The sequence below is a fragment of the Orbicella faveolata genome, unplaced genomic scaffold (assembly GCF_042242905.1).
Source record: "Orbicella faveolata isolate gen_17 unplaced genomic scaffold, um_ofav_v1 contig_34, whole genome shotgun sequence".
In the NCBI taxonomy this organism is placed as follows: domain Eukaryota; kingdom Metazoa; phylum Cnidaria; class Anthozoa; order Scleractinia; family Merulinidae; genus Orbicella; species Orbicella faveolata.
This window is the reverse complement of record NW_028301563.1, coordinates 10067213-10183334: the sequence shown is the minus strand read 5'-3', so window position 1 is coordinate 10183334 and position 116122 is coordinate 10067213. Positions and strand designations below refer to the sequence as shown.

The 116122-nt window shown below is 40.6% G+C and overlaps 8 protein-coding genes, 2 long non-coding RNA genes and 1 pseudogene across 21 annotated transcripts in view; 4 read left to right on the top strand and 7 right to left on the bottom strand.

Moving 5' to 3' along the window:
* The first annotated feature begins 12572 nt into the window (after nucleotides 1-12572).
* On the top strand, nucleotides 12573-18456 carry LOC149104730 (solute carrier family 25 member 32-like). The gene is made up of 5 exons (XM_089271337.1): nucleotides 12573-12689; nucleotides 13793-13885; nucleotides 14561-14610; nucleotides 16011-16061; nucleotides 18384-18456. The coding sequence occupies exons 1-5, from the start codon at nucleotides 12645-12647 to the stop codon at nucleotides 18454-18456; spliced, it is 312 nt and encodes a 103-aa protein (XP_089127463.1). The 5' UTR covers nucleotides 12573-12644.
* Nucleotides 18457-21450: 2994 nt separating this feature from the next.
* Nucleotides 21451-23661, bottom strand: LOC149104729 (uncharacterized). Its single transcript, XM_089271336.1, has 3 exons — nucleotides 23649-23661; nucleotides 22977-23236; nucleotides 21451-21600 (listed from the first exon to the last, which is right to left on the bottom strand). The coding sequence occupies exons 1-3, from the start codon at nucleotides 23659-23661 to the stop codon at nucleotides 21451-21453; spliced, it is 423 nt and encodes a 140-aa protein (XP_089127462.1).
* A 7209-nt stretch (nucleotides 23662-30870) lies between these two features.
* Nucleotides 30871-31704, bottom strand: LOC149104728 (uncharacterized). The gene has a single exon (XM_089271019.1). The coding sequence runs from the start codon at nucleotides 31651-31653 to the stop codon at nucleotides 30871-30873; it is 783 nt and encodes a 260-aa protein (XP_089127145.1). The 5' UTR covers nucleotides 31654-31704.
* A 6198-nt stretch (nucleotides 31705-37902) lies between these two features.
* Nucleotides 37903-38863, bottom strand: LOC149104727 (uncharacterized). Its single transcript, XM_089271335.1, has one exon. It carries the CDS (start codon nucleotides 38611-38613, stop codon nucleotides 37903-37905), a length of 711 nt encoding a protein of 236 aa, XP_089127461.1. The 5' UTR covers nucleotides 38614-38863.
* A 2200-nt stretch (nucleotides 38864-41063) lies between these two features.
* On the bottom strand, nucleotides 41064-42908 carry LOC149104726 (uncharacterized). Its single transcript, XM_089271050.1, has 2 exons — nucleotides 42216-42908; nucleotides 41064-41941 (listed from the first exon to the last, which is right to left on the bottom strand). The coding sequence occupies exons 1-2, from the start codon at nucleotides 42832-42834 to the stop codon at nucleotides 41106-41108; spliced, it is 1455 nt and encodes a 484-aa protein (XP_089127176.1). The 5' UTR covers nucleotides 42835-42908; the 3' UTR covers nucleotides 41064-41105.
* Nucleotides 42909-43292: 384 nt separating this feature from the next.
* Nucleotides 43293-44975, bottom strand: LOC149104725 (uncharacterized protein F54H12.2-like). Its single transcript, XM_089270856.1, has one exon. It carries the CDS (start codon nucleotides 44900-44902, stop codon nucleotides 43520-43522), a length of 1383 nt encoding a protein of 460 aa, XP_089126982.1. The 5' UTR covers nucleotides 44903-44975; the 3' UTR covers nucleotides 43293-43519.
* Nucleotides 44976-55711: 10736 nt separating this feature from the next.
* On the bottom strand, nucleotides 55712-64750 carry LOC149104724 (uncharacterized; annotated as a pseudogene). Its single transcript, XR_016201247.1, has 6 exons — nucleotides 64480-64750; nucleotides 63453-63567; nucleotides 62025-62145; nucleotides 61502-61722; nucleotides 60845-60994; nucleotides 55712-59385 (listed from the first exon to the last, which is right to left on the bottom strand). The product of XR_016201247.1 is annotated as an uncharacterized LOC149104724 (transcript).
* Nucleotides 64751-66673: 1923 nt separating this feature from the next.
* LOC149104723 (uncharacterized) lies at nucleotides 66674-75489 on the top strand. The gene is made up of 6 exons (XR_016201259.1): nucleotides 66674-67325; nucleotides 69567-69651; nucleotides 70037-70158; nucleotides 72787-72919; nucleotides 73904-74025; nucleotides 74353-75489. It is a non-coding gene; the product is annotated as an uncharacterized LOC149104723 (long non-coding RNA).
* Nucleotides 75490-79443: 3954 nt separating this feature from the next.
* Nucleotides 79444-91028, bottom strand: LOC149104722 (uncharacterized). Its single transcript, XR_016201281.1, has 2 exons — nucleotides 90685-91028; nucleotides 79444-80241 (listed from the first exon to the last, which is right to left on the bottom strand). It is a non-coding gene; the product is annotated as an uncharacterized LOC149104722 (long non-coding RNA).
* On the top strand, nucleotides 89465-98445 carry LOC149104721 (ribitol 5-phosphate transferase FKRP-like). Of its 3 annotated transcripts, XM_089270958.1 has the most exons (4): nucleotides 89465-89563; nucleotides 90026-90074; nucleotides 93659-94101; nucleotides 96790-98445. In XM_089270958.1, exons 3-4 carry the CDS (start codon nucleotides 93858-93860, stop codon nucleotides 97266-97268), a joined length of 723 nt encoding a protein of 240 aa, XP_089127084.1. In that variant the 5' UTR covers nucleotides 89465-89563; nucleotides 90026-90074; nucleotides 93659-93857; the 3' UTR covers nucleotides 97269-98445. The 3 variants fall into 3 exon arrangements, with proteins under 3 accessions (XP_089127084.1, XP_089127086.1, XP_089127083.1); XM_089270960.1 differs by lacking the exon at nucleotides 89465-89563 and having other exon boundaries at nucleotides 89920-90074; XM_089270957.1 differs by lacking the exons at nucleotides 89465-89563; nucleotides 90026-90074 and adding an exon at nucleotides 91085-91202.
* Nucleotides 98446-99697: 1252 nt separating this feature from the next.
* The window catches only part of LOC149104702 (uncharacterized), a 158788-nt gene continuing 142363 nt past the window's right edge, over nucleotides 99698-116122 (top strand). For 2 of the 9 annotated variants that reach the window (XR_016201194.1, XM_089270793.1), the window contains exons 1-15: nucleotides 107114-107237; nucleotides 107700-107810; nucleotides 108223-108348; nucleotides 108710-108806; nucleotides 109038-109256; nucleotides 109409-109785; nucleotides 110054-110221; nucleotides 110472-110582; nucleotides 110761-110877; nucleotides 111489-111579; nucleotides 111840-112214; nucleotides 112776-112898; nucleotides 113737-113859; nucleotides 113982-114104; nucleotides 115595-115729. Coding sequence is in view for 8 of the 9 variants with exons in the window: in XM_089270793.1 (XP_089126919.1) it covers nucleotides 107142-107237; nucleotides 107700-107810; nucleotides 108223-108348; nucleotides 108710-108806; nucleotides 109038-109256; nucleotides 109409-109785; nucleotides 110054-110221; nucleotides 110472-110582; nucleotides 110761-110877; nucleotides 111489-111579; nucleotides 111840-112214; nucleotides 112776-112898; nucleotides 113737-113859; nucleotides 113982-114104; nucleotides 115595-115729 (2392 nt within the window). In the remaining variant the exon portion in view is untranslated. Of the gene's footprint in view, nucleotides 99786-100042; nucleotides 100357-100506; nucleotides 100578-104835; nucleotides 105387-105571; nucleotides 105928-107072; nucleotides 107238-107699; nucleotides 107811-108222; nucleotides 108349-108709; nucleotides 108807-109037; nucleotides 109257-109408; nucleotides 109786-110053; nucleotides 110222-110471; nucleotides 110583-110760; nucleotides 110878-111488; nucleotides 111580-111839; nucleotides 112215-112775; nucleotides 112899-113736; nucleotides 113860-113981; nucleotides 114105-115594; nucleotides 115730-116122 lie in introns of those variants that run through there. The other 7 variants (XM_089270798.1, XM_089270797.1, XM_089270796.1 and 4 more) reach the window with 7 other exon arrangements.

The window sequence follows — 116122 nt, the reverse complement described above, 5'->3', positions numbered from 1 at the left end:
TGAGAAAAATCCCCAAATTGGAGCTGTATTTTTGTTCCAGCAAATGCAGCTATGTTGCACATGTGATGTGCCAGATAACTAAAGCAAAAATAAAGAAGAAAATCGGAATAAAAAATTATCCCTCTAGTGTTATTGCGTGAAAACTAGTTTTGTTACGTCATAACCTGTGACGTCATCCGTTTTTTTACTGTTAATACCATCGTAACAAAGCCGAAAATCAAATTTCTAAAACCATACGATTTTTGACTATATCAAGCTTTCTATTTTTCTAGATTATTAGCCTTCCTAGAATAAAACTGAAAAAAATAAACCAGAGAGATTGACTTAAGAAGGACAGTATGGTTAAGCAAATTCCGGGGGGGGGGACAACAAAAAAATATTTAACTTACCATATCTCAAAAAATAATCATCATAGCAAAAAACGGTTTCCGACATTTTACTCCTCAAGTCAGGGCCTTTCCAATGACATAATCTTTACATTAGATTTCACAAAAAATTAAAGCACGTTTTGGTGACGTCATCAAATATGACATCATAATCTGACATTTTGTCACAACTTCCAAATTAAAATAAACTGGAGAACAAAGAAAGCTCATCTGCCAAACTTGGTTCAGAAATATATAAACCAAGCAAATATAGCCTTCATGAAACATTAGAGGGGTCGTTTGGCCCCTACGTGTTGGATAAAGGATTACTGAAATCCATGACACGAAAACGAAAAGCAGAGAAACACTCATTCTTAACCTGCGGCGAATGTCTCCACTTAATAACTCTCAGATACAAGTCAATATGGTATTGAATAAGCACCAGTGATGGCTGGTCGAGTTAAGCTCCAACAAAAGCTAACAGCGACAAATGAAATATGACATGATACGGCTCACAGTTAAAACAATGCTTTGATGACAGACGTAAGCCAATCATGTCAATATTTCGCGTGACGGATGACTCAGCAGACCTCAGCGCGTATAATTTTTCTGTTGTAATTGCGCATTTTTAATGAGGAAAGAGGATACGGTTATTTCATCAATTTGTTTACCAAGGTTGGCTGAATATGTCTAAAGGATAGCTATTCTTGCGCAAATGTAAACTTGTTTCTTTATTGGAAATAAAAGACATAGGCAAGCTAATTCACTGTCTGCAATCGATATTAAAAGGGGTTTTCTGCAGTTAAACCTTAGATCATAGAAGAAAACAAACTTCAAAAATTCCGGTTTTACTTATCGCAAATTAGTACGCGCAAGATGACGCAGCTTCAGATTCTCGCTATTTCTTCTCATCGCATCAAGCTTCTTGATTGGTATACTCTCATTAGTACCATATCCTCACTGCATACTCATTACCTCATCGAATAAGATTAAGTTATGGGAAGAGTCCGCGACTGATGAGGCAGTAGGCATGCAACGAGGATATGAGCAGATAGGAGCTTGGTCAACCGCCACCAGGGGAGGTGGGCGGGTTGCAAAAGACGACTGTCTTTGTGGTGTACAGGACGACAAGACCACGCTTCAAGCGGAGAGACCAAATAGAAACTCCAAATGGCGCAAAACAGTACCGACGCCACTAGCACGGGCGAAAACGGGGGAATGTTATGGAATAAGAGCATGTCTTGCAATGAGCTAATTAATAATGCAGTGAGAATAGTTTGAATGTTATTTCTGTGAACTGGATGGCTTATCAAGTTGGTGTCGTTAATGATTTCCCTTTTTCATCCGGCGTGTCGTCCCTGAATTTATTTCATTTTAAATGATAAATTCTCGATGTTGAATACCCAAAGGAGTTATAGAATATTGGGAATAAAAGGTGCTCAAAATCAATAAGATCTTCTAGTCAGAGCTAACACTTTTTCATAATGGCATAAAACTTTTGCAATTTTGCTCCTTGACATCAGGTGTCTGTTGATAATTCCCAGACAGTACTTGTTCCCTTAAAAAAATCCAAAATTATCCCTTTTTCCATTTAACATGATGACCTTGCCCCCTTGTTCCCGAAATATCTTTAAGTCTCCAAGAGGCGAAGAAAGCGGAAGATAAAGGTTGTCAAGTAGACGTAGTTTAGCTAAACCACATATTGTCAATATAGAAGAAATTGTGATCATTATGCCACCAGTGTTTATATTCACAGTTTGACTTCGTCATTCTTAAAATATTTCATGTTTTTATTGAAGACGAATTCGCGAAATGTTTGTGAGAGAAACAGAGCACTGACAGGGTTAGAGACAAATTGAGGTGGAGGGAAGATGTTGCGCCCCTATATGACATGTGGCATGCAACGGACAGTTATTAGTTATGTAGTTTACCCAGCAGGTCGATTCCGTTGCTCGAAGTGTGGCCGTCGCCATGTCAAAGGTGCGAGTTGGGGCGTTCAATGTATGTGTGAACCAGCCAGTCATCCATTCACCAGTTGCCTGGCACTAAGATGGACCATATCGCTGTAAAGGTGCTACCACTATAAACCCTTCCCCAGACACCCCCATTAAACGAAGAGGATTCAGTTAATTTAGTTTTCACCTAGAATCATGGACAAAAGTCTTGAGACAAATTTGCACTCTTGGCGCTTTTGCACACATGCCAGACAACAGTCGCGAGCGAAAACAACTTCACCTGCTTAGCCTCTTCCCCTACCCTACTTACAATGTGTAATTTCGTCCGAGTTTTAACATTGTATTTAGTAGGGAGGAGGGAACAGCAACGCCTCTTTAAAAGAATTGCAGTGCTTTTTCAAACTTTAGTGAAAAATATAAAAGATAAACACAGAAAAGCACGTTGAATTACATCAGTATCCCAAGGGCTTTTGTCCACCATTGCAGTTCTTGATTTGTTTTATTAGGGTTTTCAGTCTGATAATTTATGGATTTTAAAAAGATATATTACACTGGTTACAAAACGAGCACACGATTCAAAGGGCGAAAAGAACCCCCCCCCCCTCCTCCTTCCCAAGAACAAACAAACAAACAAACAAACAAACAAAAAATTAACCAACAAAAGAAAAAAACCTGCGAACCTTTCTCGCAATTTAAAAACTGTTGTCAGCGTAGACAACAAGAAGAAAATCTTGGCAATGGAGTCGAAGTTAAAAATTACATTGTATAGTCTTGTTAATGTAAAATTATAACTACACCAGTCATTGACAGGGAGTGGCTCGGCGAGGTATCAGAATTTCCCTTATTTTCCTAAATTCTTGGTTCCAGACCTCGCACCAGTTGACCGCGTATTTAAATTTTATTATGGCCGCCACACAACACAAAATACGAGCGATGAAGATAAGCTTACATTTCTTTCCAAATCTTAAGTTTGCTAACCTTGAGAAAAAAAATATATGGTCCATCCGATTGATACGATGTTGTGGTTTTAATTTGTTATACGGTGAAAAAAAAAATCGTCATGAATAAATGTAAGCGTCGCCTAAGAAGTGCAAAGACGAGGGAACAATGCACTTGTAAATACGGTCCACTGCATTTCAGATTGGAAAACAGTTCCCTAAAACTACCCCAGTGAACTGTCTTTGGCTATAAGTAGAAGTAATAATTGCAGTCAGAGAACCTTTCTCACTGGAGACGGCATTGAATATATATTCCCGAAAAGGGATTTATAATTCCGAAAACTCTCAGATTGTAAAGATATATGCTGAAAATTTTTTATGAAAAATTTTGTCTCCAAGCTTTAATTTGGAGCCAGGAAATGGGTGTCACGCGTCCAGCAACTCATTTGTAGTTCGTCGAGTGTCTGAGATAGAAAAATAGTTGTGTAATTTTGAAGAAAATACTGTAAGTTGTTCCTCGTGAAATTGAACCCTGAATTCTCGAGCTAAGTATTCAAAGAGGCCACAACAATTTGAGCGTTGTCAAAATTTTTGTTAGTTGCGAAGAAAAAGACTATCTGAGATCGTGTCGTTTTGGTAGGACAGTTTTGACTGGCGCTCGCACTGTGGGCTCAGTCGCCGTATGCAAAATTAACAACAGGGAACAAGAACGCTACTAAACAGAAGTTTTTAAAATGAGCAAAACAATAGCTATACACGTGCGTTATAATTCTTTGTACATTTCTTTGCCGCCCACTACAAAACGAGAAATTGAAATGACCAAGTTCCGCGTAGCCTAAGGGACGGAATCGACGACGGCTAATTTATCGTATTTCCATTTGGAATTGAAAGCTGTCATTGCATATTTAGCGTGAGCAGGTTTTTAGAGCCATGGGCGAACTGAGCACATCTAAACAATTGGGAATTTCGCTGGTAAACAATAAGCTCAGTTTTGACGAGGCATCGTCCTCAGCGTTTCCGTCGTCGTCGTTGGTAAAGCTATTTAAAAGGGAGTTTAAGCAATGACAACAGCGACGTCGAGGACGATTCCTTGTAGAAAATGAATTTATATTTTATCTTGGAATGTTGCAACTGTGTCAATCTGTTCAGTACGCCTATCGGTCAAAAAAACTTGCTCAGGCCAAACATACACCGACAGCTTTTATAATTTAATTCCTAAAGAAGGTACGAAAAATTGGTCATTGCGGTTCGCGTTCTCCGAAATACGTCGAACTTGGTCATTTCACGTCGCTATTTTGCAGAGAACGGCAAAGAAATGTGCATAGATTTATAAAAGTCGCCGCACACTAGCCGATTTTTTGTCGGCCGACAAAATATCTTCACTTGTCGGCTAGTGTGCAGTGAATTCAGACAAGTCTGCGACAAGATCGGGGCTTGTCAGGCGATATCTAACAATGCGAGATCTGAAAACGTCTTCTCAGGCCTTGTTGGCTAGTGCGCGGTGGACGAAGACAATTTGACGGGGCTCGCGCGCCTCAACCAAGTAGAAAATGTCATAAGAGTCACGTCAGTGGAATAGGCGCCATCTTGATTTTGGATGACTCGGCCCCAAGCCTCGGCTAATGTGCGGCAATTTGAAGGCCCGACAAATTTTAACTCGATTTGACCGCGACAAAAAATCTGCAGTTCAACGACAAAAAATCGGGTAGTGTGCGACAGCCTTAACGCAAGTGCACAGCATGATTGTTTTCATCATTAAACCTTTTGTTTTGGTGACGCCCTTGTTGCCGTCGCCGTCGTGCTTTGTTAAAGCTCCCTATAATAATGAATATTTTGTTTAGGGACGTTCCTGTTGCAGTTGCCCTCGTGGTTTTTTAGACTCCTTATATTAATAGATAGCCAACAAAGCTATATCACCTCATATCCAAGAAGCGCGATTGAAGTAATTGTTTTATTAAAAATAGCCCCCACAATATTATAGAAAACTAAAGTAAAATGAAAATAAAAGCGACCCAAACAATTACGCGTGCGCTTGGCATATTTGTAGAGCAGTGTGTAATGGCTCTTGTTGTCTAATCACTCTGCAGTGAAACGAAAACAAAATAATTTCTAACGTAGTACAAGTAAGAAACACCAGTCGTGTAGGAGGGGGCATCTTGTTTATTGATCAAACATAAACAGCCCTAGCATAGTTTATTGTTACAAACAAAAGCGGCCCTAGGGTACTTATTAATACAACAAATGTACTAAACAAAAACAATTTACCAAAAATAACATTTCCAGAATGAAGTGATAAAAAACGAAGACGCCGTCGAGTGACAACTCCTAACGGACAAACTTCTTAAATATCAGCTTTTTAGTATAATTAAGTAGCCTGCACACCAACGAATCTACATCCATGTCCACAACTAACAACGCGAACAATTATGATGGATAACCCTATGAAAATTCTTGAATTGCAGCAAACACTGATCGAGATTTGAATAATTGCGTATATATACATGCATACCGACTTACAATTTGACCGGTCCGGCTGCGCAGATCTGACAATAATAAGCTTATCCCACTAAACGCTACATAATTTACGCCAGCCATTTTTCCCATCTAAGCAGACCAGTTAGTCAGAGCGCTCTGTAAGTCAGAATCTAGTGTACTTATGTGCCCGCTATTCATCTGCATGGAATTAACAGTGTTGTAAAGTAGATACCTGTATCATTCATATTTGCATATATCGAAACTCAATTAAACTAGAAACTATAGTTTATTAAGAATTTTTTACTTTCTACATGTAAGTACTGCATGCGTACACGAAAAACTATTAGGGAGTCAGTTTAAGTAACCACGGCGACGCCGAGGACGACGTCGATTAAAAAAATATATATATTTTACCCACGAATTTCGCGGTACTCTAAAGTTATTTACTTTGTTTATCACTGTCAAAACTGTCACGAAACTGCATCTGGGACACAGCGATAAATTTGAAATAAAAAATTAAAAAATTAGCCGTCGTGGTTCACGTTACAACAATACAATACAATAACTTTATTCGTATAGCGAATATATACAGTTCTATATCGCTTTACAGTCATGGAAATAAAACTAAACACATTCTCCAGACAACGCAGAATTTAGTCATTTCATGCTGTTGTTTTTCAAAGGACGGTAAAGAAATGTACCAAGAATTATAACGCACGTGCAGGGCCATTGTTCTGCTCATTAAACCGTTTGTTTAGCGACGCACCCAGTGCCGTTGCCGTCGTGGTTTTCTTAAACTCCCTATTTAACTGAGTAAGACCGTTGATTGAAATATTAGTTGATCTAGGCCCCTTCAAATTCTGTTTTCAGTGCGTTTTCCGGAAATGATGCGTGTTCAATGATGTCTCTTTTTACTGAAAACGTATAAAAAGCTTCACGTCCACGCTACTACTTTCGTAGGACATTCCTCGTCCACACAAATTCTCGCTAAAACTGTCCAAGAGGTTAATCTGTGAAGAGTATTGTAAACACACAACCATAAGCTGCGCCTACGATGTTATGTGAATGGCGCTAGCATTTTCGAAAGGATCTGTTTTCGCTGTCCACACTAATGCGATTGACACTGGCCAGTTTTTAATTCATGTTGCAACGTCAAGCGACGTCACACATCGAGCGCGCGCGCTAAGTGAGACATATGAACACGTAGGGCTCGGTGCTGGCTGCGTTAACTTCACCTGCATTTGGCTACTTTCTATAAGCGTAACCAACAACAGAATGGCACCGGTGATACTAGTAGCTAGTTTTTTGCCAATTCTTAATTGTACCTTTTCAAAGGAGAAACGGATATAGTTCTTGATCCAATTTTAATTATAACATAGCTAAAGCAAAGCGCGCGCTCTGATTGGTTAATTTAGCGTCTACTATTTGCCCATGGGTGTACGCTGCTGACGTGTGTGCTAATGTTTACAAAGCAAATCTTTTGACAGACATTGTTTCCAAAGTAATGACCGACGTCCTTCTGCCAGAAATGCGAAACTGTCTTCATAGTTGTCTGAAGATGAAACTTTATCGAGTTACTGGTGTGCAGTCGGTTGTCATGAATGAATTTTCGCGCGCTTGTTTTCTCTTGTCATGTAAGACTACACGAACATTTTTTTGTGATGTAGCTCAATAAAAGGACTTCTCTTGCTCCAATGTCTCAATGTTATGTTATAAAACAAATGGTAAACGCCATAGCGTGCACTATTGAGTTATGGATGCACTTGGGAGGTTTGCTAAGCACTCAAGAAGCTAGAGTCGCACTCGGCTATCGCCTCGTGCGACTCTTACGCCTCTTTCGTGCTTAGCAACCTCCCGCGTGCATCCATAACTCAATAGTGCACGCTATGGCGTTTACCATTTGTTAAATCTATAACTCATACAAAGCTCCATACAAACTCTCACAGTACTCTTTGGATACCTATTTAGTGTATTTACTTGGTTTAGTCGGTTCCACAGTGTCGGAGACTACATGTAGAAATAGGAAACAATTTGTAGACAAAGTAGAAACTACAATTCTTTATGTGAATGAATATCGATCGGGCGCAACAATTAGTCTCATCATGGAACCCAAAACAGACTTTGATGCTCTCTTCTGTTACGCCTTCTGGCGGCAAGGGTTTGTCATCAACATTCAACAATCCAGGATAGTCAGTGTGACATCGTTTGACTGATGGACAATCGGTTGGTAATCTTGTTCCCGCAGCTCCTTGAAAACGATACCAGGCGCCATTGCTGGACAGTGATTCAGTATTGTCACATAATGGATTACGCAAAGATTCTTTATTGTTAATATTTCTATTAAAACTGTTTAGGTTTTCGCATGGCATGGATCAACTAAAGAAAAAAAACAAACACCAAAAGAAAACAAAAGAGAGAAAAGAGAGTGAGTTGAATTGCTCTATTGATCAACTGTGAATTGCATTTCATTTCCTCATCGCACGTACAGTTTGTTTCTTATTTAATTTGGATGTTATAAAAGAATTGGCTCATAGCGGAGCTTCAGCTCGCGAAGCGCACCAGAAGGACACCATGGGTAAAGACTTTTAGTACACCATCAAACCGAGGAAGTTTGGTAATAACGTCAACGTGAGAGCAAGCGAGCGTCCGTCCCTGCAGACATTGCGGGAGAAAATCACAGAAAAATCAAACGTGTTTGGTGTGTTTAGAGACTTTAAGAAACGATGAAAACGGTAAAATGTGGTCGATTCATTGATCAATCAAAAAGATTAGTTCATTTCACTCTTCATAAATTTTGCTTGGCGTTTTTGCCTGAAAATTTCACACTGATGCGAATTGCCAAATTGTGGTAAGCGACTCTTTGTTGTAGAACCCATGGTCGCGTTTTCTATAAAAACTGTAACGTTGCTTCGGCGAGATATCTACAATAGGAGTTGTTAAGTCTTCCTGATTAGAAACCATGCTCTGAGTAACTTAATAAAATTTCATTGTATTAATTTTGCTAATCCCTAAACAGTGATACTTGAGTTGCATGCTTTGTTGTAAGTTCAGTTGTTTAAGTTGCATATCGTAAACAAATAGTTTTCTCTCGGTTTTCACCGATATAAAACTCAAGTCTAAAAGAAATAAAACTGTATTTGTTAATAATGTCTGGCGAGTTTTAGTAGTTGCGAAAGTAAATGGATTTGTTATATTTGACGCTTGCATATTGTGTTAGACTACGAGTAGCCCCTCTTTCGCTTTGTCCGCCGTGCGTGACGCGATAGAAAACCGCGAGAAGAAAATCACCGCGCGAGTTCACGCGGGCATTTTTTTCTCTCGCGGTTTATTTACGGTCTCGCTCAACGTACTAAGCGGAAGAGGGACTATTCGTAGTCTAATGTTGTGTTTACTATGTATGGAGATTTCCTCAATTTATTCGATTTGCTAAAATGCTCGAGAAAATGTATTTACAGGTCAGGTATAGCTAGGGTTTATAGAATGACTACAAAGCCGTAGGCAAAAATAGTCAGTATTCAAATTGCGCTTCAGGTTTCTACCGCCTTCTCGAGCGTGGGTAGATGGACAATCACTTACGCGAAAAAATGGCTAATCGAATGAAAAAATTCCTCACTAGACAAGAGCCAATGGATTGAAAGGTAATTAAAATGTAATAAGATGCAGAGTGTTTACCTGTACAAGTTTGCCCATTGTCGTTGCTTACGTATCCAAAATCACAAGGGCAGTTGAATGATCCTTCGGTATTTCTGCACTCAGAATTCGGTTTGTTTTCACAGGTATGGCGTCAGTTAGCACACTCCTCGATATCTGAAAGGTACGATCGAATGCAAATATTGGTGGTCAAATGATTCAAATCAGAGGAACCGTGATTGCATTAGGACTTGACATACTGTTAACATTTTATGCCTTCTGTGGTCTCTACAGCTTTACATCGTCGACCTATGCTATTGGCAAGTCAAGACACCTTACTCTCACTTTTTTTCTCCACAAGGGATTATTATAAATGTGTACAGGAGAATCGTTGACACCACATGACGCATTGTTACCGCCATTAACCTACAAAGGAATAATATGCTGTGAAAATACTATTTCTCTTTTGTTTACTTGTCTGTTTGTTCTGCTGGCTTCCGTGCTGATTAGGATTGCATTGGCTGACGTGAAGTCAATGAATCTCATCCATTTCTCGACATAAAATATCATAAGATATACTGTTATATACAGACAAGAAACATACCTGTGCAATTATGTCCATCCCCAGAGTATCCGTCATTACAAGAGCAGTTGTACCCTTCACTGGTGTTGTTGCAGACAGCGTTCATATAACATTTGTCAGAACCTCTATTGCATTCATCAACTTCTAAAATTAAGGTAAAATATGACCGGAAAATTCGTCTACAAGATTCCCATGGTGAACTATTTTCAACTGAGAAATATGTGATTTTCAGTCTTGATATGTGTATGTAGAGATCTTACATACACTGTAAATAAAATGAAAACTGTCAGATGTGACAACATATTTAACATATTTAACACTCTTCTCAAGTCCAATGGCACAATCAATAAAATGATATATTATTAATAATCTTTACATTTAAAAAATATTTAGTATTAATTGGTGAGTGTCTCTTTTTAGTTTTCTGATTTTTAAAATTTAATCCTAGAAACATTACACTTTATCTTTTCTTGTTCATTCATTGGGGAAAACTATGAATCAAAGCATAAATGGGCGTATAAACCATCATCTACATGTATGCTTGTAATGCTTAGCTTAAGTGTTAAATGAAACAAATGCTCTTCTAGGAATTGGAACTCTATCAGTAACAAACCCAATCTGGGTTGTGAAAACTCACTTATGCCTTCAATGCACTGATCCACAAGCTGGAATTACTCAGGCACCTCAGTATAAAGGGAATGCTTGATGAGTATATGTAGTTACAGTGTATGTGGAAATCATGAATTGTATTGAAAATAATGGACAGGAATTACTGTTACTAAAGTTTAAAAAGTGTCAGTTTTACACTTTCAAGTTTGCACAGATTATAAACAGTTAAGAGTTTTTGTTACACCTCCCAACTCAAATACGTTTTGCGATTGGAGGAGGACGTGTCACGTGTCATGGGTCAAAACTCACTGACTCCCTATGGCGAACAGGACTCACTAACATCCCTAGGGAAAGAACAACTTCAACGTTTGACTCGCATGTGATTATGTCATGCTCCTTAAAACCGGGCAAATTTGTGAGCCAGCCAGCATGAAGCAAACGATTTCTTCGCAGTTTTTTTTTTTTTTTTTTTTTTTTTTTTCTATTTTTGAGTTGGAAGGTATAACAAAGCACTTAATGACTGGCCCCGCGGGAAACACTGAGTTTTGTTCCCGCTCAACCTCAATGACACTGAGGGTCTCGGGGAAACAAAACTCACTGTTTCCCTTGGTGCCAGTCATAAAAAGCTTATTGTTGCACTCAGATTAAATGGCAGAAAATTAATGATACCCTCATTGTAAAACATTTCAAAGAGTGTGTGGAAGAGAAACTAATGATGTTTAGTTTAATTGTAAAATTCTCTTTCCTCAGGTGATCAATATTATATATCACCTGTTTAAGATCTGTTTCTTAAGAGTATGGGAAGTATCATTAATGGTTTTAATCATTCATAACCTTACAGTGTGTGCTTTTTTAATATGCCATAGTCATTTATTTTTTTTATGGTTGGTTGCAGTATCAAGCAACTCTCCCTTCTGTCAGTAGTCGTCATGTCTTCCCGGGCTTGCACAACTTCTAATACTCTTAACTCTTACTTTAAGCCTGGCTAAGCGGGGTGGTGAGTTGGGGGTTAAAGCACCAGCTTCTAGTGTCAACATTATGCAGTATCATTCTTATCCTTTTGAAACAATTCTGTCTCACAGACGCACTTTTAAAGTTATGGAGACATGAGGGACTCCGAGGATTGTACAAGATGAGAGTATTGCCTGTCAAAAAATCTCATATTGCTGTTGTAAAGTTTTTTTGTGAATATGATCTTTTCCTCAGGTTTCAGTTACGGCGACCATAATGATTTATGAACACATGCACTCGGGGCTACAGTGGCTGTATGTTACCTCGAAGGTGTGGCACTGAGCATTACCATATTGCTGTAAGATACTGCAGTATGACCTCTTATATTACTAATGCTGATGATCATTGTCCTCACATTATTTCACAATTAAAGAGGCCTAAGCCGTGTAAAATTACACTGTGATAAAACACGACGGGCATTGGAGAACTCAAGGCAGGCGAGTGTATTCTACATTTCTCAAGTGTTCTCAAATGCAAGGAGTGCTTTATCACAGTGTACTTTTACATGGCTTATGCTTGATCATTTGCTTTATGATATAGAAGTAATGTGGCGAAAAGCAATAAAACACGCTTATCTATGTTTTGTACTCTGATAAAAGACCGGTTTTCGACCAATCAGAGCGTGCGCAGGTATAAAAACTGATAATCAAGCCAAGTTGGGCCTCTCCAGTACAGGTGACGGAGCGCCAAACTCAGTGCCCATGTTATGGTAGTGTCTGTATCATACAGGTGGAGATTGTATGAATTCTGATTTATCTGGTGACCGTATTGTGGAAGTGTCTCTGATGAGGGGTGTGACTGAAGTTGTTGTAGTTCAATTTTAACCTTGGTACAATTTTGTATTTTACAGTGTTCTGGTGTATTCACGGTAATATTATAATTGTCATAATGAAGATCAAAGGAAAGGAAATATTAAATTTTACGAATGCCAGATTTGAACCACAACATAAATACATGCAAAATAGACCTGTAATTTATTTATTTACTTTTTTTTTTTTTGAGAATCTGTAAGCATCTTATGTAAATTTTGTTTCATACGCACGGGTATGCACCGGGACGTATCGGTGTTTAATTTCACATGGAGCGCAGTCAGTACTTTGGAACACCAATCAATATGAAACTGGTAAATAAATTTCTGTTTATGTATTTGAAACCTTAAGGCTAAGATTGAAGCAAAGATACTCTAACAAAACATGCAAGCAGACATTCAAACAAACAATTTATATAGGTCTGCAGTGCGTACATGCGTGGCTTACAAGCTAATTACTCGGGCTTCCCTAGGTAAGCCCGAGTCAAAAAATGCACGCCGTTCGTCGTCGTCGTCGTCGTATTTGGTCGCCAAATGGGGGGTCGTGGCCCCAGGCGTTCCTTGCGTAGTGCGTGGAAACTGAGGATGAGCTTGCGACAGCTCTCGCTATTCGTGAACACTGTTTATACAGAATTCTGTGTCTTGCGAAGAGAGTTTGGGAAAGACTCGAAGAAGATGTCGATCGTTTTCGGAACGGTTTGGCCCGCGAATTATATTACTTGAAAGCCTGCCGGATAAGCAAAGTTCATGCTTGTTGCTTGTTCTCACGAGATAACAAAGTAACCATTTACGAGTTCAAACTACGAAAACACACTGGCAAAAAACAAATCATGATGCTGAGACGAACAACTCGGATGTTGAAAAATCAAAGAATCGTCGTAAGTGGAACTTGGAAGATGAGACAACAACATTTAATTGGATAAAGAGGATACTCAACGAAGCAAATTGAATAGTAAATGTCTAAGGGTAACTCTTTGTGTTAAAAAGTATCCTGATTCTTTTGTTTGTTTTTATCCGGCAGCCGGGAGGTGTTTTCAAAAAGCTAAATACCTAGCAGTTTGAAATTATTATAGAATTTCCACGGAATAAGTCATTCAATTCTTAGAATACAGTAGCATAGTAGATCTGCTATCACTCAGTAAGTCTTGGTATCAGCAATGTCACACAACCTGTAGCGAACTTTCGTCATGTTATGGTCTGTTATATGTTCCATGCCGAGGCAATGTGAATTTAATGCAGTTCGGAAATCCATTGGTATTTCAACTCTCAACTCAAAAGTTAACTTAGCATATACATTTAGGTCAGTGATACTAGATCCTGTGACTATGATATGTTTTAAAGAATAGTATTTACATCTCTTCATTTAGAGGCTGAAATAATGCATTTAGAACCTGACTCAATTATTAACTTTTTCCTAGAACTCCACAGAATATCTTATAATGGCTTCTTTGTCAAAAATGTTTGCCGCCACTGCAATGTATCCCTATCAAGTGGTCAGGTCAAGGCTTCAGGTAAGGACTGATCAGGGATTGTTTGATGTCATTGAAAATGGTGCAGCACTTCCCAAGTAAAGCTTTTCAGAACAGAGGGCGTTTCAAGAGTAGTGGGTCATGGCTTTCTAGGACTGGTAACCAGTCTAGAGGAGGCTACCAAGGGAGGCACGGTAACCCAGAATGTGTGGTGTTCAACCGTTGAACGAAGCTACTTGAGCTGCGTGGGCAGTAAAATCATTGCGGTTTTGTGGCTGTTCGTCCTTCGCTTATTGCAATTTAATGTCCAGGCTTTTAAAGGAAGTGCTGGTAAAGTAAGGAGGGGTTGAAGGTGGGCGGGGACTCTCATTTGATTTAAAAAGGTCAGGGATCATCGCCGTCTCGCTTAGGGGTTGTAAATCACGGATTTTGGTCTCACTTAGGATGTTCACACTTTTTTTGGCCGTCAGAGTATCTTTTAGGGTGCACTCTCGAGAAGAAATAAAAACAGAAAAATAACAAGAAAAATGCTGTCATTTCCGTTTTAAATGGTATTTTTTGGCGCTCGAATAAAGCTCGAGCCACGCGTCATGGGAAGAAAAGACCTCATTTTAAAGAACAGATTCAAAAGATGGCGGTATTTGCTGAGAGGAGGGCTCTATATTAAGTCACGATCCTGAACTGAACTATTGCAATTATCAATTTTCTAATTTCAAGAATCAGTACACAATGGCCGAGTACAAAGGAGCAGTACGAAAAACGTTCAGGTGAGAGTCGAGTCGAGATCTCTTAATCAGCGAGAAACAATGAAATTAAATAGTAAATGGTTATTGTGTTCGACTTAAGCTAACAGTGGATGTCTGTTGACTGTCTTTAAGTTGTACTCTCCTCTAACAAATTAATTGTTGAGCAGTGTGGCTATGGACGTCTTCAGTAGAACAACAAGGGAAGGGACTCGTTTCTTGCTCCTCACGCCTGAAAAGATATAAGGCCCATAGGGCTGAAAGCTTTTCCCTCCCCCCCCCCCCCCCCTCCCCTCCGTTATTAGAGCCAGAAAGGGTCCATCCTCACTTCGGGGCCTAAGCGGGCAAGAGAGGTCCATTTTGACTTCGCTTTCCCAATGATTACCGCGTCTGTGTTAATAGATCAGTAATGCGTAGTTATAATTAATGAAATTTTCGGCGCTATCTGGCTTTCATTAAATGTTCCTGAATTTACAAATCCAGGCAAACGGTACGAAAATGTCCTACCAAAGTCTCTGGAAATTCCGGGAATTGTTAAATTTTCGAAAAGGGAACCGGCATTCAACTAAGAAATTCGAAAAAAAAATTCTGCGTGCAAAATAAAATGGAACGGAAATCCACGGGGAGAAACTCGACAAAATTTGGGCACACCAAAGTCTGGAAAAATGAAAAATGAAAAATGCTGTTCCACTCGGTCTGGAAATTCAAACCGAAATTTTGGATGTAGTGGAAAGCAGCCTCCATCAAAATGCATTTATACAACCGACACTCCCTTGGGGGGGGGGGGGGGGTGAGGGGGTATTCCCTTACATGAGTTATATAGGTATGTGCGGCCCCAAAGGGTATGGTTTTTCAGCCGTTTTGGTCATAAATAGGGTATCGATTTAAGCTGATTTTGGCCATTTTGTTCATAAATAGGGTGTGGTTTTTGCACTTTAGCCTTGATATGGGTATGTTTTTAAGAAGAAGCCACTTTTTCATCATTATCGAAAAGAAAATTAACGAAAGCCCTTTACAAATTATGTTTATAGCAATTTAACATTGGTCTGAACTTCGGAACTAATTAATACGCAGGTCTGAAACAGGGTTTTAAGTTAAGGGACAGGTCATAAATAGGGTTTCGAATTTTTGGTCAGGTCATAAATAGGGTAGCGAATATTGCAGAATTTGGTCATAAATAGGGTAAGGGTAAGCGGGCCGCACAGCCCCACCCAATTGTTCTGGGAGTGCCCCTCCCCCCCGGGGGGCGATACTTTTAGAAGTAGAGAATTATTAGTATTACTTGTCAGAATCAGCAGAGGGACGCTTTTTCAAACCCAGCAGGTGTCTTAAGCTTGACTGGGTAATGCGAGGCGTGTTACTGCAGTTATATAACTGTCGTCTTAACGTGACATCTTCCTTCGTGTTCCATTTCAAAATTAAAGATACGTAGGGGTGAAAGGATTTTACAAGGGACTGATTCCTAATGTTCTGAGGTAAGATGAATTTTTGACACATACAATAATCCCAAATTACCACAGTTACCACAAAGTCTGGGAATATGCATTCTTGTTTGCGTCTCCCCGCGTTGTTGTCAAATCCTAGTAATAGGGACCAGGATTGCAGTTTTGGTCATTCCTGCTGGCGTGACGGTATCTGTGATTTGTTATTTGTATCTGCGACTCGTATTCAGGAATTGCTGTGCAGCTCAAATCGAGAGCCGCAATGTTTACTGCCGGTCGCGTAGCCTTACTAACTCAAATAATATACTAGCTGTAAGGTACAGTACACAACAAAATTGAATTAAAGTAGCACTGAGGTGATAAAGCTTGCGTAACCGTCTGATTCCAAAACCCTAAAAACCAGCGGGAAAAATTGGGAACGAATTCCCCAACCAAGTGCAAGTACATCAACCTCTGCGGGTTAGAGGTAATTAAAGCATTCACAGACCTTCAGATATAAACTGGTGCTAATAGAATTTCAAACTAGAACTGAAGCTGAGATCCATGCTTAACAACTGTCTAACCAACCTTGCAACCAAAGACACAATATATTAGTCTTAAGCGACATGCGTGTATTCCATACCAACTGAAGAATACTTACGTTCTCTTTCACTGTCACGTACAGTTTAGTTCCTCCGAATGGCAAATGCATTAAATCCCCTTTCTAAGGTTTCATTTACCGATTTTGTCTTTGTTTTGTTTTGTTTTGTTTTGTTTTGTTTTTTGAAAAAAGCAGCATGTTTGGTTATCTAAATACCTTGGGTTGAAGTCCGCTATGTTGCTACATATTATACTCGATTTGTTCTTGGTAGTCGCGAAATTACCTCTTCACACTTTGTAAATAGGCAACGGGTCAGCCTCCTGCTAGTCGCAGTGCAGCATGCATGTTAGGCTTTTGTAAAGCACCATGGAAAAGATACGTAAAAGTATCTAGATTACTCGGGTGTCCGTTTTAACCGGGTTCTCGTAATAGACTCAGTGAACACGTGTTTTGTCTATGTGCAAATAAATCATAACTTTATTTCATAGTGCCGATGTATTTAGCTTAACAGAGCTAATTGAGGACGCTCTAAATTACAATTTCTTGTAACAGAAAAAATGGCCAATGGTATTGAGTATAAACCTATCTTATCTAAAATTATATACAAAAACATTCTGAATTAAAATCTACTTCCAAAATATCTATTTAAGCTATGTAACTGAAGAACAAATATGCAAATGTCTCGCACTCAATTTAAAGTTCTCTTGTCAAGTGCAAGAGCGTCAATACTCATTTATTATAGTAAGTTTAGTGAAATTAAAAGCTTTCATTTTCTAACAGATTAGAATCGCTAAATAATTATGAAAATCTGCAGTGCTCAGATAACCAGTGTCTGTAAAACGCGGTCAACTTTGTTCATGAACTTGTCACTTGAGATAGAGAAGAATGTCCGTTGTCGCTATCAAGCGGTCTCTTTATCTTATCTCCTTATCTCCTTGTGATTATTATTGACAGCAGCGGAAAAAAAAAAGAGACTTGAGTTGAGGCTTGACTGAGCTTCAGAGTTCGCGTGTTTTTGAAAGGCGCAATAATTCAACCACTCTTTCACTTTACTTGGTTAACAATGAAAGTGGAGAATGATCATCGCAGTAAATTTTCCAATTTAAGCAATTGGAAAGAAGAAGCCTGAAAAAAATCAGGCCTTCCACGGGATTCGAACCCGTGACCGCCGCGATACCGATGCGATGCTCTACCAACTGAGCTATGAAGGCACACATAGGGAGTGTGTAGCTTCATAGCTCAGTTGGTAGAGCATCGCACCGGTATCGTGGAGGTCACGGGTTCGAATCCCGTTGACGCTCTGATGTTTTTTAAAATTTACTGCGATGATCATTCTTCACTTTCATCTACAACCGCAGCTCAAACATGAATTATTTCATATATTCTTCACGTGGTTAACAGTTTGAAACAAAAAAACCCCGGTGAAAAAAGGAGAAAAATAATTAAATGTTACAAGCAAACACAGACAACAAAGCAGCAAGATGGAAAACGAAATAAAAACAAAACAAACAAACAAGGGAAGCAAGCAAACATTAAAACAAGATAACAAGCATGTAAACTAGGAAACAGACATCAAAACAAGCAAACGAACAAACAAGCAAAGTAACAAACATAAACAAACAAACAAACACGAAAACTAAGAAACACGAAAAAAAGATATTACCAACAAACAAGCCAACTCGAAACTAAATTATGAAGTCAATAAACAATCAAAGAAGTAACTAGCAACTGTCTGTCCTTATTATTAAATATATTTTTTTGTTTTTGCTTTTCAGAGTGACTCCAGTTTGTGCGCTTACCTTTATGGTGTATGAAAACGTAATTCACGCTCTTCTGCCCTCCAGTTAGCATGGAGGGAATTAATAATGAAATAGAAAAATGACAGAGCAGTCTCAACGATGCTCTTTATACCTCAAATGTTCCAACTGGACCCTTGGTTTGAGGAAAAGGATTTAGTTGGAAGTGGCCATCGTTCAGGAAAAATCTAGAAATGGGTGCACACTTTTTTTCCGCAGTTTTAATATTAAAGAACAGCTACAAATGATAAGAAAAGAGGTGAAAAACTCTCAAGAGACATTGTAATGGAGCTGGAATTTCGTCCGGTTTGATGCAACAACAAGCCTTATTGTTTGATGCATGTTCTTATTGGTCGTTCCTTGGTTACGTGCTTGATTAACAACTTGAGTCTGGTATGGTCGACTCAGGCTAAATGTTATCAATCTTGACATTGAACGATCTCTGGAATACCTCTAAATTAGTATCATTAGTAAAATGTTGTACATGATATACTTCATTCCACGCGACATCACTCGAATGAGTGTGGAGTCACGTGTACTATAGTACTACAGTTGTATAGCAAGAATACAGTTAGTAATAAAAAAGAAGAAAATCCATTTAAAAAAAAAATCATGTGCAGCTTGCACTCTCCCCTTTCAAAACGCAAGAACGACAGAGAACAAACAAAAAAATGTAGCTGTAAAGAAGATATTTTGACCGAAAATTGTTAACCGCGTGCCCCTCAACGTACCCCCGATGATTTCTACAACATGAAACAATCTGTGTAGAAATACTTTGGTCGTAAGGCCTAACATTGAAGCATCACCCCATAATTTAATATTGTCTTTAATAAACCTTTTTCGCTTGGGCGGTTTGTTTTCCCATTACAGACCACGTGATTTTCTCTAGAGAATTGTTCCTTTATCCATCTAAAAATTACTTATTCATATACACGGGACAATTTGAAAATTTGAAAGGAATGATTCTCAAGAGTATCATCACATGGTCTGAAATGGGGCAACAAACCACTCAGTCGGAAAAGGTCTAATGCGAAGTAAATTTCTTCTGTAGTTCCATTTGCTTGGCTTTCGGGTACCCGGGCCTGTTGGTAATCGCACAGAAAAAAAGACCAATGAAAGTAAACGTGTTCAGCTGTCACTCAATGTGTAGGTTTTATAGTAAGGGCATTTGTAACTGGATTAGTCGGTACTGCAGTAACGGGCGGGACAATGCCCTGGGTGAAACAACTTGTAGATGTAGTAGGATCTGCAGTTCTTTACTTGAACGGGGAAGAATGTGGCACAACAGGCAAACTTATTAATACAGACGTTTCTTGTGACTTTACCCTCAGCCACTGTAGGATGACTACCATTCAACCAGATAGGCAAGGCTGCATCACAACGGTCCATCGGTGGACATGTGGTCACCATTTTTGTGCCTGCAGCTCCTTCGAGGCGATACCAGCCATTGGTTATGCTGTCACATTTGGCGTCTTTTGTTACGTAGTCATGCTTTCTTTCTGCATCGGACAGATTTTTGTAATTTTTCCAGTGACATCCATCAACTAAAGAAAATACACAAATGTGTAAATAAATATGTGATAAACACAGAAAGACATTTGAACAAGCACGAAAAAAGTAAATCAATGGAATACGTAATTAAGAATCGATTCATGCTTTAGCGTGCATCATAGAGTTGCTCGATGCGCAGTCGAGAGAAGTTCTAGTGTCTTTAATGCTCTCCGATTTTTTCGTTTGGCGTATGAAATACATAAAAGAACTAAATTTACATTGGTGTAAATCACCTGAAATAGGAAGAGGTGTACCAATAGAACATTTTCATATTCTCGGTATTGGACTAAAACTGCAATCATCGAAAAATTGTGTTGGAAAATTTGCCAGAACATGAACTTATAACCGTAATATCTACAGAATGAGTGTCAGCCTCATTCCCCTTTCAATGTTGGAAAATGGTATAATTCAAACTTGTACTGGACTTAAGTGTTATGTCAACATTACACAGGGGTAGGGAGGGGAAAAATGCGAAACGAATGACGATTTCTGACGCTTGTGACCATGGTTGTAGCTTGGAATGGAGGCTGGTGTGGGGGAATATCATCAAAAGGAGATTAAAGTCATTTGCATTTGAAAATACTCCCCGCATTAGCTGCAGTCGCAGGCTACAATCATGGACACAAATCTTGGGACAAATTTGCACTTTTGGCGCTTTTGCTCACACGCCAGAGGCGAATACAGCTTCACCTGCCTAACCTCGCCCCCCACCTCCCATACAATGTTGAAAACTGGTACCTGCAATTTAACCTGATTTTCAACATTGTGTAGGGTGGGAAGGGGGAACAGCAACGCGTTTTTAAAGGATATAGCAGCTTTTTTTTTTTTTCCTTTTTTTTTCTTGTCAAACGTCAGTTCTAAAACACAGATAATTCGCTATATTACATAAGTGTCCCATGGACTTTTGTCAACGATTGTAGTTCCAGTCCAACACCGAGAATACGAAAATGAGGTGTGTCTTACACATAATGGGGGATTGAGCGGATAGCAACTCCTTACGGACAGGTTGTAACTAATTTTAAGCAACGTAAGGATACTCATGTTATGAACCAAATTACATTGCACCTTCACAGATTACACCGTTCTTTACGAATCCATCTTTACACTTGCAATAGTACGATCCATGCGTATTACTGCAATTAGAGTTAGCAACGGCAGCACATGGGTCGTTCTGTGCATCACACTCATTGATATCTGGGAAATAGAATGTGATATAATTGTTATATTTAAGCCAACGGTCAAATATTTCATTTTTCCCGTCGGTTTTCTAATCCAACGGTTTTTGAAACTGACTCTGTGTGTTAAGCATTGTGAGTCATGCTCTGCTATTTTTCCTCACTCGCACCCCGACCGTAGTGCAAGGGAGGAGTAGGTGGACAGAAGCACCCTCTGGGTTTTCGTTGTAGTAAGACATGGAAAGTTATTTTTAGCATAATAATATCTCTTGGCTTGCTTAAAAGTTCCTACTAGGTAAGATGTTTTTTGGTTTCTCTTGTTACGACTCAAGATATCTTTTATACCTACCGTTTTCGCAGTTTTCGCCCTCAAAACCAGGACTGCACACACATCGATATTTCTTACTGGTAAAACCGGACAGACAAGTTGCGTTGTTTTGGCACTTCTCCTGGGGCTTTCCACAATGATTCTAAATCAAAGTAACAAAAATTAGTTAGCTTATTTCGCGACTGCAGGAAAACAAATTTCACAAGTACATTTAATTTCACAGCTTTCCCATTGTTTTAATCTCCCAGTTCCTTATCCGAGGACCCTGTTTCCCCAGAAGTAGCCTACAAATGGAAATTTTTTGACTGTACTAAAGAGGTTTTTGTGAATTTACAAGCTGAATATGACGGTGAATCGGAGGAAGAATGCTAATTAGTTGAAAGCAAGACCACATAAAGACTGGATATTTTCAAGGAAAAATAATCAACCGATTACCAACGAACCCGTGACTAAACATCATTTAAAATTAGCCATCGATTATTTCTTACATAATCTGGTGTTAAAGTTCCCATAGTTTTTCGCGCTCTCAGTTTTTTCACGAGTATTAATTTTCGTGATTTTTTCCGAATTTTAAGACTCGCAAAAAACGCTCGCGAAATTAACTACGGTAATCAATTTACGAAGTCAAGTAATTGCCTCATCAAGTGTTATTTGACCTTTCTCGACGTACTTTTGCGATTTTTAATGTTCTTTTCTTAACATCATATCCTGAAGTCGCGAAATTAAGAACGCGCAAGGTTAAGTACGAATGAGGTATCTTCGAATGACACGATACAGCTCTTCTTTACTTTTTAAACTGAAATTCTGTTACCCGACAAAATGCGGAAGAAAAAGGAGGTATTATTAAACACAACCCGAGTGTGATCTAAGCCATTTCATTTGTGATAAAATACTGGGATATTTTGGGCGTATCGCCTAATTCTAACCAAAATTTACATGAAACCTATAACGAAAACGACTCTTTAGCCTTAAGAGTATTTTGTTGCAGTACAGTATCTTATATCGATCGCAATATTCTAAAATTGATTGGCAGTTAGCTCGACAAACTTCAAGCTTCCGGTGTTTGTTTTTCCTGCATGAATAGAAAGATACTACTCGTGTTTGAAACAAAAGAAGTCGCCTAATAAATTTCTGTTTATCAACAGACTGCAATAATCAGTGAAAAAATGTTAAAATCAGTTCGCCAAACGTTAACTGTGTCATAAGCTGTGGGATATTTCGCTATAAATGTATACGCTGGTTGGATATGTATAGGCCAGCATTATCCTGCAATTGTCTTCTCTCGTACATTGTTTTCTTTTCAACTATAGACTTTTGCCAACCCCAACCACTTCCTCCCTGCAAGGGTGAATTGTGTTCTCTTCCGAGTCCTGCTCGCTTCTTGTCTCTGGCTTAAGGCCTGCTTGTTCTCATTACTTGTTCAAGCCTCAAACGTTTGTGAGTGAGGACTCCCGGTGGTAATATACAATCTAACAAAGCAATCGAGGGCGCAAGGTTAAAAATGTCATGGTTACTTACTTCGGCGCCACGATAGTAGTAAAGCTGGTTGTTCCTCAGATGCCCGTCGTGCTCCAAGTGAGTGGAGTTATTCAGCTCACATTCATGTGTTCCGTTAGGATCTTTGTTCTTAATATTAAGACTGACACAGTTTGCATCCAGGTAGCAACGGTATTCACACTCGTCCAAGTCCTTAACAATCATGGTTTTTATCCAGTGGTTCACTAAACGTGTCTCAGCATAGAAATAGTAGGCTGGAAAGTACAGCTCACGTCCTCCATCTGAAAAAAAATATAAACATGTTTATCTAGAGCTTATAATAAATAAAAGAAAATTTGAAACATGCTTTTATAATTAAAGTCTGAAACAAAAATAAATAGTCAAACATTTTAAAAAGAACAGAGTAATTTAGGAGTGAGTGATGAGGGCTTATGTACATAGTATCTCCTGTCAACACGCAGTATATCTTTATTTCGCTTTACTCTCCACGCACAAGATTGATTTTTTGCCAGACCTTTGTATAAACAAACCGGTGAAACTTTAATTTCTAACCGGTTCGTCATTGTTGTGATACCAAATATATATGAAATAACTTCTTTAAAGGGGAGCTAAGAGTGTAGTCGCAATTTTCTTTCCCGCTTGCTAAGTCTTGTGAGGATCCATGATAACTGCATGATTTATTTCAGAGTTCACCTTTCAGTGTCATAGCTTTTTTATGAAGAATTTACGAGGAAATGCGATAGCAAATCGAGAAATTTCAGTTTTTAGTGAACCAGATTAATTTTAGGTACTTTTCAGTCCCTTTTACATTTTCTTAAAGCTAAAGATATATCAACTAGGCGCCTTGAATAACACTGATAACATCTTATTTATGGGAACTAGATAAAATAAATTTCACAATTCAAAGAAATAATGCAAACGCAGGTAAAATTATATCATTAGTTTCACTTCACCAGTACTTTCAAGTGTTTTTTCCCTATGTAGTGTGTTAGAAATAATTAGTTTTTCAGAAGAATTTTAAAACAGTCAAACAGAAGTTTGCAACACGATGTAAATAATCTCAGTACAAAGTGTTTGTTTACATGTTACTCGTACCTCAGGTGAATTATTTCTTAAACATTCGACGCTGTTGCTTTAATCGCTTACTTGTTGTTTAAATGGAATAGCAAACTACCAATATTTTGAAGACTGGACTGGACACCTCGAAGTCATAATTTAGAAATAATTAGCAAAGAACGTAAAAAAAGTCTGAAACTCAAAATCGATTTTTTAAAGTGCAAGTGACGGCTTGTTTTTTAATCTTCCCCTTGCCGATATCAAATGTAAATTCTCCTATCTAAGCATCGCACATTTCTCAGTTACTGTCCTTGTGAGAATTTGGTGGTATATCAATATGAATATCCACGGTGGTTTTGCCACCTGTCTATTCATACAGCGTATTAATTTTCTGACAATAGAGAGTGCTGATCAAGCTTTTCAAGTTTAGGGACCGTTCATTTTTTATGAGGGAGGGGGGGCTGGTGGGATTTGGGAAGCACCATTTAAAAATCGCATGACCCCCCCTCAGCTTACCAATTTTTTCACATGCCCCCCCCTTATAGCTGTCATTTTTTGGCATGACCCCCCCCCCCGAAAAAAAATCGAACAAACAATATTTAGATTTCAACTTTTTTAATATTTCTCTATTTTCCCCCTACTTCACGTTTTGTGCTCACTATGAAGACAATATTTACAATCCCTATACTACAGAGAGCTGTTGTTTGAAAAACAAATCAAAAGAAAGAGAAGTCAATTTCGGATCTCCTAGTTATGGCTCGCCCTAAGCGTGTGGCATTTGGCCTCTCATTGGCATCTCCCTCATCTGAATTGATGAATGCCCACAGTTTTAATGTAAAACAGATCACATGTATAGAAGCTAAGTTGACGAAGGTCACGCAGGACATGGAAGCACTAGAAAATAAGAGCAATTATAACAGCACATTCAAGGGCATACTCAAACAGCACGTCAACAAAAGGAGAAGGAAAAAAGAAAACCGCAGAAAGTCCAATCAAAGAAAGAGGAAGCGGACTGAAAACAACGTCCAACGAGTTTATGGAATCTGTGTTGGAAACCCGCTAGGAAATGATCTTCCACAATGCCTTGTGTACCCTCCTAGAACGGCCGTCCCGGAAGAGTGTATTAAAGTTGAGGATGTTGCCACGTCGTTATTTAGAAGAGATGGGCCATACATCGCACAGCTCTTGAAAGGGAATTATTTCACCAATGCTGCAAGAAACAGAATCACCACCAACCTTGAGCAGGAAGTCAGAGATTATGTTTACACCTTCATGTACCCTGAAGAGTACACTCTGACGGAAAGCATTGCTGCTTCTTGCAGCATTGGTGAAAGAGACTCCCACAGCAGCACAAGCGGCGACGAAGAACTCGACGACAGCGAAGATGAAGATGAGTGCCAGTGAAAGTTGCATTCGAAAATAACAGTGTTAAATACTTCTTTTCAGTAGCTACAAATGCTTTTTGTCGCCAAACGTTTTTTTAAAGCAGAAGGAAAGTTTGTAATAAATTTGTATCCTGCCTTCTATGTTTATTCTATAGCAATTTCTTTGATATTCAAACATTATGCCATTTTAAAGTTTTACTAAAATATTTCACCTGACCCCCCCCCCTTTTTCCCTTATTTTTTTGGGATGGCCCCCCCTCGAAAACCATTTTTTTTCGCATGGCGCCCCCCCCAAATCCCACCAGCCCCCCCTACCTGATAAAAAATGAACGGTCCCTTAGTTAGGAAAAAAATAATATTAATAGTTGTGGAACCCGAAATTTCGCTCTGTGGCAGGAGAATAAATCCTCCCCTCGAAATATTAGCTTTTGTGGACTGAGAGGTCTGATCATGTCTTATGGAAAATTTCCCTGCTACAAGACTGAAATTAGAGTGACATGGAAATGGCTAATTAATACGAGAGACAACGTCTATATTGGATTTAAATCATGAACTTATTTCAGTTTAGCTGCAGTTTTAGTCAAAACGGTTTTGGTAGAGGGAAATTCATCCGGGTTTAAATCTTTTTACAAAACAATTCGCATTTAATTCGATAATATTTCTACTACTGCGTCAAACCCCTGCAAACTTTTAATTTTCGCTTAAACAACCTCTGGTAAGAGTATTGTTATTTTAAATTAGCGGTGGGTAATGATCAGGATCACGGCGGTTTTAGTTATTACAAATGAAAAAAGGAATAAAACTCTGTGTTCCTATGGATGTTTTTCCATATTTTTTTTCCTGTTACTTTCACGAGTGTTTCCGTAACTTGGTAGAAACGCTGGAGACGTTTGCTTCTTAAGTAGCTGACTATCACCTGCTTTACGATCTTGAATTAAAGTTAATGTATGCTACAATGTTTTATTTTCCTTTTCGTTGGTGAAAAAAAAAAAAAAAATACGAGAAAACGACAAAAGATCACTTGTTCATTTCTATTATCAAAATATGAATTCTCTTTACTCGGGCCATCATAATGTCAAAAGCTTTAATTTTGTGTTTCTCTCGAAATATACAAGGAATACTCCTACAGGAACGAGCACCAAAATTATGTTTAAAATGCAAGATAAGAAACTTGCAGGTAATTTGAATTTGGTAAACATGGCTGATGTACGTACGTTTCTCATACATGATAATGTATTCAGATAAGATAATTAGCAAAAGAATATTCGCATGTCGCATGTGACTCATCTGAATTCCAAAAAGGTGTAACCTCTAATTATTTCCAGAAAATCCAAATTCGACGTTGTTTAGTAGACTTAAATGGATCGAGTGATTGTTCAAGGATTTACGGTAACCACCTCAAGTTAACTATTAGACACCTTTTCGGCATGAACCTTTAATCAAGTATTCATGGTTTCTTCAAACTGCTGTTATTTGCTTTTTATATTTTAGAGATACTGAGCTAGTTTAAAATTCGTCTCACTTCCTCGCTGTTTATGCCGACAGTGGGTAATTTCCCAGAATGAAATGGTTATGAACACAAATGCTTGTAGCATTTAATCACATCGCTTCTAAATCTACGGCTAACTGGAGATCATCAGCGAATGTGATGGCCCCCGATTCAAACGGAAGACTTCAGACTAACTCTTGATCACGACCAGAAGTAGATAGGCCTGTTTAGATACCACTTAATTTTCAAAATTGGACAGAATATTGTGACAATATCAATGGATTCTACGCCTAATTTTCTTTATTCTCTTGACGTGTCCGCCACTTGACAATATTAATACAGCATGGAGAGATTTGGCGCCGACTCTGCGTAAGTCAGAATGGAAAGGATGTGATGCTAATTCGTAGAAATTCGGTATAATTTCCGACCATAGATTCGTTTCACAAATTATCAATTAGCCATCTTTAGCCCAACTGAAGAAACCTGAATAAGGATAGCATCTATAAAATAAAAAGCAGGTAAAAAGGAAATTTTTCGAACTCACCCTGCGCCCGAGTTGGACAAGGGATTACTGAAATCCATGACACGAGAACGAAAAGCGGAGAAAAACTCATTCTTAATCTGCGGCGGACGTCTCCACTTAATAAGTCCCAGATACAAGTCAATACAGTATTGAATAAGCACTAGTGCTGTCTAAGCACCAGTGAAGTCTGGTCGAATTAAGCTCCAACAAAAGCTAACAGCGACTAATGAAAGATGGCATTATTTGGCTCACAGTTAAAACAACGCTCAGAAAAAACCAATCATGTTACGTCTTCGCTTGACAGATTATTCAGTACATGTAAACTTCCCATTCTAATTGCGCATTTTTGATAAAGAAATAGAATACGGTTATTCAATTAATTATTGATGTATATTTTTTTGCCTACATGTAGGTTGGCTGAATATATTTGAAGGAGAGCCATTCTAGTTTAAGTTCGAAATAACCCACAAAGTTGAGCTAATTCACTGTCCTCAAGCGATTATAGAAGAGATTTTTTTGCAGTTACACCTTGGATAGAAGAAGAAAATAAATTTCTAAAATTCCGGTTCTCCTTGTAAGAAATATGATTCTTTCTTAGACCAAGTGCAACGATGATTGAGTTTCTGATTCCCGCTATTTAGTCTCGCATTAAGATTCTTTATTGGTATACTCTCACTTGTTTGAACGTTATTATTGTGAACAGGATGGTCTATCAAGATTTTATTATATAGACACGAGTGTTTTACTAGAAAATATACCACTCGTAAAATTCATACGAAACTACATCCGGGACTCGAGTGACGTATTTTCCATATCCTCAGTAGTGAAGATATCGATGATTTCACTCATATTAAATTTGTCTCTTAAATTGTACTTAAATTCGTTGGTGTACGATCGAAACATCTCCAGGTCTTCCTCGAAGTCTTCGGCAATCTTTGGCAATCTTCGAAAATCTTCGGAGAATGTTCGGCAACGTTCATGTGACCTTCGGAGAGGTTTTGGAGAATGTTCGGAAATCTTCGGAAAGTGATCGAAAATCTTCGGAAAACCTTTAAAAACGCCGTCATCAGTATGTCGATATAATAAAAAGAACATTACACGTTAGCCCGAAGATATGAATTCTGTGTTTTCGTGGCAAGAACAATATCTCACCCGTTCGCTGCGCTCACTCGTGAGATATTGTTCTTGCCACTCGAACATAAAATTCATATCTTCTCGCCACCGTGTAATATCATCTATGCATCCCTTGTTAATGATTTTTTTCCGTTTTTTTTCTTCACACATGATTTCGCTCCTACATTTTTTCCCTGAAAGTATCCTTTGCTGCAATGAGAAGTTCTAGATTTTGAATACCATAGCAAGTTAAATGTGATTGAAAAATAGGCGCTAAGACATCTATCAAGCCCATGGCAAAAGACTTCCTGGTCAAAGCTTACACTTTCTCCGGATGTCTAAAACCTTTGCATTTTTGAATTTTGCCTCAAAATATCAAGTTTATGCTGATAGTTCCCAGACAGCACTTGTTCCCTTAAAATAATCCAAAATTATCCCTTGTCCCATGCTAATGACTGATTCTTTGTTCCCAAAAATCGTTTAGAGTCTTCAACAAGCAAAGAACGAGAAAGATAAAGATTATAAAGAACTATTAGTTTAGCTAAACATGTTATCAAGATTGAAAAAATTGTGATCATTATGCGACCAGTGTTTGTTCTCACAGTTCATCGTCATTATTAAAAGAGATTATATTTCTATTTAAGGAAGACTCGCCCAAAGGGTTGTTAAAGAAACATATTAAAATGCGCAAACAAATTTACTAAAGAGCAGTTCTTAGAAGGATTAATTACCCAACAGATGTCTTTTGTCCGCCCACCACCGTGCATGTTACTCAAGTTAACTAACTATTCTTCCAAAGAAGACGTTTTATTTCCGCTTTATGAACAGTGCGAGACAAGTATGCTATAAAAAAAGTTCGTTGAGCTTTAATATGAAAAAAGATATAAAAATCGCGCGATATATGTACAACACTACACAATTTTGTTCGTTCACTGACCTAAGCTAATCCTGCAATTATCGAAAAAACGTTTACTCAAAAATTAATGTTTACATATATACGGAAAATAACGTAGCTGTTCCAGAAGAGAAGTTTTCTCGGTCCGAAAGTTGAAGCGTTCAATTCAAGGAAGAAGCTTTCCAGAGAAATGGAATCGACTGCATGTCGGTAGCTATAATCCCGTAATTATGTGGAAAAAAAAGAAAAACGTTTTACTCAAAAACATTATGTTAACATCTACACGGAAAATAAAGCACCTGCTCCAGTAGAGAAGTTTTATCCTTCCTGAAAGTTGAAGAACTTGTAAAATGAAAAGATTAAACCTTCGGAAAAACTTAGAGATCGGCTCATCCTTGATCGTTAGATTATCGATCAACTTTGTTCTCTACACGAGGAGCTGCGATTTGTACTTTTTTATCGAGGGTTATCGTTAAATCTTCAAGTGTCAATAGCGATCAGCACTAATTTTCTCCACATGTTCGAAATATTTATTAAGTAAGCATTCTGGTTAAAAGCTTTTAAGAAGATGACTACAATAAGTGAAATATGGCTGCTGATATGCACGCACTTTCTCCCAACTGCTAAATGCGAAAATGTATGGAGACAAATATGTTAGAAAAGTTTGCGCGTTTGGCAAATTTGAAAGAGAGTTATGAAATTTTTATCTCGCCACGCTTCACAAAGCATGTTTTACGAAGGGTTTTCAACACTCTAATGCTAATTTCATACTTTTCTATTGGCGTCGAATGAAAAGTTAGCTTTTAACGATAATAGATTCAAAAGTCAATAATATTTATAATTTATAATCACTCTGCATAATTTAAGAATATTGTTTTTGCCCAACACGTCCGCTCGTGGTCAGACTTGCAGCATCTTCCGAAGGAAGAATACTGTTGTATGTTCTTGGGACTTATAAAACCTAGAAAAACTGACCAATTACAACTTCGACGCAACTCACTTTACCTGCCGTAGAAAATGAGCCAACGAGGAAGATAAGGAACAAGGACGGAACATCCCGCGTGCAAAATGCCATTCCGTTGACCAATGGAATAAAACCGAAATGCAATTTGTTTACAACCAACGACGACTAACTTAGAGATATATTAGAAATAATACCAAGATAAAAACATTTTAGTCGTGTGTTGTTTGAATATTTAATGATACGTCAGTAGTATAGGGGAGCGGTTTGAGACCCAACCAATCAGAGCGCGTTATTTGGGACACGTGACGCGTCTGGACCAATCAGCGTGCAGGATTTTCGGCTCAGGTCAGCGGTTGCACTAATGCTTTTTAGCGAGGTCTGGGGCGAGCTCGGTCAAAAGGTGGCCGCGCGGGGTTGGACGCGAGGACGTGAGGGGCTGGGGAGCGGAAGTGACGACAGACCACGTGATCCTATTTTCAAATTTTATTGTTTACAATTCTAGTAAATGATTGACATTGTCCATGTCGGTATCGTCGATGTGGGCTCGGGTGTATCCGTAAGGATACGAGAGGAAAGTGTCGGGATCCACGACGCGTTTGTCGAAGACGACTTTGTATCGTTTGGTTTCTTCGACCGTTTCTAATGTTTTGGTTTGAACATTGCGTTTAATCTTGTGTGGATTGTGTACGCTGATTTCCCGTGATTCTTCGCGGGGTTCGGTGACTTCGTGGATGACGTTTTCTTTTAACAGGTCAAAGTTCAATTGGGCTTGCCCACGTGTGTTGAGGGTGAAACCGCGTACCTTGCATTCGACTTTACCATCGTTGGTTTGGTAACCGTAATTCTTGGGGCCAGCGGCTGCAAACTCCACGATGTGAGTACCTGGTTTCAATTCGCTGGTGAATTGGCCGAGATGATCGCCTAAGGGTGGCATGGGTTGCCCTTCTCGATGCGAGAAGATGATGGAGTCTGTGTCGAAGTACAGGGCTTGTTGGGGTTGGAGTCGACTGAGTCCTTCTCGGTAGAGTTTGAGTCTGGCCCAGCAGGTGGTGAAGCAGGCCATGAAAATGTTGATGTTGACTTGAACGGCTTCTTCATCTTGGACGTGTTTGTAGACCAATTCGATCATCTCATCGTTCATGACACGAAGGGTTTGAATTTCCTGACTGTCATCGGTCAGGAGGGCATGAAGCCTGGCGGGGGACGAAATGGCTTCGACTTGACTCTTGTTCCCTTGTTGCCCGTACTTGCCCCAGAAGCTGTTGAGCATCATTTTGGCCAGAGACCGCCGACCGGGATTTTTTTGAATTTGGTCGACCTCGAGTTCAATGCCTTCTTTGGTCAGGTAGTCGTCAAGGTACTGCTGGCGTTTGGTCGCATCGTCACCCACCCAATCGGGCCAGTCGCTGGCTTCTTGCTTGATCTTGAGAAAGGTGTTCACGTAGGAAGAGAACAAGTCGTTGGAATTGCGCGGGAGGTGCCAAATTTCGTAGACGTATTGGATCACGTACCCTTGATGAAGGGCTTCTTGCAACTCGGGAGTGGGCCACGTACCCACCAGACATCGCTCTTGCTCGTTGTGGACGCAGCGATGACTACGTTCGGTCAGCGGTTTGGGTTGCTCGGTTTCCACGCACGTTCCACACAGTGGAAAGGTGAGTTTACCCCCACTACGGTGGGGTAAGACGGGATGATACAACCCAAAGGGTGGTAGGATCTTGCATTTGACCAGACCGAAGTAACTGGAGATGTCGGTACCTTCGGGTTGACTGATGATGGCAGGATGACCCACAGGGTAGGGACAGTTTTTGTTAGTCCAGGGGTAGAGGGAGGTGAAATCCAGGTACTGCACCGTTTCTCCTTGTTCCACTTGATGGTAAAGTTTGATGGCATTGGTGCGTCCGCCGTAGAACGCGTCTCTGGGTTTGAGTCGGGAGACCAGGTCAAAGGATTGGACCAGGCTCCGCAGGTATTCATCCTCTTGCTTGAGTTGTTCCCATTCGCATTGCCACATGACCACGACATGGTAGCCCGCAGCCAAGAGACTCGCTTCTTTGAGTTTAGTGGCTTCGTAAACATCACGCATGGTCTGGTCGCACATTTTGTGACGCGTGCGGTCGCGGTCTGGGTAACACTTGGGACACCCGTGCCAGAAGCAACCGTGAAATTCATACACAGTACGAGTGGCGTCGTCATACCCATCCACGAAGAAGGTTTTGTCTCCGCGTAGAATCACGTGTTCCCCTCCGTTAAGGGCGTGTCGAATGTGGCGATCGGGTTGTCGGTTCATGTAGGTCAACCATTCCAGGGACGCGAGGGAATGCAGTTTGCCTTGTCTATGCCATCCACTGATGGGTTCCGAAGCGATGGTACGTTCTGGCATGTGTTTGGTGCGGTAGAAGAGATTGCAGGCGGAGGCGATGGTGAGACAGCGTTGGAGAGGATTGAAGCCGCTAATGGCTTCGAATTCTTGGCAGAACACTTCGCAGGCCCCTTTGAGTAGCAGTACGTCGGATTCGCAGTAGGCCACGAGTTCTGCTTGGAAATCGAAGATCAAGTCGGGCTCGGCGAGTTGTTGGGCATACCAGCGTTCGAACTTTTGCGCGCGTTCGGTGGACATGCCTTGGGGGTCGTAATGTTCTTTGTCGGGTAGAGGTCCCACGTAATCCTGATGGTCGGGGGTGTTAAAGAAGTGTGGGAAGAAACCTTTCTTTTGTTCAACCAGTCCGAAGGCTTTGGGAAAATTGGCCAGTGGCATTTGAAAGAAGCAGAGAGAATCTTTGAAAACAATGTCTCCTGCATTGATGGACAAAGACATAATCTTGGCGCCGTTGACCACTTGTTCGGGCACGACGTATTGTTGGTAGAGTTCATTCAGTATCAAGTAAGAATCGAACCCTTGGGAATTGTGGGCTAGGACGGTGAGGGTACAATCCTGTGCTAAAGCTCTCAGCCAATCCAGGAAATCTCGAATGCAGGTGGTGCCTTCAAAATGAAAGAGTTCCTCGCAGTTGGAGGTGGCAGCGCACACTAGGTTGGGGACGTGGACACCCGTGTCTTGCATGGTTTCGCTGTCCCAGTAGACGAAGAGATGGTCTTTGGTGTGTACGCTCTGCGAACCGTCCGCTTTGCGTTTTCTGGATTTCAGTAATGTTCGCTTTTCTTCTAACTTGGTGGGATTCTGAATGAAGCATTGGTGACGGTAGAGATTGTGATACTCCTTGCAAGAGGGACATTCGGCGGTGCCACACACGTGACGCGTTTCCATTTCGCGAGGTCTGAGTAATCTGTTGCACCGAGGACACTTGCGTAGGGAACTGCAGACATTTTTGATTTTTTTGGCGGTGTTGGCTTTGGTGCCGTCGGTCTTGGAGTAAGTGTGATGATTGGCCAAGCACTGTTCTCCGAAGAAAGTACGGTGACAACGAGGGCAGGTGTGTGTGGTATCGCTGGCGCGACGATGATCTTCACACTGGGTTTGACAGCAGGCGGGACATTTCTTACCGTGGCAGGGATGATGATGGATGTCATTGGTCTGGTAGCTTTTCTCACACTCGATGCAAAAGTTATTTTGTCCTAAGAAGGCGGAAATGGAATTATAGCCGTGGTAATGTTCACACACTTTGATGAGGATGAGTTGTTTCTCGCGTGGCGGACCTTTGAAAATGATTTGATAATTATGATCCAGGGAAAGCACCACGATCTGATAATCGGTGAGATGGCACTGGAAGGTGTGGAGTTCGGTGATGCCACAAGGTCCTTCGGGGACACCCGCAGCTTGATGGAGTGCCTTGGCCTTTCTGGCTTGAGCGGGTTTACCTCGCCGTAGGTTGACGTAGTGGGGATGTCGACTGCCTAGGTCGCAGTAGGCTTGCATGGTGACCAGGGCTCGTGCGCAACAGAGTTCATCGTTGTTGTTGATTTGGATGATGCACGTTTTGACATCGAGTAGCTTGTCGAGGGCTAAGCTGGCTTTGCGAAGTCGCTGTTTCCCACTACCTCGTCCGGGATCTCGGATATGTGAAATGTGTAACGAGAAGGTGTCATCCAATCGGAACTGTTCGTTGGAGTTTAACATCTTGGAAATTTGTTGCATGATTTCTTGGGCTCTGAGATCATTGTTCATCCATTCTCGGACACGCATGCGAGCTAAGTGATAAGAGTGTCTCAATCGGTTGGAATTGATGTTGATGAGAAAGTGATCGTTGCGATCGACTTCGGGATCTTGGATGATTTGGTCTCGTATGGCGCGTTGGAGGGCTCGTTCGATTTGACGCGGTAGGATTTGTCTTTGGTTGGTGGAGAGAGGTGCAGCACCACCGCGCTGCATTAACCGTCCCACATAATTTCGATGTCTGACGCCTAAATGGCGAACGCGTCGATCCAAGTGAGGCGTTAAGAGAAAATCAAAACCTTGTTCAATGTCATCCAAATGTTGGGCTAGGAGGGCGTTGTCTTGTTCGTCATCCAGGTCGAAATCATCTCTCGGGAAGCGAAACATGATGAGACTGATGGGAGGAGTAAAGTCTCATTGGTTTTAATGGTGTGAGTCAACCAATAGTAAAAAAGTACTTTTTCAACACGTGCCCCGACCAGGAATTGAACCTGAGTCTTCGCGGCCACAACGCGACGTCTTAACCACTAGACCATCGAAGCATGAGTGGGAGGGATCCACCTTTCTATAGGGTGGTGGTTCCCGCCTTTTTTTAATGACGTAGGAGTGGGGGATACCCCCCATCCCCCCTCTGGTGACGTCACGTAACGTGTCTTAATTCCGCGTGTATAAAAATGAGGCACCTTGACGGTGGTGATTCAACTGATGAAGCTTGAAGTGAGTATACCGTTGGCGAAGCTTACTTTGGAGGTGGACCTATTTGCACTGACTGTGATTGGTATTGTGGTGATTGAAGTTTGCTACCATTTAAAGAAATAGGTGAGTTAACAATGGATACCTTGAATCGATGTAATCGAAAGATGACTACTTTGGCGCGGTGGGTGAATGAGTGGAAGGAGCGTGAGAAAGAAAATGGCGCGAGTTTATTATACAATGGCTTGCGGAATCTGTCTCGTTTTATCGATGCGGTGCTGCGTGACATTGAGTGTTTGTTCGCAGAAGAGCAGTTGGGCTTTTTGAGTGAGATGCATTTGAAAGAGTTGCGAATGAATGTGAACCGTGCTCTTAAAGGCTATAAACGTTTGTTTTTTAGCTATGATCAGTCATTGGGATCGTCTTCCACCTGAAATACAATGTTACATTGTGGACTTAAAACATAAACAGGAACGAATGGATGTCTTGACGGCGCCACGAAAGGGATTATGCGAAGAAATGAGATTATACCATTATTTGAAAGATAAATGGAGTATAGGACATTTGAGGTGTGAGCCTCACTATTGTCATTTATGTTTGGCTTTTCATGCGAGAGTGTATGGACATTATCGCGAACATAGGGTGTTGTTAGGTTACTCTTTGAAACAGGCAGCAAGTAACCTGACGGTTGCCAGGCGTAACATATTGAATGAGAGAGGTTATTTTGTTTTTGTTCTAGAATGACAAGCCAATGGGATTATTTACCACCCGAAATTCAATCGTACATTCTCGATTTGAGGTTGCGACAGGAACGATTGGACAGGGTGTCGGACCGACAAAAAGAGTTGTGTGAAATGATTCGAACCTATCATCGCGTCAAACGTGAATGGGACCTAGGACACGTGCGATGTCAACCTTTTCGGTGTCGTATTTGTAATGGAGTGAATTGGAAGGATGGGTGTGTCACCTCTGACTTTATCTATCACGAAAAAGTGTTTGCCTATTATAACGGTCGTTCAGTATTGGTGGGTAATTGTTTGCAACAAGTGTACTTGCATGAAGTCAAACGAAATTTGACCCTCTTTTTTCCTTAGCGAATGGATGTCAAGACCAAAGTGAAATTAAGTCAAGACGTTGACAGCTATTGGGACATATTACCCTGGCATATTACTTTGAAAATCATGAATTTGAAAATAAGGCAAGAATATTTGGATGAGGATAGAAGTCGTACGAGAAAGGAACTATGTAAGGAGATTAGACAGTTTCATGTTTTGAAATCAACATGGGGACTAGGTTGGGTGTACAGCAAACCTTTACTCGTTCCATGCCCGCATGGATGTAGGAGATGGTTTGGGAAACACGTGAATGTAGAAGGTCGTGAGAGAAGTGCATTTTTAGCCTTTGAATTGGATGTGGCCATCAAGCGCTGTCATTACATTAAATCGTTTCTTTGATAGGGCGTCTTCCCACTAGGGGAATGGACACATGTCCCACTTGTAAAAGGTCTTTAAATGGTTATTAAAATGTTTTTTTGCAGAAAAAAATGGCTGCCTTTAATCCTGTGGATCATTCGATCCAATGTGTGGTGTGTTCCAGTTCCGAGATGAAAGACGGTGAAAAGCTATTCATGTTGGAATGTTGTAAAGAGGGGGTGCACAACTCCTGCCTGGTGAGACCACCCGAGGGGGGACGGTTGGTGTGTCCCAAATGTCGCATTGAGACCTGCGCTCATAACCACATAGTTCAGAAGGATCACTTCACTGAGAAGGACATGGATCGCATCGATCTGTGTTTCTTGAAACATCAGGTGGTCTCGCGCATTCCTATGACCCAGAAGGAGATCCATTGGCTACGCGTGGCTGCTAACGTGCCCCGGTTGAACGCCCTACGCCACGTCAGTCATCGCGTCTTTTTGACGGGTCTGGCCTTTTGGGTGCCTCTGGAGAAAAGCGTGTTCTGCGAGTGGGAGGATGTGGCTGCTCGCTTGTCCCTGGGTCTGACCTACAACAACCTCTCGGAGATGCGTTCCCGCTATGATCTGCGCGTGGAGAGGGATCAGAAAGGGGATGCCTTCCACCACTTTTTGGATCACTTGCTGGAGTGTGCCATACAGAATGGGGAGGTGGTCAGACGGTCTTGTCTGGTTAAGACCTGCCGCTGCCCCCACTGCCCAGAGTGTCAAGGCTTTGCCTCTATGTTTGGGAAAGAGCGTACTTCCAACATAGTGGCCCTTGCCAACCGCAGTTATTTTTACGAGCGCAAGGAGAAGGGGATCTATAATAATTTCAGGATGGTTCATTATCGTGCCGAAAAGAAGAAGAAACCATAAGTCAAAACACATGTATCTTTTAATTCAACATGATTCAATAAAGTTACAGTTTCAAACGTTTCTTGGCTTGCATGATTCGTTTCACCACCCTTTCCGTCATGGTCTTCCTACCGGGTAACCTGTCAATGGCCTTGATCATCTTGGTGTCGGCCTTCCACTTGTCCTGCAGATTCTTTGCCCGACTGTAATCAATGTCGTGTTGTTTGGCGAGCCGGTCCAAACGATTGATCCCAGGATCTCCTCGTGCCAGTCGTTTTTTCAGTTTGGTGCCCGGTCCCATGTACTGATAGCCCGGCCAATGAAATTCGATACCCGTCTTGCCCAACAGTTTCTGAATGTCTAAACCGTAACCGCGTTGCTTTTTGCGAGTCCTGGTCTTGTTGGCTCTAGTTCTTGCCATAGCTGAGACGTCGTTTACTGGGGTTTTTCCACTCTTCCCAAGGCTTCAAGCGTTCGGCCGCTGTGGGTTTGCGCTTCTTGCGTTTCTTGGCGACTTTCTTGGGACTGTAACCACCCTCTTCGTCGTCGGTGTCAATTGATTTAGGATCCAGACCGATGCTCTTTAAAAAGCCTTTCTTGGCTCCGCTCAACACGCTTTGTTTCAAACCACCCGATTTAGGCTTTTTACCGCTGGATATGGATCGCGGTATGCGACTCGGCTGAGCACTGGAGGCAGGCTTTTTCACGGTCTTGGGTGTTTCGGGTAAGAGTCGACGGGGTTTGATCCCCGACGGACCCGCGGGTGTGAACACTTCTTGCTTGATCCTGGCGGGGGTTTGACCTTTAATGACTTGTTTCAACAAGTTTTCCAAGGGAGTGTCCAGGGCTTCTTCATCCGGTGCAGGACCACCCACGCCGGCCTGTGGGACACCACCTGTCCGAATCCGTTTGGTCAATCGAGTCTGTTCACGCGCCAAGGGTTTGACCATTTTGACAGCGATGCCGTCAGGAATGGTGGGATTCCCCAAGATCAATTGTTTTTCGGCTGCCAATCGTCCTGCTTTGTTCAACAGGGCGCTTTGGGAAATCTGTCCTTTGTAGTAATCTTGCAAACGTTCGAATTCACTGACCGGCACCATCATGACCTCTTCCGTCATACTGCAACGCGGTTTCAAAACAGTCTTGCCAGTAACTTGCTTCTTGACGGGCTTTTTCCAATTTCAATTGCAGACTCTGGATGGTCTCGTTGGGTTTGGCACAGGTCTGGCAGGGAATGATCACGTCTTCCACGTCGTCTTGGACTCGTATGTAATCGTCACACCCGTGACCGTATTTTAAAGCCAAATATTCCTGTTCGAGAGCTCTGTATTTTCGATGCTGACGCTCTTGAACGAGCTTGAGTTGTTCTTCTCTGCGATTGGCTTCATGTAACAATCCAATGAGCTTGGTCATGTTGTCTTTGATCTCGGCTAGTTTTCGATTCTCGCTCACGCGTTCAGGCACCACGTCGATGCCCTGCACTGGGTAACCGTCAGCGTCTCGACCCGACATGTTCGTAACACTCATTCAAACCTCGCCAGAATCCACTCCCTGTCTGAGCCAACAGATGTTGTCGCCTCCTCTTCAGTGAATTTCTGCGCTTCCCCACTTCGCGCAACACGTTCTTATGGCGTTGAAGTTTTCTAAGGGTCTGAGGCTCTACGGGAATTCTCCTTTTCAACAGAGTCAAGACCATTTCACTGACCGCGTTGATCTGGTCGGCGTTGGCGTGTTCCAACATCTCTTGACGTTTGAAACGATTGGCTTCTTGGAGAATGCTGGTCAAGAACGGGCGTTGTCGCCGTAATCGATTCATCGTCTCTTTCTGAGTCGGTAGGAAGGGGTAAAGTCTTTTATGCCCTGAATCGACTCCACCACTTTGACACCCGCTGGAACACGGAACGGGGTCTTGCGTTTTTTCTTGACGGGTTTGAGGGTAGATTGAAAGGGTATTTTCCGAATGGCGCGTTCCAACTTGGGTCTGTGCTTTTGAACCTGCTTGTCAAACAACTTGACTAAACCACCTATAGGACCAGCTGCTCTGAAGATGTCGCCACCTCGTTGCAGTATCTTGCGCATTGAGAGCCTGGAGAGCTTACGTCGACGTCTTGCCATCGTTTTGAATGGTGTGGAGTCAAGACCCAGCTTTTATCATCTTGGCCAAGGGTGCCTTGACAGCTGGGATGCGTTTCAATAAACTCAAGAGGGTGGTTCTACGATTGAAACAGATGGGTTTTTTCTTGGCACGACTCTTGGCTTTCTTTCGAGGTGTCTTGGCGAATTTACTTACATCTCCGAACTTGTCTTCATACCAATGCCTCTTTTTCATTCTTCTTTTCCTATCTTCTTTGGCTGAAAGGGTGGGAGCTCTCTTGCGTTTCCTGCGCGTGGTCACGGTAGCCGGTAATTCACCGGTGTCAAGGACAGCCATTGGAGCCGGTTGAAGAGCAATCCGTCTTTTCGGTGGTTGGTTTTTCTGTGGTTGGTTTTTCTTGAACTGAGATGCACTCGGTTGAGGCATCTTTTTACCCGATTTTCCGTAACGTTTTTCTAACCTGTCTCTGACATCGTCCAAATATCTATGCCCTCGAAACTGAAGATCCATGACGTGTTGGTAGAGTACTTCCAATTATACATTCATGGTATCGAATGACTTCAGGTTTTGACTCATCGCTTTTTATAGAGCCAAGGTTTTTTGCGATGGCGATAGGTACTTTGAGCCGCGCCGGTCAAACCCATGCGTTGGTAATCCTTGCGTTTACCCAAGGTGTAACCCATTTTGGCCGCACTGGCAAAGATGTTCCCTCCACTTTGTCGTTTCTTTCGCTTCTTCTTGGTGACTGCTTGCAAGGCTCGTTTGGCGCCGTAACTGGCTGCTCCGGAAGCCACCCCCAAGCCCACGGCTTTACCCAGGGCAATGCCAGCTGGCACAAGCGCAGCCAAAGGCAGGACACCACCCTTCTGTTTCTTCTTTCGACGTCGTCTTCTCATCATGAGCGCGAGCCCTGCAGTGGTGAGCAGGGACGCTGGTAGGTTACCTCCCTTCTGTTTCATGGTGAACAATGAACCCTCATGGATTTGGGTCGTCTAATTTATGCTCTTTTTGGTAAGGAATATAACGAAATTTCAGGTCGTACCGTTTGACGTAGGCGTCCTTGATGGGTTGGGTCAAATCGGTGATGGTATCATCCATGGTTTGCAATTTGACGAGGAAGCCTTCGAACTCGTCCAAGGGAAAGCCGCGCACGTAGGTTCTCAATTCGATCAAGGTCTTTTCATGCGTGGTGAATGCAAAACGACTCATGTCCATCTTCATGGAAAAATTCTTGAAATCATTCCAACCCTTGACCAAGGTGCCTAAAGCGGTCAATATGGCCACCACGACATGTTGTTCCCAAAGCACGCCGATGATCATGCTCAAGGCCATCATGAGTAAAGCCAGTCCATTGAGAAAACAGAACCACGTTTTGAAATGGTAAAACATTTGTTTACGATACCACCATTGTCGATGATAATATTTGTACAATCCATCCAATCGCGACAGGGATTACTCTTCCACACTGTTTCTGTAAGCCCCGTTGAGTAAACTCACATCGATGGTCATGGCTATTCAGTTCGAAACACTGCTCGAATTGCGAGTCACTTGAGGTCTTCCTCCGTCTTTGTAGGTGGTCGTGATGGTGTTGGTGGTGGTGATACCGGCTATACGTCGTCCTCGAGCCGTTTGTCGTTGATCGTTCAACAACATTTGCAATTGACGTTGTAAACTGTCTTGATCCATACGTGATCTGGGGGTGGAAACGGCACTGCTTTCATCATCGTCGTCGTCATCATCATCGTCTCCACCACCACCGCCTCCTGCACCGGCTCTACCACCTCTGCCACCTCTGCCACCTCTACCACCTCTACCACCTCTACCTCGACCCCGTCTGGGTTGCTTCCCACCTCGACCCCGTCTGGGTTGCTTGCCACCTCGACCTCGTCCGGCTGGTGTCTTGTATCCCACGGTGGCTCTACCTGTGGTTGTGCTAGCCAGGTACCCTCGTCCAGGCGGTGTAGGAGCTCGACCGGGTACGTCTCGACGCGTGTCTAGACCCGAAGGACCCGCTCGGGCTGGGGGAGGACTCGCCCCGACGCCTGCTACACTCCCTGTGGGACTGCGTCGTGGCGTACTGGTAGCCACGGGTCCTGCGGTGCCTGCCCCAGCGGGGGGTGTATTCCTTAAGGGTGACCTAGTGGACGTACCCACGCCCGGACTCAAACTTTGAATGTACTGACTCAAAAAGTCGTCGTTGTAAGCGTAGGCCAAGTCGATGTCTTCCAGCGGTGAAAGAGGGGAAGGCAAGGCTTGAGCCATGAGACTGGGTGAGGTGCCCACGCCAGCTGGAGAGGTGCTCATTGTAGAAGGTCGGTGTATTTCTTTTCTCGAGCCACCAGTCTTTGTGCCAACAGCAGTTTATATTGAATGTGATCGGTGAAATTCTCTTGGTTATATGCGTTTAAAACAGCTTGCACGTCGCGTTTACCGCTGCACTGTAAGATTTGTCTCATGGGTTCGCACTCGACATTGCGCTCATGCATGTATTTCAATTGCGATTCGCAAATCGCTAGGAATCGCGGGAACCACTCGACTTCACTGCGCAGCATCTTCACTTCAACTGATGCATTCGCATGCAGCCCTCTTCTTTTAGTAGATGACTGAGAATCCGCTCATCGTCGCGGCTTTTGGGATGTAAATCCAACAAGAGATACCCAAACGGACGGTCAGTCACCTTTCGAAAGGTCTCTTGCACATCCTGCCATCGCGACGGAAAGGCTTGTAACAATAAATTTCGCATCCCCAGTTGATCTCGAGGGTTCTTGAATCCCACGATGTAATGGGCATTTCTAGAGATGCTCTTGGAAAATTTACCGGGTGGAAACATGTCTTGCGATAAATAGATCACCGTAATGTTGCGATGGTGGGAATCTTTGGTGAAGAGATCCAAGACCCGTTTGTCGTTCCCTCCTTCTTCCATCAAATCGTCCATCACCAGTAAGCCACCCTTGGGAAACCAGATGGGTAAGAGATCCGAATCTGGAATGCCGTGATGGAATTTCACTCCATACTCTTTCATGGGTTTGAATCCGTCTTGCCAGGAACCGTAACAGTAATAAATGCGTTTGGGTGGGGTCTCGAACAGTTCGAGATTGTCCATCAATAATTGGGTGGTGAACACCGTTTTCCCCGATCCCGACGGACCCACCACCATCATGCTGGAAGGCGTGTTGAATCGAAAGGCTTGACGTCGTTCCATGGTCGAGTCCCATATGGATGAGACAAAAGGAGTGCGTTTCATATATAAACCGTCTGGGTCCCTTATGGAAAAGCGTGAGGTCCGGATAGACAGGATTCCCTTTCCTGGGCGCGGGAGTTAACACGCACTTGTCTTGACACCTTGACTTCACATTTTTTTTATTACAATAAATGTCTTACACCGCAACGAGAGGTACAAGTGTCTTGCTCGTAATCACATCGGCAGACTTGCTCCCAATTCAGCTCTTTGTGTATCAATTTTTTTAACATTTGTCCCACTTTATGATCATTTTGTACATAATCGTGTGGACTGAAACGACGTAGAAACGTGTTCATATCATGTCCTTTGGATCGATCGATCAAAAACATCAACGCGTAATCGCCGCAACTCTGACTGTACAGCGATTGCAGACTCTTGCCGTTGTGGACGTTGAACCTCCAATGTTGTTCCAACCACCTCTGTAAAGGTTCCGTGGTCAGGTAGGTGTCTAAGGGCAGGGCGTAACTGTCCATGATTTCGCAAGCGTCCTGACACGTCCATAGCGCAATCCAATGCCGACCCGGTTGGCCTTGAGGGTCCGTGTTGACAATGTAACCCATGGGTCCCTTCTTGTGGGGTTTCTCGGGTAAACGATCGCAAGGCACCGTACCGTAAAAATAGGGTTTCAAACTGGGTTGACTCCTAGCCAACACGTCCAACTGCACATTGTTCAAACTGACTTTTTCCATTACACTTGGTACACGTCGTATTGCACGGTCTTGTTGCTATTGATCTCTAAGAGATTTTCAAATTCGGCGTAGAGGATGGCCGTGACGTTAGCACCCTGATCGGCTCCAAAGTCGAACACCAACCGCAACTCACCGCTCAGCTTGGGGTTCAACACTGGACTGTTGAGGCAACCGTTGGCGGCGTTCTCAAATACAAACAGCGTGCATCCTTTCCCTCGTCCCCAATCTTTGGCTCTCACCATGTTTCCTTTACTCTTGCACAAACTTCCCGTGGCTTGTAGAAATTGTCTATAGCCTCTCATGTCTCTGCTTCCATTGGTATGGAGCAATTCCAAGACTTCGTAGGGATAGGCTTCTCCTCTCACCAATTGTTTGATGCTGGTCAGATTAAATTGCTGGAAGGTGAAGGGATACTCGTCGGCGGCACCGTTGAAGGCTGTGGAAGCCACCAATCCCACCACTAGCATGTTGGGTAACCGGTTCTGAAACGGGTTGGTGATTTCATAGTGTAACTCGTTTTGCGTGATGTTGTAGGTCCTTATCTCGCTTCTGACCGTGGGATAGCTCACTACGTTTCTTCCACTACCCATATCATTCATCAATTCTCGGTAAACAGAGGGGTTGAGTCTGACTTGGCAAAGATACAATTTCACTTTAATGTCTCGTGAATCCATACGGAAGGCCACAGCACCTTGCATTTTCCAACTCCACACATCCGGTGAATTGAAGTACATCTGAATCCCAATCTGCACATTGGGTATCAAGAGTTTGCTGAGGTGAAACACTTCAATGTGGGGGACGAAGCTGTAAACGCGCGTCTGACTATCAGTGCCAACGGCTTGGGCTCTGAGTTCACGCACCAGGTCTTGTCTATCCGGGGTCAGTGCTCTGAAATCGGCATGTGCCAGGTTCAGTTCATTGGCTGTCAAAGTGTCGGGTACATCAACCTGATTGAACCAGCCTTGAGGTCTCAAGATGGTGTCTCCATCGTCTCTGTCAAAATTCAGTAAGGTTTCAATGTATGCTTTGTAATGGTACGTGTCCGTCTGAGGACTGATGAGCGTACCATTGAGTCGCACACTGATCTGTTTGAAGAGGGAGTGTGCAATGTTGTTGACCAAAAAAGTGTTTTCGGCGGCCACGGCATCACCACCTGCTGCTTTCTGCAATTTCCATTCCAGTTCGAAGTAACTGCGAGACAAATCGATGTAATCTTCTTGAGGATCGATCTGAAAATCGATGGGGTTGATGCCTGTGGTGAAAGGATGAACGGGTACCATCCGATAACTCGAGATACTCAGATCCGTGGGCGGTACCCGAAACAAATTCAACATGGGGTTCTTGACCCCCGCCGAACCAGGGAGAGGGACAATGTCCGTCATCGTCGTCGTTTAGGTCCTCGTCGATGTCTTCTCTTGAGAGCACTCCGTACCCAAGTGGGGTCTAGACCTCGTCTGCGGTGGGGTAAGAAGGCGCCTCCCTTTTGTAGTCTTCTGCCTCGCGTTAACTCACTGACGATAGGAGGAATGCGTCGAACGCGTCTCGAATAAATCGGATTCATATTCATTTTCCAAAAATGTCGTCCAACTTGCGTTTGGCAGCTCGATTGATTTCGCTCAAAGCTTTACGTTTAATGGCTCGTCTCCCACCAGCCTTCACGCCTCGAATACCACCTGCAATGTTGGGTAATCCCATGGGTCCACCCTTTTTTAAACCTTGCCATCCTTCTCGTAAACTGGATCCCGAAAAGTCTCGCAAGAAACCTCGTCCCATTTGACCGTCGGGTTTGAAACGCGTCAAAACACCGCCTCTCATTCTTGTTTAAAGTGTAGCGTGACGATGGTATTGCCTGCTCCGAATTTAGTCAATTCCCCAGTGGTCTCCGCGACTTGTGTCTCGATAATGTCGATGTAGTCTTTGCGTACCGGAATATATTGAACATGGAGGGGTTCAAAATACTGGAAGCCTTTGCCTTCTCGTTGGTAATTCACTTCTCGCAACAGATCCGTGACTTGATTCCCCACTACCCCACTGGTCCCCACATCGGAATAAACCATCAACGAACGCGAGGTGGAACCCGTCACGTTCTTGAACGAGGTGTTGAGGTTGATGAACCGCCAGTTAAGGGTGGTGGTCAATTTAAATCTCTTGCCGTTTCCATGCAATTCCCAATAGGGTTCACCCGTGGTGGGGCTGATGTCAATGGCTGCTGGCACTTTCAGTTCTTTGGTGTTCAGTTCCATGGACAAATTGGGACCAATCTCCACCTTGTCACCATTCTTCTTGAACCATCCCATGTCAATACCCAGTTCCAGGTTGACATAGAATTGCGGGTAAGAATGACCATTGTGGAGCCTCCTGTTGATATCCGTGTTATCGAAGACAAAATCGTCACCTTCGAATCGGAAATTCAAAAGATTGCTTTTATGGGTTGTTGGATCCGAGAAGAGGTAACCCGCTCGAAGCCTCTTCTCTATCACGGTGGTGTCAAAAAAAGTCTTTACGGTCTTCATGAATTCCACCCCCGTCAGATTCGACAAATCGTCCGCGCGAAGGTGTTCGGGCTTGAAATCACCTCCATCGATATTGTGTCGGTTGCTCAGTTGTACAGTGTCTCTCACATACCAATAGCCTTCAAACATCACCTCATCCCCTTGCAACAAAGGAGGGACCTGACTCTTGGGGTCTGGTAACGAGATACTGCTGAGACCCACTTTCCAATTGGCCCCTTCCATTTTCAAAGGATGAGGGAGACGAATCTTGAAATGATTGGATTTGTTCTCGGGATACTCGGTCTTGCTACTGTGGCTCGGTAGACTCACGTAAAAATCCGTCATGTTTAAAATGCAAGGTGACCGTCGTCACTCCCTCAGGAAATTTCACCAACGCTCCGTCGTTCTCCGCCACTTGCGTCTCGATAATGTCAAACACGTCGCTGCGCACTGGTAGATATTGGATGTGGTTGGGTTCAAAGGTCATCCTGTTCGGATCGTGCGGCACTTCTCTCAAGAGATCGGTGACTTGATTCCCCATCACGGTACTTTGTGCCACGTTGCAATAGACATACAGGGGTGGTCGAATCTGCTCACTGATGGTCACGTCACCACCATAGTGCTGATCGTAGAGCTCATCCAGATAGTCAAAGCGCCAATTGCAGTAGGGACTGAGCTGTAAGGACCCTCTGCTCGTGATGTTCCAAAAATTCGTGGAATGCGCGTTGTGTTGATCCTTCCAATCGAGTTTGAAAGCGGGCACCACATCGTCTTTGAAGAATTTAATCACGTGATGACTCAATTTGTAATCGTCAATTTCAGTCTTTTCCACCCACTTGAGTTTCTTGACCAATTCAGGACCAAACCATATTTTGGGACGCAATCTAGTCCTGTCACCAGGAATTTCATTGATGAAGGTATCGCTGTTGTCAATGATTAAGGAATTCCCTTCCCAACGAAACACAGCGTAGTACTTCTTACCGTCGGGAGCGCGTAGACTTTCTTTTTCATTTTCCAGGAAGTGCGTCAGACGATCTTGGTAACGAGCCACTATGTATCGCATGAGCGATTTCCCACTCGTGACTTTGACTCGGTCCTCGTGCAGATCAGACCCCTTGACAGTAAAATTGTTACGGTAGGGTCTCGGAAACCAGCTACCGTGGGAACTCTGTGTTTGTGTTTCCATGCTCCATTTAAATTGTATCAGGATGTCATTGTCTTCGAAGAGGTGGGGTCGGTGAGTCAAGTATTGAAAACGTCGTAAAGGTGGGGGTGGGTAAGAAATACTGCTCAAACCCACTTTCCATCCTTCCTCTTTCAATTGGATCTGGTAAGGCAAACGGTTCTTGAAACTGTTGGCTTGATTGGAGGGGAATTCCGTGGTACTGGAACTGCTGATCAATTGGACGTAAAACTCTTTCATCTCGCCTTGACCAAGGCACCCTTCTCAATCCACGTGTCGTATTTGTTTGGCCACCCTTTCCACCGAACCAAGACTTTATTCCCTTTACGTTTGACAATCTTTTCCACGCGAAACAGATCGTCGCTCTTCACCGTCACTTTCTGTAAATCCTGGGCGTAAAACGTGCCACTCAATGGCGTTCCGTCCCACTCCTTGATCTTATAAGTAGGAATCACACCCGGCACCACACGAGCCACCACAAACACCTCTTCGGTCCAACCGGGTAAATACCCTTTCTTGAACAGGCGATATTTCTTATTCAATCGTTCCCGATCCCCCACTTTCAATTCGGGTGGCACGCGTTTGGCTTGCAGTCGATCCGCGTACAGCGTCTTCCAGACCTGCTCTTCGTTCCCCGGGTCGACTTTCTCGGGTGCCATCTTTATACTGCGGTGGTAGGAACGGTTGTATCCCAACACCAAATCCTTCAAGACGGGTAAATAACTGAGCGTGTTCTTGATCGTAAAATATCGGTACATGCGTTTCTTCAACGTGCGATTGAATCGTTCGATCACACTGGCTTTGGTGTCGCCGCTGGTGGAAAAATGCCGAATGTCTTTTCGCGTCATAAAGGCTTGAAAGGTCCTGTTGTAAAATTCTTTCCCGTCGTCGGTTTGCAACTTGCGAGGGATCCTACCACCACTGCGTTTCAAAATTTTCTCGAAGGCGGCTGTCACGTCCTTACCAGTCTTGGACTTGACCGGTTCCACCCAAGCGTACTTGGACAACACGTCCAACACCGTCAACAGGTACTTGTACCCTCGATTCGATTTGGCAATGTTACCCACTTCGATGAGATCCGCCACCCATTGTTCGTCGATACCGTAGACCATGACCGGTACCGTACGAAAACGACGGCGTGTGGGTTTCTGAAGCGTGTAGCCCAAACTGGCTTCCAACCGCTGGCGTACCGGTCCAATGGGTAAGCCTCGGGCTTTGGCGAAACGCGTCACGCCACCCAGACTTCCCTGGACACTGGGATCCTCGTAGGCCCGCACCAAATTGGCGTACCGATCCACCTTCTTCTTTTTCTTACTCATAATGTAGACAATCGGCACAGCGCTTGTCTAATCAGCTCGGGGTGTTCTCGTCTTATGATGGAGTACCACTGGATTGACAGGGGTTGTCATTTCAACCACAATATGAAGACCACGAAACGCCAGACGTTCTCTTCGACATGCGTCTCCAAAAAACACCTGTTCAGGGTCAAACGCCATCAACGAGGGAATGGGATCGTTCCTTTCATACTGGGTATATAAAAGCTCGCAGCGCTCGCACAGACTATACCACGCACTAGCCATGCTGACAAACAATGAATTTTTTATTTTCACATCACTGTGTTTTATACAAAAAGGACTAAACCATGATTCGAACCTGGGACCTTTGGGTTATGAGTCCAACGCGCTAACCACTACACCATTTAGTCATCCTCGTTCATAAAACAGTGATTCAAACTATTTACAAGGTCTCTTTCCGTCATCAGTTCCACCAGCAAGTCCTCCATCTTTTCAGTCAGTTCCCTGAAATAAGCGGGAGTCCCCAATGAAATCGGGCGCTTCAGTTTGTCGCTCAGTCTCACAGAGATATCTCGGGCATAGGTCAGGGGCTCCACCATCTTCTTGATCTTCTGTCTCATCATGAAGGTCAAACAAGACGTGGCCATCAAACAGAATCGGTTCTTCATTCGGACCGGCGGAACAATGGCTGGCACAAAACGGATGACATCCAATTCCTTGATGTAGACCATGGAGTACCATTCGATGGTGAATAGAAAGGTTCGAAGCCCTTGAGTTTTCAGTAAAGGGAGAATCTGCCATCCCCATTCAGGGCGTCTACGGAGGAGTTCAGGAATGGTCCACTCGTGTTCGGGTTTGCCGTAAAACAAAATGTCAAACACCAACATATCATGTACCCCTTCGTCTTCATCGATGCAACCCAAAGGCGACACCTGAAAGCCGCACGCTGATTCGATCAATTCAACGATCTCGTTGCTGTTACTGTACAACACGGTCAACATCTCGAATCAAATGAGTAAAGAACTACAACGCAATGTTTTATAGTAAAAAACGTCAGACGCTCATTGGTTGATGGTGTAACACACCACTCAAAGTAAAAGTACTGAATCACGATGCGAACCAATGTTCGTTGTCCATGACTCTCATGAAGGTATCAAGGGTCGCTTTCTCGTCGCCACTGGTCTTCCACTCTTTCCACCCTGTTCGCAAACCATCCACCAGCTTAGGCAACTTGACGCGACTTCCCGCGGCATCCATCTTGTCGGCCACTTTCAAAATACCTCCAGACAAAACGCCTCGGTACTTATCCATCTTGGTACCTATTTCAACGGCTTCCTCCAACATGATGGTATCAATGGTTTTTTTGATCAACAAAAGCAAAGCATCAGGTTCTTCTTTCTTCTCTTCTGTCTTCTCTTCCACCTCCATCTTCACAACAGGGATTGGCTGCTTGGTAGGTGGTTTGGTTTTCCTCCTTCTCTTCAAGGTGGTCTTGTCTTCAACCAGGGGTGTCTCTTCGCTGCAATCCATCGTGTCAAGGGAACTCCCAACAGCCAAGCGCGTTTTTATACACACAGAACTGTCGATCAAGTAAAATCACCGTCGTGATGTAAAAGTACTGACCACGTCATGGAAAAGTACTGACTCTTGATTGGTTGAGATAGAACCCTATAAATACAAGGACAGCCTTTGATCTCCAATCAGTCGTGATTAGTCATCGGAATCAAATGGAGCCACCACCAACCAGTCCAGAGGAATCCCCCACGCGCTATAGGTTACCAGACCAGGAGGAGGGTAAAGGTTTGGTAGATTATAGTCTCAATCCACATTCGCCCGCCAAATATCCCCTTAGTACCAAGAAGAGAAAGAAAACGGACAAAAAGAAGAAGAACAAGAAACTCAAACAGGAACCAGGTAAACGAGTTCATTTCCATGCTAAAGTCACAGTCAAACTCATTCAGGATAAAACTCACTACTCCATTCAAGAACTAGCATTAACCTGTGAAGACGATTATCCCTTAAGAAACAGTGACTTCGCTTTAAAACGACAAGAACAAAAACTCATCCTCAAACTTCAACACCAACGACGCCCTTTCGGTCCTAGACGTAGGCGTATACTCGAGCGGTTAGAAAAAGCAAATAACTTGTCCTCTGTTTCTCCGACGCAGACAAACTCCCCGCTATACACACCTTCTGGGAAGTCAAAGAAGACAAGCCAAACGAATTCGATCCCGATGCTTTCCTCGAAGGTATGAAACAAGAATGGAACTACAGGAACCCTTCACCACCCCACACTCTTCCTTGCCCTAGACACCCCAAGCAAGAATTAAAGAAGCGGGAGTCCACCACGTCCTACGGACGTTGGTCCTATTACAAATGCCCTGTGCCCGAATGTTTTGTCTGCGCAGGCGTTGACAACATCCAATGTTATGTGACTTCCGGCCAACGTATGCTGAACGACTACTATGTCCAACTACCCGTGGAAAAAATGAAATGCTATTGCCAAAGACCTCTCATCATGAGCATGTCCAAATCAGAAAAGAACCCGGGCAAGTTTTACTTCAGGTGTGCCAGGCGCCAATGCGACCTCTTTCAATGGGCCGATGAATACCCCCAAAGCAAGGTCAGATTCTGGTTAGAAGAGGGACGGAAAGTTTGGTTGGAACCCCACTCCCTTTAACCCACTGCAGAAGCTCTGGGTCCCTTTGAAGGGAACTGGGATACTACGGGACACTTCGAAAGGACAGTCTTCCCTTCCAATGATTTGAGCCCGCGGACCAAGTCCAGCCTAGACCGACTACTCCGAGAGAACACGCCCCAACGATTTCACGACCAGTACCTCTACGACGAATTCACCCCCAAAGAACGTTTGTACCTGGAACGAAGAGGTTTGCCTCCACCTATAAGAGACAGTGCATAAAAAACTCAGTCATTCAGTTTCAAACATGGAAGGGTTACAGCACAAACTTTGCTTCATTTTGGATTTAGAAGGTTTTTTCGTCAACAAGACCTTTCAAGTCAGAGAACTGGGTTATTACGCTTGGAACCGAGAGCATGGAAGACACGCTTTCAGCATCCCCATCCCTTACAAAGAGTTGAGCGACAAAGACAAACGAACCGTGAATTTCGTGATAAAGAAGATCCACGGATTGAGCTATCAACCCCTCAAGGCTGAATACTACCGCAAACCCGAAGAACTCAAAGACCTGATCCTGAGCCTCTACGCCAGGTACAAACAAGGGCAGAGAACCGTGGTGGGGTACAAGGGAGGACACGTGGAAAAACATTTGTTAAAGACACTGAACATTCCCTCGATAGATCTAGAAACATTGGGTTGTCCCAAATACGACAAACTCAGACACATCATTTCAAATGAACGTTTATTACCTAGTTGCGGATTTCATCAAGATGAGAGCATCCATCATTGTCCAGTCACAGAATGTCACGCTTTCTGGTTTTGGTTCACAAACATTGTTCAATAAAAAAGTTTTTATACAAATTGTCTCTTTCAAAATTGACTGAAGTACTCAAATAATTTGTCCATTTCCGACAGCCGCACTTCCATTTTTTCTTTGGCTCTCTGTCTCTCCACACTGTTCCCATACTCTTCATCAATCCGTATCAATTCCCCTCGACTCTTCTGCAATCTCATGATAACTCTCAAGATCAACCGCGACTTTCTCTTTAACAATTCCTGTGCGTCCTGGCTCCTAGCGCGTCGCCTCTTGGATTGCACGCGTTCCCACTCGTCACTTAGCTGCTCCAACGTCATGTCTACCTCCGCCACAATCGTGAGGAAACCTCGCGTAATCGGCATTTTGAAACAAAGCCAAGCATCGCGCGCCCTCCTCTTTTAATCCACACCTCCACCAATCAACACCCTTCTTTCTCATGACGTCACCAGAGGGGGGATACCCCCATCCCCCTCTACCGGGTCCATAAAAAAATCACATGACCGGCTCCTATTTAAAAGAAGCGAGCCAGAGCACATGCTGTAATCATCATGGCTTCCCGACAAAGTCTACGATTGCAAGGTATGGGACCCGAACTCTCTCCGTTCAAAGACGTCTGTTTCATCTGTTTATTGGAATTAGATATCCAATCCGTCACACGTTGTCGCGTCATGTCCTGTTGCGGAAAATTCTTGCACAAACGCTGCTTCCAAAAGGCCAACGAACGAAGCTTCCAATGCGGTCATTGTCGACGCCCCTGCCCCGAGGATAGTAACGACACTATCAGCGTAGATGACGATGACGATCTCCGAGCCAACGAACAGTTGAATGTCAGTCCCGACAATCACCCGATTTGGGTGCCACCTCACGAACTCGTAGGTCTCACGCCTTTGGAACGCGCCCGAAATGCCATCAGTGACGCACGAGCCAGCGCCACGGCTCACACCCTTCACCAAGAAGGGACCAGCTCCTGGGACACTCTACCTTTTCCCATTGATCCTCTTGTTTGGTACATCTTCTGGGTCCAACTGGATTGGTTCATCTCCACTTCGCCCGATGGTAGAAACCCCATGTTCATTCACGCCTCCGTCAACACCCCCAACGAACCCACCCAAGAAGTTAGAAAAACCTTTTACCGATTGGTCAACAAACTCATTCCCGGCGCCGTGTATCCCTGCCTGCAAGAAGTCGTGCACCGAGAACACTTCACTCACATTGCCGACTACGAACGGGAAGGACGAAGGTACGCTTTTGACAGAAACGAAGTCACCGTCACGAACATTCGTATAACACGATTTTGGTCACCCGAATACTACCCAGACGCACCCTACACCAGCGGATTAACCTGGACACAATCTGGATTGTAAACAATAAAATTTGAAAATAGGATCACGTGGTCTGTCGTCACTTCCGCTCCCCAGCCCCTCACGTCCTCGCGTCCAACCCCGCGCGGCCACCTTTTGACCGAGCTCGCCCCAGACCTCGCTAAAAAGCATTAGTGCAACCGCTGACCTGAGCCGAAAATCCTGCACGCTGATTGGTCCAGACGCGTCACGTGTCCCAAATAACGCGCTCTGATTGGTTGGGTCTCAAACCGCTCCCCTATACTACTTACGTCGGTTTTTTACTAGCACTTTATGCTAAGGGAAATTTTTATTATTTTGGTAGGTTGTTGTGCAGGAAGTTGAAAAGTAGTCAAACAACTCCATAGCAGCTAGTTTCTTGAAATTTATCCGACACGATTCAGTTTTAACTTTGCCAAACGAACCGAGCCACTCTTGAAAGGGTTCCGCTAGGTTGGGTAAATTTGAAATGCCACATGTTAACTAAGATAACAATTTTATCTTTCTTCAAACAAAAAAATACACTTGTATTTCGAATTTACAATTCAAATGTCACACAGCTCTGAATTAAGTGCGTGCTCTGGGGTATTGTTTTGACGTATTTCTTAATATGTTGTGTATTTTGGAAAGCTCACTAGAAAGCTAAGGAAGATAATTAAATATTATGACGTAGTGGATATAAAGATGTTTTAATTTGACTTCCTCCCCAGATGGCGATCGGCTTTTATTTTGCAGCATGAAATTACACCTACTCTAAAATTCCTAAAACTGCAATATTTTGCAAACAGACCATGTTGGTTTTTGTAGCTTCACTGAAAATTTAGTCATCGTTATTTTACATATTAAATATTAAATGCGGTTTCCATTTTTAAATGTGTTTATATTGAATGATCTACTGACGTAGTCAAACAGACGTTAAAAATATTTTCATACCCGCTAAATAGCCTAAGTTACTGTAAGGAGTACGTTTAATTTTCCAAATTTGTGCATCATTAGGAATAAAACATTCTATTTACTACGATATACATATTGGTCTTAGCTTTTCTTTATGGAAATTGCGGTCACTTTGACTTCCCGTTAGACAGTTTTCCACACAAGATTGGAAACGTGATCACGTCTTTGAAATTAATATCTATGTTGCTTTTTTTTTCCTAATGGTTCATGCTGAAGTTGGCACGTTTTATAAATATAAGGCTTTATAGATATTGAATTCGTATCCGAGTACGCTTTGAGATCTTTGAAAACATGTCCAAACATGCGTTTTAATACCAGTCAAGAAATGTTTTTTCCAGTGAAATGTTTTTCAAGGTGGAGCACGCATTAAAGCAAATAAAAATTTTAATGTGTTCCATATCTCAGCCTAGACCTACAATAACATGTATTCAGGCTAAAATAAGCATATATGCCAAGTTTGGAGATACTATCAAAGGAAATGTTTTCCCACGAGCTAAAAGGGTGAAGGCAGTTTTTATAAAAGGTAAATAATAACAATACATCGAGTAAAGATATGAATTTTTCCCGAATCTGTAGGGGACATAATAAGAAACAAGACACCGAAGCAGAGGTAATGTTTCAGCGATCACAAGCTTTCGACACTGTCACAGCGTCTTTGTCAAGTGAATATGGCGGGAATATATTTGTCATGTGAGCTTGAGTGAACCAAGTCACGTGCCAAAACATCTCTGTATAGGGCCGGAAGTTCAAATCGACCGTCTCGATTGGACTGGCACAGAATTTCCGAGGCCTCATAAATTCTTCTTCTGATCAAGTTGTTTTCTTCTCTTGCTATGACAGTCGACTTATTGTCCTCTAACTTGTGGTCTGTTTCCCTAAGGTGCTCTCCAAAGGCGGAAAGTGTAAATCTAGTAGTGTTACAACGTTTCTTTAAACGGACCGTGCATGGGTAAAAGGGTCGGGCGGTTTCCCAGCATAGATCTTTTTACAATCAGCACACACTAATTTGTGGATGACGCCACACTTCCCTCCATCGGTTGTGGGATCTTTAGAATGTACAAGCTGTGATCGGAGAGTATTGAAGGGTACATTGTGGGTGTTTGTACCGCGCAACCAGGGAGCAGCGGGTACAGGTTAACAGCAACGCACCCCGAGTGTCCCTCTCCCCCATGAACAAAGTGTATCGGAGAAAATCTCTCGCGCCTTCCGCAAGGCAAACATGTACTTTGACCCTTTCATGCTTGATTTTGCTCCAAAAAAGCCGTTTTTATTACCGTTATTTTTTATTTATTTATTTATTTTGGCATGCAATGTTGCTAAATTGCACCAAATTTTGCTAGGAATACAATATTTTACATTTCATCTAGATTTTCGACTATTTTCCACAGTCTAATGAACAACGTTTTACTTTAGCGCATGCGCATAAGCCATTATTTTGCTGATGCGTTGCATCACTTCACTTTTTCTCTCTCTTTCTTTTTTCACTATCTTCTACTCTTTACTTCCTTTCTATCAGCTGCAAAAGAATTTGTACTGACAAATGAGACATTGATCAATTATGGAGGTAATGGCCAATGTCACCAGCAATAGACCAATTTCGATATATTAAAATTCAGCCTAACACAATAGACCTCAGCACGATGTTCTGGGCAATAAACCTCACAAACTGTGTAGTTATTCCCTTGAGCCTCGTACTAGTACTGAGGTCTATTGTTTTTGGCTGAATTTTAACATATCGAAATTGGTCTATTTTGCATCAATGATTGAACATTTGTTTTTCCAGTAGCTCTGTCAGCCTTTAGTCGATTTTCAAAATGGACACACGTGTAGAAAGCTCTGTCTCTCTTGAGTTTGTTGTTTATCAGAGCAATCTGCTGACGTAGAAGTTGATGACGTCACAATTAGTTCTTTGTCTACCTTTCCAAATGTTGTCTGGGGACAACACTGGCCGCGAAAGGGTTAACTTGTAGTACGATTTTTATTCAATTACTTTTTTATTATTATTTTCAAATTTTTAACGATCTTTTTTTTCAGGTAAATATTACATTTCTAGATCATTTTAGCTCAGATCCTTCGAAGTCAGTTTTGATGATTTTCTGACTGTAAGAAAACAGGTACGCAATGCGCACAAGTATATTGAGATCAGTGGTGGTTCTTGTAATCTGATTGGCTCTCAATGGTGCGATTTAGTCACGAATCACATTAAGGTTACTTCCCACCTTCAGAGGCCAAAAAAATCGTTTTTTCTTTTATTTGACAAGATTTAAGTTCGTCATTTTATCTAGTGTTTCCAAAGGAAAAACATTAAAAATCTCAAAAAGTGGCCGAGTTATTTAGAAAAAGCGTATTTTCAAATAAAGTTAATAAATTAGGAAGGTGTCATAATCTTGTCAACGGGCGAGAACCCTGGGGAAATTTTCGCGGCAAACGCTCATCGCTCGTATTTCATGTCATTTGCATATTTTTATTTACATCACGCACTTGACAAAAATTCCCACGTGAAAAGTCTTTACGCTAACTCCAATGGAAAAATCAAAAGCACAAAAAATTCCTTGGGTAAAGAAAACGAAAAAAACCGGCCCAAAGAAGAAAGAAAAAGCGCCTCATAGTCAAGGAAAGAAAAAAAAAAAACCTTGCCGAAAGCGACAAAGGCTCTTGGTTTGGCCAAACGCCTTCGACAATCTCGGCATCTACTGAAGATCCGGAGCGTTCAAATATCCTTGCAACAAGTAGCTTAAAAGTCAAAGTCAACGTCAGTGCAGGCTGCGAACAAGATTCTTCGTCGGAATCTGGCGGAAGCGATGAAGAAAATAAAACCTACCCAAGGGAACTCATTTCAGCAATAAGGGTATTTCTTAAGCTGTCCGTCGATTCCTTAACGTCTTGTTTTTCAGCGGCACATTTTCCGCCTTAAACATTTTTGGCGCGGGTTTTGCCTTTGCCTCTGCCTTTGGTGTCTGTGCCCATTACATTACGTCGCCGTCCTAAATTGAACTCCGCTGAGCGAGATAAAAAAAAACATGTTGCAATGCGATGCTTTTCCCGGGAAATCTTGATCTATTGTCATAGACACTAAGAGGTCCTGATGTTCCATTGGTTTGCGGTTTTATCAGGCGTGATAATCTCCGGGCGTGGCGCGAGTTGTTTACAAACCTTTACGAGCGAAAATCTTGCATTTGATTTTTGGCGGAATACATCCACTTTGAGCGAATTTATAGGGTATGCAGATTTGACGGATTTTCGTGAAATTTCGCCAGAACATTCCAGAGATACTGACAAACCAAAGTGTGTCGGGAAATTTTGATATTTAACACATTTTTCCCGTGGCGTCCATTTACGCAACACGTCTCGCATATTTTTAGCTACTCCAACTTTAGATGTGGATATCTAGACAACCAATCAGAATATCGAAAAAGCCCGACACACTTTTGTTGTTTGATGCCTTGTGAATGAGATTGTGCAGCCATTTTGCTCGTACTGCGGAATCCGATAGCCGATAAATTCAATAGAAGAAGCCTCGGTCGTTTCACGCCTTACCGCCTCCTGACACTTCCTAAAAGAAAGCATCGCTGAAATTGTACTTTTTTCGTAAAGTACATTTATTAAGCTTTCTTATGATATATAGTTTGTTGGGGTTTTAATGAAACTGGCGCGCGTACGATTTTTTTCCGGAAGGGCACCCGCGAAGGTAGGAAGTAACCTTAATTTTACCCTTAATCGCATCTTATCCCAGCCCAAAACTAGAAACTAGTAGCACTTGAAAACGCGGGAGAAGCAAGTAAGATGCGTTCGCTTATACACATGGAGTCAAAGGAATGAACCACTCGATAAAAAGGTGTCCAAGTAAAAAAAGCTTATCTACACACATACACATATCGCTGGGATATCTGTCAAGGAAGTTTTAAACCTTTAAAGGTATTCATTAAAACCCTGGGACGTGTGCACAGCGGATTACTTTATATCCATTCACAGTTTTTGTGTACAACAGTTATGACTTCTCTCTGCTAGGGTTGGGGAGTGCAATTAATATTGCGGCATAGTTCACAAGAATTCATCCAGCCGACCACAACACTGCAAATTGGTTTCATAAAACACAATAAAGCACCACCTTACTTTCTTGCTCGGACTGTTCAATAATAATTCGATTTTCACTTTTTCAGAGCTGTCTTCGTTGTTCCTGACATTTTCGCCGTAACGTACCAAGAATTGTCGAGGAAAAGGTTGTTGTTATTCATCGTTGTAGATGCAATAATAAAGTGTATTATCGTTTGTTTCACGATGTAGTCACTTGAGATGTAGATCGCGACGTTTCGACTGCTTACTACTAGTCTTCTTCAGGCGATAAGGTCGACTGATTGCACGGTATCATTTATATGACAAAGGTCGGCTGTGATTGGTACATTTCGATCCTCCTATTGTTCCATTGTTCCGGCGAGTAGCTAGTAGTAACAGTAGTAACAATAGGAGGATCTCAAGTGACTACATCGTGAGACAAACGATAATACACTTTATTATGTACCAAGAATTATAACGCACGTGCCCAGCCATTGTTCTGCTCATTAAACCTTTTGCTTAGCGACGTTCTCGCTGCCGTTGCCGTCGTGGTTTCTTAAGAAAACATCAGTTTAGTTTAGGTATCATCGACAATATCGAGAAAATATTTTCAGCTATAGCTAAGAAAATGATTTGCAAGTAAAAACATGTTAATTTTTCTTCCTTAAGTGGTAGCAGTGTTAAATTGTTTTTAAGTTTCGACTCGTCATTGTGTGTTTCTCTAGAACACTTCTGGTGAATGATCCTGTAGCGCTGGTCTCTCAAAAGAGATAAAATACCTCCACCTCACCAGGAGTGAAACGAAAACTTCCAGCTAGAATTGTTTTCTGGTCTTTTACTCCACTTGGACGATTGTACGAGAAACCAATCTGTGCATATGAATTAATATTACTATTTGCCTTGTCAGCAATGTAAATATCATGCCCTCCACCAAATGTTGGACCGTAACTTGGATTCATGTAAATTGTTTGTGATGGGTTTTTCACCTTACTCTTAAATGGCCTTAATCCTTCTTTATTGCTCAAAGAATAAATAAAGGCCTTGTCAGTAGTGCGATATCCACCATGATGGCTGGAACTGGCATCTGTATCTCCTACGGTATATAAAAGAAAGAAAAGGGAATGACTGCGAAATCGAAGTGTTCGCTCGGTCGTCTAAAAACGGCGCAATTGGTCAAAATACTCTTTTAATAGAGATTTTCGTCTAGCGCGCTTAATTTTCACGGGCCAAACTGGCCATTTAGATATGGTATACCAAAGCATAACTTTTTCTTTAGAACCTCTTATTTGACGAGATTTTGGTATACTAGAAGAGTTAGGACTCTCTCAAATCAATTGAAATTTGGCAGGTAAATTAAATTGCGATACTAGTATTTTTCAAGTGGTCAAGAGGTAGACGAAACGTACTTACTTCAAAATGAATTTTAGCTCAGAGAAATGATTAAACCGAAAATCACAAGCTGTGAGAATATGAAATCCAGTCAAGTTTCCTTCTTTCTGTACCGGCTTGTTTAAAATGCAGAATTTTGCATAAATTCCATATGCCAACTTGGTTGATTAAGTAGTATTTCGAACTTTCCTAGATTTCACAAAAAAATATGAACTCGCTGGAACTTTTAACCCTCGGACGTACAAGCGAACTCGTACCCCTACCGTGGTATAAGGGGGAAGAGGCTAGGGGGGGGGGGGGTGGTGAGGGGTGGATGGGACCTTCCCATTGGGTTTTCGAGCGAAATAAATTTCATTGACTTGATAGCCCTGGGCTTGCTCTACAAGATAAAACCATTTTTGTTGGTTATGATGTCTATGACGTCATATGACGTTCAATGACGTCATTTGAACCGACATCTTGGATCCGCCATCTTGGACTATTTTCTCAAAAGTCAAGAAATAACGGAAATAATTCATGAATTTGTACAATTTTATGAAGAAAACTGGAAGAGAAAAGTTGATTTTTGGCTAGGCCTACATGAGATTTGATGGCTGCAATAACATCGTCAAAAATGATGGACATGCAGTTGACATATCAAAATTTTCGCAGAGAATGAAGGAACAGCTACTGAAAGTTTAAGCTCATTACAGTAACTTGTATTTTCAAAACTTTGAAAAAAGCTTATAGGGGTGGCATCTACAACCCCTCTCCCCTTGTACTTCCTAGGGTTAAAGTATGTTTCTGAAAATAGTTCACCAAAAGGGTCTTTTGACGTTATAAAGAAAATTCGAATTTTCCAACTTGCTATCAGATTCTCCATATATAGAGGCAGTGGCTCTTAATGACGTAATTTGACGTCAAATGGCAGCATGACCAACAAAAAGTGTGCCATCATTCAAAGCAGGGCCAATGCTATCTATCGAAGGAAAACGATTTGGATATCCCATTACAACGAAAACCTGGAAGGGCCCAATCTCGATCGTTCCCGGGGCCTTTCCCCCAGAAACGCCCTGGGAACAAGTTTGAGGAGAGCCGGCCCTTGTACTCTTGTTGGGTATATGTCTGCATGTACGTCTGAGGGCTGATTTAATATTTCGTTTCCTAGATCTAGTTCAACTTACCACAATAAACATACTTTCCGTTGTAGACTCTGTCCAATGAACACCACAGGGAAGAAAAGTAGCTTCCATCTGTGGTACAGTGGTGATAGGTCTTCCCCTCAAAGTTGAAAGGAAAGTAACAACATTTCCCTGGCGATGGACAAAGACTCCCTGTGAAAGTCAATGATGTTCATTATCTACCAAGGGCTGATTGAATATGGTAATGAATCGAAATCGAGCTGTTTTAATCTCCAGTGCAATGTTCTTTAAAAGGAAGCACAGTGGTGTCAGAGAGTTAGTATGCCAAGAGACCATGATCTTCGATTCGTTAGATCATGGTCTTTTAGTATGGTGGACTCATTACCAAGTGGTCTGGGTTCGAACCCTGGCCAGGGGTATTCTGCTGTACCACTTTGCACTTGGAAAAATTTACCTCTCTCTACCAGATGTATAAATAAGCACATCATATTTCCCTGTCTTATAATTTAATTTAAAAACAAAAAAAAAAAAACAGATTCCAACAAACCAACTAAAGTAACCAGCCACAGACATACAAACTGACTTAATGACTGACACACAGACAGACAGACTGACTGATTGACAGACCGAAAGACACCCAGACAGAACAGTATGCAGTAAAGTACTTGAATGGAATGAGGAGGTAGCATGGTCATTTACCCCATGGAGCGTCTGTGTATCCTCCAAAGACGTACTGATTACTTTCTATGATTGTAACAGTATTTTTCTTTCCGTCACAACGGCTGTGAAAGGTAAAAGCATCCCAACCATGTAAGGAAGCGCGGTAACACAGCTTCCACTCAGAGTCATCCCCAACAGAGGGCCCAAGAAAATGCAGAAGATGAGTGACATAAGATGCATTTTTCGACAGTATTGTCGAGCTTATTGGGAGCTCTGAAATAGAAAGAGAAAGTTTAAAAGTAAGGTCGTGATGGGTTAATAACATCAAATAAAAATACAGTCCAACCTCTCCTCGAATATCCACCTCCAAATCTGTAAATGCTTTTGCATTATGCACAGTTCACTTGCTCGCATGGAGAAAGAGAAATGCATATACATGTTATACCATAATACGGACTCTCATCTACCGCGACGGGGATCTTGTGCAACTGATGAATTTGAAGGATGACGCACTTGTAGTGGGTATTTTTTTTATTTACACACATATTTGTTATATAACAACTTAGTAGTTTCGCATATTTTCCCAGCGAAACCGACCTCACACTTGCAAAAGTAACCTTCGCGTGTACTTTCACATTCACCTCCGTTTTGGCATGGATTCTGCCCAGCGCAAAAATCTATGGCTTCACCGAGAAAACAAAAACAAAACGAGAAAGAATTAAGAAAAACATGTAAATGCAGCTTTAGTGACCAATCCCACTTTTTGGCCAACGGTATGAACGGCTAGGCAGAAATTTTAGCAGAGCGATCCGTCGGTGAGACAGAGGAAAAGTGAGTTCTCTCCAATATTTATAAACTTTCCCTTTCTATTTACATCCACTGACAGAGCCTCAAAGCGTTACAGGTTTTCTTTACCTGCACAGACATGGCCACCCCAATGGCATCCGGCTTTACAAGTGCAAATGTATGGCCCAATAGTATTATTGCACACATTATAACTGTGAATTTTTTTTCCTTGCACTCGTCGATATCTCAGTAACAATATAACATTAATACCCATATACAAAATAGTCAAAAAAATATGTACAGTATTTTGAAATCTTGGAGGTTTTGCGTTACCGTCTTTGTTTATTATATAAATAATAGCAAAATAATATGTACAATGTTTCTACGTATTTCCAATAATAATAATCATAATAATAACAATAGTAATTTTAATAATAATAATAATAATAATATAAATTGAGGGTAGCACACAACAGTAATCACTGAAAACCAGTGGCCTTCATAGAAATATTTACAGAATAAAATTAAAAATATAGAAAGATTATTCATAAATATGCAACGATAATATAAAAAACTAAGATATGAGACACACTAAAATATTAAAAAACAAAGCATTAGATTAAGTCTAAACTAAGAAATTTAAAAATTTAGGTGATAAAATGGTCCACTTCCTCATAACTGTTCATAAAATGTTTAAAATTACTGAGAAATACCTTCCATCCTCAGTCTCCCGTTTTAATCGGGGGCAGACAAGGTTTAATTGAAAAACATTGACGGAAAAATGTCAAACAGCTGCGTGGCACTGGGTAAAGGCTTGCATGAAAGTTGTCAGTAAGAATAATCATGAATAAAAGTACCATATTTCGGGTAATGTTTCCAGACGTTTCGGGCTTGGCCCTTCGTCAGTGGAAAACCATGTTCGTCGAAATCAGTGCAACGTTTAAATAAAGGCTTAACTGACCATGCCAGCTCGTTCTTCCGTTCACGTCTGCATTTCTAACAAACATCTTGGTAAGATACGATGGACACTCCCCTAAAATTGACCTCCGGACAATAACACAGAGGAGGGTTGTAGAATTACTGCTCTCTATCCCAACCCATAAAGCCACCCGAGATGATGGCATTAGTGCCAAATTACTCAGAATTGCTGCACCTGCAATATTACCAACGCTGATTGTTTATCGTTCAAAAAATTATTTCTTACCAAGATCACATTGGTCACCTGTGAATCCAGAGGAACATAAACAGCGGAATCCTTTGCTGGTAAAACCCGTTTGACAGGTTCCGTTGTTCTGACAAAGAGCGTTACCACGAGCATTCTAAATTGACAAAAAAGCGCAATTAAATCGATGACATAAAATCTTCAGCTATTTTTAATCATTACCACGCCCATTGAATTAGGTAAAATACACACACATACCCTTGTGGTTCTTTTTTTTCACAGTAACCATTGGACGTATTCAAAATAGCTTAAAAAACGCGTTTTTTTCTTTTGTTAAGAAGGTGAAGTGGTGTTTGAACATTATGTCATATCTTCGTCCACAAGTGGTTTACTAAATCACTCCGTGCAAGAAGTGGATCAGCTAATTATATATTTATAGTTTTTTTTTTCTTTTTTAACAATGTCTCTTAAGATCGCCGAGAGCTTAAGCAAATGAGGACCGTGGCGATTGAACGAGCACGGACCAAAAAAAAAATGCGTTTTTTTTTATCATTATTATTCGTTTGCACGTCGTCTGGGATGACTTTCAAAAGTAGTTCGAAAGTTATTATTGAGCTATGTAATGACCAATTCGGAGATCCAGCTGTTATATGTCCCAGGAACCCTACGGGGCATTAGGCGTCAAATAAAAGCGTAAAATTTTAATTGTGCCGGTTTCAGATGTTGTCTTTTCTTCTATTAAAATATACTAGAAATTCGAAATTCACGAGCAATTCTCTATGTTAAAATAGAGTAGAAAGTCTTTGAAGGCTCTTTTTCTTGAGCCAAAAAAGTTACTGTACAGTCGGAGCCCTTCATTTAGCACTTTCGTCTTCCCCTCCCCTCCCGGCACATCAACTAGTCAAATATGCGAGGGTATTCGCGTGGAAGGTAGACGACGTTGTCTGTTGAATGTTGATTACTACTTCAATTGACAAATGTTGCAAAAACATTCTTCCGTTTTAAATGTCGACATTTCATTTAAATGCAGAGGGAGACCGGACATGCAAAATTCTGACGTCCTACATACAATTGTTCCATGGTACACGTAGCCTTCTGTTTTCACCAGGTCGTTCTCGTGTTCTTTATGAGTTGCATTGTTTAAGTCACAGTTGTGTGTTCCAGTATATTCAAAATTAACGCTGACACAGTTGTGTTCTAGGTAGCATTGCAGTTCACAAAAAAGCCTGGTCCAAAACTTTGATGGTTCTTATCACGTGATTAATCAATCGTTCCCCATAGAAGAAATAAGAGCCTGGAAACTCCAATTCACGGCATTGATCTGAGAGGTTCAAATAATCTCACATTAGCTCTTTGCTGTTAGCCTACCATTACTGATAATATGTATGGGTAATCAAAACTTAATTAAAGTTAATCAGAAACCCATGACCAGGAACCTCAATCTCACATACTAACCTTGGATTTAACCCTTTCCCGCGCCCTGTCTTTAAAACGAACAATTAGAATGCAATTATAACAATATTCCATTGTTGTCAGGCAAGCCGTATTCGCGCTTTTTAAATAACAATAGAAAGAAGGTTGGCTAATATAAGAGACCAATTTCGTAGATAACACCGGGGAGACAGAAGTTGATGTAAGAGTTCGCATCAGCAAGGTGATAGCAGCTTTCCAACAGCGGAAGAATGTCTTGAGATCATCACTTCTCGGCACCAGCACTAAAATCAGGATCTTTAACACCATCGTGAAGCCTGTATTGCTCTAGGGAGCCGAAACCTGGAGAACCACCGTCGCCACTATGAAAAGAATCCAGGCTTTCATTAACACCTGCCTCAGAAGGATTCTTAAGATACGCTGGCCAGACATCATCAGCAACCAAGATCTGTGGAAACGAAAGAGACGGCCACACCCTTCGGAAGTCCTCATCTAACAGCACAAGGCAAGCCGTCACCTGGAACCCTCAGGGGAAAAGGAAGAGGGACCGACCAAGAAACTCGAGGCGCCGTGACCTAGAGGCAGACATGAGGAGAAATGGCTACACGTGGGGAGAACTGCAACGACTGGCCCAGGACCGTGATGACTGGAGGGTGCTCATTAGTGGCCTTTGCCCCAGACGGGGCTACAGGCAAGATGATGATGATGAAAATTCAAACTAAAACAATAAACATCAGTACGAGGCTCTGGGGAATAACTTTAGAGTTTGTGGGGTTTATTCCCCAGAGCCTCGTGTTGAGGTCTATTGTTTTAGGCTGAAATTTAATATATCGAAATTGTTCTATTCGAAGCAAACTTCAATGTTGTTTCTTCGTGCGAATAAGTTCTTCTTTAGAGAGCAATGACGGGGGAGGTTGTGACCCAAGTACTGCTGGGTGTTGTCAAGTAGTTTTGCGCTTCTTGGTAATCCTCGCGTATTCTTATCGCCACCATCCGAGATCGCATAACATAGTTCTCAATCTCTGTTTTCACCCTGAGAACGACCTTCTCCAAAGAATCCAAAGAGCTCTAAAGCTTTTCTTAATTAATAAGCTATTTCATCAGACTAATCGAACAACATACGGCTCCCGATCGCGAGCGCGAGCACGATTCGATGTTTAATTTAAACACTTGACAACTCCAAGATCAGGAGAAATGTTTATTCAACCTCAAACAAGTTCTCTGGGCTGTAAAAAGGGAAGGAATACCCCTAAATGTTCAATAAAACAGACGAAGGACACGAGAATATGCGTCGACATCGCAGGCTATTTTTAACCGTAAAATTGAGCCCAGGTGGTCCGCGACGAAAACAGTATTGCTCGCGGGAAATGCTGTTTCATAAATAGAAAGATACGGGAAAGGGTTAATTGAATCAAGGGTATAATTCATATGGAGACTCTGGAGTTTTGGGTTCCTGTGAGTTAATTTAACGTCATTCCCGTTAAAATAGAAGCCAAAGTAACTATTGCCCAATAACCAGTAACCAGTACCCATTATCGAGTAGAGAAAAGAAAATAACGGTGGAGATGTTAATTTATAGCGTGAAAGGTGTAAGAATAACGGGCTAATTTAATAGCGGAGCTCCGGCGGCCCGAAGGGCCGCCAAGCGGAGTCCCATAATCATATGGGAAACAAAAGGAAATCCATGAATGAATTTTCTCATGGTTTTCATGGCTAGCGGTATTGCTCGTGGGCGCGTACGCACGTCGACGACGACGACGACGACGACGACGACGACGACGACGACGACGACGACGACGACGACGACGGCGACGGCGACGGCGGAGTTGCTCAACATGGCGGCCATACTCCAGCTAATAGGTCGACAGAGACATGCACCCTCGGTCTCTAGCAGAAGAATGCCATTTTTCTTGGCGGGATTTTTAAAGAAAAGAAAACGCATTTCTATTTGTTATGTCGACAAATGATAGCGGAGGTTGATCTAATGTTTTTAAGATAGGGTTGCACTGAAGGAATTAAAAAGAAAGCAAGAATTAACAGGCAAAGAAGTAGCGAAGAAGATCGCGAAAAAGAGCGGGCCAGCGCTGGGGAAGGAGGCGAAACAGTACTGAACAATGGCGTGAATTATAGCGAGTCAAGGGCTAGAGAAAGGAAGTGAAATAATACCGAACAATGCCGTTAACCAAAGCTAACGAGGGCCATAGATAGGATGTGAAAGTACTCAGAAGACTGCAGTGCCAAGTTTTTTAAAATTCGCGCGTTGTGACGCTGTGCAGCCGTGCAAGAAAAGTCACATGATTTGGTCAGGTGATGAACAAGAGAAATCAAACATGTCCGAGTGTTACAAAACAGTAAACACAGCGGGAAAAAGTGGTTGATTCGTTGATCTGTCAAAAAGATTAGTTCAGTTCAGTCTTCACAACTTTTGCTGCAAGTTTCTGCCTGGAAGATTTACACTGGCCGAACTGATGTTGCTAACTTGCGGTAAGTGACTTTTGCTGTTGCGTTTGCTATGAAAATTAACAAGTTGCCTCAGCGATATAAGCTTATTTTCAATTGGAATCCTTTGAAAGTCTTCCTTATTTGAAGCCATGTTGTGAGACAATTTATAAATTGCATCGTTTTAATTTCTCTCATCTCTAAACAATAGCAAGTGAATCGCTTTGTGGAGGTTGTTGTAAGTTGTAAACAAATTAAGCTTTCTGTCGATTTTCGTCGTCAACCTAAGCTTATAACCCCACGTCTAAAAATAAGCTTAACCAAAACCGTATTTGTAAACACGGCCGGGCGAGTTTTGAAGTTTTCTCTGTGTTAGTTGGCACAGCCGCCTCGTAGACAGCTAGAATTTCTTCTTCTGTTGTTGAAAACCAAGAAAGGTGTACAAACAGGATTTGCTAAATTTACTTTCAACGTTCCTATGGGAAGATTTGCATATTGTGATTACAAAGTATGCAGATTTCCTCGTTTTGTTAGTTCAGTTTATTCGGTTTGGCGAAATGCTTGGGTGAATTCCCAGGTTAATTTGGCTGAATACTGGCAAAGCTACCGCCGATAAAATGACTGCAAAGCTAAATTAAGCCTTCGGCAAAAATGCACACTGTAATATTCAAATTTAAGCGTGAATAATGATTAAACTTTTAACACTGCAAGGTTAAACGATTTTCTTTATCCTCTCTTTCTTTCGGTTACCTTTCAATGAGAAGGATTTGCTTTTGATACTCAGATGAAGTGATATGCATAATTATTGTGTTTATAATGTAGATTTCCTCGTTTTATTTTGTTGTCTGTCCAATTAGTTCGGTTTGGTGAAATGCTTATATAGTCCAAATGTCGAGTAGACGATTGTGCATGTAAATCCTGTGTGCAAATAAAGCTCTACTTTCATTTTGATTTACTATTTCATTTTATTAGTGCCACTGCTTTTGGTTGGGGGTACATGGGTTATTCCCCAAATATGCAGTATTTACACTTAATATGGAAATGTCCCTCAAAAGTGAGATAGTACTAATGGAAAAAAAAAAATGCGAAGAGCTTTACTCGGTAAATTGAACAGTGTAAATGACATTTACATACTTAGAAAAAATTTAGGGAGTAGAAGTTCTTGCCCTGACCATTTCTCGGTAATAGAAATAAGTTTTACATACATACATACATACATACATACATACATACATACATACATACATACATACATACATACATACATACATACACAATTTAGTTGGTGAGAGCGCTCTCCTCTCTCCACACACACACACTCTCTCTCTGCTCTTTTCTTCACACTAATTTTGTTATTAACTACATTGTAACTCATTAACCAAATGTCACTCACTGTTTTCTTTGTTGTGCATGCATACTTTTTTTTCTCGTCAAAGAAAGTTTCAGTTTCTTCCTGGCTGTTTCCTTTGTCCTGTCCAGTACCAATTCCTTTGTAATATAATTTTGTGAATTCTCTATTCTCCTTAAATTTTATCTTGTCAGGGTGATAGAATGCACCCTCAGAGTGTTCAATCATTGTTTTCAGTCGCTACAATTTTCAGGAAAAAAGCAATAGTTTTCTTAATTTCCTTTTACTTTGTGTTAGGACCTTTTAGCATGCTCGTAATTGACCCATGGGCATAATTTTGAATAAAGTAAAGAATTAGATCTGTTTTAGTGTTAAGTATTTTTAAATTATTATGAATTACATGTAGGCATTTCTTTTTAGTTTTTAGTTTTTATTTTAGTCACATGTGATGTTTTATGATTTTACCGACATATACCATGTAAATGTAAATAATACACTAGAATTAGCCAATCAGAGTGTGCATTATATCAGCTTTAAACACAAACCATATGTAATAAATGTATGTAAATGATATTTTTATGACAGAGAACTGGACAGGGCAAGAACTTCTCTTTCTTTTGTAAATTTATACATTCATTCCTCTCATTGCTGTCAAAATGTCTTAGGAACCTTCATTTTTGATAGTCCATTATTTTCCTCCGTACGTAGCACAGAAGCTCACAAAATCCTAACTAATAACCAACATGTGTGTATCTCTGGCCTTTGCTGTGTACTACGTGTATATTCTGTTATCCTGTCTTAACTGCTAGAAACAATTTTGACAGAGCTGTTTCAACAGTTTCACTTAAATTAATTCCCAGTAACAGCGCTACATGTGGCAGTGTTATTGGGTATGAACTTTATGAAGGGTTTAAATTTTTATTTTTTTATGATTACAGGAGACAACAAAATATACATGTGTATACATAACCTGATGTTGGTGTTGGTTGCGAATCGTAGTTCATAATAGTCATCCTATTACAGGTAAGGGGGAAAAGTTCTGAGAGTTTAGAACATCTCTTCCCCCAGCACACCTTCTGTCTACAGGTGCAATTATTGAGAGGTTATATATATATACGAAGAGTAATGTAAAGTTATAAACTTAACATTAAAATCTGACATTTGAATGCCTCCTTTGCTAAAATTAGTCACGATTTAATTGTTATCACTCCCTGTGAATTCATAGAGATTTCAGAGGCAAATTATCACCTAATGTGGAAGTCCTGTCTTCAAGTTAGGGAAAATGACATAAAAAAAGTTACAGTGAAAGTAAAGAGAATTGTGAATGTTGATGTGGTGTACTTTGTACATCATGTAAAGGTATTTGGTGATTGCCAAAGGCATAACATTTCATGCATTGCTTTTTCAGGACAAATTATATAACAGTGATGTTTTAAGGTGTGATCACAAAAATAGTGAGTACAATGTCCAGGCAGTACCAGTTTATGGAAGGCATATGCAGACAGTAAGAGGAACTGTAAGCATTACCGGGTAAGTTTGTTTTATGCTTTTGACTTCTTGTACTTGGATTTTTTGTCATTTCATCACAAGAATAGGTGATGAAAGATGCAATAGTTGTTGCAGTTTATTTTTGAAGGCAAACTTATAAGTCTGCCTAAGCTGGATAACAGCCATGCGTAAACTGAATGTAAAGCAAACACTCTGTTAAAGGTGGGGCAACCCTAAAACCCAGAAACTGGAAGCCGGAATCCAGAATGAAAAACTGGAATCCAGTAACCGGAAACCAGAATCCACAAATCGAAGAAAACAAGTTCTTCAAATACTCGAAAATTGTTTTGCTTAGGTTTTTGCCTGTAAAAAATAAGCGGCCAAGTAAAAAGGACCTCAAACTGACACAAAAGTTCCCCATCTGTCGAAATTCGTGCAACCGTTATTTCTAGTGAGGGCTATAATTATGAGAATCTTAGTCAAGTGCGTCATAATGTAATTCTAAGCACCCCGAGAGCATCTAAAATAAGCTTGCTGGCAATTAACTGCACGGCCATGGGCCGAGCGCGGTTCGTGTTCTACCAGTGTTTTTTTTTTTTTTTTTTTTTTGTGGTCGGTGACCAGACCCAAACTTCCTCTCAGCCAAATTTTGAATCATGCAACCTGTGATGTTTATTCGCCATAAGCTGTTGAAACATTAATACAAGGACAATGTTACGGATATTGTTTTCTTTATTTGTGTATAATATATATTTTCTTCTGGTTTTATCAAAGCGTTGGATTCAAAGGGAAATAATGAATACGCTAAAAACGCTAAAAAAGGGTATTACGTCAGCCATGGAATGCGCTGACATTGCAGCTTTCATTTTCGCTACATGGCAAATACACTGTAAGGTCATGTTTACTTTGCAAGTTTATTTTGCCAGAAGCGATGGTCATTAATTTATGTGCAATTTTGTGAGTATTTCTTGTGGGTTTCAGCAAATGAAGCGAATTCTTTGGCTGTTTCATCGCAGCGAGTTAAGAGATTTGAAGAAAAATTAAGTATTTGCCAAGGTAAACAAGAGCTTGCCAGAACTTGCAGTGTTTAAGTCAGTGCTAGGAGAAAAAACACAACCGTTCCAAAATTAGCTGTGGATAACGTAAACCCCCCTGATTGTGTGACTTGCGTGACCACTTCAAAGCGCAAGCAAATTAAATTTTGACGTTTCAGGAAGAAAGCTGTTTATCAAAAGCATTATTAATAGCGTGACACTCGTTTCCTTTTGTATCATTCATGGGCATGTCCCGAGCAAACTTCCAGATTAAGACCATTACATCATCATAGATTTCGCAAAGGCTAAGACTGATGGTGCAATAAGATATGACACAGTTTGTGTTGATCAAGTGATGTGTTTACAGTAATCAATGAATCATCAAGGACTGCTCTGGAATGTGCACTGCGTTGTGACTGTAGTATTAACAAAACAGTTAAATTTTAAAAGCGTGGTTATAAGATTTAAAAGATCTTCTTGCCATTTTGTTTAATAAGTGATCTGCAATTTACCGCAGGTATAAATTTACCATTTATGTCTAGTAGATACTGAACAAGATAGAAAATGTCATAGAGAACAGGATGTCTGTCAGTGGCAGCCCCCTGTACATTGACGGTCACGCCCCCCACTTTCGAAGTTCAAAGGCTAACCTGGCTCATCTTAATATAATATTTGATTTGTCCAACAGATACCAAACTAGTTCCGGATCAACACTATTTCCACACTGATACTGTGACAAATCAGCATTTCATATTCTTGGCGGCCATCATATTAAAACAATTTATAGAAATGTTGCACACTTACCTCTGTCTGCTTCTCACTTGCTAACAGATCGGACCACATGTTGTTAAAAGATGCTTAAAGACTGCCAGAAACTCACCAAAATAGCTTGTTGTTATTGTGCTACTCACCAGTCTTCTCATAGCAATTTGATCTAGACAAGAACTGCACTCTCACCAGAGCCAGATTGAACAAAAGATGGGTAACTAAGCCTTTGAGCAGGCTCTTGTGTTTGGGCCGGGGGCATGAGCGGTAAAGCTGCATGAAGGCACTTGCTGACATGCCAATGCAGAAAAACACTAGACACTTATTTAGCCTGCTCAGGCACTAGAGACAGGTAGTAGAGCCTGCTCGCAGGCTATGAGTAACTCTATCCACCTGAAAAATCACTAACCCTGACTGGAAAGTGATTACCCAATGGATAGCTTTATCCAGCTTTTGAACAATTGGGCCAGATGTATAGCTAAGGGTTGTTCAGAACTAGTCAAAATTTTTTTAGCAATTACAGTTTGTAGCTGAAGTAAAGCCAAGAAAGTAAATAACAGCAAAATAGTTTTTCCCCATATTTATTTATTAGACATTGCTGAAGTGAATTATTTCTATCATCATTCATAATATCTGGATTCAGGATTCTAGTTTCCAGTTCCGGATTCCGGTTTCCGGAATCAGTTTTTTAGGGTTGTCCTTAATGATGTATATGCATGTTAATCTTGAATAATCTGAAATTTCAGAGAGGTTAAGAATATCATATCATATCCATGATGGTTCTGTATCTGTTGGTGTGCAACGATCCTCACCAATATTTCAACGTAATGATGTACAGTGTATATTAATTAACCAAATTATGCTGTTTTAGTTGACCAATGCTACTCTTGTAATGTGATGTTGAAGCCCACAAATTGACAAACATGCCCAGTGTCAACTTGTCAAATATATGAAGTGGCCAGACAGTCTAGATTACAAAATTTTCTGAAAGTTGGAATTACCAGGTAAGATATTTCTTAAACATTATTTTGTAATTAATGATTTCTCAGACATTGTTTTCTTCAAGAAAAGATTCATACCCCACATGGAGGTTTTTTCTCTATTAGAGCTCTATCTTCCTGATACTTTAATTTGGAATTTTTGAAGACTGGCCATGAATGGGTGTTAGGTGTGAATATCTTCTGGTACTGCACATTCAGATTTACATGTAGTAAACAAGAACATCAGTATTTATCCTGACAAACTCTGATTTTCTTTTGGAAGCTGAACTCATATGCAGTTGTACAGTTATATGTACAACCAAACAGCCTGGATGACCCTTTGATTGGGACTGGGCACATTGTTGTAACTTGCAATGTTCCAGTTTCTTGTTTAAAGCAAACTGCATTTGATCTCAAAAGCAAGTCGCCAAGCTCATTTCAGTTAGTAAGTTTTCTTTGCATCTCAGGGCAGAGCCTGCCACTGTGAAAGTTGGGGTACCAGCCCGGGGGAGGTACTTTGGGAATTTCTGGGTGGGGATTTGCCGCTGGTACCCTGGAACCCTTAGCCTATACTAGAGCTAGTTCAGCTGAATTTTGCTACCCTATACTAGAGTGAACTCCCCAAATCCCCCTAAATTTAAACTTGCTGATTTGATTTTTTTATATTTTTGAGTGGCAATTCCTGATTTCCTTAGTCTAACTAAAATCTTCAACCAACTAGTCAATTTTGTGAAAATGATATCCTACTCTAGACCCAAACACTCTGATTTATATACCCTATCCTAGAGTAAACTGCTTGAAAACCATACCCTTCACAGCGGCACATACCTATATAGCCCATATATGGCAGTGCCCCCCCCGGGGGTACCAGCCCCTAGCATTTGATTCACTAACACTGAGTAAACAACTAACAATAAAGTACACTGTATATCAAAGAAAGGAATGTCATCTGTTTGTGTGTAAAGATTATAATAAATTATAATTGATATGTTTTTATCTGAATAACAGTGGTGTTCAAGTAGCAGCTACAGTATGATTACATGTCTGTTCCTGTCATTCAATATATGAACAGTTTACACATGGGCAGCCTGTATTAAGACATCGAAGATTTTCAAAGCAACCATGGCCTGGTGAGATATTTCTGAAGAAATATAAATTTAAAGTCCTTATGATTGCTTATAGGCATTGATTTTTATTGTAAACAATATCTTACTGAGTGTATTTTTCTTGTGTACTAATTGTTGTAGAACACAGAGATCACTATAAGTATGACAGAGATATTAAAGTGTGAAAAGTTCTATAAACAAATGCATGCAGGAACAAATTAATTTATGATGGATGCAGCTTCTGAGAGATCCCCAATGTTAATGGAACATACACCGTACATACATGCAAAAGAGTTCAATAATTTATTACTTAAGATTGCAATGATTTGTTTGGTTTCTCTGTATTTACAGACAACTTGATGGGATTATAATTTCTGCACCAAGGTCATTGAATAAACTGGCTTAGAAGTTGAGTTCTGCAACCCATCCTGTGTGTTGTAATATCATGGCTGCAACATTGTGACAGATACACTGTATTACATTATTAAGAAACACATATATTAACTAATTATTTAAGGTGCCTGTTAAATTAATCAGTTTTTCTTAGAGATAATTTACTCATGGTTTATTTAAATAATTGCTTTTTTGGCTTTAAAGTGATATTTATCGTGTTTGTAAATCAATTTTGTGATAATCTGCATTGGACATGGCATAAATTGATATTTTGCCAACACGAAATGGAGACAGACAGCCTTGCCATTCGCAACGTCCAATAAGGCTAATTTGTTCTCTACTGTTGTACAAATAGTGTTCTCTTGTTTATAAATTATTTCAATCTGTTGTTTAAATGATTGCCTCGTAACCCCTATGTCCAGTTTGGTGCATGTAGGATATTGATGTATTGTTTATCCATTTTGCTGTAAATTATCTTAATTGATGTGTCAATCAAAACATATCTTGGATATGCTGGGCTCTTCTGACAAATGTACCCATGCCTGATAACCTTTGAGTGCATTTGGTTGTGTAGTGCAGACAAAATACATGTACATAATATAACTTACTCTTAGCTTGCTTATAATTCTTGGTATAATTTAATCATAGCAAAATTAATTAATGGAACCCAATAACAGCTCCTGTAGTCCACAATCTCAGTCAAGAAGAAGAACAAATCACATGGAAATTGAATAATAAAATTATTATTAGAAGCCTACGCAAGTATTCATGATCACCAAAAAAAAAAATATCACAATTACCATTCATGCGAGAGTGATTTTGCTTATTGCAAACCCTTTCAGCAGGAGGAGACTCCAGACAAAAGTGAAGATGGCTAAATGTATCTTTGGGGACAAGTTAGAAAACAAAACTTTCCAACTTTTCACATATGTATACTATTTTGGTATTTTTGCGAGATTTCATTTGGTAGAGATTTAAGGACTGAGTATTGTAACCGCTGCATTTCAATCAGTCCCCACAGCAAAAAAATGTTTAAACTTCTTTTGTGTGGGAGTCCCCATGTTAACTAAGAAAGAATATAATGATTAATAACAATGTCTTGTCTTTCTGAATAAGGTAGGAAAGAACAGGAAATGCCACCAAAAAGCACAGAAGACAGTTCTGTTATGTGATCAAGATTTTTAGTGGCTTCCCAGAAATCCTTGAAATCATGGCTCTATATTTCACAATCACACCATCTTACACCTCGATCTGCTGATGTGATCCTATTTCCAACTGAAACTATTAAATAGTTCGCAATTTACCTCACATACATGTTCGATTATTTTCATTAGTAACAGCATTCCGAAAAAATACTGAGGAGTTCCGCTTTTAGGCTCGGCTAAATCTATATATTATCATATGATATAGTGCGTGATAAATTGTCCTCAGGTCCCCTCACTATTCAGTTATCACTCACTAACCAGCAGAAACACAGTGGTCTTAAGTTGGACGACAACTGGTTTTAGGATCGCCAAAACCGGTTTTGAGTAGGACAAAAACCGGTTTCGGGTTTCAGCAACAAAAACACGGTTTTGGGATCAGCAAGAACCGGTTTTGAGATCGGGAAGAAACGGTTTTGGGATAAGCAAAAACCGGTTTGGATTCGGCAAAAACCGCTTTTGGATTCGGCAAACATCGGTTTTAAGATCAGCAAAACCGGTTTTAAGATCGGCAAACACCGCTCGGTTTTGGGATCGGCAAAAACGGTTTTGAGATCGGCAAGAACCGGTTTTCATACAAGACAGAAACCGGCTTTCAGATCGAAAAAAAAATAGAAAAACTGGTTTTGGGATTGGCAAAAGCTGGTTTTGATATCGGCAAAACCAGTTTTAAATCGGCAAAAACTGGTTTTTATATCGGCAAAAATCGGTCTTGGAATCGTAAAAACTGGTCTTGGAATCGGAAAAACTGGTCTTGGGACCGAGAAAAACTGGTTTTGGGTTCTGCAATAACCACTGGATTTTCCTCAAAACCGTTTTTTCCGATATCAAAAGCGATTTTTGCCGATCCCAGAACTGTTTTTTGCCCATCGCAAACCAGTTTTTGCCGATCCTAAAACCGGTATTGAGAACAGTAATTATCGGTTTTACGATCGGCAAAAAAACCCGTTTTGATAGCGGCGAAAATCGGTTTCGGCATCGGAAAAAAAACGGTTTTGATATTGGACAAAAACTGGTTCCGGGACCGGGAAAAATCGGTTTGGAATCTTAAAAATCCACTGGGTTTCGTTGGTTTCTTCTGACCGTTGGCGTAACAATTTTTCTCATTCACGTACACGGAAAGAATGCTGAAATTTCGCGCCTAATTTAATCAGTATTTTATTGCCCATGTTTCTAAAACATAGAAAATAGGCGAAGAACAACTGAAAAACAAGTAAAAGCAGTTTTTTTTTTGTTTGGTTTTTTTAAATTAAGACATGAGATACCAAGATTTGGAACACATATATGTCGGCTAAATTATGATTTCCATGGAAACATAAAGGTCCTTGCACAACAGTAAATCCCGCAAATTATTCCCAGATATATTTATTTAAACGTCGTCAAATTTGGAGATCTATGCCTCATTTTTTTAAAAGTTTTTCTAATCCTGCAAAGTTGACAGTTTCTTGGCAATTTAAGATACTTTTTAATGCTCTCTAGCGGCAGGATAAACAGTCCATTATTATATGTCACACCTGTAAAGAAAACCTTTCTGTTGCAAAATTATCACGACTGAATTGAGAATTAAACAGTTTACCCTCTAAATGTGGCGTAAAAAGCAAAAAAATACACAAGAATAGATGAAAAATGATAAAGAGAAGTCAATTCGGGCTGTTAAACGTTTTAACCATTGTATGGTTCTTATCGAATACGATCAATTGCGCTTTCCTTCAAAATCCGCGTAAAAAAAGTTTCCCCACTGAGACATTGTTCTAGAAAAATATTCTTTCGCTTTAAATAAGAAGATTTTATGAGAGGAAAATGATAGGTAACGCGAATAACTGATGTAAAACTTTCGTCGTCAAAAGATTCATTAAGTTTGGCGACCTACTACACCAGAATAACAAGTAATTATGACAAGACAATTTTTAAGCCTTAAAGAGCGAGACAAACTATAATATCGAGAATTTCAGATACCCCCATGCTCAAAAACCCGCAAAAATGTTTTAAGAGCGTTATAAAAGCGATAGCGGCTTGTCTAGCTGATGCTTTGAAGGCATTAACGCAGGGGGGTTGAAGGGGACTTCATTTAATGAAGCTTAAAAGTTCATATCTTGCCTCTAGCGCAATAAATTATTAGAAAACAGATCAACATTTACAAGACTTACCATCCAAACAGCTCAAAATAGCTTTGAAGGAAAAAAGAAGAAAACAGATTCAATGATGTGTTGGGAAGCCCATATCGGAGTAGCTAAATGTACTTTGAAGGTTTCATGGCGCAAAATATTGGGCACAATATTAAAATTCAAATAAACTGCAGCTGCAGGTGTGTTAATTCAGATCTGAGAGTCGTACATGACAGGTCTGTCAAGGCGCTTAGCAGTTGTTTTATTACTTGCTCTAATGAAAGCCTTGGGCTTGTTGTCATAACGCGGTCAAACTAATATAGGCAAGAACAGGTACGAGCTTAACCTATCAGGATTATCAGGAGAGTTACTTGAATCGTTTGGTGAAAAAACACAACTTGAGCTAATTACTATTGGTAGTTTGCCGGCACAGAACTTAGAGATGCAATGCGTATTGGAAACCACTACAAATCACCATGAATGAGAATATAACAGTTGTCAGACGGACAAAAAATGATCTCACATTAGCACGTGCAGGTGGCAACTGTTATAAACAACCGATTAAATTTAGCAGAAATATCAATCGAAATCAAGTAGTCCGACGTTGTGATGTTTCTAACAGGAAAGGAAAGGGTGAGGATAGAGTCTGTTCGTAGGTCAGAGGATGGTGTTCGTTGATTATTAACACTTCTTTAGTGAGACACTGTAATAATTTGTTTCGGCATGCACTTTTCTGAGTACCGTATAGTTCCTAATTAAATTCAGTTTTGCGTTCTGCGCTTCACGAGTATGTGTTTCTCAATTGAAGAGTTAAAAAAGCTAGGTATGCTGTGCAACGCGTTGTAGATGTCGGTGTGTAACCGATATAGTCCATATCGCTTGAACCGCATTGTGACTGATGATTTCAGCTCCTTGGGTTTTAACATGCTTCTGATCGATTTTTCGGCTTAGGAACACGGGTTTTAAAAGTATTCCGTCTTTGTTGCTAAGGAACTGTAGTTGTTTCGTCGTGCTGTTGGCCGATCTCTGATGCTAAACGGAATGATGATAATTGCGCTCTTATCGTTTTTAATGCAATTCCCCTTTAACACGCTGGATCTGCCGTCAGTGGCTTGATTGTTCGTGAATCTCTTATCAATTACGTTTGTAGGGTTGTCGGGAGGTGTGAATATAGGCATGAAAGAAGTTTAGAATTGGGAATTATTTCAGGTCCAGTCAGGAATTGACATTTAACAGTACAGTTATTATTTTAGTTATTATTTAGTTATTTAAGTACACGTGGAAGGCAATATTCTACACCATACACCGGCACTGAGATGGAAGATTGTTTTGCAGAAAAAAAAACAAAACAAAAACACAAAAAACAAAATAGCAGTTTGATTTAATTAGCAAAGATCAAGAAATCTTCCGGTGATGCCATTTGATAATGCAACCCGAAACTGGAAGTAATTTTATGACAACGTAGCTACTCTAATTCAATGACGCGAACTGGAATTCTCAGGGGCTCTTGTATTCTGGGCAGAGCGACTAATTAATCACGTGATAAGAACCGTAAATGTGTTGGACCAAGAACACACAAACATGACTTGAACAATACAACGGATAAAAAATAAGCATGGCAAGGACCAGGTGAAAACTGCCGCCTACTTACACCATGGGACTAATGTAGGTGAAGCAACTAGGCATTTTCCGACAGAGACCTCTGCGAGGTGATTTTCCGATAATAGTGCAACGAGACAACCACTTGTAAAGTTAACTTATATTCAGTTCACTGTGCATCATTGTTTGATCACTAACGGTCTTTTTCTTTGTTCACACAGATGTAAGCATAGAGCTACACCTCACCAGCACTTCCAAAAATTTTACCTTTTTTTCTGGGTTTCTTTTACGGTTTAAGCAAACGTGGTTAGGAGAGGGTTTCGATCGATGGAGTTTAATTGATAGCTGAGAAGTTTGGAATTGACGAGGTGCAGATGACCGAGCGGCAATCAAATCTTCGCAGTTGAATTCATACTCATTACTCCCACCTATTTGCGCAACTTTAAAATCGGCGGCAGAAAGAATCAGGTGGCCATCAAATGGCGAGCCACCAAAGAGACCGACACTTTTCACAGTGCCAAGCGTGCGAGTGTTTCTATTTTGTCCAAGGTACTATTTCACCTCACACTTTGGTGTTTCGAAATTTCTTTCTGTTTTTGACGCAGTCAACTGTTTTTCTCCGACACGGGCAAAGCCACTCCTCCTCCAATATCCAAGAGATAATGTCAAAGCTGTTTGTGCAAGGCTTTCTTTGGCTTCGTCCAACTTTTCCTGCTCCATTAGAGATATTGCAGCCACGCTACGTGAACGGGAGTGGGTGCCAATGAGGGTATAGATGCTGCCATGGAGTACTTTTCAACTGTTCTGGTGAAGGATGCCAAGCTAGCACTTGAGTAAACATACGATTTGAAACAAAAAATTGCCAGACATTGCAGGTTTATTAACCAAAAGCAAACCAGAGAGGTTTTGATGCCCATCATTTGTGAGGTGACTGGTCCCTGCTAAGGTAAGAAATTGTTACAATTAAGACATTTCTCAGTTATTGTCTCTCATGCAAGTCTATGTCTTGTAAGGCAAATAAATTCAATTAATAAACAGTTGTTCAATAGGAACGGGCCGTCTTTTTTTAACAGGGGGAGGGGGGAGGGTGGAGAAAAAGCCTCTACCTGTTCCTCTACGTACTTGCTTCACTGGTATGTAGCTAATATAGGAGTTTCATCTATGCTATTCTTTTAAGGTAAAGCCTTGTAACTTAGTTCTAGGATGTCGAAGCAATGATAATGGAACTTACAGGGTATATCTTACATCTGAGGACGTTTCCTTTGAAAGCCTGAGATGAGGACTTCATATCACGTGGTCAATACACCTAAGTCGTTATCTACAGGCAAGAGCAATCGGCGTCAATTAGCCATCTTTGTATTTACTTAGTTTCAAAAAAGCCAAAAAATTTTGAAACGGAGATTTTCGAAAACGACGACGTTAGGATAATCGTGGTTTCCCTGACCGGGTTTTCCTCAAACACAATTCTAAAATGACCGGCGATGGTTGAGTTTTTATATTTCTCCCTCGTAGTGTGATGGCGTCTTAATTTTATGCTTTCCAAATTAACAGATTTCTATGTAAGCACTTTGTCAACGTACGAAGTAGTTTAGGCATGAATGAAAGTTATTATTAAGGTTACAGTATACCTTCAGATCGGCAATTTTCTTCAAATTTGGATTTTTGGTTCAAAGTAATGGTTGAAGAGTAATCTCTAATTTCTGAAAACAAAATTGAAAAAGACTCAATATTGGCGGAGAAATGGAGGTTTTACGTTACGGCCGGAAGTAAAAGTTCCCTTTTGATTGACAGCCCTATAACGTGTACGCAATCAACCGAGACTACTTTCGCGGGAATATATGGATACCACGAATTGGCTGGCTACTCAGATCCAAGCATTTTTCGTATTAGATGTAATTCTATTAAGTTATAAGTAAACATGGACCACGGAAAACTCTGTTTACCAGTTCGAAAAAGCGAAGAACGAATGAAAACACATCAATGAGTGAAGAAGCGAAAGTTGGCCTCGCGGATGAAGCTGTAGCTATCGTATCAAGCGGGCAAAAAGATCGAGTCAAGAGTAAAGAAAGATTCTGTAAAAGTTTGGGAACTCGACAGCTATAACAGCGACGTGTACATTGACTCTTTTGTTGAGTCCGATACCGATGAGTCGCCCAACTCATTGAGATCCATTGGAATATTATCCATGCACATTTGCTCCGCCACGCTTTCTTTTGTTCAGTTTGTTCTCGTCGCCCAGCCACTCTAGCGTTCGTATCCTTTTTCGTCTTCCCCATTTTGCCAGACCAGCTTCAAGAAAAACCGAGCTACAGAAAAATTATCTCTCCGCCTTGAGCGCAATGCGAAACACAAGGGTTTTTTCGAGATTCACGCGTAAATTTCACCGCGAGTTAATGGTAGTAAATTTTCCAAGCGCTGATTGGCTCAGTGATCTGAGAACCCAGTTGAAGGCGTTTGTGGGCGGAGTTTGTTTGCGAAGCAAGAGATTTTTCTTCGCGCTGTTTTCTCGAATAAATTTTTTCGCTTGAAGCAGACACTTTAAAGAGTTACAACTCAAAGGGGATTTGTTTGATTGCCCTCAAATTTGAACAGTAGCTAGATTAACATATAAAAACCAAAAACGTGTCTGCGAATTGTTTATTTCGAAATATTTTTTCTCCGAGAGCAATTTTTGTACGATCACTTCACATTTTTTAAATCCTATTTTGAAAATGTTCTGTGACTTTTTACTGCAATTGAATATGGCAAAACGCAGACACGCTTTTTTAGCGCTTTTTGTCCTGAAACCGAGGAAAAAAATAAATTGGCGAAAAACAAAATTCGCTTTGACTTGTAGCTTCCAAAAGGTGATTAGGACGCTCGCATTTAGTGGCCGTGAAAAAATCGGCACTTCATTTTATTTCAAAATTTTTGGTATGGTTTGATAGCCAGCTCTATAAGCTTTAATTTGATATAGGGGTTTAGGTATCTACAGCTTAAACCGGACGCGCTACATCGCTTGGACGTGAGACACCCCTGAAGGTATACGGTAACCTTAAGGTAATTCCCCTGAAATACAACTGCACATAGATTTTTGTTCAACCTTAACCGTAATAGATTTTATATTTTAGGGGTTCGGAAAGTTAAAAAAAAAAAAACATCATATTATTGAAAATAGATTGGTGTTCCCTTGTTCCCAAAAATCTACTCAAGAGTTCCCTTGTTCCCTGAAAATAAACTGAACATATCCCCTGTTCCCTGAAAATACATGCTCCAGTTCCCTTGTTCCCTAAAACCCCTGGGAGGGGCTCAATACTTTTAATCTCATCGTATTTAGTTAAAGGTTTTTGCTTACCTACTTACTTATCAGATGGGAATTAGTGATAAGGGGATTTATTAATGATCGGATGAGATTAAACTGGAAGCAGGGTACGTATGTTACATCCATGTACCCCCCCTGGGAGGGGCTCAGTATTACATGCTTGAGGGAGCGTGACGGCACCGCGGAAATACGTTTTTTGACGTCACAGTAACTGGTCAGTGGTCATCACCATCGGGCTGTGTTGTCCTTCGATCGATCAGTTCTCTGAGATCGGTGTTTTGCTTCGTTTTAAGGTTGAAAATATCCTTGATACTTCTCGTTATTGGTGAGCTTGACGCCCTTAAATGGGTTTTTAATACTCAAGCAATGTTCGTAAAGAATAGTGGTACAGGGGAGTCATTTTGTGTGGAGTAATGTGTAGTTTGCTGACTCGAGCCAGCTCGAGCGGACGAAGCGTGGATAGCGTTGCTTCAGCCGCCCTCGCCTCAGAATTGTCAAAATCAACGATGGGTATCCAGCAAAGTAGAAGATTGGTCCTGTATGCAGGTTTTGCAAGGATTTTGAAGACTGGTTGGATTTAAAGTGTAATTTGCGCGAAATGGTTAAGGTACTACATGTAAGTCGGGATCGTTTTATTCACACTCACTTTGCGCCGACGTGTGGTGCTTGTTCATTGAGATTACATTTCCAACGCGTCCAAGAAACTTTGATAAGAATTTGTCTTTAAAGACTGGCGTTTTGGCGTTTCTATCATCTTTCTGACTTTCTGCGCCTTTTGGAACGGGTGAAATAAATTTTTTGTACCTGTCGTTTGCTGTCAGAATAAAACATTTGTTACATTTGTTCATTTCATTCACAAGATATTTCTGTATCATTAAAGATTGTTTAAGCCTACATTCATATAATGGTGGCGTTTGCGAAGGGAGTAGAAATCGAAAATATTGTGATTTGTTGGCCGCAGTGAACGCTAGAAATACTGAAAACATGCAAGACCGCTCAATATGTTCGGTTCATTGACAATTTTTCCTTTCTTGAGGTCTTTTTTGTTTACATCGATTAAATGTTGATAGTACATGGAAATTTTCAAGACCGTTTCCTTGTACATGTATGCACATGTAACTAAATATTTTAAAATGCCCAAACACCTGTATTTTTTTACAAGAAACCGCTTCCACTTATGGAATGTGGTCAAGTTTCACTTCTTTTGATGCTGAAAAGACTTTCAACATTTCAGAGAGGCAGTAATCAACTCCTCAATGAAACCCACTAGTTTATTTTGTTTACTCAGTCATTTGAAGCTTTTCGATTTCTATTTCCCTATCTTACATGTGCATTTTATCAACTTATATAAATAATTGACTGTTGTTGTTTTTCCTTTCATTTAATTTAATTCAGATGAGCTTTGCTCAATCACTACAAAATAATTTTTACATTGCAATCATACATGTACATATCACATGTTTTGAATCAATATGAAATTAATTATGATCCCCTTAGTAATAATATTGTATCATCCTCCCTTCTGTAAGATTCTTACTTAACTTGTAACCACTTTATTACAAGACATTATAGCACCTGATGGCAATAAATTATATATATGTAATTATATGTATTTATTTTTTTCCTGTGATAAATTGGCTAACAAGTGGGTTTGTTTATGCCACTGTGTCTCTGAATTGGCTTACTGTCGTCTACAAACCATTGGTAATATATCTTCGCTGCATCTAACTCAGATACCAGACACAAAAGCATGTATTAAAGAACAGATACATTTCTTACAAATTAATATTTATTACATTTAGTTCATCACTTAAGTTCTACAACATTGCTTTTCTCCAGTGAGAAATTTTGTGCAAAGTCTGAAGTTGTAAGTTGCAAAAACAAGGTCCGTCAGTAGTTGCGAATCACTTAAAATCAGGCTTTGGTACAGTAAACTGAATGGCAGAAAGCGAGGAAATTAGAAATTGTGTCAAATACACAAGTGATAAAAGAGGTAAAGTTGACTGAAATCTACAGACTCCTTTTTTTAGGTTTAGGGTTAAGGTTAGGCCTAAGGGACAAGGTGGGAGGTGCAGTGGCCTTGTGGTTAGTGCGCTCAGCAATGGATCGAGCGGTCCGTGTTTGAGCCCTGGTCAAGGACATTGTTTTGTGTTTTTGGGCAAGACACTTTTACTCTCACAGTGCCTCTCTCCACAAAGGTGTACATATGGGTACTGGTGAATTTAATCGTGGGGGTTACTCTGTGATCAACTAGCATCCTATCCAGGGGTAGTAGAAATACTCCTAGTCGGTTCATGCTACAGAAACCAAGATAAGCCTGGCCTGATGGGCTACTTGGCTCTATGCAGACTTTACCTTTTACTTAGGGACAAGGTGCTGCATCAAGTGGGGGAAGGGACAGTGGAGTCAGAACCTCCCACTTCCCATACCGCTATCTCTTGACTCCCACCCTTGTTCGTCCCGCTCCTGTCCCCTGTAGATTAAGAGACTCAAAACACATCCTAGTCATTTAGCTGCACAGTCCTTAGGCATTTCCTTTTCTTTTTTTCCTTCATTTTCAGCCTTGCTACTCTTACCCACATCTTTCAAGTGAATGACCTATGACGTAACCACTGTCAAAGGGTTTCATTTTGAGCCTCATTTTGAGCCCAAAGGTGAATTTTTCTTTGCCCGTCAGCCTAGAAGTCTCTAAAGACACTAAATGAAAGTCAAGTAACATTTTCAGTTCTTGTTTTTGAAAATATTTGAAGCCTTAATGAATGACAAAAATTAGCATTTTGCGTTTTTCTCCGGGCTCCTGCCCCCTATTCTCCCGGGCTCCTGCCCCTTATTCTCCCTGGCTCCTGCCCCCTGCCTCTCCCTACCATCAACAGATGGCTGAATGGTCAGGAGAGGAGTTGCCATATGGAGAGCATTGGTCAGTGTTCTCTCAGTTGGTGTTTTTACAGCATTGATGTGGAAATCATCCATGGACAGTATCTAAAAGGACTTTTGCTGAGCCAGAATAGAAAAAAATGTACAATAGAAGAAGTTTTCTATTGGGAAATCCAGATAATAGTAATATGTAAACAAATATTAATTTTAGAAAGTTATACAGAGTCTCAGGCTCTAAGGTAATGTGGTCAGAAATTGTCTGGGTGGCCTCATAATCAGAAGATTGTTGTGTGAATACAGGGGGGATAGCCTATTTATAACTAAAAATGAAATTCATTTATTGAGTTTTAACTGGAAGTTGTCATCACCCAGATTTTATGGTATTTTTACTGTCTTACAATAACATATGCATGTATTTTTAATTATCCTTTAAACAGCTTTGTATTCCATGTCTTCTGCCATCTTTAGATATTCAGATGTCATGCACTTCTTGTGGTTTTTTCTAATAGCTAAATAGCTTTTTCTAAACTCTAATAGCTATGCAACTAGTTTAAAATAATTTTCACACTTTAGAGGCGCTAAAAGCAAAATACAGAACTGCAACAATTCGAAATTATGACAAGAAACAAAGAAACAATAATAAACATGAAAATTTAAAATTTTATTTTCGCCAGCCTCAAGCTTCCTGAAGTACAGTGTGATTAAAATTGGATATTTTATGATAAAACAGACCTTGGTGAATTCTTCCTCGAGTTGAGGCCAGATTTTGAACCCTTTTGGGGATTCATTCCTACACTTGTTACACCAACGTGTCCAAGATTTATACGAAGTACTGCTTCGATTTCGGCCAACTTGGTCTATAATTCGGTGATACCGAGTGAGGACAGGATGACCGTGTTTACTTACGTGAGTGCCCCCAATCGAACACGAGCATGTCTTCCCGACGAATTTGATCGAAATGCCGTTTACATACCGATTCATACGGTTAAAGCCCATCAATTCAACAAACTTGAGAAGTTGATGTCCTCAGAACACCGCTACAGCAACATAAAAGCTGCCTAGTTTTAGCCTTAGCGCACATCGTAACGTAAATTGCCACTGGCTCGCCACTTGCGAGCATGTACTCTCACGAAACAACAACAATTTCACACCGTGTGCAAGTTCAGTTTGTCTTTGGCACAATATATAATATTAACTGAGAACTATCCAACAAATGAGCGGAGTTTAAAAGCTAAGTTTACAGTGTGCGCTCTAAGTTTTGTATCTTTTTGACTGTCGACAAGACTCGCTGCGAAAACAACGTAAAAGTTGCAGACATTTTGTAGTTTTGTTAAGGTGTACCGCTGACTAGCAAAATACTGTATCGCGCCCCCAAAAAAGTATTTCCGCGGTGTCTCGAGCGTGACTAATGTGCGAGCCTGCGAGCCGGGCCCCGAGTCGCGAGCCGCGAGCCTATTTTTGCGAGCCACTCTAGATTTTTCTGTTTTTTTTTTTTTTTTTTTTTTTTTTTGCGAATTTTTAATTTAACGTTAACGTTTTACCCAGTAAATGCTACACTCGGCAGAAGGAACAGAAATTTTCGATGTTCTTTTCATGCGTGAAATTCCGCGCAAGTAATTTTTCTGTCAGTGTTAAATTTAATTTCATCATGTTTCATCGAACGGATTCTGCAGGTAAGTTTATATTTTCATCTACGAGTGAAATTTTGAGTTCCCTCTTAAATTTTTGTATCAAAATGTTGATTATGTAAAATTAACTACTACCCAAATGTCAAACACGAAAACGTTCAAGTGAGGCGAATTCTAGGTAATCAAGATTATACTCTAGAACATTAATCAAGCACCGCCATGAAAGATTCATATATTTGTTTTTTGCTTGGCAGTTGTCCATTGCTTTGTCTCTCGGGAAACCAGGCTCTTAATTTTTTTTAATGGTTCCCCGGTAAAATCGAACGACAGGACGACCGCTTATTTCGAGCAATTCAATAGTTTGGGGATAAAACCCATCCGCCCGGCCATAAAACAAAAACAAAACAAAAAAAAAACAACAACAACAACAACAAAGCCGAAGTTGGTTTTTAACCATATTTACACATCAGTTTCGTTTAAAGTTTGCTTAAATCCCGACAATCTCGCTGGAGTATAAATCATTTATGTACTTCATTGACCCTTCATTTCGCTATAACGCGAAACTTCGCTCAGTGAAAGTCAGTACAATTTTCCCAGCTGAAAAATATCACAACTCCTTGCAAACTAATTAAAGAGTAGAAAAAGTTTCCCTCGCGTCCAGCTACCAAAGTCTGGTAATTCAAAAGCAAGATGGGAAAAATGTCCGTCCTAAAATATCTGCGTAATTGATAGAAATAACTTTTAAAAAAGGAACTCTCCATCACCTAGCTCACTTGCTATGCTTAAGTGCACCGACACATGAAGACTGCGGGTGTTTTCCATTATGCCAAAAATTCCGGACGTTTCGGTCGAAAGTCAAATGGGAAGGTCCGTTTCGGTTCCCTCCGACCTAAATATTGCGGTCGGACCGGTCCGACCGAATTTGCCGTTCCATTTTTGACAAACCGGTTCATTGCCCTACTTCTCTTCACCTATATTATGTAGGGAATTCTCAAAAAGGAATAAAACATAAGGGCATTATGCCCGTTTTTGTTTTTTTTTTTGTTTGTTTGTTTGTTTGTCTGTTTGTTTGATTTTTTGTGGGAATCTTTCGAGGCTCGCAAAAAGAGACTCACAGCTCCAGGCTCGGGCTCGCAGACTCACAAGTCGTTGTCCACGTTAATTTCCGCTTTACATTGGCGAAGGTATTCCCAAGCAGCGGATGACAGTCTTGTTCGACCCTTAGCCTAGAACTGTTACGAACCCGCTGACAGGTCCATGAGTCGTGTTTATAGTCTGTGCAGTCTTTGAAGAACGCACAGAAGGAGCATCGAGAAAGCATCGAGAAATTAAGAAATACCGCCGGGGTAAATACCGCCATGACTGTCCTGTTGAAGTCAGCTGGCAATGTAGGTTTCAAAACTGCAAGTAAGATTACCTCAGCGTCTATTTAAGGTATCTATGGGCGGAAACAAGCAACAGCCGGAAATACGCTAGTTTGCGTATTTTTAATGATAGCACAAATGTGTGACACACGGGGCAGTGTTGTGTTACGCTTCAACCAAGGGACTAAATAAAGGTCTAATAAGCATAATTTATGCAGAGGCAGTACGTCTAGTCTGCGCTTATCAGTCCGGAATCAGTCCCGATATATTAGGACAGCCATGACGTCACGAAGCTATTGTTAGCAGGGAAAATGGCGGACTTTTCATGCGGACAAAGAAAGTATGTTGTTTCCAGTCTCGCATAGACTCTAGCCAGCATTAAACGGGACTTTTTTGCGACCAAACGTTGAGAAGGAGAATAAGCGGCCTTTTTGGTAGTGAGAGAACGTGAACTGTCTTCTAATCATTCAGTTTTTTTGGTGTCAAGCGACGATGTACACGCGATTTTGTAGTATTTGCGTATTTTTAATTGAGCTGTTTATATTTTTTACTGGTTCTAGTGTTGTTAAAGTTTCATCAGGCCAAATTCCACGGTTGCAAACAACGCCAGTATTTTGTAAACTCTCTTTGAATTTGAGGCCCTACAAGTGTACTTGAACCGCTGTTGTTATAAGGCTTGAGTAATGCATTGTTCCTTCATTTTTATGACAGTTGTTTTCAATTTTTCTCTCTTAAGTACATGGAAGAGCATACTCGACTGCTCGAGGCACTTTACCGAGTTTGTGGGGGAAAAATGGAAAAGAGAGGAAAGAAGACGTCGCTAAGTACGCGGACGAAATTAAACAAATTTGGGCGGGAGGTCTCCGTGTTGGTGGATTCACCAAATGTGTACCCCAGTTGTATCACTGGAGAACCAACAGCCTGTTGAAAACCACCTACAGCACAGAGGTGGCAGCGAAACAGACAAGCCAGGGGTAGTGCAGGGATTCCATGTAAATGATTCTATCGGTATCCCAAGGAATGGCACAAAGGGTAGAGGAGATTGTTTGTGCTCATTTACCAGACGTTTGAGGGCCATGCAAACATTTAAGTTAAGGTTTGTAGGGGGCATTGTACTCTTTTTTGGCATTTTTTTAAAACCTATACACACTGCAGCTGTTCCTAGTAGATGATGATTCTTTTCACCTCCCCATGAAGTTTGAATGTACCAGAAAGTAATATTTTTGCAAAATAATTATTATGAAAGCAAAGACTGAAAAAGTACAAGAGTTTAGAATGTAGTGTTGAGTGTTGAACGTTACTAATTGTGAAACTAATGCAAAACATTAATTGATTGTGAACAGGAAACATTTCAGTTTGGTTAAGAATATGTAATAAAAAATAGAAAACATATGAGTCATCAGACCACTTGAGGGCACTCTCTTACTTATTTACTGAGAACTAATGTGGTAACTAAATTCAAAATAAATTCATATTTTAAAACGAAAAATACATTTGTAATAATATTGACATCTGTGAGCAATGTAATAATCTTCTAAGCGCTTGTGATTTGTTTCAGGTCCTGCATTCTGCCAAGAGGCAAATTCAAGGTTGAGAGTACGTAAAAAGTGAGTAAAATAAAATGGATTTTACTTTCAAGACTGAGTTTGTTTTGTATCAGTTTAAATAAATATATAATAAAACCTTAGAACATGTGGATGGATTGTCAATGCTCCATTGTCAACCTGTCCAGGAATTATATATTGGATATTTTTGGGTAAATAACTTGTTAAAGTCAACAATTATATGTAAACTTTCATAATTTAAATGTGGAAATCAGACATGATATCTTTTAGCACAGCAACAAATAGATACAAGAAATATTTGAGATAAATACCAAAATGGAGAAATTTCAGATTTACAAAGAATATATTAACGGAATTTTTGACTATCTATGCATCTGACAACACTATTTTTCTAGCTTAGTTTATTTTGTATAAAAGAACAAGAATGTCTCACTCGTATGCGTTATTGAAAATTCTGCTTGAATTTTGATTTCATTTCCTCGATTTAGCCAAAATGTATAACATTTTGGCCATTCACAATTTATCTTTGCTGGCATATAAGAACACGCGCGTGCTGTCGATTTCGGCCCAATAATCCCTAGATAAGAGGAAAGCCTCAATTCTCATATCGATCATTTCTGTGCTTAGAAAAATGCAGAGTAAAGATGCTTACCGATTGTACCGTCTCTTTCCAAAGAATGATAACTGCAGCTCGTCAAACTTAGCCCGCATTGCGTTCCGTAATGCTTCCTTCGGTCCGAGGATAATCGTTATCTGGGCGGAATTGTCTGTGACATGGAACGCGAACACAAACTTTCCTTGCATTTTATTATTTGGACAGTATTTAACCCAATTCGAGATAAATATACACCTCCTGAGGGCCCGCGTTCATGGCATTGGAAAGTATTAGCGACTCTCTTTGTCCGCCATTTTGAATCTCTTGGTTTGTTGTGAAACACAACACTCCAGCCAAAACACGCATTCGCAATGGTTGAAACGTGAGTTTCGTGACAACACAGCCGTCCTAATATATCGGGATATTCCGGACTGCTTATACCATGTGGCAACGAATCAAATTAGCATACCACACAGATACCCCAACGCGGAAAATATCATGCGGTTATAGAATCGCGCTTTCAATTTGATTCGAAAGGAAAAACACGCTCCTCGGGCCGGTGGGTCTTTTTAAAGGTAACATTGAATAACACTGAGTTTATAGAGAGTACAAAAAGTACCCTATTAATTTTAAAGCTGTACCACTGTTCTTGTACTCGAGAGCGAACTTTGGGAAATGATTCCCAAGCTTAAGGTACATTTCTCTAGTCCTACGCAACGCTGATGCATTTGTAGTATTGAAGCGTTTCGCTCGAGTAAAACGCCTTCTTTCTTTCATTAGCTGTCAGTTGTTTGGTTAAGGCAATTCTTCGATCATATACCCGGTAATCGGGTACGGCTTTTGCATGGAGTTGCTTATAGCCTGCCCGCCGGTCTGAAATTTTGACACATTTTCCACGGAATGCCATATTGAAGCTCTTAAACAATCTATGATTGTTTGGAAAATCTAAGGGATACCGATTTCGTTTTTGGTTTCCTATTTAATTCAGAATTTTCTGAGGTTGAGTATGAGTATACTAAATTAAAATCGCCATGTCCTCGGCCCGGCCTATTCTCGACATCTACAATTTATAGTCGGAGTCATAGTCCGAAATTTTTGTACAATTTTGACGGAACAACTTAGCAATGGGACCTCCTGAGATTATTTTACGATCTTTCAGAAACGCCAAGCGATTCTCAAAACTGTGGACGAATCTTCGAAGCAATCGCTTCATGGTCATTTGCGTCAGACTCACTTTGATAAAAGATTGCGTGACTTGCCCGTGTTTAGTTTGCTTCCGTTTCTTTTGGTATCACAAGATCACAAAGCTTTATTGTTTTCATTACATTCCATGTTATCTAAGTATCATAATAATTGGAGACCTTAGTAAGTTTTGGTTATTCAAAGCGCGACATGTCAGGGGAGATTTTCTCTTTTCAGTCCTCCACTCCGATGTCGGCCACCATACCGCACGATTCTCGGAATCGAAATCGAAACCACTGCATCACCATAACAGAAAAACCACATTACGTTTACGGTGTATACTAGAGAAATTTTAAAGTTATATCATTGATTCCCCGATTAGTCCTCGTCGTTTTTCGAAGAGTCTTCACCTATCCGGCCCAAATACCGACTATGTTCTTGAGTAATCGCTGAATATCCTCTCACTGCTGGAGAAAATCATCGTCAAAGCTACGACTGTCACTCCTTCTATACTACAAGTAGGGAGCTTAATTGAGAAAAGCACGACGGCAACGGCAACGGCAACGGCAACGGCAACGTCGCTAAACAAAAGGTTTAATGAGGATAACAATGGCTGTGCACGTGCGTTATGATTCTTGGTGCATTTCTTTGCTGTCCTCTGCAAAACAACAACGTGAATGACCAAATTCTGCGTTCTCTGTAGAACGTGAACCACGACGACTAATTTTTTCACATTTACAGTATTTTTGTAATTCCTTGCAAGAGATCTCATCGATATGGAGACGGTAGGGCAGCCTTGAAGCAGTGATATCTGCGAATGTTGTGTGTCTGAAGAAAGACTACTCTTAAAGAATGAATTCTTTTTTTAATGATGCATCCGGTTACTAATTAGACTCCTTATTAACCGCGCGGCCATGGGCCGAGCGCGGTTCTAGGTTTACCCGTGGTTTATTTATTTTTTTTTTGTCGGTGACCAGACGCAGACCTCCGCTCGGCCAAACTTTGAGTCACGCAACGTGTGATGTTTTTCCGCCAGAAGCTGTTAAAACATAAATACACGGACAATTTTACGGATATTGTTTTCTTTTTTGTGGGTAAAATATATTTTCTTTCCGTTTTATCAAAGCGTTGGATTTAAAGGGAATAATAAATACGATGAAAAAAGGTATTACGTCAACCATGGAATGCGCTGACGTTGCAGCTTTCACTTTCGCTACGTGACAAATAAGATCGTGTTTACTTTGCAAGTTTATTTCGGCAGAAGCGACGGTCATTAATTTATTTGTAATTTTGCGAGTATTTCTTGTGGTTTTAGGCAAATGAAGTAAATCCTTTGACTGTTTCATCGCAGCAAGTTCATAGATCGGAAGGAAAATTAAATATTTGCAAGCCAAGCAAAGAACGTGTCAGAACGTGCAAAGATTACGTCATTGATAGGGAAATAACCACCGTACTAAAGATAGCCGTAGATAACGCAATTCTTGAATTATGTGACTTGTGTGACTTCTTTGCTAACCCTTAACTCAAGGGAAAAAAACAATTAAATTTAATTGTGCCTTTAAAGAAAGAAAGCGGTTTGTAATAGTGTTCGTATCTTCATGCCCATACATATCCCGAAGAAACTTCCAGATTAAGACTATTGCGTCATCGGAGATGTCACAACGGCTACGACTGATGGTGCAATAATAGAGTGTGTGTTGATCAAGTGATGTGATGTCTACAGTAATCAATGAATCATCAAAGATTGCTTTGGAATATGGACTGCGTTGCGACTGTAGTACTAAGAAAACAGTTAAATTTTAAAAGCGCGGTTATAAGATCTAACAGATCTTCTTGTTTGTATATGCAGGATTCGCTGCATGCAGATGAGCATTCGAAGCCAGGATCCAAGTGAGAGAGACAAAACCACCAGCTACAAAATACGCCTGTCTCAACATGTTTTGCTTTGAATAATACAATATTGTTCCCCGCGTTATTTCGTCAAAGCTGTTGCGAAGCATTCTGAGTTCATCATATCAAAGACTGATGACCAGAAAATCAAGCCGAGCATGTTTTGCTGTAAGTTGGCACCTCGAAGACAACGCAACCTAACAAACAAAGGATTGACAGTCATGTTAATCATCTTGCTCGTAGTTCTTGTTAGTCTCCACCTGGTTATTCTTCCATCTGCGAGTGGTGGCTATAATGACGAGTGTTATTTAACTGATGAAAAACGTCAAAATTTGAGGATTATGGTGCAGAATATCTCGAGGGTTTTTGACAAGTCTGGTGTTCAGTATTGGCTCGACTATGGTGAGTTGCTGTTTATGCTTCTAATTAGAATAGAATTAATTGTGATATTAAGGTTACAGTATACCTTCGGGTCGAAAATTTTCTTCAAATTTCGATTTTTGGGTCAAAGTAGTGGTCGAGGAATAATCTCTAATTCGTGACAAAAAAAATTGAAAAAGGCTTAATATTGACGGACAAATTGCGGTTTTACGCTTCACCGGAAGTAAAAGTTTACCTCTTGATTGACAGCCCTATGGTGCGTATGCAATCAACCGAGACGATCTTCGCGAGAATTACCTATATGGATGTCACGAATTGACTACTCAGTGGAACAGCATAGTTGTTCTGACTACCCAGTATTTTTGGTATTAGGTGTAACTCTATTAAGTTATAAGTAAACATAGACCACGTTAAAACCATGGACCAGTTCGAAAAAGCCAAAACAGCAAAGAACGAATGAAAATACATCAATGAGTGAAGAAGGGAAAGTTCGCCACGCGGATGAAGCTATAGCTATCGAATAAGGCGGGCAAAATATTCGTGATAAGAGTAAAAAAAGGTTCTGTAAAAATTTCGGAACTTGACAGCAATAACAGGGATGCTAACAGAGACTCTTCTGATGAGTCCGATATCGGCGAATCGCCGGACTCATTGAGACCATTTGAAATATCATTCATGCACAGTTGACCACACACAGTTGCTCCCGCGCTTTCTTTTGTTTGCTTTCTTCGCTCAGTCACTCTAGCGTTCGTATCCTTTTTAGTCTTCCCCATTTAGCGAGACCAGCTTCAAAAAAACCGAGCTACAGAAAAATTATCTCTCCGCCTTTGGTTCCTTGAGCGTATTGCGAAACACAAGAGCTTTTTAGAGATTCGCGCGTAAATTTCACAAGGAGGTTAACGGTAGTAAACTTTTCCTGCACTGATTGGCTCAGTTATCTGAGAACCCAGTTGAAGGCGTTTGTGGGTGGAGTTTGTTTACGAAGCAGAAGATTTTTCTTAGAGCTGTTTTGTCGAATAAATTTTTTTTTCACTTGAAGCAAACACTTTAAAGAGTTACAACTCAAAGGGAATTTGCTCAATTGCCCTCAAATTTGGGAATTGTTAATTTCGAAATACCTTTTCTTCGAGAGCGATTTTTGTACGATCACTCCACATTTTTTAAATCCTATTTCGAAAATGTTCTGTAACTTTTTACTGCAATTGAATATGCCAAAACGCAGACACGTTTTTTAAGCGCTTTGGGCGGTGAAACCGAGGAAAAAAATTAAGTTGGCGAAAAACGAAATTCGCTTTGACTTGTAGCTTTCGAAAGGTGATTCGGGCGCTCGCATTCAGTGGTCGTGAAAAATTCGGAAATTCAATTTATTCAAAATTCTTGGTATAGTTTGATAGCCAGCTCTATAAGCTTTAATTTGTCGAGGAAAAGGTTGTTGTTTTAAGCTTTAATTTGATATAGGGGGTTTAGGTATCTACCGCTTAAACTGCACGCGCTACATCGCTTGCACGCGAGACACCCCTGAAGATATACTGTAACCTTAAGACCTTAAGATACGTTCGCACGTACACGTGTATGCTTTATTGCTACTTATTTTCGAGGGAGTAATTTTGCGGGGCCTAAATTTGTCTATAAAATACGCGAAAATAAACTAAATTTCGCGAGATTTGTCAGAATACTGATCTTTATTTTATAATGAACATTTATACTTAGTTTCAGAATTGGCGCAAATGATTATAGTTTTCCTCATCGATAGTTAATTGCATTGATACTTGTTCGAGTGTCAAATATATGTTCAAATGTATGATCTCTTTCATATATTCACTTGTAGTCTTCACCACCTACGGGTATATTACGAACTCACTACCCAGCTGGCTTGATAACTCAGTTGGTAAAGCACTGCGCCGGTACCGCAGAGGTCATAGGTTGGAATCCCGTTCAAGTCTGAACTTTTTTCAGGCTTTAATTTCACGATAAATATAACTGCGATGATCAATCATATCTTCTTACCTTTTTCCGCAGTTCAAATTTATGATCTTTCGTATATTCACTTGGACACTTGACGAAATAAATAAAGCAGAGCTATACAGAGTACAGGGCAAAGTCTCTGAGCCCTTTACAAGTGACGTGAACGTTGATTAATAAAGAACTAAATAGCAGGCATTGGATTACGCGTGATTCATTGCCGCGAAAACATTTTTCGCGGGTCTCTAATTTTGCGGTTATAAGTGAGTAAGTCGTATTCCTTTTAAAAAAAGGCGAAAATTATTGTTCGAATTAAAAGACGATTTCTTCTTAGAGAATACAATTTCCTCTCAAAATGACGGTAATGAGCCAGCGCGGCCGAATTTATGAGCTCGGAAACCTCTCTCCGACCAATTCAGAGGTGAAACTCTTAACATGTAGAACCGTGGATTTTCCAAACAAAAAGCAGATTTGCGGTGATTTACAAGTAGCTCCGAGTACTGTCAGAAAGAAAATTCACCATTTTCAACGGTGTTCAATATTCAAATAATCAATTCATTAATGTAATATTGAGGGGTACGCTAATCCCTTGGTTTTACTTTAAAAATTTGATTGGCTAAATAGAGGTTCTGTGGAGAAACTAAGCATGCATTAATTAACGGATTCGTTTAGCCTGCATTGTTCGAAAAGAAAAAACGTGACAGCAAAGACTTAAGATTACTTTTGTTTTTTATTAATTTGTTTCAGGAACCCTTCTTGGTGCTTATCGCACGGGAGACATTCTGCCACACGACCACGACGCAGATATATCATTTATTTTAAGAACACAGAGCTTAAACGCCTATTCGGAGTTGACGAGATCAGGAATTAAAGCAAATGGTTTCATGGCAATCTTTGGGAATGCGACCGCTGATTTCGTGAGGTGGATACCAGCAAATAGGACAACTAGCGGCAAAACAGAGGTAATGCTTCACAAATTCTATCCAGCCTCGTCAGGGGACAACTTCATTCTTAAATACCATCATACCTTGGAGACGTTTCCTGAGTCCTGGGTCATGCCACCTGCGAGGATCAATTTCCGCGGAGTCAATGTCGCAATTCCCAACTCCCCGGAACGTTTATTGTCTTTTAGATACCCTTACACTTACGGACTGTTCGGGTTTCAATTTCCATACAAATGGAAGTGCTGGGTCCCCTGTCTTTTAAGATCAAGCAATGGATGCTAAAATTATACGCAGCGGAAAGTTAAGATGCTAGTAATAATATCGTGTGGTGCTATTCATTATATTGGTTAAGTGTATTAAATGAGTGGATGAATCCCTAGTGAGGGACCATTCAAGTGTAGGCTATTGAGCAGTACTTTCATGTGGTACCGTTTATTATGCTGCACAAAGTGGTTCTAACTTTTAAGTCTTTGGATGAAACCCTAGTGTGTTACCATTTAAATGAACGCTATTGAGCAGTAATTTCATGTGGTACTGTTTATTATGCTGTACAAGGAGGTTCTAATTTTAAAGTCTGTGGATGAAACCCTAGTGCGTTACCATTCAAATGAGACCGACTGAGTAGTACTTTCATGTGGTACTGTTTATTATGCTGCACAAAGTGGTTACAACTTTTTAAGTCTTTGGATGAAACCCTAGTGTGTTACTGGCATTCAATTGAAAGCTATTGAGCAGTACTTTCATGTGGTACGGTTTATTATGCTATACAAGGTGATTCTAATTTTAAAGTCTGTGGATGAAACCCTAGTGCGTTACCATTCAAATGAGACCGACTGAGTAGTACTTTCATGTGGTACTGTTTATTATGCTGCACAAAGTGGTTACAACTTTTAAGTCTTTGGATGAAACCCTAGTGTGTTACTGGCATTCAATTGAAAGCTATTGAGCAGTACTTTCATGTGGTACGGTTTATTATGCTATACAAGGTGGTTCTAATTTTTAAGTCTGTGGATGAAACCCTAGTGCGTTACCATTCAAATGAGACCGACTGAGTAGTACTTTCATGTGGCACTGTTTAGTATGCTATATAAGGTGGTTTCTACTTTTAAGTCTTTGGATGAAACCTTAGTGCGGTACCATTCAAATGAAAGCGAGAAGTACTTTCATGTGGTACGGTTTATTATGCTATATAAGGTGGTTTTTCCTTTTAAGTCTGGATGAAACCTTAGTGTGTTACCATTCAAATGAAAGCGAGAAGTATTCATGTGGTACTGTTTATTGTGCTGTGGATGAATTCCTAGGCTGTGACCATTCAAGGGAAAACTACTGAGGATTACATGTACTTTCGTGTGCTACTGTACATTGCATCAGGCGGTTGTAACTAAAAGTCTTCATATACATTCAATTAAATATACACGATAGGTCCATTTTAAAACCGACCTATGTTTTGTAGATGTTATAGTTGTTGTTGTTGTTGTTGTTGTTGTTGGGTTTTTTTTTTTTTTTTTTTTTTTTTTTTTTAAGAGGAACTAAATATTTTCAGGACCTTTGCTAAAATGTGATGAACTTATTTTACTTGTTGTTAAAAATCTGAAATAACATGCTGTGATTAGCCAAAAAGTAGCGATGCGTAATGTCCTATGCAAGTTATATATATAAGACCGATGTTCTATAGAAATTCCAGAAATTACTTTGAGAAGTGCTAAGTATTTCTAGGACCTACGCAAATATATATCTGGGTTATTGACCAAGCGTGAGGTCAAGATGGCTGGCTATTGGCCAAGTGTGTTTTTTGCGTGTTTATGGACCGAGACGGAGTCGAGGTCCATAAACACGCAAAAAAAGGACGAGGCCAATATCCAGCCATCTTGGCCGAACATGCTTGCTCAATAAAGGATTTATTATATGGCTTTCGGAGAAATTTTTCTTGCGGGACACGGCGGTAGTCCCGAGCGGGCAAGATAGCTCCATCTTGCCGGCTCGGGTAGCCAATCACAGCGCAGGATTTGATTCATCTTGCCCGCTCACGGAGCTAGCCCTATAATAAGATGAACTTATCATATTTGTAATTGAAAGTCTAAAATAAAATGTTGCGATTGGCCAAAAAGAGCAGCTTTACATGATCTCTGATGCAAGTTTAATCATCGATACGTGGGCAAACGACTCCAGGAAACTTGTTACAGGGGACGATAACAGGCTAGACTACTTACATTCCTCTATTTTTTTTGTGAGATGGTAGATGTCTATCGTTGAGTTCGATGGGCCGCTATCTTGATCTCTTGGGGGCATGATGCGAGAGAAACTGAGGAGAGTGTTTTTCGTTGCTCTAGAAATTCAAACACATTGCAGTCGGTCACGGTAGTGTTTTAACAGTTTGTTCGCTGTTTGCCGCTTCATATTGTAATCCACTTTAGTTTGGAGAATATATAGTTATAGCCTGGGTAGCAAGTGTTTTCGTGGGGTTCGGAAGCAAAGAATTACCGCGTAAAAAAATCTTTTTTTGGCTCTCGCTCCATTTTTCGCGAGGGTAAAAACACCGAAAATCCCGTTCATAGGTCTTTCTTTGTTCTCCAACCCCAAGGAAACGCTTGCTACGCAGGCTAGAATAGTTATGACGATGGGAAAGCGACCTAATCCTTTCTTCTGGCGTGACGAATTTCTACGGCGTTGGTCCCATTTGACCTGTCGCCTCCTGAACAGTTGAAATTTTGTAGTCGGGACACGGTAAGGCGCGAAACACAAGCGCGGAGCGTGTGGAGACAGTGTGGCCGAGTGGTTAGAAAGCCGGATTTGAAATCCGTAAGTCTTGGGATCATATCCCGTTCTGACCGCTAGCTGATGCTGTTCTCGGTAGCCCCGAGTTCAAATTCTCGGCTGCGCTTGTAAATAGCCAACTGGTCTGTCTCTCGCCAGTTGGGATTCTTAACCGAGTGTTTATTTGAATATTTATGTATCATTGTTTGTCTACATTGGTCCTGAATAGCCCCAATGGGAGGTGGTCAATTAAGTATACATTTTTTTTATTATTATTATTATTTCAATTCGTGAGTTGCGCTCGTGATCGCGCTTCGCGCTCGTGTGTCACGTTTCGCGCTCTGGCCTCAATCCGCCTAAATCGACTTGCTGTTTGACTTGCTGTTTGACTTGCTGTTTGACTTGCTGTTTTGAATGTAGTTCAAAGGAATTTTTGTTGCTGGTTTCAGGTAATGTTTCGGATGACCTGATTCAATTGCATAAGGCCTCAGCTTCCGTAGTTTGATTGTCCCAAATAGAAGGATCTTAAACGTAATTTACTACAGATTTGTGATTCAGTGCATGGTCACCTACAATCTCATTAGAATCGATTTTTCAACGCCGGGATCGGACTGCGGTGAGATGATATATTTTCTTTAATATCTTAATGATCCCGCTTCAGTTACAAATTGTCATGAAATATGTCACAGAAGTTAAAGAGGGTTAACTGATTGGTGCGTGCTAACGATGATCGCTATTTAGGCTAACAGAAACTTCATTTATTTAGGTCGAAATCGTGTGTCATTGGGCAGGGATAGGAAACCAAGATGCTCTACTATATAAGGCTCCTCGCTTAAAGTAATTTATTAAAAAAAAAGGTAAAGCAAGTTACGAATTACAGAACGAAATTTCACAAGCTCGTGCTAGTTACATGCAAAGTTTCCGTTCTTTGCCAGATTACGAATTAACCATTGTAATGTGATTTGAGAATTTAGGCTGGACGAAAGAGGTCACAATGCCTACGAATTAATCACTTTAAAATTCCTTACGATGTAAGCTTCCAGAGAGGTCTTCTGTTTGAGCCGTTCATTTAACTCTTTTGAGAACCGAGTAAATAAGCCTGCAAAAAGCAAAATGTTGCTTCAAAGTAATGTATGATAAGTAAAGTTCTGTTTCAATTCTTGCATGCAGTGTTCTTTAGGCCACTTGTTAGTTTATCACAAGTTCTCGCTAAGTCCGCATTTATGTTGCTAGGAAAAAAACACATTTTTTTATTCTTCAGGAGAATAGTAATAGGTCCATATTCTTTGTACAGAAATGGGATGACCCACAATAAGCGAGACATTATACGTGACTATATTCGTTTACCAAATAATGACGATTTATTGCTCAGACGGGCTAAGCCGTGAAGTCAAAAAAAGCCGCCATCTTCTCAATGGTTGCTCGCGCTAGTCACGCATGTAACTGATGAAGAAAGCCCAGTCTGATACTAAGAAATCACCTTAATTCTATTCTTCTGTTAACTCACTTTTGGAAGGAACGACATAACATAATTGTTCCAAAGTGAGAAATATTTGTTTTACAACGTGATCCAGTTTTCACACACTGAGCTATTCATAAATATAGTCTATCCAGCTGTGTTACCATAACCTTCTCGAGACCTGACTGTCATTAAAGATCATTAAAATATCAGTCTTGTTTCAACGAGCATGCTTTCTCAACATAGTTGTATTCTTTTTTTTCTTTTTTTTTTTCAATACTACTAAGTGGAATCAGTAAGCGGCTTATATTTTTTGTAACATAAAAACCTTTTGTCTTTTTTTCCCGGAAAGATTAACACGCATTTCTCAATATTTTCTCACGGGTCTGTGATCAGACGCGTAGAAAAATACTGAGACAAGCTTCCCTGTGACAGGCCGTCATAGGGATGCGTGTCCGGGATATGAGCGATCATGCTTCTTACGCATCACTGAAACAGAAAAATGTCCAACGTCGATTTTAAAAGTGATTTAACAAACAAAGAGACGCGGCTGTGCTTGTGATACGATGTCATTTCAGCTCTTTAACTTTAAAATCACCTAAACCAAGCAAAGGGAAGTAAATATTTAACATTCCTTTAAGCAGTATCAATAAACTGCAGTCACTCCTTTTATTTTCCTGGCGTGTGACGCGAATTCACGAATGCGAAGCAAAAGAGGAACGATGGAGCAGCATATTTGTAAACCCCAATTAATAGTGCAGATGATTTCACGAACAAGACCCCACTTCTTTTTTTTTAGTTTTTTTAGCTGTTTGTTTTAACGTAGTAATTTAATTTAAAAGGTCTTTCTAGTTTAAACCCGCTTGAACCTAGCAAACACAAAACAGTCTATCGCTATGTAAACAGGAGTTTTATTTTTATTGTGCCAAACATGCAAAGTCTTCGTCCATATAGAAGATGGAATGAGATTCAAATTAGGAAAGATAAAATAGCAAAGTCGGCAAACCAGGATAAAGAAATACATAACGAACAATACAGTCCTATAGATCCTTCTCAGAGGCTACTCTCTCTAAATGATTTGTTGACACATTCCAGACACGTTATGTGACGTGGAGGCCACTCTAAACACCTGAAATAAAAAAGCTTCCCTATCCTCAGAGCGCATTTTCCTTGCTTACTTAGGACATGTTGCATAGCGAGTACGTATCTACTTTAATTTTGTAATTCCATATATATAGTGTAAAACTAACATCGAACAGTATGGAGACATTTCGCATGTCACGGATCGTTGTCTAGCACTTTTACCAGAAGTGATCAAACTTATATTTCTCTTTACAGTTCCAACACATTAACCAGCAGGAATGTGATGGAAATAGAGAAGATCATCAACTTAGTGATATTGTTTTGACACAGCACCAAATTCTCAGAATTTAAATTAAAATTTATGCCATCATTGAGCAGAACCCCGGGGGGTACTTCTAGAAAAGTTGGGTGGGGGTGTGCGGCCCACTTCCCAAAACCCTTACCCAATTTATGACCAAAATCTGAGTTTTTTGCTACCCTATTTATGACCTGACCAAAAATTCGATAGCCTATTTATGAAAGCTGCGGCTGACACAGTTGGCCTAAACATAAGTTATGAAGGGCTTTTGTTGACGGTCTTATTGATAATGATGAAAAAGTAGCTGCTTCTAAGAAACATACCCAATTCAAGACCAGAGTGCAAAAACCATACCCTATTTATAACCAAAATGACCAAAATCGATATCCTAGTTATGACCAAAACGGCTGAAAAACCCTACCCTTTGGGGCCGCACATACCTATATAGCCCATATAAGGAAGTACCCCTCCCCCCCCCTCCCACCCGGGAGAAGAACTGACTTTTCTAAACTCACTAAAAGGCTTAATCCGTCTTAAATAAGGGCGGTTTTCTTGCGCCGTGATCCGCTTTTAAATACTTTACTAGCTAGAGTTTCGCAAATTCTCATTCTTCTATAGATGTCTCATTGATAATTTTCTTCATTCATAAACGGCATAAACTGGACTTCTTCAGGATCCAGAATACGATTTTAATTCAAAAAATTGTTATAGATCAACGGGCTTCATACCAAATAGTAGGCAATCTCTACAAATCAATCGGCAATCTCTAAAAAATGCATTAAAGTTCATAAATTGTAGAACAGTGAACGGGTGATCCTTTTCCTAACATGCGCTTGTACTCGATCTTTTTTTCATCTTTTTTTATTGCTAAGGGGCAATAGTAAATTGATGTTAGTTTTAGAAGGAATAAAATCTTTTGCCTTTTTCTCAGAAAGCCGAGATTAACCAATATTTGTATTTTCCTACGCGATTGTGAAATCTGCAGAAAAGCTGTCATACGGATGTGGGTAAAGGTTAAAAGCTTTGAAAGAAGTCGTGGTTTCTTCGATAAAGTTACAAATCCATAAAACCGACATGCAGGCGATATCCCCAATAACAACTGCTATGCTTGTGATGTTAACTTATTTATTGACGAGCTGTCAAGCATTAATGAACGTGAGCATAAAGAGGAAATCTTAAAAGGTAGCTTCACGATTCGGAGCATGTGCAAGGCATGGCGTGACTTCCGCTTTCTTCCTGAATCGCATGTAGTTTAGAAATCACATGCAGGCGCTTTAATTGTCAAAATCACACGAAATATGTCACCGGGTTTAAAACCGAGCTGTCAAAATTTAGAGCATCGATGTCATCATTGGGTCTAGGGATTTATTTAGGACACAATACGAGTTATCTACTAGTATCTGATTGGTTTATAAACAATAGAATCGAGTGGTGCATGGGAGTTAGAACAGACGAAAGTAATTTGCTTGTGAAATATCACTTCTATCGCAGTTTTTCACAACTTTTTCCACATCTTTCAAGGCTTAAATATAAAGAAAAACTCATTAGGTCGTCGTCGATTGTTGTAAAAACAATTAAATCAAACGGGCTATCTCTACAGCTTGCCTGATGTGCTTAACCACGGCGCTATTATTTTAACATTCAGTACACTAACTCAATATCCATTAGACAAATCGACACCGGAGCTCATTTCTATCGCTATCGATGTTGGAGCACTGGAGTTACAACCAAGTCCAACAAATTAAGATGATTGATTTAACTGTTATGTTATGTGAGATAATACAGCATTCTTGTTTAAATGGTCTTTTTTGCTTTACTTTTTACTACTTATAAGCCATTTCTCATATAAAAAAAGCATGTTAACATAAAACAGACGAAACATGTTACCATTAGCTTTGAATGAAACTAGACTGAGAGAGAACATGAATTACAAAATAATGAAGTTAAGATAGATCAAATAAAATATTTTGCAAAAATAAGGCAAAACCAAACAAAAAACTGCAGACAGTCTAACTTTATTTCAACATGTGAGGGCATTGTCTGAATTTTAAAAACGGAAGACCTGCGGCAACGATAGTCCAAATATAACATAACATAACATTTTCTTAAACGATTTGCTGACCCATTCAATGTGTATTAGGCCACAGGCACTAGCATGCCAGGCAAACACGAAATATGCAAGCAAGACAAAAAGTTCATTTATAATCGAAAATTAGAAACTCAAAGACGAGAGACCGATTTGTTATATTAAAATGTGAGATGCTTATGGCTGGAGACTTTTTTTATGAATTTTGATTTTAATCTTTGGTGAAAAGGGGGTAGGCGCGAACGGGTAAAAGGGATATAGGGTGTGGTCTGAAAATAACTTTTGGCAGGACAAGACAGATCTGAAGTTGAAAAGAATTTGCAAATGCGAAATTTCTCTTTTGCTGTTTTGACAACGACCTGCACAAATTCCCAATTGCGATGGAGAAATCAGGTCAATCCTACATCTTAATTCCAAAACATGCAATAATTATGGCCATTAATCTACGGACCAAGCACCTCTACCCACCTCCCCACCAAATAGCAAGCATCTCCAAAATAACACAGAAAAACGGGCTATTTGCCATCATTGTCATTATGATAATCTCATAATTCGACTTGACAGTCAGCACTTATGCACAGATAGCTCTTGTAGTCATTTTAATGCACATTAGAGTACAGTTCCCTTTCATTCGGAGTAAGATGTCGTCTGTGCGCAAACACCCGATCTACTTCGTTCCAGTTTTCTTGTTCATTTGTGCACTTGCTCCAGCCACCGAAGGTATGATAGTTTTTCTCTTAAAGTTCCGCGATCGTGTACCTTATATTAATCGCCAGTTGAAGATTATTTTATGCTTTATCGAAGAAATTTCAAGTGGAAGGGAATTGAGGGTGGGGCGCACCGATTAAGAGTTTCCATCGTAATTTATCAAAGACAAAAACAAATCGTTCGTTATTCCTTCACAGCACTCGGTTTCAAAGCTGGAAAAGATAACATAACTACCAGCACACCAGGATTATTTGCTTGCAAGGTGATATACTTCCCAAGCCCCTTTTACGGCGGACAGCAAGTATCGGTTCTCGCCTCAGTTGGCCATACCGTAAAGAGCCAAACGCCTCGGAACGGCGCTGCAGTCTGGGTTGAAACTGTTACAGCAAGTGAATTCACAGCTTGTGTCCTTGAATTCGGAAATGGTTCCAACAGGACGGTGGAATTAAACTGGTTATCCTTCCAGGCTTCGCTGCGAGGATCTCAGATTGGTACTACATCTTTAAATTCTTGGACAACGGGGACGAAATGCAAGAGGATCGATTTTCAGCAGGTAAGCATTGCATTTTCCCTTTGATTTCAGCTAATTATTATTTCTCAACAAAGGAAAAGTTAAGTTAAGCAGAATCAGCGAAGAGAAAGGTTGCAGTTTACAAAAGCATATATTTTCGTAGCTTCTTTATTTCCTCGCCTATTCACTTCCTCGTTGCCTCGTTGCCTCGCTGCCTCGCTGCCTCGCTGCCTCGCTGCCTCGCTGCCTCGCTGCCTCGCTGCCTCGCTGCCTCGCTGCCTCGCTGCCTCGCTGCCTCGCTGCCTCGCTGCCTCGCTGCCTCGCTGCCTCGCTGCCTCGCTGCCTCGCTGCCTCGCTGCCTCGCTGCCTCGCTGCCTCGCTGCCTCGCTGCCTCGCTGCCTCGCTGCCTCGCTGCCTCGCTGCCTCGCTGCCTCGCTGCCTCGCTGCCTCGCTGCCTCGCTGCCTCGCTGCCTCGCTGCCTCGCTGCCTCGCTGCCTCGCTGCCTCGCTGCCTCGCTGCCTCGCTGCCTCGCTGCCTCGCTGCCTCGTTGCCTCGTTGCCTCGTTGCCTCGTTGCCTCGTTGCCTCGTTGCCTCGTTGCCTCGTTGCCTCGTTGCCTCGTTGCCTCGTTGCCTCGTTGCCTCGTTGCCTCGTTGCCTCGTTGCCTCGTTGCCTCGTTGCCTCGTTGCCTCGTTGCCTCGTTGGCTGGTTCTTTCGTTCCCTCGTTCTCTCGTTTCCTCGTTCCCCTGTTCTCTGGTTCTCTTGTTCTCTCGTTCCCTCGTTCCCTCTCTCCGTCTCTCTCTCTTTTCGTTGTTGCCTGGTTAACTCGTTGCCTGGTTGCTTCGTTTCCTCGTTGCCTCGTTTCCTCGTTGATTCGTTGCCTCGTTACCTCGTTGCATCGTTGCCTTGGTGTCTCCCTGGCTCCCTTCCATTGATCCCTCGCTCCCTGGTTTCACTTTTTTCGGACTTCCTCGATTTTTGTCTTTGCCTCATTACTCCTTTACCCATCGTGCTTGTTGAGTTTGTTTTGCTTTTACTTTTTATTCAATCGCTCGTTAATCAAATTCTTTCTAATTATCTGTAATATTTGGTCAGTTAACTACTGTAAATGCTTCCATCCAATGAAGTCCTCTTCTACCTTTTCTTTTTCTCGTTTATTTTTATCTATTTTTTTTTTTATTTATTCCAGCGTTTCTCTACTCCTCCAAACATATTTGTAACAGCTGGTCACTAAATTCCCAAGAGACCCCAGGATGCCATGGCTGTGTGGGTGGAGGAGTTGAGTATAGACAATTTTAAAATTTGCCTCCGAGGAGCTAAGATTTTCGATGGACCTCATAAAAACATCAAAATAGTGAGTGAGCTAGATATTAATTCTCTTTTACTGGATAATTCTTAATATCCGTCAATCAACAAGATCACCTTTTCTCTCCCAAATAACAAATCTAGGCAAAAAGGAAAACGATATGTAGTTGTCGTCAAAACCAAAAAATCCCGGTTAATTTTCAATTTTCATGCTGTTTAAGATGTTGCTTATTTCGTTGTGTCTCTGTTTGTTTGTTTGTTTGTTTGTTGTTTATTTTTTCACCAAATATATTAGAAATTTACATTTTAAAAATTTTAAAAAAGCCAAAAGGAAACAAAACACAAAAAAATATTTGTATGCACTTATACTGAAATTCCCTGTGTTCATAATTTCTTTGTTGGCCCCATTGGCCTAACACTTCTAAACTTTGAAGAACTTTTCACTGATTTATTTTGTTATTTAGCAATTACTGAATTATTTCTCATTACTTGATTCCAAATTCTATTGTAGAATTGGATGGCATTCACGAATCTCAGAGTTGACAATTTTACCATAACTGACAGCCTCGTGTTTACCAATACAAACTCACCATCTCATCAAGATAACTACGCTTTCTGTCAAGTAAGGATTAACTAAATAATGTTACCGATGCTCTTATAGGGGATGGGAAGAGCAACAACAAAACAACAGTAAGCTTTCATGGAAAGTGGTCAGTTGCGACAATTCATTTTCATTTTCCCTTTTTCAAGTCAACGTTGTGCTGATGTTTGAACCAAACAGAATCATCTATTATTGCAACAATGTGGCGAGCAAATAGTTTCCAAAGCCTTGTCTTCCTCTGCAACGTTCTCCTCTTTAGTTTATCAAGTAGTTTATAGAGAGGTTTCTCTGATAGATTGACTTAAAATCGACAGTGGTAGAAAGTCCTTCACTTATCAGACATGTCCAATTTGTATTTTGTTTCCACTATAAAAGACTCCCTTGGTTGTAGAACTGAACAATATTTATAGTACTATTTCCTTTAAAACTGCAGACAATAAACTTCACAGAGCCATTTTATGCTCCTCCAGTTGTGTTGGTGACGCCAAAGCGCAGTGACAACAATAATAATTCTCATCTGTCTGGGTCACATTGTAATGCCGTTACTGCTTGGGTTGAGGTAAGCAATACGTTGCAAGATAATTGGGCACACTTTCTGCGATGGAGAGGACTAAACACCGTTTATTTTCTATGGTTTGTAATTAAGATTTTTATTATTATTATCATTATTATTATTATTATTATTATTATTTTATTTTATTATTATTATTGCTATTATTGTTATTATATTTTTTTTGCTTTTTTTTGGGAAGCATTAAATCAGTCCGTAGTCATTACTGGCCCTAGTATTAATCAATCAAAGCGCAAATCATATGATAAAATTCTTTCGAACCTCCTTTTGTAATATTCGAGAATCTTTGAATCTGAGTGGACTAACAAAGGGTAGAAACGCTCGCTATAATTTTACCTTTATTATTCAGCATACATCTACAACTGAGGCACAGATGTGTGTGAAGAATTACAACAGTGACGCCAACAACAAAGATGTTATCACTGTGGACTACATGATCACTGGAGGTAGGCAGTCAGCAACATTCCATCTGCATACAGTTAAGAATGCCAAACTAAGGTTTGAGAATGAAAGTTAATAACGTCTTTAACAAGCGAAGAAAAATTGCACGCAAACTTTGTAATAAAAGGTTGAAAAAAAAAACAGTTAATACTATTTCTCTTTTAAGTATAATTTATTTGCACATATAACTTGAAACAGCCTAGAAACGTCAGCGTTTTTTTTTTTTTTTTTGCCAGACTTGGATCCCTGTATTAATGTGACATGCCATTATCACTGTCTGTGTAAAGCGTTTGGACCTCTTGATGCTCGCTGCGTTGCTGAGGACAGTTGTCCATCGTACCAAGAACCCGTCTGTTCATCAAATGGCACAACATACGACAATGAGTGTTTTTTTCGACAGGAAATGTGTCTTCTGCAATTGAACTTTTCCGTTCAACACCCTGGTAGTTGTGAAGGTCAGAATTTAATACTTTTATTTGTTTTAAAATGAACCTTTTGACGACATCGATGATCAAAATGATAATGATGAGGACGCCATTGACTTGTGTACAACTAGTAAATTCAACCATTTCTTCTGACTAATGATTTTTCTTATTATGTTTTTAAGGATTCCCTTTCCAGCGAGGTCGCAGTCACATGCCACATATTCCTTCACTGGGATATTCGCATTGTGAAGTTATCCGCCTTAAACCTTATGTGTTCTATCCAGACAAACCACTTGAAGTTCAGATCACTGTCAATCATATTGACACCAGTGACAAGTCATATGTACATGATGCCGCTGTGTCGTGGATTGAAAATGTCAGTTATGATCGATTCACCACGTGTGTGATGGCGGCAGGCTACAATGAGCGGAAATCACAGGCTAACGTGACAGTTGATTGGATGGCGTACCAAGGGGCTCCGGTGGGTGGTGTTGCCGGGGAAGTACGAATATCACAATGGTGGACTGGAACGACTTGTAAAGCTATCAATTTTCCATCGGTTAGTCTTTTCTATTTTAACTGACATTGCCCTAACTTCACTTTAGCCTACGATGTCACTGGACCAGTGAATACATTTCATTAATTCATTCTAGGCTGCAGAAAGTCTTTATTACTGGCTAGGAATCTTGGTTTCTCCTTTTTTCTAGATATTAGGTTGCTGAACCACTTATTCTGTTGTTATTTCAAACTTTTTTTAAACGAAACAAAGAATGTCCTGATTTTTGTTTGTTTGCTTTATTAATTCCTTTTGTTTGTTTTCCATGCAGGGGAAGTTTTCAGTGATACCCTCAGTATTTGTAACTGCTGCGCATCATCATGCCGGACTTAAGCGTGACGCTGCTAGCGTGTGGATTGAAGACGTCACGCAATCTTCATTCAAAGTTTGTTTGAGAGAGCTGCAGAACTACGCAGGATCGCACGAAGATGTTCATGTTGTAAGTGTCACAGCTTCCACCAAACGGGACCTGTATAGAACTGGGCCACAAGAATATGCCTTTATATATTTAGAGAAAATTCGGGCTGGCTGAGTTGCAATCTCTGGTAGAGTTTACTTTATAGTACGCTGTGCAATCAAAATGTATATTTTAGTTAAATACGGTTACAGCAATGCAGTTATTCACCCATTTTTTTTTTTTTTTTTTGGATTTGCTCATAACTGTAAACTTTTTCTTTTCTCTTTCATAGAAATGGTTGGCGTTTTCCTCTCTCCCCAAGCCTCTTTTCAAAGAGCATAGTTCAGTCTATTTTGCTAACGCTCAGAATCCTCCTGCAGATTACAACAATGCTTTCTGCAAGGTCAGTATCAGAGTCTTTTTAACAAGGAACATCTGCATTTTGCTGATTAAATTGTTCAAAGTAAATCTAAGAGTTTGCCTGAAACTATGTACCAGTGAACCTGCATTGGCAACTAACTCCAAAGGTTTGTTATTGGATGCAATGACAAATGTAATGAGAATATTTAATGTTTCTGTAGGATATTCGCTTTGCTAGGAAGTATAACAGCACCCCGAACGTATTTGTTTCCGCGAACCATTCAACTAGCGGTGGAAATCAACAACCAGTACACAATGGAATAACCGCTTGGGTAGAGGTAGGATGAAGGCCTTATATTTACACTCCGCTGTTTATGGAAATAGGTTTATAGCAAAATTAGAGTGCGCATGCAACTTAATAATTAAAAGTTCCACCAAATTTTACGGATTATGTTATTGGCACCCACTGGCTCTTCTTGGAAACAACGTGAAAAAATTCCTACGTAAATGAGGAAATTAATTAGTTCCACCTAAATAGCATATAAAGCTCAAGACTACACGACATCACATACCCTATTGCGCACCAAAATGGTCAAAATGCATTCCGGTCTTTTTAAGACCAAATGGTTTAGACAAATACTCTTAAGGGTTGCATACACCTTAAGGTGAATAACTTATGCATGTAAGAATAAGAGTCTGTAGTTGGTGGGAAGGTGGTGGGGAGGGGGGGGGGGGTTAAAAGAAAAACTGCACTGTGTGTTGCACCCTTCATACTTAAGGCACTTGTCTGACATGTCAAAGCTTTATTTGATCGAGTTATGAGTTTTGGAATTTTTTGCCGTGGTTTAATAAATTATATACTAGAAATATGCTAGTAAGCATTGTGAAGTAATGCCCATTTTAATTTCATTCTTGGACACTACTGATCTTGTTTTACTCTTTCTTGTAGTACATCAACAGGACCGGTGTCCGAGTTTGTTTAAAGGAATTGTACGCGAAAAAGTACGATCCTCTGTCCATCTCATACGCTGTTCTGTCAGGTAGGGAAACACAAATGTCTTGATGGTTTTAGTTTTTCCTTTAGCAGCGATGTATGAGTTTTGATCTCACGTTGTTTCAAGGTCAGATATTTATCTTAAAAAAGAAAAATGCAACCAAATTTTGGGTGAGGGGGGCAAAACATGTTAAAATGGAAGCCTGGCCGTGTAATACAAACAGATAAGTATCTCTGAAAACACAACTACAGGGCAATCACTTAATTGGCCTCTCTCACTTATGGTGTATTTCTTGCTATCTACAGACATTTGTCAGCCAGGGTGGACCTACTTTGGTGGTTATTGCTACTTCACGAGTCCCGCATGCGCTTCGTGGCTGACCGCTGAGTCAAACTGTTCTGCGATGGACTCTGATCTGGTAACTGTACACAACCAGGAGGAGAATGTGTTTATTCAGCACCGTCATGACGGCGATAAGTCCTGGATAGGGCTGAATGACCGCAGTGTTGAAGGCTCTTTTGTTTGGACAAACAAAGAAATTAGCAGCTTTAGGTTCTGGGCTCCAAAGCAACCAAACGACTGGAACAACGAAGATTGTGTGCACACTCTAGGAACGAGGCATGGATACACTTGGAATGACGTACCCTGCAATAACTGCTTCAACTTTACTTGCTTTACAGGTGAGAAATCTATTGTTCGCATAATCGATCGCCATTTATTAACTGACTTATTGGTAGGCCGATTGATTAAGGTATGTTTATTAAGTAAGTTTTTGCTGGGAAAGCTTATTGTTAACAGCACTTTTGAGGTAGAGAGTAATAGTTCCGAACAATAACAATTTCCATTAAAAAAAAAAAAACAAAAAAGAATAAAAGAAAACAAAAAACGCGCATTTAGGGCGGACAAGACTGTGTGCACACCCTAGGAGCGAGGCATGGATACACTTGGAAGGACGTGCCATGCAATAAGTGCTTTAACATTACTTGTTTTACAGATGCCGTTGATCGATCGTGATTATTAACTGATTGACCGGTGGATTGAGTGACCAAGATACGTGTATGGATTTAGTTTTGCGGAGAAAACGTACTGTTAACAGCGCTTTTGAGAAAGAGAGTAGCAGCCGCAAAGAATAATTTCAAAAAAAAAAAAAAAAGATATGCGCCTAAAGACCAGGAGATGTTACAGATTTAGGCTTAATACACTACATGCAGGTTGTTCAATGTTGTGTTAAATTGTTGCAGACCTGGATGAGTGTAATACTCATACTCATAACTGCCACGTCAATGCGGATTGTGCGAATACTGTGGGCTCGTATTCCTGTACGTGTAAAGTTGGATATACTGGAAACGGACAAAACTGCAATGGTGAGTCAAAGAAACCAACACGCCAGGGAACAAACAAATTAAACGCACTTGGAAATTAACGAAGAAAACAAATTGATGTTTTTTGATTACCGCTTAGAGCAACTCAACCTCGAGATTTCTACATTTTCACACTACTTTAGATGATTTAGTACACAGCAGCATTGGTTAGCTACCTGTGTAAATAAATCTAAAAATGTTCAATCATTGTTTAAGGTGCTTTGTCTTCCTTTTATATAACTGTTAACAGGTTACCATGATAGCAAAGAAAACAACCTTTTCAAACACCCTTTATTTTAGCTTTAAGGGCCCATAACTCCAGAATTAACTTGGTGAACTCAATTTTTGTTATCGTGGAAGTGCAATAGGCTCATTTTGCAAAGTTTGAAAAAATGGTATGGAAGGAATCCAGGGCCATGGTTAATTGTCAAAAATTTGACATGGCTCTTGACCTGCCCTACATAATGATCCACGTAATTTCAAAGCGTGCTTATCACAATCGGAAGATAAAAAAAAAAAAAAATGGGAGTCACTGAGGAATTATAGAAAAACCATGGGTGGTCCAAATCGGTTGTATTGTTATGGTAATCCATTATGCTATGAGAATGAGCAAAATCTGTCCATCGACGATAAGGCATCTTTGTGACACCAATATTGAAACATCAATTGATATAGAGTGTTAGCATTGAACCGTAAAAAAGTGTAATTGTTTGAAAATGATTGAAACTGTTGACAGTTTCTCCATAATCGTGGTTGGTTTTCTTTTTTTGTCCAATTGTTACGTTTACTCCGGCGACTTCCTAACTTTTGCGCGAAATTTCCTCCTTAAACTTTGTTTTAGACGTAGACGAGTGCTCTTCAAACTCACATAGCTGTGACGTGAATGCTGTCTGTAGTAACACTCCAGGATCTTACACTTGCGCCTGTAAAGCTGGATATTCTGGGGATGGCAAAACTTGCAGTGGTACGTCAGTATCGTCATAAATTTCAAAAATATTTCTGTTCTCAGCTTGACTGAGTCGTCGTAATGTATAAAATGACAAGAACTTTTAAACTGACATGATTCGCTTATGTATCTTATAATAGAAATAGACGAGTGTTCTACCAACTCTCACAGCTGTGATGTCAATGCTGTCTGTAGTAACACTCCAGGATCTTACAATTGCTCATGTAAAGCTGGATATTCTGGAGATGGCAAAAGTTGTACTGGTGAGTTAATTGTTTAATAGATATTAGAGAATTAACTTTCAGCACCAACGACCTCCCGAGAATGTTAGCTTATCCACGTTACAAATTGGCAGTTAAATAGTTAAGTCTACTTCGTTTTCCAGACAAATCACAGAGCTAAAGGCTATAAGAAAAAGTTGCAGGGTTTTAACAAGTTCAATTACAGAGCATGATGTTGAAAGATGATGATTCCGACCCTATGAAATAACGCATTTGAATATCCACGAGTTTTAAATGCTTAAAACAAGATTCGCGACAGGCTTTTGAAAGTCTCACTAGGTGCAATGCATCATTATAGGTTTAACTGTAACACGGTGGTAACGAATAATTATATAGGTACTTTTTACATTAAGATCGTTTTGGTGTTTCCAAGGAGTAAATTTTCTCGCGCGTGTGAAATGCTCAAGTCATTTTCAAATTGTCAAAATCATCAAATCATCAAATCATCAAATCATCAGTAAAATCAAGTCATCCTACAAATCGCAGGTGTTCAAAGGATGGATAACGCTATCCAGAGGACAACTGCAATCCAGAGAATGAAGTGTTGTCAAAACAAAGTTAGTGATTAGATTCATGTACAGCTAATTAAGTGAGGTGATTTATCCGGTGGATTGCGTTATCCGCCAGTTGAACGACTGGCATGTGTTTAGGAATTGCTGGTTTTCAGTGTCACGCAATTCAAAATAGATCAAAATCAAAATCAAAACCGGTCAATAGATAAAGTCCAGAATCTGGGAAATGAAAGAAGGTAAATATGCAAAGACTCTCGCCAAAATTCTGGTCACGGCAATTTTTCTTATGCGAGATATGCGAAGAAATTTTTTCCCCAAATTTATAGAGATTTGTATGGAGACGCCATGCTGGTGCCCATCCGTATGGGCACCAACATGGCGGCCGGAAACAACAGAAACATCTGTCACTGAGTTTTGCTACAAAAGCATGCATTTATCCCTCGAGGAACTCTAAAACATTAAAAAAATACTTTCTCTAAGACATGAACTGTTCAGATAGCCAAGTTCCCCGAAATAAGTCACATTTTTAACCATCATGACAGCTCTCTAGGCCGTCATGTAAATGCCGCGTCACGCAAAAGCTTAGAAATTCAAGCGTAGTGTATCACAAAACCAAGAACCCATTCGGAGCGAAAATCTGTATAAATATTAGTTTTCAGCTGCTCTTATACACCATTAAAGTAAAATCTCAGGAAGATCAATAGTTTTGTAGTTCGAATTTTAGTGACGTCATGTGAAAACCAGCTATTCATATGTGGCCACCACGAAATCGCTCAATAGTCGGATTACCTTCCTCACTTTCTATAACGTCATTTGTTCCAATTTTCTATGCCAAGGGTAATACCTCACTTGAGGAAATAGAAAAAAACAAAACAAAACAAAACAAACCAAAACAAAATAAACAAACAAACAAAAAGTTACTAACATGAGCCCCCAACTTTCCTTTTTTAACGCTTATAGATATCGATGAGTGCGTCAGCGGTGTGCACGATTGCCACAATTCAGCTTCATGTACAAACACTGTTGGATCCTTCAGCTGTTCGTGTAACCATCCTTATACTGGAGATGGAAAAACGTGCAGGCATCCCGTGGCAGGTAAATATGTCGCATTCATATTGTGTTGCTGTACAATACTTGGAATGCCGTAACTCTGCGATATAGTGAAGCGCAATACATTTTATTTCATGTTACAAAATGATGTTTGTCAAATTTGATTTCCATTACCAAAATATATTAAGTGAAGAAATAGGAGATACATTTTAAAATTATTTAAATAGCCTGAATTCACCAAGATTGACTTTCGAAAGTTTTTTAGAGTTTGCAGATAAAAAATCAAACAAACAAACAAAATCAAGTTTTCTAGGCCTATCCATGAAAGCATGCACAGGTGACCATAAACTCCTACCTATTGGAGATGACACAACAGAATACAAATTTGGCTTTAATACACCGATTCATGTTCTAGAAATTCAGAATTGACACTTCCTT

Bases quoted from the DNA above. Each gene is read 5' to 3' on its own strand.
- LOC149104725 (XM_089270856.1), bottom strand. From the start codon at position 44,902: ATGACGGACATTGTCCCTCTCCCTGGTTCGGCGGGGGTCAAGAACCCC.
- LOC149104721 (XM_089270958.1), top strand. From the start codon at position 93,858: ATGTTTTGCTGTAAGTTGGCACCTCGAAGACAACGCAACCTAACAAAC. The intron at 94,102-96,789 runs GTGAGTTGCTGT...AATTTGTTTCAG, and splicing joins TCAGTATTGGCTCGACTATG to GAACCCTTCTTGGTGCTTAT.
- LOC149104728 (XM_089271019.1), bottom strand. From the start codon at position 31,653: ATGATGCTCAACAGCTTCTGGGGCAAGTACGGGCAACAAGGGAACAAG.
- LOC149104729 (XM_089271336.1), bottom strand. The intron at 21,601-22,976 runs GTAAGTAACCAT...ACTTTGATTTAG, and splicing joins ACTACTATCGTGGCGCCGAA to AATCATTGTGGAAAGCCCCA.
- LOC149104727 (XM_089271335.1), bottom strand. From the start codon at position 38,613: ATGACGGAAGAGGTCATGATGGTGCCGGTCAGTGAATTCGAACGTTTG.
- LOC149104730 (XM_089271337.1), top strand. From the start codon at position 12,645: ATGGAGCGCAGTCAGTACTTTGGAACACCAATCAATATGAAACTG. The intron at 12,690-13,792 runs GTAAATAAATTT...ACTTTTTCCTAG, and splicing joins CACCAATCAATATGAAACTG to AACTCCACAGAATATCTTAT. The intron at 13,886-14,560 runs GTAAGGACTGAT...TCTAATTTCAAG, and splicing joins TGGTCAGGTCAAGGCTTCAG to AATCAGTACACAATGGCCGA.
- LOC149104726 (XM_089271050.1), bottom strand. From the start codon at position 42,834: ATGAAACGCACTCCTTTTGTCTCATCCATATGGGACTCGACCATGGAA. The intron at 41,942-42,215 runs GCGACGATGAGC...AAACTGCTGTTG, and splicing joins GGATTTACATCCCAAAAGCC to GCACAAAGACTGGTGGCTCG.